Here is a 144179-nt window from a genome sequence, read left to right on the forward strand (position 1 = left end):
GCCTTGGAGCCTGCAAATACAGATAACACCACGTAGTTAACACGCATTCAACAGAAACAGTAATATCAGGTTATTTTAGCAACTGCCAAAGAATATGAACGCCCAGACTTTTGAATTCTCCAATGTCAAAGGCCTCTGTGATTTACTTCCTTTTAGGGCTTCATCTGGGTGGGGGAATTTGACTTCTGGCCAGCAGTTTCCATGCAGCACGTCCCTGGACTTCCTTGAATGGCGTGGAGTGTTACTGAGGTTTCTGGCATCCATCCCTCGCCAACTCCAACCTCCTTGAGTCAAAAAGGACTGTTTTGAGGAGAGGATGAGCGACCTACTCTCACTTTCTTGGTAGCAGGACGGGTCAGAGTAGCCCACTGTGTTTTTCATAGCCCTCTAGGTGGGACACCCATCTGTGGAGCCAAGCATACAGGACTCTGAATAATGTTCCCCGTGCGTGAGGTCATTGCTCCTCCTTTCTCCATTCTGCTACCTGCTCATCCCTCCTTCTCTGACCAGATCTCTCAGCAAATCGAGGGTGGGGATTGCGAGCAGCTTCTCAAGGATCACCAGCTACTTATATTTTAAGGTCTTCATAAGCTCGGTCAACACCGCCCGCCCCAGAGAAAGGGAATGGGCAGTGAGCAGGGGATCTAGAAGCGGCTTTTATTAGGCCTTTGTGCGCTCAGAGAACTGGGCATTGAGTGGGGCTAGGTCTGGGTTGTTTCTTAAATTCTTTAGATCATAGCAGTTGTTTCAACCTGAACATACCCTTGAAAGCACTGGCCCTTGCCCCTGCACACAAGTGCCCGTCGACAGAAGAATACACAGATACATCGTGGTACACTCCTGCTGCGGGGTGGACACTGGTGTGACGAGGACACGGCGATCTACAAGTGCACGAGACAACGCAGATGAGCATCTTGCAAATGCAACTTGAGCCAGAGAAGCGGGACAAAAAAGTACAAACTGTACGATTCCAAGTATACAAAGTACAGAATGAAGGGAAATGAAGCTACGCTGTTAGAAGTCGGGACAGCCATGACCCGGGGCCCAGCTGTGACCAGGTGGTGACCTTCTGTGGTGCCGCTGACGTTTGTTTTCGTTCTGGGGCTGGACACATGGGATGAGCAGTGAATGAGACTTCAACAATCTGTTCACTTAGGAAATGTGTACATTGTGTGTGTGAGTCTTAGATTTAAAAATAAATAAGAGCGAGGACCAGCTCTGTTGTGGGGCAAACAGATCAAAAGATCCACATGGGCCTTTGCAAAGGAGAGCCCGTTTTTTAGACTCCACCTTCCTCCAGGGCACTTCTCTCTGCTCGGTGGTGCTCTGGTCTCTATTTCCTCTCCCCGGGCTATAAGTGACGAGCTGGGGGACAGGAGGGGACGGCCAGTACAGGCTGTGGTGGGATCCCCGAGCGTTCCCCACTGTGGGGTGATGGCTTTGACGTCTCTGACAAAAGAGAAAACAAAAAAAATATCATTTTGTTGTTTTCAACACTAAGACTCTGGATTCTTCAGCACAAAGGGAGCCCCTAAGAGCATTTTGGTGCTTCATGTAGAAGACCCAGGTTTCTTCCAGAATGTATGCTAAAGGACAGAGATCGGAGTTTAAGATGAAGCAGAGGTGTGAGGGGCAGCCCTTCATCCCAGGGTTCAAGGAGACCTGGGAGAGGATGATGAGACAAACACCTCCAGAGCCAAGGAAATAGGTTTCCAGCTGCAGACTTATTCGGGGTTATAAACAGGATTTATTATTGTTATTATTGTTGTTGTTATTAGTTTGATTCATGTAAAACTGACCTCTTAAGAGGAATAAATTCAATTTCCCTCTCAGAAACCCTTAAAAAAAGAACCATCCTCGCCGAGATAAAAGAGGACAAACCAATTCAGAACTTTCACTTCCTCATGTCTGTGCTGAATCTCAAGCGCACTTAAGGAAAGAAAAAGACTGAGACACCCAGCCCTATTTTAAGAACAGCAGGTATTTCCACACTGGTGCTTTGACTTATTTCTAGATCAGAAACTGGATTGCAGGTCCACAAGCCCCGTCCCACCTGGCGTTTGCTCTGCATGGGGCTGAGGAAGAACAGCCGTGGGGTCTAGCAGAAAAGGCCGTTTTGTCTTTTTTATGATAGACGGCCATGAATTTACTCATTTATAGCCTCTACTTTGATGTTATCCACAGAGGCAAGATTGGAGGCTGGCCCAGTCTTTTTGGAAATGTTTCCTTTGAAATCAGGAGGTCCACTTAAAGAAAACAATGTAACTGTGCGTTCCCTAGTGGCTGATGTCACCCCTGTCCTGTGTGGCTTTCTTCGTCGAGACTTTATCTGGAAGCTGTTGATGGGAGTTCTGTCCCCATCCAGAGTGTCATATTGAGCAAGTCACTAAGACCGTCTCTGCCAGGGGACCTTTCTATTTCTAGAACCATGCCAGAACGGACACGTGGGAAGGGATTTCACAGAAGCTCAGATCTTCATCGTCCCCACAGAGAATCATACAATAATGAGCTTGAAATGACCATCTGGATCACCTGGCCCATTAGCTGTTGGGCCGGGCTGTTCGGAGCCTGGGTCACCTGACACGGGAGGGACCTCCAGTGTCACCTGCTGCGATTATTGCTGCACCGCCTCCGCTTACACACTGAGCTTCCACAAATTAGTTTTCCTCTGACATTTCCCAAAGCCAGAAAGAGTTGAAAGCCACTGATCTTCTTGAGGCCCTTATTTTACAAATGAGAAATGGGGCACAATCATGCCGATCAGGGATTCCCAAACACAGAGGAAAGCAGATAGCCAAGAGCTGTCAAACGTCGGAGCAAAACGAAGGCTTCGGAAAAGTAGCGACCAAATTCAACGAGTGTAAGAGCCAACACAAACTAAGATTAGAGTCTTACGGGTAATTATAGTTAATATGGTCAAGGAGACTAGAGAATATAAACTATCCACGAAACAAGACGAGGCTGTTATGATAAAGAACTACAGAACTTTGACATTTAAACAATGATGGAACAGACGTGATTGAAGAGTGAGCTAGTGAGCTGAAAGCTCAAGGGGTTCTTGCCGAATGTTCGTAAGCACGAAGAAATCACAATCGGAGGGAAAGTGGACACGTGAAGGGGAGGACCAGAAGTCTCACCACGTATTTACCAGGAGTCCTGGAGAATAGAGAATCCAGGGAGGAAAACAGTCAACCAAGGAATAGACTTTTTCATTTCTCCACAGGGCCGGCCTCACAACTGTGTGGTTCACAGTCACACAGCCCTACACTCAAAAGGGCCTCCGCTTGACTTAATGCTCTGCGGACACCATCTTGAAATGGTTAATAATTCGATCTTTGAACTCGTTTTGTAAGTGAAGTCCAATGAGACAACGGAGCGTGCGTGTTGGCAGAGGAGATACCATGCAGAGCCGCTGTCTGCTGGTTCCTCCTGCCCCACTCGTGTTGACAAGGCCCCATAGACACATAGCGTGCACCAAAGATGCGTGCAGTTTGGCAGGACTCCAAGTCAGTAAAGGTAAGCGTGGCCCCTTCACAGCTGAGTCAGGGGAGCACGGACAGCTCTGAGGAGCCACACGCTCCACTTGAACCAGAACTGGCTTCAAATGCAGAAAGAAGGAGGTGACCTTCTCAGAAACACGAACAGCCCGGGCACCTGTCCTGTCTTTTCTCCCCGTGAACGTCCCTGGGTCAGACAGCCACTCGTCTGAAAGTGACAACGCAGGAAGAGAGGGAAGGAGGGAGGCCCATGGCGCCGGATCCTTTGGTCGTTTCCTTCTCCTCACTAAGCCACAAGGTCAAGAAGTGAGCTAAAAGTGGTGGAATTAGTTTTGTGCAGCATTTCCACTCTTCTAGTAGGAATGAAATACTCGTGCGTGTACGAGCTACAAAATACAAACTCTGTAATCTCAGTGGTTCCTCATGTGGGTTAAATGTGCTTGTATTTGCATTTAAAACTGGTATGGCACAATATAAAGGTGAATGCTAAGATTCATGCTAATAAATTTTAACTTTTCCTTACCTGGAGCGACATTAAGTAATAAAAACACCACAGCAAGTCAAGAAAGAATGGAGGAAAAGAAAGCTTTATATTTTGGTATCTTTAAGCGCTGTTTTCCTGCTTTTTGAACAAGGGTCCCACACTTCAATTTTGCACGAGGTCCTGCAGATGAGGTAGCTGGCTCTGTTTAAAAGGCAAATTCACAGCAAAGACATTTTTAAAATATTTATTTGGGAACTTCAAAGGTGAAGAGGAATTTTTGAGGTCTCCAGAGAAAGAAAGTAGAGTTCATTTGCAAGAAATGAAAGCGACCACGCCAAGGGCAGGCTGAGCAGGTAAAGCCCCGTCGCTGACCGAGGTCAGGGATGCTGTTCCACTTGGGGTGCGGGCAGTGAGCGCGCCGCCTCCAGGGCTCCCCACTGGGCGAGGCGGTGCGGGCGAGGCCCAGAGCCCCAAGAGCTGAGTGGCCCAGGCCCCCGTCTGGTCTGCATCTGGTCTAGAAAGCGAAGGAGGTGGAGCAGCCAGCGGCCTGGGGCAGCGGGCCGGCTGGTTGTGAAATCCCCGGGGGCATGTCCTCACAGAACTGGCAGGGCTGGCTCTGGAGCCAGGCTGGGTTCCAGGGACGTGCAGAGACACAGCTCGGCTGGGCCGTCCCCTCAGGGCTGCGGGCGGTGGGCTGCAGGGGGAGGACGTGTTGGAACAGAGTCCCGCTGCTCCGGGGTCTGGACACCACGGCCCAGTGGAAAACCCAGGGAGATAGAGGTGGGGAGGGTGGGGAAGCTGCGACAGACCTGGCCAGGACTCAGGAAACCCAGGCTGCAGGGGAGACTCAGGTTTCCTGTGTCAGAGGAAAGACAGTGTACCCTGGGTTCAGGTAAGGGTAGACAGCACGCACGCACACACACACGTGTACAGACAGACAGACACATGCACATACAGACACACACAGGTACCCAGAGACATACACAACATACACATAAACATACATGCACAGAGACATATAGAGACACGCAGACACATACATAGACACACATACACAGACATAATAGACACACAGAATATACATAGACACACATGGACACACGCAGCCATATGCACACACTTACACACACACATATACACGGACAGACACATATACATACATAACATAGACATACACACATTTGTAGATCTGCAGACACAGACAGACACACACATACACAGACACACAGACACACACACTGCAAAGTAAATTTCTCCTTTGGCTCTTCAAATACAGAAATATACAAACAACTCCCTTTGGCCGAGCAGACCCCTGTACCCCATCAGGAGCTGGTAAATGACTCGGGGAGCCTGCTCTGCCTGTCGTCCCTCCCTTTGTCCCTGGAAGAGGCACTAATGAGCAAACCCAGCCAAGCCATCCAGGAGGAGGGACGCGGAGCAACCAAGCGTTGGGAAGAGGTCCAGCAGCTGGGAGTGCTGGCCACCCGTGCTCATTCCTCACTCCACTCAGCGTGCTGGTCCAGGCGCAGGGAAGGAACAGAACGTGACTCCCGCTTTCAAAGCACTCTCAGCCCAACGTCCATAAAACACGCATCTGAAATTGGATGGTACATCGTGTTACAGGGACCGTGAGAGCCGGGGGAATGCGAGGGGGTGGATGGCCGGCGGTGGAAGGAGGGGAAGATTTATGGGGAAACAGGCGTGGGCTGACTTCTCAGGCTGGAAGAACACAGCCAGAGAGGGAGGCCCGGTGGGCAGAGAGGAGCCCTCGTGGGGCAGGCGGGCAGGGTGGCTCCAGGCCAAAGAGCCCCAGGACCTGCAGAGTGAAATGAACGTGCACAGGCTTCTGTGCGCAGTTTGTGCATTTTGAATATGCTTTCTGGATCTCTGATAGGGGACTATAATCCACAGAGGTTTCCATAAGTACTCAACCACGGGACACTTTCCCTTCTGCTGAGCAGGACTCACTCTGTAAATACCGAAGTGAGCAGATGGCGGAGGCTGTACGGGTTGTGGGCTGGTGACAGGTTACAGCCGGGAGACGGGATGAGCAGCTTCTGACTCTACCACACAACACAGTCAATCCACCCTGTGGGGTCAACCGTGGATGGCGCTGGAAAGCCACCACTGGCTTAAAGGATGGAACCCTGGGGTGGGAGCCAGTCCCTCAGTGGATTTGCTCATGGCTCTTGGGTGAACCTGCAGCCCACTAGGGGTGAAAAGCAAAGTGTAGGGTGTGTCCTCTGAGCCCGCCTTTGGGATGGAGGGCAGCGGGACCTCAAGGAGGGGAAAGCACGCTGTCCTAACACAACCCAACTTCTGAAGTGTCCACGTCCATGTGCAAGTGGGGAAACCACGTGGGGGCAGAGTGGTCATTGATCTTCACTTTTAAATGCCTTTGAATCATCCACACGCTGAAGACTTGTGAAAAATGGCTTCCACGGGTAGTGCTTTTGTTTGCTTGCTGTGGACAGGGACTTGCCTTAGACGACCGAGGGCTGACCCAGGGGCTAACGGGCCGAGCGAAGGAGTCCTCATTCTCCACGTGGCTGGAAAGAGAACACGCACAATAACATCTCCAAGGCCAGTCATCTACAAACAGAGACAAACGTGCATTGAGCGCTCACTCTGTGGAGGCTGCTCTGCTCTTCTGCAAGTGGGTGAACCAGGTCCGGTAGTGTCCGTGCCGCCGTGGGCTCCGTGCCGGGCCTGAGGTCTGGGGACTCACCCTGGACCATCCCTGGGGTGCCAGACTCGTGCTTGGCCCTGGGTCACAGCAGTGCACCCATGCACGTGACCCCCCCAAGCCTCGGGGTCCGCATGGACGGAGAGCTCTGCAGCCGCCATCCTGGGAAGCCTGGGCAAATGAGGACCCACGTGGTGGCAGCCCTGGCTCTTATGTGCCCAGTGTTGGAACCTGCTCACAGAGGTACCCCTGTGTGCTGAGGACCACCCAGGTTCCTCGGGGCAGGGCGCAGCCCAGGGTGAGCACGGGAGATACCTGGGAGGCAAAGTTTGAGGAGGCTCCACACTCTGCCCCAACAGCCTGCTCTTCCTCCTCCAGCACATTCCTCCACCCTGTGCATAAGTGCTGAGTCTAACCTCACTCTCTCATGCTGCAGAAACACGTGATAAGGCGAGAGGCACCATTCAGAATATAAAAGCCACGTCCCGTGCAGAATGTTCCCGCGCAGGGATGGGGAGGGCTGTGGTGACAAGGTTGGAGCTCGGCTCTTGAGCGGGTTGCTTGGCACACTTCAGCGATGTGCCAAGAGCAGGGGGAGCTAGAGGATAGAACACACTCGTTCAATCCTGACCTCTGTGAGGTCCTGCCCTTAGCCTGTTGTCAGCTCACTGGAAAGAGAGGAGAATACGGAGAAGTATGTATCTTTTCACCAACCTGGAAGTGTCACCATCACTCTTGTTGACATTTCTCAAATATTTCCTTGGGTGTGTCAAAGGGTTGGCTCATCCTTGGCTTTGCTTCCCGTCTGGGAATCAGTTAAAGACTATCTCCTCCCATGGCCGAGGCTCTGCGCCAGGGGCGCGGGGAAGGCCAGATAGGATGGAAGAGGCCCCAAGGAGGTAGAGGCTCCATCCACACCTGTCTGGTCCTTCTAGGGTTTGGAGACCCTGTAAAACAGGGTGGATTATACCGAGGTCCTGTTACCTCCTGAGAACCTAGTTCAGAAAGGCCAATCCTCCAAACCACGTGGAGCACATAGTAAACCCACTGTTTCACTCCTTTTCTTAATCAAAGGGCTGGACTCTTCAAGCCCCAGCTAAGGAACCAGGTATTTCTGTGTCTGGGTGACCTTCTGCAGGAACGTGGGACATGTCCATCACTTCCCAAGAACTCTGGGCTGGCGACCAACAGGCCTGGGTGAGGGGCCCTTCCAACTCAGACATTGAGCATCCCACCTCAAAACGAGCCCCTGCAAGGTCAGCTAGCAGGAAGGGACATGTGCCAGGCAGGTCTTTAACAAGAGGACATAAAGAAACCTTTCAAATCCCCTTTCCCGGCCAATTTCTAATGGCACAGATTAGAAATTGCCTCCCCGAATGGAGTAGCCAGCTGCCAACCACTCATTTGAAAATAAATCACTGACTATATCTTTTTACACCTGTCGAAATGTGATTTCCAGAAATGCATCCAGTTGGCGGCTTGCACGCTTTTGTGAGAATAGGCAGAGCCTACCTCCAGTTGCCAGGACTGGTGAGCCCTTGCCCAGGTGTCGGGCTGCCACCTAGTGGGCGCCCAGGGAGCGGCAGGGACACAGCCAGCCCACTGCCTTCCTGCCATGGTCAGGCCAGCCCACCCTATGTTAGAGACTAGGCACATGGCCACCTGCCCATCTCCCCCTTCTTTCCTCCCCTCCCGCCTCCTAACAGAGGCTCAACCCAAGGAAATGCACCCCCGCGGGAGGCAGTTAGACTCAGCCCTGGAGGGTTGGGTCTACACTCAGATTCTGGAGGGCAGGCGCCCCCCCTCGGGGATTCGGGAATAAGGCTCACCTGGCGATTGCGATTCTGCCCTGCGCTTAGTTCATCAGGCTTTGATAACAGGGTACTTGGGGCTCAGCACTTGGTCTGACCAAGTTCTCACTTGGTGGCTTCAGAGGGGCCCACAGCCCGTGCCAGGCGAGTGCCTCCCTGAGCGTGGTATTGCACAGAGCCGCCGCCCCACGCCCGGATAGGCCCAGGGCTCGCCTCTGTGCACCTTGCTGGACAGCTTGAGAAACAGGCTGATGGACAGGCTTGTGGTCCCAAAAGACAGGTGGGCGCTGGGTGGCAGGAGCCGAGGATCCCACACCCTGTTCCCCTCCTGCTCCGCACCCTGGTGGGTCTTCGCAGTGTCTCTTCACTCCTCCCCACAAGCCCGCATAAGCCCCCAGGTGCCAAGACTGTTACTATCTAACAGGCAGAGCACGGCCCGGGAGGAGGTGGTTGCTCCAGGGCCCCATGGGAGGGGCGGTGGGACCTGGTCCAACTCCACATGCCCTGAGCAGGCTGTGGGGAAATCACCCAAGTTCTGGGCTCCTGCTCCACCTTGGCCCCTCCCTAGGGGGCTGGAATTCACCTTTGCTGGAGCCAAATGCCACCTGGGCGTTTCCTCAGCTGTTAGTTCCAGGCCTTCTCCGGGCCTAGGAAACTCACTGCTGGCTTTTTCTTCTCTTTTCTAGCTCTTTATCGCTCTCCGACTCTCTCTCACACACGCACGTGCACGTGCAGACTTGGCTCAGTCCCGGAATTTGAAGATCCCCACGCACAAACCTGCCTCTCAGCCCTCCCAGGGTCTCTCTGTCCCTGTGAGGAAGGATGACAATGGGCAGGCAGGGTGGCATTTGCCTTTGACCTCCAAAGCCCTCGGGCCCTTTCACTTGGGAGGGGCTGGGCTGGAGAGCAGAGGGGGCTCCATCCTGGGGTCTGCGTGGTGGGATTAGAACTGACAACCTCGGGGTCTCTGGGGCCTTGCGGGGTCAGAGGACAGCCGGAACATGCCAGCTGGACCGCGCACGATTCTCCCACAGATCTGGCTGGACAAACCCACACAGAGGGACCCTGATGGCATCCAGGGAGCCGCAGCTTGTGGGGACACTGCCCTGAGTGGAGCTGACCATCCACCCTGTTATTCTTCTCTTGGTCCAGGTGGGGGGGACCTTGGGAAACACCTTCTGGTGACTTCTCCCGCTCGCTCCCCACCTGGACAGCCTGGCCTGTGCCCGACACCACCAGGTGGATGCAGCGGCAGTTAGACATCAATGCCTGGGCACCTTCTCGCGTTGGGCCTGGCCTCCCCGTGCTCTCAGGGACTCCATGTCCCCATGTGGATGATGACATGCCTGCGGCCAGTCCTGTCCCTGAAGACCCCATGGGCCTGATCCCGGGGGAGCAGGGGGAGGACTCCTGGATTCTAGCAGAGCCCCCACCCCGTCCAGGTGACTCTGGCACCTGTCTCCACTCTGCCCACCACATCCTCTGTCCCAGCTGGCCAGAGGGAGGGTGCCCGCTGGGGTCAGAGACAGGGCCATGGCCGCGGAGTGGGGCGTCTAGGTTGTCAAATACAGACCTTAAGAGATCGAAGCCAGGGCCTTAGACGGCCCCCAAAGCTCTGGCTGACAGTGAGCACCCGGGGCCCACTCAGACCTGGAAGCAGGGGCCCCGGGATGTCCTGGGGGGCAAGGCCCAGGTGTCCGGCCAGACTGTTTGAGTTGCAAGTTGTCAGCAACCATCCAGGGTGAAAAGCATTTATTTACGCAAATGTAACCATGTCTGAGGTTGGATAAACCACAGATTCTCAGAATTTGAGTATTCCTCAAAGATCAGGATTTCTGAGCCCACAGCCATCATGGAGGGTGAAGGACACAGAGGAACAGAACACACAGGCACACGGTGCTGGCAGCTTGACTTCTCCTGAGGACGCCACAGTGACGGTCAGTGCGCTCTGCACTCTCCAGGGGTCACGGTGGCCAGCAGGCCTGGTCTGTGCAGGCGGGGAAGCCAATGTGACAAGCATATCAGGGAGCCACAGGGCAGGGACAGCAGGTCCTGGCCAGGCCACTTCCTCACAAACACCCCCGATCACACAGCTCTGTGCCCTGAGCCTGAGCTGCGCTGGGAGCTGGGTCACGGAGGTGGGCAGGACCCCGTGGGCCTGGTGCTCCCCTCCCACCCATGACTCTGACCCTGACCCTGACCCTGACCCCTGCAGGCTTGGGGGCTCTGTGGGGACGGAGTCACTTCTTCTCCTACCTCAGGCCTCGAGAAGCCCCTGGGTGCTAGAGGGAGCAGGAGGGGGCGGGCCAGGTGCCCTCACTGACCCACAGTGGAGTCCTGGGGACAGCAGCCATCAGTATGTAACTGCACGTGCCCTCTGACCCTGTCACAGTGGACCTGCATCGCAGTACACGACACACACGAGTGAAGTCCACGTGCGCTGGGTTCTTTGGAATGGACCTCGGGCCGGGGGTCCCCCAGGAAGCCACATCTGAGAGGGGCTGTGGGGGCAGGTGTTTTGCAGCAGGGCAGGGGGTCCACAGGGTCAGGCGTGGACAGAAGATGGTGCACAGCAGCCTCCAGGGGCCCTGTGGGGCTCTGGGGCTAGCACGGCCCAGCAGAGCTGTCCCAGGTGGGCCCAAATGGCCAGGCCTGCACAGATCTGTCCAATCCCGTCTCCATAGGGATCCTTCCTCCCCCCTAGTCTCCCTTCGGAGGCCCAGCTTATGCCATGAAGCTGCACGGTGCTTAAACTCCTCACAGGACGAATTCAGGATCCTGGGAACCACCCTCATGACCTCATCTTACCCAGATCCTTTGCGAAGACCCCGTCTCCAAGCAAGGTCACACTCACATGGACTGGGCTAGGACCTCACCATCTCGTCGGGACACAACTCAGCAACACTTTGCCCAGAGTGTCTCAGGTGAGGCTCGTCTTGCCGCCCTCTGACATACTGGAGCCACCTACGGCCCAGGGAGACGCAGCAGGGCCCCGGAGGGCTGGCCGGGTGTCAGCTGTCCCCTGAGGTCTTCAGAAGGTGTCCTCACCAACTCACGGCCCGGCCTTGGGGTTCCCACTCTGAAGGAACCATCGGAGCTGTCAGCTGGAACCTCTCTGGGCTGGGAGCAAGGCTCTGGTCATTTCCGAGCACCTGAGATGAGCTGGTGAATAAAGGGCAAATAGCTCATTGCACAGTGTTAGGGGCACAGTGTTAGGGGCTGAGTCCTGACCCCTAAATTCATGTGTTGAGGTCCTAACCCCCAGTCCCGCAGAGTGGAACCTTATTTGGAAATGAGGTCATTGCAGGTGTAATTAGTTAAGATGAGATCATAAGGGAGTAGGGTGGACCCCTAACCCAATATGACTGGTGTCCTTATAAAAAGTGGAAATTTAGACCCAGAAACAGACACATACAGAGGGAAGATGATGTAAGGACGCGGGGAGAAGACGGCCATCTACAAGCCTGGGAGAGAGGCCTCGGGAGAAAGTGGCCTTGCTGACACCTTGATGCTGGACTTCCAGCCTCCAGGACTGTGAGACGATAAATGTTGTTTAAGCTGTCCTGTCTCTGGTATCTGTTACGGCAGCCCTGGGACACTACTGCTGACAGGGGTGCTGACTGGGAGAGGACGTGGTGCTGCTGGCCTCAGGCAGTGTTTGGACACGGGGAAGGGCATGTAAGACGTGGTCTTGCTGCAGGACCTGATGGCCACACCCAGCTCCAGACACACACACGGGTACACGGACGATCCGAAGAACCCGATCTGGGAAGGCCTGTGAGATGTGGGAGGGAGAGGCCGGGCTGGGCCTTGGTCTCTATGTGGACTCCGGGGCAGGCTGCCTGCACGGCCCCATCACTGTCTATGGACTTGGGGGACAGGAGGCCTGTTGGGGCCACATGTGAGACCCTGGGACGCTCAGCGGTGGGGCATTCATAGATGACAGGGAGCCAGGGCCGTTTCCACCTCTCTGTGGATCTGGCCTTGGTTCCGTGCACAGGGGTGAGGCCTGGGGAAAAGGAGTGGAGAACGTGTGGGGCCAGGGGGGGGCCTTCTCGGAGCCTGATGATGTCCTGGTGGATCCGAGCTCTCCTCCTTCTCTTCCTCCCCCTCTCTCTCCCAACACCCAGCTTCTCTCCATTGTATTGGCCATAGGTAGAGGCTGATGTTCCAGGAAGCTAATGCAGAGCTCAGAGTTTGCATGGGCTCCTTCTGAGATCCTGAGAGAGGACCTAGCAGTGCAGTCACATTTTTTAAATAAAATATCCCAAAGTAAGAAATTTTATCTGCAGTCTCTCAAGACAGCTGTCTCTTTCCCCTCACGTTCCCTGGACAGCGCTGGAACAGCCTCAGGTAGAGTTAAGATTCTGGGCAAGGAAAGACGAGTTAGGGAGTGAGGGGCAGGGACAGCCTGGGCCCCGTGGGATGCACTGATGTGGTTTCCGGTCCCTCCCACGTGAACTTAAGTTACGGCCAGCCGCCCAGTGTAGCCGAGGCCACCCCCACTTTACCGAGCACCTGGTTTGAGCCAGGCAGTTGGCAGGTGATAGGATCGTGTCCCCTTGTGCCAGCCCTGGCAGTGTGGGATGTGCAGGAGGAATGTGGTTGCCACATGCGGAGCTGGAAGTGCATCTGTGGGAGTCTCCTTATGGTGGGTGGGGGGTGGTGCCCCTCGTGAGGAGAGGCCCCTGGCGGCCACATCCTCAGCACAGCAAAGCTCATCCAAGTATATGTACAGGCTGCTGTTGATTTTTTTTTTCTTTTTTTTGATGTGAGTCACATAGAATGGAATTGACCAGAATTGCCATTTTCTTGGGCCAAACCTGTAGCCATCCTACATCCAGTGATGGTCTGCGTGGAGTGTGTATCTTATATCTCCCATCATATTGGATCAGGTCTTAGCTCTGTGCACGCCTTGACTGGGGCCGATTCTGGTGGTTAGGATGCAATTCTCTTTCTTAGAGCCAGCTCCAAAATCGTGTGTCTGAGGTTTGGACTCCACAAGCCTGAATCTGCTCTGGCCTCTGGGTTGGCCTTAAAGGGTATTTAGTCTCCCTGTTCAAGGGAGTTATTCCTCCAAGTCTCCTGGGTTGGTTGAACCTGGCTGATCGGATCTCCACGGGGTGTTTGTAAGGGAGTCACGTCAGGCTTAAGTTACCTCGGATTTGGCCCATTGCTGGGCACCCACCAAGCCATCTGGGCATGCAGGTGCTGGGCGTGGCATTAGAAGCTGGGATCCCCTGGATTCGTCTCCTGAGCAAGGCCTGGATCCCACAGGTTCCTCTGCGTCATCCTGGGCTGACCACGGCTCCTCAGGGCCACGGCACCCTATCCCCCTATTGTCAGACTCTGCAGAGAGAGAGGGAGAGAAGGATGCGGCCCGTTCCCAGTCTGTTCCCCCAATCTGCCGAGCCAACACTGATGGGCTGGTCACGACACTGACCTCTCCAGGCTACAGATTCCCCTGTTCTTCCATGAGATGTTGGAACCTGAATCACAGAAAAGTGTTGAGGTTTAGCAGTGAAAACCACTGAGTCAGATTTCTATCAGCCAAGAGAATTCAAGACCCTCACTCATCACTGAGCCATTTTGGAACTTCAGGGACCCCTTAGAGAACTACACTGGGGGGCATTCGATGACCCATCTAGAAAACGTACGGTCAACACGGCTTGGCCTTGAATGGAGAAACCCACCCTGCTGGAGCTCTGACCCTCAACTTCCTGTCCCTGTTCCCCAAATGGTTCCAAGCCCCCCAAGTTGGAGCCCTGACAAGGAGGAGCACCAGGGACAGGCCTCACAAGGGCGATGGGTGCACTTTTAAAGATTGTCCATGCCTGGGCCCCCAGGGCCCTCTCCAGGCCAGTGAAACTACGCTCTGGTACGGGGCGGGGCATCAGGATTTTTAAGGTTCCAGCTGATTTTAACCTGCAGTCAGGCTAAGAATCAGTGGTGTTAAAGAAATCTAGGTTGGCCTCTTTTCTGAGTCATGGCCTTTTCATTTGTAAAATGAGGAGTTAAGAATAACAGCTGTCTCAAAAGCTGGTCGTTTAGACTTAAAATAGAAAAATATACCTGAAAAGGCTTTGCAAGCTTTGCAAGCAAAATATTATGCAAATGCAAGTTCTATTCCAGAGTGCTCAAAAATAACACCGCACATATCTAGTCTACCAAAGTAAAGGAAACTGTTTGTGTGCATGAGCAACGCCCTGGGCATTCGCAAGATGTTCTGTGGTTTTGCTCTAAAGCCCTTTGCCTGCTGGTCTGGCCAGCGGTCAGGGGTGCAGCCAACTGGCTGCTGGGGGCATCGCTTAGGCATTGTTTCTCCCCTGGTGCTTTCCAAAGGCTGAGAATGGGGACAGAGGAAGACTGTGACAGCTGCGGATGCTAATGTTACTCTCCAGTGATGTGGACGAGCAGTCTAACACTGTTTTCTCTCCTGTGAAGCCTCCAAGAACCATCGGTGGCCTGAGCATCTGCCGAGGCCTAGGAAGTGCCCCGCCCTGTCAGCCATGTGGAGTTGTCTCTGGGACAACCTGGGCTGTGGCTGGCACCCCTCCTCCAGGCCACTCACCTCTCAGGGGACCATATGAGGGATGAAATGTTTATTGTAAAGCCTGCTCCACTGGTTAGGCTGGTTTCTCAGGGGCAGGAGGACAGGTCCTCACAGCAAAAGTCCCAACTCCACTGAGTGCTTTCTGGGTCTGAAAGCAGGGTGCTTGGGGTGCCTGGGTCCGGGCGCTCGGGACCCGCCTCTCCCTGCCCGTGCCCGGCACCCACCACGCAGGGGCAGGCTCTGAGCAGCACCGGGGAAGCACACCTCTCCCTGTGACCTGAAACCCTTGGCTCTTACAAAGACTGGAGTGGAAGTGCGTCAGACCCGGGTCCAGACCCACGGGAACGGGGGAGGATTAGCTGCTGGGAAGGCCAGGAAGTGGGGGAAATGGGCTCTGCACACAGTGAACTGAAGAGGGAGAAGCAGAGATCACGTCAGTTAATAAGAGAAAGTCACGTTCACCTTGAGAGGAGTATTAGAAGTACAAGAAGATCAGAGAAAAAAGGACAGACACCTATTTAACAGTCTCACACACACACTCACTCACACACACACACAGACTCCTGGGGGAACGTCACACAAGAACACAGGCCCCACAGCCACCGACTCTGGACCTCGTGTTTGCAGATGACAAGGTCCAGAAGCAGGGACTGGGAAGAGAATGGCCTCACGGCCGCTCAGGACAGCCCTCACTAACGAGAAAGCCTGTGGGAGACGTGACTTCATGCACAGGAATAATGCTCTGGAGGGACACTGAGAAAAACCTCATGGTGGAACATTCTGGAATGGGGATCTTATTGACTTTAACAGAAGCGTGTCCTAGAATGAGCAAGTGTCTGAATGTTTTGATTGCAGAAAAAAGTCAATGAAAATGGCTCTTTGTCCCCTCCTCTGCTTTAACCGGACAGTGTTTTTCTGCGGAGGACTTTCCCCTGTCCATCCGGGGGGTCAGCCTCATCTCTGAGGCAAGCGGGGCCTGCTCGGGCCCTGGGCTCCCTGTGTGCTTAGGTCTCCTCTTTTCTCTTCGGGTTTTCCTGCCGTTGATATGGTCGCAGGAGGCACAAGGCTGAGGGGACTGGGCCCGGCTTGACCGTGCATCCATCTTCTTTCCTTCTTCATGGCTGAGTGTTGACAGAAGCAAGAAGAGGGAGGAGGGAGGCGGTGGGGAGGGGGCTTATTGGGCAGCTCGTGTCCCTAAATTCGGACAGATCCCTGGGGTGACAGCACGCTGGCTGCTTTGTCAGTTTTCCCACTGGGCGCCCCTGGCAGCAGAAGGCTCACTGTCATCCCTGGGGACACACCCAGGGGCCAGAAGTCGTGCTGCACCAGGCGCCTTCGGGACAAGAGGCAACGCTGCTCCTGAGGGTCCCTAGGAATCTCCAGGTGCATGAAATGAACATCTGCCACCTGTACAGTGGGTGCAGGTGACTCACCCCCTCCCGTGAAAATCACCTTGTCTCTGGCACAACCCACCGGATAAGAACTCGAACTCAGCAAACAGCTTTCTTGATAGGTGCTGGCTCCTGGGTTTTCCTACCTGTCCACTCCCTGTGAGGCTGAGGCCTCCGCTCCACCCCGGGTCAGGGAGGAAAGGACTCGGCGCGGCTGTTCACAAGCCCTGAGTGTTCACAGCACTGGATTCCAAAGGGCTTTGTCACCCTCGAGGTTTAGAGAAATTCGTGAGGTCGTTGGATACGAGCTGTGCAGAAAAAACAGTGCCGAACTCTGGCTCTTTATTTTTATGAATGAGGAAGAGTTATTTATGAACAATGTACATTTTTCACTCACTGTTCCACCGTTTAGTGACACTCATGGAAAACTGAGTCATTCAGAGACCTGAAAGGCTGCACATAAAGTCTTATGACTCACAGCTTTGGTAAAGAATGCTCAGCTAAGAAAATAGCTCCTGGAAACATCCCCAGCTGAGCGGCACGTGGGCTGAGAGCATCACTTGGTCAGCGAATGTCCCCTGGGTGGCAGTGACCGCAGCCCCCAGCCGTGAGACGGTGAGTTCAGGCACACGTGGGGCGAGCTGAACCAGAGCTTTAGGTGTGCTAGGTGTCCAGCTGGATGCTCCCTGGAGTTCGTGGGGGCAGCTCTGGAAAAGCGTTCTTTCTTCCTCTAGGTTAACTTCTGTAAAACTACAAAATAAAAAGCAAGTGACCATATAAAGAGCTCTTGAAATACCAAGTATGTGCCCTGGACTCTCCTGCTGTATCAAAATGCCATCATTTTTCTTTTTCTTTGAAGGGAAAATTGATTATGCGTCCTTGGGTGTGTGTGTGTGTGTGTGTGTGTGTGTGTGTGTGTGTGTGTGTGTGTGTGTGACAGAGAGAGAGAGAGAGAGAGAGTATATGATGTAAACAGCCAACGTTTGAGAGCAGGACAGGGCTGGTCTTCAGCTAACAAGAGCACAGATGACTGCTTCCTTGGCCTGACCTCAAGGACACACTTACCTTCCCACGAGCGCTCAGTCTCCCACGTTAGAGACCCTCCATCATGTGTGGGAAGTGTGGCATGTCCCCACGTGTGTGAGGAACACCCGTTCCGTCTTGCTAACAGGTATTGAGTACAAGAGCAATTCTGTGGTCAAAGACGTTGGGAAATTTTGAGCTAGAAAAACATATACAAAGGTCTTGGTTGCAATACCCCTCGAACCCCGAGTGGGCTAACGGGTGCTGGGATCCTTAAGTGGGGACGCACTCAGCCATATTGTCTGGAGCTATTTGATTGAGGAAGCCGCTGGTTGTCCGGCACGGCTCTGTCCTCCAGACTCACACCCCTGGAAGACGCTGTGAGATGCTCTTTGGGGCTTTTTGGGTGGACGGCAGGGGGAGGAGAAGGAGCAGGCTGGGGGCCTGACAGCGCTTCGCCTCTGCTGGGCCACGACACGTGAGGACATGCCATGGTCCACGGGGACTTGCTTCCCCTGGAGCAGGGATGAATGTCCATCCTGAAGACACAAGCCAGTTTCCAGGAGAAGGAAACTGCTGCCAAAATGGGAAACACCAGCACTGTTTGTTCCGAACTAACAGAGAATTTGGAAAAGCAGAATCTTCCTCTGGCTCTCTCAAAATGCTTCCTTCCTTCCCTGAAGGGAGAACGTGTTATCGGCCAGTTCCGAAGGCTCCTCCCGACCTCGGAAAGAGAAGTGGGGGTCTGAGAATCCTGCTCTGCCCGCGCCCACTTTCGTGATAAAGCCATGGCACATCACTGTGTCCAAAGACCGCCACATACCCATCACCCTGGCTTCTGCTCCTTCCCCGGGGTGGAAGGTTCCGGGCCCAAGGTCAGCTCTCCTCCTGAGCCATCACACAGCGCCATCTGCTGGCCCACAGAATCCCCACCGTGAGGTAGCCCGTGGCCCTGGGAGCACAGACTGCAGTCCTCACCGACATGTTTAGAGTGCCGCCCCAGGCCTCCGCATGTGTCCGCGTGGTCGGGGGATAACCCTCATCTGCAATTGTGCAGATCAGGAGGCTGAGTTTGCATGACTCGCTCGCCCAAGGTCGATGCTGGAGACCCAGCTGTCTGTATTGTTCTCCATTTCAACTTCATGCTCTCTCACTGCTTCCGGAGCAACGGGTCAAGGCACTGTTTGGCAGCCTGGGCCATTCCCATCTCGGGGCTGCCCCATCTCAGGGCTCACCGAGGGAGCATGGGGCCAGCCAACCCAGGTCTCCTCCAAACCTCTACCTGCCAGGAGCAGGACCTCCAGTGGGGCTGGGAGGGAGGCTGGTGGCCAGCTTGACCCCAGGCCTGAGCGGGCAGAAGAGAGATGCATACAGTTACCAGTGCTGCCCCACACTGGCATTTAAGTGGCCATCTGGCATAAGGTTCAGTGTGTGGTGTGTGTGTGGGGTGTGTGTGTGTGGTGTGTATGTATGCCTGTGTGTGTGCTGTGTGTATGTGGTATTTGTATGTGGACATGTGTGGTGTGTTTGGTGAATGTATGTGGACATCTGTGCTGTGTGATGTGTATGTACGTATGTAAGTGTGCATGGGTGAGTGTGTAACCCCCTTTAAAACAGGAGGAGCAGGGGGCTCTGGGATTCTTTCCTCGCTCCCCCAGTGCTCCGAAAGCTGTCTTCACAGAGAAGGAGAAAGCTCATAACCACGACCCCGCTCTGGCCCCTTTCGGGATTGCCGGGTCTGGCCAGCCCTCCTTCCATTAGCGTATGGCGAGGGCTGTCAGGCTCTCGCTGGGCACATCCCTGCCTGTGCACAGAGGCTCCCGGCCAGCCCGGCCTCACTGACGGCCTTTTCCTTCTGTGTGCGGCAGAAGCTCACAGCCCTGCTCTGAGGGCCGGCACACATCCACTTTTTTAGGACATGGCTGGGGACTCAACGTTTTTTTTTTAAAAAACACGTTGTGCATTTGACAGTGCTGTTTAACACTGTTTATTTGACGGTGTAACTTATCAAATTCTAACAAGGTCCATGAAAATCATCACAAAGCTGATTTTAAATTTTTATTAAAAATCACAGTTTAAAAAAACGTCCAGTGACAAAAGGTAGCTCCTCTGAGACAGATGGAGAACACTGCTTCACCAGTTGAGTGTGTTCTTGGGGTGGCGGGGGGCCTGAACACCCGGCGTCAGCCCTGCCCGCAGAGATCCAGATGGGGTGCGGTCATTGGGCTGCTGTGAATGAGAAGTCACTGTCCAACAAATAAAAACAGGGCTGGTGACAACAAGTGCAGAGGAAGGACACGCTCAAACAAAAAACACACGTCATTATTTTAGCCTCGGATGGGATTACGTTTCTGCTACAGAAACCTTCGGGCCTGCGGGGGGACAAGTGTTTGTGGCATCAGCGGTCAGTTGGCGCTGGCCAGGGCAGTCTGTCTGTGATGTCCTTCTGTTCCTGCTAAACAAGGACCAGAGATGACCCACACGAAGTGAGCCCAGACCCAGGTGGAGACATGGTTAGATCCACCAGAGGGCTAAGTGTCCTAACTTCCAAGGGCCACAGCAAAACTGATATCCACGGGCCCATGGCTGCATAAGGTCAGACCTTACTCAGGGATTAACTAAGACCAGCGGTCTAGAAAGGAACTCTCAGGTCTTGTGTCTTCAACTCAGAGTCACACTCAGGAAGGCCCACTGGTGGTGAGGGTCAGGGTCTGTGGATTTATTAGGAATTCATACTTTCTTTAGAAACTCATCTTTAGACGGCCTTGGCCACCAGGTTGTCCCCCACTATGAATATAGTCGGGGAATTCTGGCCGCATCCTCTCTCTAGGGGAGAGAAAGCGTGGACCACACTAAGGAGACGACAGCCCGCAGCACCCTGTGGTCTGTCCTCAGTCAGACTTGAGATGACAGACATCCCCCCCTTCTGGGTCTCCACGGACAACATAACTACTGGTCTCCATTCAAGTACAGTCTTCAGAGAGTCTGTGGGACAGAGGCTCTCAGGGAAAGCAAGCCAAGCGATTCATTCCAGCAGGCCCCACGTTTCACGGAGGCATGAGTCTTCAGTCTCAGAACACACAGAGCAGAAGCAGAATACAGACTGTTTTTCCTTAAGAGGCTACAACTTAGAAACTGCACTGGTCCAGCTTGATTTTTTTTAAGCCTCGAAGCACTTTTACCGTGGGGAAAGCTTTTCAGCGGCAGGGCACAGTCTTGCGGCCTGTCAGAGCATATTCTGGAGGCCGCCAAGCCCCTTCTCCTCTCCCTTCCTTCCCTCCACTGCAGGCTCATGGGCCAACTGCACCCTCAGGCCACTGAACACCCCCGGATGGATGAGACCCCTCAACACCAGAGGGCGATGCCTCCGGGCTGCTGGGCATTCAAATGCAGCCCAGGAGCCAGAGGACTGGGGAGACAGAAAGGGAATTTGGAAACAGATCCTGAAAGTAACCTGCCATGAAAACCACACAGGCAGGAACACAAAGGAATCCATGGGTCCTTTGACCCTGTTGGCCGTCCATCTGTCTTCCCAGGCTCTTCTGGGACTGTGTGCTCTGGGGAGGGCGTGTTCCAGGACAGGCTTTGGGGAATATAGGCAGGGGCATGTTCCACAGGACAGAGGGTGATGGAGACTCTTAGAATCAATGCACTGGAATCCGTTTCCCTGTGACTGCTCATCTGTTCCACGGCAGCCACAGAAGGCGTGGGAGCCTTAGTTCACCACGTCGTAGTAGTAATTGCGCAGCCGCAGCTCCACCGCCACGAACCCGGGCCTGTTCTCCACCCTGAAAAGGGAAGAGATGCATTATTGTTTGTCACCACGCTTCTGAAAAAGCGCTGATCACAACTGGGGCCTTTCCAGGTCGAGTGCAAAGGCTGTGCCCCCTGGTGGCCTCCTCCGGAGCCCGTGGTTCACAGCGTGTCCCTGCTCGTCTTCACCAGGTGACCAGAAGCCTGTGCAGGAACAGTGTCAGGCCCCCCATCTGCACTCGACAGGATCCCCAGGTGACTCCAGTCCACCCTAAAGATGGAGAGAGTTCGCACTCCACATCGAGATCTACCAACCCCAGGTTCAGAGACCGTCTCCTTGTGATCTAGTAAAACGGAATGTGTCTGAAAATACTTAGCTGAGCAATGTGCTGCAGACACATTAAAGGTTTGACTCATAATCTTTTTTTTTTTTTTTTTTTTTTAAAGATTTTATTTATTCATTTTTTTCCCCCCAAAGCCCCAGTAGATAGTTGTATGCCATAGGTTCACATCCTTCTAGTTGCTGTACGTGGGACTCGGCCTCGCGTTGGACGGAGAAGTGGTGCCTCGGGGCGCGCCCGGGATCCGAACCCGGGCCGCCAGCATCAGAGCGCGCGCACTTAACCGCTAAGCCACGGAGCCGGCCCTGACTCATAATCTTAAGAAAAAAAATATGGACACAATTTAAAGTTTCCCTCCCCACACCCCAATCAGATGGCTCTGGATTTTCCGAACACGTGCTGTTGATATGGGTTCTTATTAAAACTCAAAACTTGGGGCCGGCCGGGTGGTGTAGTGGTTAAATTTGTGCCCTCCGCTTTGGCGGCCCCAGGTTTGCAGGTTCGGATCCCAGGTGCGGACGGACGCACTGCTCATCACAAACTCAAAACTTGTCGGGGCAGAAGCAAAGACGCAGACATTGTCTATCATAAATCTTAACATGGCCTTGCATCTCTGTCACTGTTGGCGGGTGAGCTGATGATGTAAGTAAACGATGGGTGAAAGTTTTTAACAATTTGCAATCTCTAAACAAACTTTTACAGACATCTCTGCTTTCTCTAAAACGGCGTCCTGAACAGGATCAACAAGCAAATATTTCTTAAAACTCTGAGAATCTATCCTCACTTGGAAGTTATTTTTATTTTGCAAGATTTTTGGCTATATTGCAAGTGGATAAAATTGCCCAATAAGTGACACAGAACTTGAGGTTAAACTGTATGAACTGTTCACATTCGGCTTTGACCTACAACAGCTGCAGTTTCATGGATGGAGCACCCAGGGAGCAGGCGCGAGGACCAAGAATCACTCACGATCGTAAGGCCAAAGAGGTTTCTACGGAACCAAATTTTTTTTTTTTTGGTCAAATGGCATCCAAATAAAAGGTTGCACTTACAGCTTTCGAGAGCAAGCAAAAACCAAAATAAAACTGCTTGAAAATATGGGCCATCTGAGGTCACAGCTGGGGACCCGGGCCTCCTGGGGCCTCACTGTGGGGCCGTGTCTCCGGCCACCTGAGGGACAGCCTCATGCTGCTCTTAAACTTTTGCAGCCAAAGAGAACACAACTTCATCATCTTTGCAAAACAAGGTGTCTGCTCCAACCGTGGGGATCCAAATGTACAAAGAGCCCCTTTGAATCTTGCTGTGAGGGTTTCATTCACCTGCCTGCCAAGCACCAAGCAAACTAATGTCGAGAAACAAGAACACGGACTGGGCCTTGGCGAAGTCCCCTGGTCAGGTCTCCTGGGGACTCTCCTTCACGATGGGCGACGCTGCCTCCAGGAAGCCAGGATGATGCTGAGCTTCAGCAGAGGAGGGGGACCAAGCACCCTGGGCAGGCGCCAGCTTCTGCTCCACCCCTGGCCTTCCTGCGTCTGCCTCCCCCAGCCTAGGGTGGTTTTCCAACGCTGGCCCTCTCCACCCAGCGGCCCCCTTCCTCTCCTCTCATTTCCTGCACCCAGGCTCCTCATCCTGCGGTTCTCAGGTGGAACACTACTCCCTAAAGAGGTCAGTATGGACCCCCTAATGGAAGAATGACCCCCCAAAATTCTCTACTCTTGTCCAAGGCTCCCCATGGTTTGCTCCATAGTACCTGTCACAATATGTAATCAGGTATTTATGTGGGGGTTAATTTGTCTCATGTCTGCTAGCAACACCCAGCCCCCCAGCCCAGCCCAGAACTGTAACCTCCACAAGAAAAGTGTCAACTAGTGGTTATCATGGTGCTCAGTACGTGGAGGGCAGTCAATAGAGTGTCAGTGATAAATCTAAGTGTGTATGTCTATGTCTGTCTGTCTAAATATCTATCATCTATCATCTATCCACCCATCCATCCATCCATCCATCATGTACTGATTGATCAATCTATCTTCTATCAATATATCATCTCTCTTGTCATTTATATACCTGTATCTATCTATCTATCTATCTATCTATCTATCTATCTATCTATCTATCTATCTACTTACCTACCCTCTTGGCAAAGGTGGCTGACTGGTTACAATGGAGGAAACAATGAAAAAAGAAAACAGCTTCAAAAAGGTTGGAAAATATACAGTGATCATTTGTCTTCACTTCACTGAATCCACCAGATTCTGGAAGTTCCGTATGCTTCTGTGCCCCAGGCAACTGTTTCATTTCCTTCTGCGGAGAAACTACCACCACACGGGAGGACCTCACGCATATGCACAGCACCCTCCCGGGCCTGTGCCCTCCTTGGTGCTGAGTCGCCATTGGACTTTTCACCTTCTGAGTACATGCTGTAGGAGGCCTTATGTTTTAGCTTGTTGTTTACTGCCTCCCGCCCTCCCCTCACTGGCAGGCTCTCACAGGGCAGGGTCTGGGCCTTGGGTGAGGTTTGCTGACCAGCACCCCAAGCGCTCTGACACAGCAGGCTCAGGTGGTGAGTGCGGCCAAGTGAATGCCTGGGCTCTTAGAGGATGGGGCGCTCGGAGGGAAAGGACTAGGTGCTGGGACAGGCGGGGAGCCGTGGATGGACCTTGCCACAGTGTGGCACACCAATCTCTAAACAGCATTTTGAGCTCCATCCAGATCATTGCCGACTCGGAGAATCCTGAATGGCCCAGAGTTTTCCGGGTTAGGCAGAGGCCCCATTTTTCAGGATGAAGAGTCTCAACTTCTCCTGATTTGCAAGGGCTTTTCCCACAGGCATCTCTAATGACTGGGATGGGATGTGAATTGACTCTGGAACACACTTATGAGTGAAGCCCCTTCCTGTCCCCCTGCTGGTCCCTGTTTTTCTTGGGGCCAGTGTTTCCTTCTCGGCTTTGACGATGACCCCCCACCCCAGGTGACCTCTACAGGTACTGCTCTGAGCATCTTGTTCCCCTTTGCAAAGCGAGAGGGCCAAGGATGATATCTGGCTCCTCAGGCTTCCGTCATTCGCTCTGAAAGTCCCTCCAGGACACGCCCGGAGCTGATGAGAAGGCCGGGGGCACGGAGATGCCGGCTGCCCTGGATGGGCCTCTTCCCTACTGTCTCCGGCAAGTGCCTGGGTTGCCCACCAGCTCCTGGTCATTTGAGGCCTCCTGGTTGGCGTGCCTGGGGAAACATTGTTGTTGTTTTCATCCAACTGCACATCATCTAATTACCAATGTTTAGACAAAGTTTCTGAACATCCTCCATTTCAGGTCACTACCAGAGAAACTGTAACGTTCAGAAATACAGCTTTGTTGGGAAAAAATCCAAGTTTGACAAAGAGTCACCATTTCTAATTTTACGCATGGGCTGTCATCACTATTTCTACTCGACTGATACTTAAACCTGATGGCTGATTCCTGGATATTGACATGGAACTCACCAGAAAGCGTTCCTGTGGTTGGAAGCGATGGGAAAGACACCCCTGCCTATAAGCCTCACTCGGACTATGACTTAAATCTCCAGGTGGAAAAATACAATGGAAAATAACATTTTCTTAAAGAAGAGCACTCTACTTAGCTACGACTCCAGTGAGAACCGAGAACTGTCTTTCCTTCACACTCTCCCCTCGTGGATCATCCCGGTACTAACAGCACTGAGAGCTGTGTGTGTCCATGAGGACGGATGCGCGCAGCAGACCTGGTCCTGGTTCCCTAAGGCACAAGGGCATTCAGCTGGCTCACTGCGCCCCCGAGCCCAGCGGGGGAGAGCCCTGGCTGCACCACCCCGTCCACCATGGTTCTCCCCTAACACCCTATCCCCACCGAGAGCCCCTCCCCTGCCCACCCTCCCGCTCCTCACTGGTAAACACCCCCACAAAGAACAACCGACAGAAATAAACATGTCCATATGAACGTTAAACGCAAAAACACTAACTTTATCTCCCTGCGAGTTCATTTTAATTCCAGGCATTTTCATTTGTTTCAGAATGATTTAAAGTTCATTTTTCCCCAAGAGAGTGAAATCTTCCAAAGGACCGCAAGCAGGAACAGAGAATGCTTCTACTAAATGCTCATAGACTCACCCCCTAGGGCGTGCCCTCCCCAGGGCTGCCCTACTGTGGCTTCCCACTGCTGCTGGGCTCACCTGACCCAGCGTCCTTCTGGGGAAGGAGAGGTCAGTTAGATGAGAGGCCGGGAACGAAATGCACTGAGGAAGATGCCATGAGCTCAGACCTGGCAGTCTATTCTGCTCCCAGACAATCCCCACAGCCCGCCAGTCTCCAAAACCCAGCGGGATGCACGGTGCATGGTGCCCACCAAAAGCCAGGAAAAGCCTGTGCTATTCCCAGTGGCTTTATAAGTCTTTTGTGTTGCCTGGAAAAGCTAACTGACCTGCACTCAATTACGGGATTCCTGGAAAATCTCAGCAGGGGCTTCCCTCATCCCTCCCCCTGCCTTCTGGAGGCGCCATGAAGAGAGACAGCTGGGACCAGACTCAGGCCAGGTGTGCGGTGACTCATACCGAGATCTACACCACCATCTCAGGGGGGCAGTTTGCTTCTGTTTCTTATACACCCCCGTCCCCTTCGTCTCTAGCCTAGACCTTCAATTTCAATGACAGAAATGGCTGGGCCCTGCCTGTCATGGGTTCTAATGATTCTAGTCTGGGCACAGGGAGAATTCAGTCAAGACTTCAAAGAATGGACATCCTGCCCCCTCAAATCTATTACTAGCGTTCCTTTCTTGGGGACACTCTGATATCCCTTAGCACTAATGACTCAGGTGACAGAAGCTCCCCCAAAGGCTCTTCCCTGCATGGTGTCAGCAGCAGCAGACAGGAAACCATCTGCCCTCTCCCTTTGGGGCTGATCCCTGGGCTGCTTCTAGATAATGATGAAGTTCTTTACTTCCACTCCCATTGTGGTGGTGGGTGATGCTCCCCGGGGCGTTGTGGCATCCCAAGTGGCATCTGAAAGCACTTGGAATATCCCTCATCCTTACGATGCTCCTGCAACATCAGCGGTCGTATCTGAGAGCAAACCTGGTCCTCAAAGTAGTAAATCTATGGCAAGTATAGGAGCTCCTCCTGAGAGCCCAGTCTCACATGGTTCCCGAGCCTCGAGGGCTCTACGTGCATGCTTCAGTGCCAGAGGCACAGAGACCTGGGCTCAGGGTTTCCCCTCAATGCACTCACAGGCTGCTGAACCTGGGCAAGGTCAAAGGCCACTTCTCTGAGTCTCAGGTGCGATGCTTCTCTGAGTCCCAGGTATGATGTTTCCCTTGCTGGCTGAGCTGCCCTGAATGTTACCCGCCTACAACATCACGTGTGCTCCACCAGGCAAGACATGTGATGGCACTCAGGGTCAACTCTGAGGGCCACTGTTCCAAAGTCTGAATTGCTTCTCGGGACACACTATCTTAGCCAATCCATCTGTGAGCTGGCCTATATCTGTGGTCACGCCCACTACGAAAGGTGATCAGGAATTAGAAAAGTATAACATACCCCTGCTGAGTACCTCTGCCATCCTCCATCACCAAAAATGGCTCACAGCACCAGAGCAGACTTTTACCAACACCTTTTCCCTTTCACCACCCATCCACCCTGGGCTGGTATTATCTACACTTAAATTTTGATACCTTGGATTATTGTAGCTGTCTAAACTTATTCTTTAGATTAAAGAATGCAAGCTCGTGGTCCAGGAGGCACAATATCTCCCCAATGGTTTGCTTAGAAGGAAGCACATCCTTGATTCATGAAAAGACAGAATTCATGCCTTGTGTGGTGCCCAGCCATTCCAGAGTGTTTGGATAAACCTCAGGAAGTGTTGGGTACTCACTCGTACGTCCAGCACAGCTTCATCAGCTCGTACATCTCTCTCGGACACCCTGCCGGGCACCCCATCCTCTCTCCTTTCTCCAGCATAGCGGAAACTTCACTTCCTTTCATTCCCTAAAACATGCAAAATATGCCTGAACCTTTAAACATAGCCTTCAGCAAAACAAACAACAAATAAATCCCACCCTGCCCCAAAGAAACAAAAGAGTACACGCTGTATGATTTCAATGAGATAAAGTACAAAAACAGGAGCATTTAATCTAGGACGCTAGAAGTCAGACGGGTCACCCCTGGGGGAAGGCTGTGCGTGCAGGGGGAGTGGGGGCTCCTGGGATTCTGCTGTTTCTTCACATGGGGGCTGGAACATGGGCATGTCCTGTTTGTGAGAATTCATCACGCTGTATCCTAGAATTTGTGCACTTTTCCATATGTATATTTTGATGAAAAAATCTAAAAAAATGTAACTGAGCTGCAAATTTGATACTCGAAATAGCCATTATTTCTATTTCAACTCTAATTAATTTGATTGATTTGGGTATTTATATGTGTATGTGCAATATTCATATATGTAATACGCAATGAAGAAAACTACACGCTGTTCAATTAGCATCAAATATTTCTTCCTCAGTTTAGAATAAACTGAGGTCATGTTAACTGCCTCAAAAAGACTCAGTAAGGGTGCCCAGATTTTATGATTTTCAGAGTCCCGTAAAGGTAGTCCAGTGCTTGTCTGTTCTGATGGCCACATTAGGAAATGAAACAGGAGGGGCTCACCCGGTACGGCTTCTGCCCATAGGAAAACGCCTCCCACATCAACACTCCGAAGCTCCAGACGTCACTCTTGCTGGAGAACTTGTAGTAGTTGATGCATTCTGGAGCGTACCACTTCACGGGCCACTTCCCATGGGTCTGCGCCTGGGAGCGAAGCAAATGGAGACGTTCCATTAAGAGCAAAATGGTGCGCACCCATGCTCATAGCAGCACTATTCACAACAGCCAAAAGGTGGAAGCAGCCCAAGTGTCCATGGATGGATGAATGGAGAAACCAAATGGGGTCTATCCATACAATGGAATGTCATTCAGCTTTAAGAAGGAAGGGAATCCTGACACATGCTACAACATGGATGAACCATGAGGTTACCTTTCATTATGCTGAGTGAAATAAGCCAGTCAAGTCACTACAGGACAAGTACCGTATGATTCCACTCATCTGAGGACCAATTCACAGAGACAGAAAGTAGAGAGTGGTGCCAGGAGCTGGTGGAGAGGGAAGAATGGGCAGTAGTTGTTTAATGGGGACAGAGTTTCAGTTTGTGAAGATGAAAGAATTCTGGAGATTGATCGTAAACATGTGGGTGTACTTAACATTACTGAACTGTACGCTTAGCAAACCGTTAAGATGGTAAAATTGATGTTACATGTATTTCACCACAATTTAAAAAAAAGAATAAAATCATGACTCACAAAATGCCCTGTGCATGTGTGCATGTATGTTTTTGGTCTGAATCTTAAAAATATGTATTTAAATCTTAAAATTTTAAGATTTAATTGTATCTTAAAGATTCAGACAGAATTTCTTGTATTTTTTAGCCTTTCTTTTTCACCTCTTCCTTTGGCTGCTGGCAGCTTCACGGAGCTTGTCCTGGCAATGCAAGAGTCAAGCCTGGATATTAGTTCACGGTTATGCTCTAAGAAACACTGGGCTGTCATAAGGACATTTAACCATTTCTGTGTATTTGTCTACACTTATAAGCCAATGCTAATTATTTTGACCTAGACTGTTTGCTAGTATCATTTAAAAAAATGTTTTAAACTTTCTAATTTAAAAAAGCAGTGGTAGTAAAGAGAGCAAATAGTGCCTAGCAAAACCCCATCCTTTGGGGCCTGGGGTTCTGCGCAGGGTGTTCGTCTTGCCACCGCCTGTGAATGTCACTCTAACCGGGGCGGAGGGAGGTGAGCTGCCCTATGGTGGGTCAGGGGCAAATGGGGGACAGCAATCTGAGACCAGAGGTACATGACACTTCCCTAAATGACACACTGATTACACTTCTGTCTCAATCATGTGATGCATTATTTTTAGATTTTGATTTCAAAAGTCATGAATAATATAATCATCTGTGTTATTTCAAGTTTATTCTGAATTTTGAACTGATGAAGAGATAAACCTTTGACAACTAGTAAATATGATAAAAAGTTAGTCTCTTTCCACCACCAACTCCAAATCCCATCCACAGAGACAGCCACATTTCACAGTTTTTCTAGAATCCTTCCAGAAAAATCTGTATAAAAGTATAAATAGGTAATGTATAATTTTGGGGGGCTAATAAAGCTAGGGGCCTACGTTTTTTGCACCTTTTATTTTTCCTACTTACCCACGTGTTGTTGATATATTTCTATGTCAGCACATGCAAACAAAGTCACTTTTAGAAGAGTTAATTGCATGCTTCGTATAATTCTACTGAGACTGATTTAATCAGCCTCCCACTGAGAGGCCATAAAGCCGTGTCCCGATTTTTGCTATTCACATCATGCTAGAATGAACATTATTGGCAGTGCATGTTTGCCCTGTGTGTAGGGTATGTGTAAGGAGATGCTGGATCAAGGCATTTGGTGTACCATCGTGGTGCTGCACAGATGCAGCTATACCATGCACAGATCTCAGAGAGCGAGCTCGTTTGCTTCCATCGCTATCATTTCTCTATAATCTTGTTTAACTCTTTATTCTTTTCCATTTCACTTTGCTTTCTTAAAGTAAACAAGATGTCCTCATCTTGTCAGTACTGTTGAATCTCTTTTTGCTGCTTCTAACATGGCTTTTATTTTTTGTCCAATACGACGATTTGATACACATGTATACTGCAAAATGTTTACAATAATAAGGATAGTTAACACATCTATCACCTGATATAATTACCATTTTGTTGTTGTTGTTATGGTGAGAACATTTAAGATTGACTCTCTTAGCAACTTCCAAGTATACAATACAGTACTGTTAACTATAGTCACCATGCGGTACATGAGGTCCCAAGAACTTACTCATCTTATAACTGGAAGTTTGTACCCTGTGACCACCTTCACTCATTTCTCCCATCAACCTACTCTGTGTTTCGATGAGTTGAGTTTTTTTGGATTCCGCACATGAGATTATAGAGTGTTTGTGTTTTTCTGTCTGACGTTTCACTTAGAGTAATGCCCTTAAGCTACATAGCTTCACCCACGTTGTCGTAAATGGCAGGATTTCCTTCTTTTTTAAAGGTTAAATTATATACATATATGAATATCAAATTTTCTTTAGCCATTCATCCATCAATGGACATTTAGGTTGTTTCCATGTCTTGGCTATTGTGAATAATGCTGCAGTGAACATGAGGGTGCAGATATCTCTAATAGATAGTAATTTCAGTTCCCTCAGATAAATGTCCAGAAGGGGGATTCTTGGATCATGATAGTTCTACTCTTAAGTTTTTGAGGACCCTCTGTACTGTTTTCCATAGTGGCTGTACCAATTTACATCCCCACCAACAGTGCACAAGGGTTCCCTTTTCTCTACATCCTCACCAACACTTGTTATCTCTTGTCTTTTCAATGATAGCCATTTTAGTGTGAGGTGACATCTCATTGTGGCTTTGATTTGCATTTCCCTGATGACTAGTGATGTTGAGCACTTTTACATGTATCTCCTGGCCATTTGTATGTCTTCTTTGGAAAAATGTCTATTCAGGTCCTTTGCCCACTTTTAAATCTGATTGTTTTTTTGCCATCGAGTTGCATGGCTCTTTATGTGTTTTGGATATTTATCCCTTCTCAGATATATGATTTGTAAATATTTTTTCCCCTTCCATAGGCTGCCTTTTCATTCTGTTGATTGTTTCTTTTTCCTTTTTTTTTTTTTTTTTTTTTTAGGAAGATTATCCGTGAGCTAACATCCGTTGCCAATCCTCCTCTTTTTGCTGAGGAAGCTTGGCCCTGGGCTAACATCTGTGACCATCTTCCTCTACTTTATATGGGACGCCGCCACAGCACGGCTTGACAAGCGGTGCGTCGGTCCACACCAGTGATCTGAACCTGCGAACCCCGGGTCGTTACAGCAGAGTGCGTGAACCTATCTGCTATGCCACCAGGCTGGCCCCGATTGTTTCTTTTGCTGTGTGGAAACTTTTCAGTTTGATTTTGGCCCACTTGTTGATTTCTGCTTTGTTGCTTGTGCTTTTGGTGTCATATCCAAAAAAAAAATCATTGCCAAGACCAAAGTCAAGGAGCTTTTTCCATATTTTTTCTTTTAGGAGTTTTATGGTTTCAGGTCTTACATTGAAGTCTTTAATCCATTTTGAGTTAATTTTTGTGAGTGGTAATTAGCTAGGGGTCCAATTTTATTCTTTTGCACATGAATATCCAGTTTTTCCAAGCCCATTTATTGAAGAGACTTTCCTCTCCCTGTTGAATATTCTTGGCTCCATTGTCAAATATTATTTGACCATATATGCGTGGGTTTATTTCTGGGCTCTTGATTCTGTTCCATTGGTTTATGTGTCTATTTTTATGCCAGTACTATACTGTTTTGATTAGTAGAGCTTTGTAATATAGTTTGAAATCAGGAAGTGTGATGCCTCTAGCTTTGTTCTTTCTCAATATTGCTTTGGCTATTTGGGGTGTTTTGTGATTCCATATGAATTTTAGGATTGTTTTTTCTATCTTGTGAAAAGTGCCATTGAAATTCTGATAGGGATTTGCATTGAATCTATAGATGGCTTTGGGTAGTACGGACATTTTAACAATATTAACTCTTCTGATCCATGAACATAGGATATCTTTCCATTTATTTGTGTCTTTCTCAATTTCTTTCATCAATGTCCTGTAGTTTTTCAGTGTATAGATCTTTCACTTCCTTAGTTAAATTTATTCGAAAGTATTTTATTGTTTTGATGCAATTGTAAATAAGATTATTTTCTTTATTTCTTTTTCAAATAGTTCATTGTTACTACATAGAAATGCAACTGATTTGTGTATGGTGATTTTGTACTTTGCTGCTTTACTGAATTCATTGATTAGTTTTAACAGTTTTTGATGGAGTCTTTAGAGTTTTCTATAAGATCAGTCATCTGCAAATAGAGACAATTTTGCTTCAACCTTTTAGGCATGGGTGCCTTTTATTTCTTTTTCTTGCCTAAATGCTCTGGCTAGGACTTCCAGTACTTATGTTGAATGGGAGTGGTGTGAGTGGGCATCCTTGTCTTATTCCTGATCTTACAGGAAAAGTGTTCAACATTTCTCCATTGAGTTTGATGTTAGCTGTGGGCTCGTCATATATGGACTTTATTATGCTGAGGTATATTCCTTCTATACCTATTTTGTTGAGAGTATTTATCATGGAACGATGTTGAATTTTGTCAAGTGCTTTTTCTGCATCTTTTGAGATGACCATATGATTTTTATCTTTCATTCTATTAATGTGGTGTATCACATTGATTGATTCCAGTATGTTGAACCATCCTTGTACCCACTTCATCACGGTTTATGATCCTTTTAATGTGTGGTTGAATTTGGTTTGCTAGTATTTTGTTGAGGATTTTTGCATCTATGTTCATCACAGATGTTGGCTTGTATTTTTCTTTTCTTGTACTATCCTTATCTTGCTTTGGTATCAGGATAATGCCTGTATTGTAAAATGAATTTGAGAGTGTTTCCTTCTCTTCAATTTTTTGGAAGAGTTTGAGGAGGATTGGCGTTAATTCTTTATACGTTTGGCAGAATTCATCTGTGAATTCTGTTATGTCAATTTGGTCTAAAGTATAGTTCAGTTCAAGTCCAATGTTTTCTCATTGATTTTCTGTCTGGATGACCTATCCACTGTTGAAAGTAGGGTATTGAAGATCCCTACTATTACTGTATTGTTGTCTAATTTCCCCCTTCAGATCTGTTAGTATTTGCTTAATATATTTAAGTTCTCCAATGTTGGGTGCATACATACTTATAATTGTTCTATCCTCTTAGTGAATTGACCTCTTTATCAATATGATGACATTCTTTATCTTTTGCTACAGTTTTTGACTTAAACTCTATTTTGTCTGATAGAAATATAGCTACCTCTGCTAATTTTTTGTTTCCATTTGTATGAACTATCTTCCTCTATCCCTTCACTTTGAGTTTATGTGTGACCTTAAAGCTTAAGTGAGTCTCTTGTAGGCAACATATAGTTAGGTCTTGTTTTTTAACCCATTCAGCCACTCTATGCTTTTTGGTAGAGAACTTAATCCATTTACAATTAAAATAATTATTGATAGGTAAGGACTTAACTAACGCCATCTTATTGTTTTCTGTCTGTTTTGTAGTTCTTTTGTTCCTTTCTTCCTCTCTTGCTGTCTTCCTTCGTGATTTGATGATTTTCCATAGTGGAATACTTTGATTCTCTTCTCTCTATTTTGTGTGTATATACTGCAGGTTTTTGCTTTGTGGTTACCCTGAGACTTACAAAAAACATCTTACAAACATAACACCCAATTTTAAGGTGATAACAACTTAACTTCAATTGTATACAAACAGTCTACCCTTTTGCTCCTTCCCTCACATTTTATGTTTTTGATGTCACAATTTACATCTTTTTAGATTGTGTATCCATTAACAAATTATTGTAGCTCTAGGTATTTTTAATACTTCTGTCCTTTAACCTCTGTACTAGAGTTAAGTGATTAACATACCACCATATTACAGTATTGAGGTGTTCTGAATTTGACTCTATACTTATATTTGCCAGTGTGTTGTATATTTTGATATGTTTTCATGTTAATAATTAGTGTCCTTTCATTTCAGCTTGAAGAACTCCTTTCAGAATTTCTTGTAAAGAAGGTTGAGTGGTGATGAACTCTACCAGCTTTTGTTTGTCTGGGAAAGTCTTCATCTCACCTTCATTTCTGAATGACAGCCCCACCACATAAAGTATCCTTGGTTGGCAATTTTTTCCTTTTGGCACCTTGAATATTTCATCCTACTATCTCCCGACCTGTGAGGTTTCTCCTGAGAAATCTGCTGATGGCCTTAAGGGCCTTCCCTTGTAAGCGATAAGCTTCTTTTCTCTTGCTGCTTTTAAGATTCTCTCTTGGTCTGATTTTTGACAGTTTTATTATAATGTGTCAGGGAGAAGATCTATTTGAATTGAATTTGTTTGCGGACCCATGAGCTTCATGAACTCGGATGTCCAAATCTCTCCCCAGATTTGAAAAGTCTCAGCCATTATTTCTTTAAATAAGCTTTCTGCCCCTTTCTCCACCTCTTCTTCTGGGACTCAAATAATGTGTAGATGGTTTCTCTTATTGGTGTCCCACAGTTGCATAAGCTTTCTTCATTCTTTTTCTTTTGGCTCCTCTGACTGGATAGTTTCAAATGATCCGTCTTCAAGCTCACTAATGCTTTCTTATGCTTGGTCCACTCTGCGATTGAAGCTCTCCTGAATTCTTCAGTGCAATCATTGTATTCTCCAGCTCCAAAATTTCTGTTTGGTTTGTTCTTATGTTTCCTATCTCTTTGTTGAACTGCTCATTTTGTATTGGTATTGCTTTCCTAGTTTTGTTAAGCTGTTTATCTGTGTCCTTTTGTAGCTCTCTGAGCACTTTTAGAACAATTATTTTGAAGTTTTTGTGAGACAATTTGTGTATCTCCATTTCTTTGTGTTCAGTTACTGAAAGTTTACTGTGTTCCTTTGGTGGTGTCATGTTTCCATGATTCTTTGTGATTCCTTGTAGCCTTACATAGTCGTCTGCATATTTGAAGCAGCAGTCACCTCTTCCAGGCTTTATGGCCTGACTTTGGTAAAGAAAGACTTTCATTGGCAGGTAAGGACATGATGGAGCATGCTCTGACCCTGGGTCTAGCAGTGCAGGGTGCCAAGCATGGAGGTGTGTGATAGCTCCATGTCCGGTGTGTGTGTGTGATGTCTCATTGGCTCAGGTCTCTGGGGTCCATAACAATGACAACTGCATGATCCTTGGTAATAGCTGCAGGGGGTCTGCAGTGGTTGTAGTGGTTCTTGGAATCCTCAGCAGTGCCTCTAGGTCCAGTAGTTAGGGACCAGGCAGGTGGTAGTCATGGCCAGAGCCAGTGGTGTACACACACTTAGCTGTAGGGGCTGGCTGCAGGTGTGCATGTAGTGATAGGGCCTGGCTGCAGACTCACACATAGTGCAAGGGATGGGTCCAGCAGTAGGCACTGGGGCCAACTGTGGTTGCACTAGCAGCTGCAGGGGCCCTGGTTGTTGGCATGCACTCCCATGGAAGTGGAGGTCAGTGATGAGAGTCAGGTCAGTAGCATGGAGGTGCACAGCTGCAGGGGCTAGCTGCTGGTGAGATCAGTGGTGCAGGCCAGTGATGGGGACAAGGCCAGATACAGGCCCATATGAGCCATAGGGGACCTGGTTGTTGGCATGCACTCCTGTGGCTGTAGGGGCTCCTCCCAGGCACATGCACAGCAGTGGAGGCCAGAGATGGGAGTTGGGCTGGAGGTGTGCAGGTGCAGAGCTGCAGGAGACAGCCACAGGTGTGTGCACATGGTGGTGGGGGTCATCTGCTGGGGCTGGTTGCTAGTGTAGATCCTGTACTCTGGTGGGTGAGGGGGCAGAGGGAGCAGAGAAGGACTTAGGCAGCTGGCATCTGTGAATGTGAAAACCTGTGGAGTGAAAGTCTCAGCAGTGAAATCTGCGGGGAGTCTGCAGGGGCAGTGTTGGCATTGGTTTCTTCAGCAGTTCAAGTTGCTGGGGGCCTCTATGGAGCAGTCTGCTGGGGTCCACAATGAGATCCTCAGTGATGAGAGCTGGGGGGTCTGCAGCATCTGCAAGGGCTGTTGAAGTCCTTAGCAGTGAAGGCTCCTGGGGTCCTCTGCAGAGCAGGTCACTGGAAACCATGTTTACTCCCACTGTGTGGCTGATAGCAGCAGCCCCCTGCCCTTCTTCCTTGTTCCTAGCTGTCTCTCGACATCTCAGCTTTGCTGGACTCTGGGTGGGGTAAAACTGAAGTGGGTCCTTCATGCAGTGCCCTGGAAGGCTGAAGAAGCTGGTTACTCACCCACTCTCCTTTTCCTGATGAGGGGAACTCTTTCTAGCTGGGTGGTTCTCGCCTGGTGCTGAGCAGTGCCGGCCAAAATGAAGCCGTTGTTCCTACCCTTTTTGTGCAGTTATTCTCGGGTTTTTTTGTTCCACTGTGTTGCTGAAGCTTCTTAAGTGGACTTCAGAGCTCTCCCAGAGCCGTTTCACTCATGGCTAGCTGTCTAGTTATTGATCTTTGTTGGGGGACAGAGGCTGGGATCTCCTACTCCGCCATCTTGGTCCAGATCCTATGGCTTTTATTTCTACAGTGCCTTCTCTATTTTCTTCCTCTGTTTCATTGATTTTTAAAGATTCACCGGTTTACTTTTCAATGGCACGTTGTTTAATATCTGTGGCAGTTTTAAAAATTGGCCCTTGCATTCTTTGACATACCTCCTTCCAAGGGTGGGGTCTGTCCTCCTCCTCTCTTGAATCTGGGTGGGCTGTGGCTGCTCTGACCAATAGAATGACATGGACTTGACTCTGAGCCAGTCCCTGGGCCCAGGTCTTAGGAGCCTGGCAGCCACCACTTCCTGCCTCTTGGGTAACTTGGTGTCAGGACCCAGCCACCATGCTGTGAGGAAGCCCAGGGGTGCATAGAGAGGCCACATGTAGGTGAGTTATTGTTTAATGGTACAGCCCAGTGGAAGTTCCAGACCACAGCCCATGTCAAATCAGTCACTAGCTGTGTGAGTGAGCAGAGTGGAAGTGGATCTTCCCGCCTCCTTGGGACCACCTCCTGAGACACTGTGTGGAGGAGAGATGCACCATCCCCACCAAGCCCTGCCCATACTGGAGAACTGTGAGTAAATACATGCATGACGTTGTTTTAATGCACTAAATTTTGGGATGATTTGTTATTTCAAGTTCTCCATCTTCTCCTTGAGTCTTTGTTTTAGATAGTCTATATTTTCTTCTCTCTTCAATGATCATGATTCAGTGCATGTTCCAAAGCACCTCCAGCTTTAAAATCTACTTTTTTTTCTGGTGTCTACCTGTGGTTCATTCTAGGCTATTGCCTCCTTTGTTCCATTTCACAGCCTCTCTGTAAAAGGCTCATTTGGTGCTTTTCTAATGATGGCTCATCTCTGAAGGGGCTCTGCTCTGGGGCTAGCTTCTCTATGAGGAACGGAGTGAGAAGGAGCTGGGATGGAAGCTCTGCTCCTGTCACTCATCCTTCACGTTGACCGTTAGCTGACTGAGATCCACCATCCCCTGCCACCCGCCATCCCTGTGGCTGTCTCTCAGAGAAAGGATGAGCGGGTGGGTGTGGTCACGTAGGTGTGCTTCTCCAGCCACTCCAGGGTGCGGCACTGAGGACAATCTCACAGCCCCCACTCTGCTGTTCACTGTGAGATCTTCAGGGTATGTCATCTATTTCTGAGAATGCTGGGCGTTCCCGGGAACTGAAGAGTTGGAAATCTGATCTTGGCACCCTCTTCCACTATCTGGATCCCGTTCCCAGTACATTTGCCAATTGATCAACACAGACTCTATGTATACCCTGTGACTGAGTTCACATGAGGATGGGGCTATCTTATTTTTTTCTCTTCTTTTAGTTGCTATCAGCTCATTTGAGGGTTCAGAGAGGGGTTCTGAGAAATCCTGCAGGAGTCAACCTATTCAACCCATATTTTCCAAAGTAATTTAATGAAGGAACTCTATTTTTTGAAATAAATCATCAACTAATACCTTGATTCCCTATTGTTCCAAGGAATACAGCTTGAAAGATACTATTCTGAGTAAATCTCAAGTTGTGATATATAAGATATTTCCATTTTTTTAACAATAGAATCAAAACTTAATGAGAACATTTTTTTACGTAGTTATTTTTAGATAGGGAAATTGCTTCTTGAAACCCTATCATAATAAAACAAAGAAAACATATATTTGCATTTCAGATTTTTACTACCTGCTGCTCTGAATATTGGCTAAGTTGTTCCTACCTTGTAGTAGCTTTCATCAGCACTAAGTGCTTTGGAAAGTCCAAAATCACTGATCTTGGCATAATGTTGAGTAACCAGCAACACATTTCTTGCAGCCAGATCTCTGTGCACAAAATTGCTCTCCTCCAAATATTTCATTCCCATAGAAACCTGATGAACCAGCTCTATGATGTTCTTATCCTTGACATGCCTGAAAGTCACAAATGTGTCATTAGTGATAGTGGATAGTAGTTCATTTCAGAACAACTAGCCATGCTCCTCATGGAGACAAAAGATGATTCTTCTCATTTCCCATTCTTTTTAAGCAAGAGTCACGAGTGGTGACAAATAACCTTGTTAACCAATAGCTGTTCAAAACTGAACACCATTCTCCCGGTGTTCAACGGGTTCAATTTTCAAGGCAAGCTTTGAATTGGATGAAAAGCAGTATAACGCGGTGGTCAGACCCAGATCATGGAGAGCCAGGCTTCAGTTGGAATCCTTGTGCCAATAGGGACAGGTAACAAAACCTACCCTGAGTTGCAGTTTCTCACCTGTGAAGTGGGACTAACAGCACTTCCCCTCTATGGAGATTAAAGACACAATCTAAGTAAAGTACAAATGTAATGTAGCAAATGGGACAAAGTAATCAGTGGCTATTGTTATGATTTATTCCACATGAGTTCCTCCATCTCAGCAATGACTGTTGATGAGCACAGGATGATTACTCCATCGATGATTGTAGTCAATTAATAGCAATGAGTATTTTCAGAAGTAATTACTCATGGGAATGTAGAGGTCAGCCAGACATGTAAGACATCACTGTTATCCCTTATAAAATGTTTATTTAAAAATTTCTTTAAAAAGAGCGTGTTCTGCCTAGGGAGGGGAGATTGCTTGCCAAGACATTCTACAGCTGATTCTATCGTCAGGCCAATACAGAGTGAGCAAATTGTTAGATTAGAGTCTTTCTTTACATAATAGACTTGATCCAAAGACTACAGCTCTGTCTTCTCTCAAGGTCTCTGAGAGTGGACCAACACTGGGAAGGTGTGGGAGGAGAGAAGGCTTTCCACAGAAATCAGACTGCTATGTGCGTTGGGCGGGTGGGCCCTGCCCCTCACAGTATAAGTTTTTGGGGCACCTAAAGATACCTGTTCTGCTGTAAATATTTATTGAGTGGACCCAGTTCCGCCATCTCCATAACCAGCATCCAGGACTCGGCTTCGCAGATCCCTATCATGCGCACGATGTAAGGATTGTCAAGCTGCTGCATCACATTAGCTTCTCTTAATAACTCATCTTTAAGGGCGGGGTCATTGGCCTCATTTTTCAGGATTTTCACAGCCACTGTTTTCACGACTCTGCAAAAGAAATCATAACACATAAGAAACTTTTCAAAGTGGCACTTCTAGATAATTATCTTCTGTGAAGCATAATTTCTATGCTAGAAATGGTGTTATGGAAATATCAGCAACAGAATGGAAATGCATCTTAAGAAGCCATGTTATAAATGACTGGTTTTCCAACCATGTTGTCTCATTTTATAGACAAAGGGGGAGTTAAAAATAATAGGGGAGTGCTGAAGAATGCCCCATCCAAGCTGAAAGCCTACATATTGTAGAATATTTAAATAACTTCCAAGTAAATCTTACAAACTATGACATATGTGAATTTCTGTAACATCTTGAGATTTATCATCTCAGATTATGTGTAATGTGTGTGAATACAAAATCCCTTTAATATATGTTAAAAATGAATTTCTGGATGCAGAATTAAAAGCGTACATTGTTAAAGCTCATAGTTTACAAAATACTTTTTAAACAGAGCTTTGTTAATTTTAAGCAAGGCTCAACAAGTTTACAAAAAATTAATTATTTTTAATTTTCTAATAAAAACATCACATAGGTGAGGTTTGAACTCTTGAAAATATTCTGATATAGTGGGGCTTAAATAAATGAATGGAACTCAACTCTAAATGATTGAAAGACTGCATCTCTCTGTGATACAATTCCCACAGATGCAGGAAATATACCTCTTTTGTTGAACTCCAAAACAAAAGAATAAAAACAGAACTATCCAATAAAACAGGTAAAATAAGAGAATACCAGAGTAAGCCTGACATACATTCAGAAAAGCACATACAACTTCAGTGTAGAACTCAATGAGGGTTTACACATGGGATGCATGCTGTAGGTCCTACACAGATGGAGGCATAGAATATCACCAGCACCCCAGAAGCCCTCCTCATCCTCCTCCCAAGATCATGGAAATATTCTCCTATGCTACCTCTAGACAGTTTACTGTTTTCACATTTCAGTCTACCATCCATCTGGAACTGGTTTTGTGTACGGTGTGAGGTAGGGGTCAAAATTAACAAGCAAAAACCTCTCGATTCTTCCAATGTATAAGGAAGAAATAACACCCACAAACTCTTCTAGAAAATAAAAGAGGAAGGAAACTTCCCGACTCATTTCACAAGGTCAGCATTATCCTGACGTCAAAACCAGACAAAGAAATTATTAGAAAATAATTTACTGATATCCCTCATGAACATAGATGCAAAAATTCTAAGAGAAATATAAGTAAATTAAATTCAGTGATTTATGAAAAAGATATAAAGAATATATAATTCATGAACAAGATGATTTATTCCAGGAACGCAAGGTGGGTTTAACATTTGAAAGTCAATCACCATATAAACACAACAAAGGAGAAAAACCACATGGTCATCTCAGCAAAGGCAAAAAATATTCAATAAAATGTAATACACTCTCATGATTAAACACAAATTTCTCAGAAAAATAAAAATAGAAGGAAACTTTCTTAATATGATAAAGAGAAGCTACAAACCTAATGGTGAAGTATTGAAAGTTTTCCCCTGAAATCAAGAATGAAGGATAAGGCTACTGCCACTTTTATTCAACATTGAACCACGGTTCCTAGCTAATAGGATAAGGCAAGGAGGAAACATAAAAAGCATAAAGAATAGCCAGGATGAAATAAAACTGTCATTATTCATAGATGACACATTTTTGGATCAAAGAATACACAGATAAACTACTAGAAATAATAAGTGAGAAATAACAGGTGAATTCAGCAAGGTTGCTGGTATCAGATCGATAGACAAAACCAGTTATATTTCTGCATTCAGTCAACACCAGGGATTAGCAAATAAAATTTTAGAAATTATACTGTATATATTAACTTCAAAAGTACCAAATACCTATGAATGAATCTAACAAAAGAAATTGTGCAAAACTTCCCAAAGAAAATTAAACAGCTCTGATGAGAGAAATTAATGACGACCCAAGTAAATGGAGGGTGGGTCATGGTTATTGATTGGAAGACTCAACTTTGTAAAGACATCATTTTGCCCCAAATTGACCTGTAGGGCCTCTCCTCTCCCCAAACCCTCTAGCTGAAATTACGTATCTATAGTCATGTCTATGTTAATTTACAAAATTGATTAAGCAAAGAATTTAAGTATCACAAACTAGTTGAGAAAATGTATGCCTTAATACAGGATAATTTATATTAATTTTACAAAATGACTGTGATATACGTACATATATCTTAAAAGAAGCACATCAGTCAATTTTATGTATATGTATAGACACACACACAAATATGGAAGGAGCAGGATAGAAAGAGTTTCTGTGTATCCTTTTGTCTATATTCTTGACCCTTGAATCATGCAAATTATCTACTCAAGAAAAAAAGAATTTACAAAAATTCCTTAAATTTAAAATAGCGTCGAACAACTCAGCCCAACTACATTCACGTCAGCAACATACTAATTTAAACATATATTCAAAGAGAGGGTTTGTTTCAAAGGACTTTAGAACCAGCATTTTATGCGGGATGCCTTCTAAAGACCAAATAAAGTACAAAGAGATTTTAGTAGTTTAGCAATTCTAATTGTTTTATAATATGTATTGTTATTTGAAATTATAGGATAAAGCAAATAAATAATTATACTTAACATTACATACAAATGATATTTGTAATCAGGAATTTTCTGGGTAAGAGAAATGAGACACAATTTAAAAAAATCAAAGAAAGTGAAAACATTGTGTTGTTATCATTGAATGCTTGCATTTTAATTAAATAGTACATATGTGTATGTGTGTCATACAAAGATCCAAAAAATATATACTCTGAGGTTAGTTAACGGTACTACTATTTGGGTGGTGCAAATATGATGTTTTTATTTTCTTACGTTTTGCTTGTTTCTATTTTTTAATTCTCTATAAGGCACACGTACTACACCTAAACTAATATATATAATTATCATATACATAGTTAATATACATAATGGATGCTTTCATTGTAATTGTACCAAAAATGAACAAAAACTATACTGCTAATAAAAAAGGATTTAGCCACACTAGGCTACATTTTGTGTTTGGGATTAAATGAACATAACACTTGTAGCACAGATCCTCCTCGACTTAACGGTGCAGTCACGTTCCAAGAAACTTATCATGAGTTGAAAATATCGTTAAGTCGAAAACTCATTGAATACACCTAACCTACCAAACATCGTAGCTTAGCCTAGCCTACCTTCAACATGCTCAAAACACTTACAGGAGCCTAGAGTTGGGCAAAATCATCTCACACAAAGGCTGTTTTATAATAAAGTGCTGAATATCTCATGTACTGTACTGAAAGTGAAAAGCAGAAGGGTTGGATGGGTACCGATGGGGGTCAGTGTATGGATTGTTCACCCTCGTGATGGCGGGGCTGACTGGGAACTGCACTCGCTGCCCTGCCCAGCGTCATGAAAGAGGATAGTACTGCATGTCACTAGCCCCGGAACAGATGAAAATTCAAAATTCGAAGTATGGTTTCTACTGAATATGTGTCGCTTTTGCACCATCATATAGTCGATAAATTGTAAGTTGAACCGTCGTAAGTTGGGGACTTTCTGTATACATAGTAGCTTCTAGAATGTGAGCTCATATGAGGACAAGTGTGGTGTGACGGTGCAAAGCTCTGACTTACTTTTTCATCTGGTAGTAGCCCTTCTTCACGGTCCCAAAGTTACCAGATCCCAGCTCGTTTTCCTCCAGGGTCAGCAGATTTCGATCCAGGTAGACCTCCTTGGGCCTGATCTCCTCGGGGTCCGCATAGGGGCTTTCATACACCTCAGTGTCCATGGGCATGGCTTCTCTCTGGGTGTCTGCAACACAGTCAAGGAAATAACCCTGGGCTGGATCCCTCATGAAAATCCTGTCATCTCCCATTCCTACCTCCTGTGGTCACACTTCACTTTTCACGACCTTGGTCCCGTTGGGCAGCTATGGTGCCAGTGAGTACTCAGGGCACAGTCTCCCCAGCTTGTAGGAGGCAGCAGAAAGCCCCCCATCTCCATTGTACTCGACCCCTGTTCTTGCACTAATGTGCATCGAGGAAGGGTCTTTCACGCCAGAGGCAAAGATGGATGAGGCCCTCCTAATGGGCTGTGGTGGCTTTAAACTATGAAAATTCTGACACTCCTTCCATTGAGAGACCAAGTCTATGTCACCTCCTCTTGGTGGCTTTTGTAACTGTGTCACCCAACAGAGTATATCATAAGTGACTTTGGGATATACTCAGGCGAGGTTATAAAAGCCCAGGCACCTTCTGCCTCATTGGCTGGAAACCCGGCTCTTGACGCTTCAGATGCCATGCAAGGTGTCCAACTGCCCTGACACCTTCCACGCTGTGAGAAAGCCCAGGCCAGCCTACACAGACTCGGAGACCACATGGCCCTCAGACTAAGTGGAGACAGGGAGACGCTGGCCAGCCCCCAGTGCCCCAGCCTCACGGGGCTGGCCCAGCTCCAGCCCCAATCTGACTACAAGAGTCCCCCAGCCACGACCGCCCAGCTGAGCCTTGCTCAAACTCCTGACTTGCCCAAGATAATTATACAAGAGATAATTAAATGACTGTTATTGGTTAAAGCCAATAAGTTTTGAGGTGGTATTTGTAGCAATCAACAGACCGAGTTTACCAATAAAAAAAATAACCTGGGGCCACACAGAGAACCCAAGAAGGTCATCCAGAGGCCCCATTTCTGAGAACACCAGGAGGTATTTTCCGGAACAGTATCCTCTCATAGCCTCACAGAATCAGTACAATTCCCTCTAGAATGTCTAGTATTCCAGCAACTCAGACATGCCTTCAGTTTTTACCAGCACCTTCTGCTGAAACTTATCAGTGGACACATTTTTCCAAGAACACAATCTTAGAAATGCAAACCTTGAGTAGTATCAGCATTATAAGAGGTGAGAAATTCCGAAGCAGCAGCACCAAAGAACATTTTCAGTGTTGCCAATTTATTGTGAGAGAGGCTGTAGGGACCATTTCACCCAACAGAACACCACTATTCATGGACATGTGACACCTGCTATCCGCCACCAGACAATAGTGTCACGTATTGCTAACCATCGTTATGCTACCATTGCCGACCAGGGATGAACTAGCGAGCCAACTCTACAATTCCCAAGGACTGTGGGAAGCATTTCTGCACTATGAATGCCCAGAGACGAAAAGTGCATCTCTCACCTCTTTCCGGGCCCGAGGGCCCTCTATCGGGCTCATAAGGGTTGAACGTCGCGGAACTCTCTGGGCGGTTCCCTTGGGATGAAGAGCTCTGAAGTACACAAATGATAACAGGTCACTTTTCTTCATCGATACACCATGGAGCTGATCTGCACAATTATTTTTATTTTCAAGTAATCACATTTTAACGTATGCAGGGAAGACAAAGGAAAGAATTAGGAAGAGAGACAGGAAGAAAAACACATGGCTTATCTCATTCTTCGGGCAACTGCTTGGTTCCTGTGAGGGCTCGATAAGGCTCAAGCTCTGACAACTGGAGGGGCCTGCCAGGGTCTCAGAGGGGCTGTGAGAGAATGCTCAGCACCGCTTTAGGAAGAATTACCTCCCTACCTACAGGCCCTTGCAAATCCTACCTCCACCTACCAAAAGATACTCATTATCCCCTTAGATTCATTTCCCCCCTTAACTCTTTCTCTCCCGTTCTATGTTATACAGAAGTTATTTTACAAGAAACATTAACTATCCACCAGCTGCTTCCACCCACTCCCCAGCACCAAAGTGTCCATGCTTTCCTGGTTTCCACTGTGTCTTTCTCTTCGCTGGAGGTCTAGCAACATGTGGGTGATGCCAGAGGGTAGCACTGGCCAGCAAGCTAGAGGACCCCGGAGGAAGGCAGCTGCCACCAGCCCAGGTCCAGTGCTGCTGCCGCTGCTAATAACAATAACAATAATTTTCATCATCATCACGGGCCCCGTGAGGTGGGGAAGACTTTTTTTTTGCTAACCTGAAGGAAGGTAATTCTTCCTTGTACTCAGAGCAGGTAACACGTGTATCAAAACAAAGCTTTGCCAGCCATTATTAACGGCAACCTTCCCTATTGGATATACATCAATTTGTATCATAAAATAATGGGGGAAAAATCTACTCCTTATATTCCTAAAACCTTTCCTTTTTGAAAGTCTCTATCTTGAGTCTTCATGACCCACCCTCACTCCCAACTTAAAACAGCTATTGCTACTAAATTTGGTTCCTGGGAAAACCACAATTCAAACCATTTTTTTGATGTGAGTTGAGTAGAAATTTTATATACACATTTACCTTCTCAGTGCCCAAACACTGGCCACGAAGAAATGAGATACTGCCAGATTTTGGAGAAATATAAAGAAACAGAGACATTAAGCTTAATTTTACACAGTCGCTTATCTTCCAGCACACACGGAATCCTCGTCTGCCTTCCTGCCCTCACAAGCCTGGGGACCAAAAGTACAACAATGCAGTCACAATGGGCCACTTGTCTCCAAAACCTCGACTTCCTTCTTCAGGCTGTCTCCCGAGGGCTAGAGAACCACTGCGCACACTGGCAAAGGCCCATCTGACCAGGCTAAAGGACATTGCTCTTATGTGTCAATGGGATGTTGTTGGCTCCATCCTCTCATTACTATCCCAGCATCCTTATTGAACTGTTTAATAGAAGTAGCTATGATATATCAAGAATGGAAACAGACTATAAGTTCTGGGGGCACAGTCATTGGTTCACTGCATCAGAGCTTTGCCACGCCCTCCACTGGCACTCAATGAAAATGTGTCGAACAAACACACGATGAATGCACGAATGAATGAATGGAGAAACTTCTTAAAACTAGAAGATGTGAAGTGTAAACTAATGTGAGTTAACAGTGAGTTATCTTTCAAGTCTTCTCCTAATGGAGGGAGATAGGTGTGGATAGTTCCCAATGACACTCTGCCTCTTTTAACAACTTACATGTGGTTACAGGACTCCCGGATGGGCAGTGGGCTCACCTCTCATTTGTAATGTAATTACCCCGTCTCGACAGAACTGTCCTTGGAGAAATGAGGTAATCCCCAAGGCTTTCCATCCTCTCCCTCTGCCCAGTACCCTCCTGCAATCAAACTCCAAGATGAAATAGTTTTCAAATTTAAAAAAAGTCTCTTTTAAGTTCACATTTACTATCATTTAAACTTCTCTGATTTTCCCTGCAGGTAGGAAAGTTTTTTAATCCAAGGACAAAGCTTCAAGACACCAGGACCAGCCGTCAAGGACAAGGAGAGGGCACCGGCACCCTTTTTCTCGACCATAACACCTCCAGCCCTCTGCCCACGTAGGACGTATCCTGGGGCTGCAGCCTCTCCATGCTATTGAAAGTTCCCCAGAGCAGAGGGCTTCATAAAGGCTGATACAGTTAAGCCTGAATGCAACGACCTGACATATGAATCCTATGGGGAAGAATTTTAAACAAAAGTGGGGGTGTAAAAATTCTGGAAATGATACCAGGGCATCAGGAGTAAGAATTAGCAGAGATGGACACAGCGAACCTAAAGCCCCGGACAGACTAACGCACACTCCCATTGGTGGGTGCTTCTCCCCCCGGTCAGTCTCGGCTGTGGATAAGGAAACAGGTCAGGGGTCTCCTCTGGAAGGTCGGGCCCCAAGTTTTCGGCCGAGGTGGCTCAGGGCTTCAATTCAACGCTGCCTGGCAGCCCACCACGCCATGACGGCCGAGCCCCACGTTTCAATAACCACGTCAGCTCCTTGCCCGGACCCCTCGGCCCTCCGCCCTCACTGGGACAGAGGATGGCACCACATTCAGGAGAAGATTCTTTGGAAGACATGGGAGGTTTTCTGCTGTGTCCGTTAAAAGGTGGCGCGACTTGATGATGAGGATGGAGATACAAAATGCAACTTGCATCTTTCCCCAAGTAGCTGATGAATACGCCGTTTAGTAGAACAACAAAAACAACAGAAATCCTCTGGAATCAAATAATCAGTTGGAAAGAAGATGTGAGGACTTTGTAAAGAATATGCTCTAAGGCATAATGATAAATTATGAAATACTGATTAGTGTTTAGCATTTAATGAAATTTTAATTCAATGAAAAACATACTGCTGGTCCACTCTATCATTTGTCAATATTCTTTCTGCTTTGTATTTGAGGGTTTATTCTGCCCTAATCCATAGAATCACCTTTTCTGCACACAGAACAGGTGTAGTGAAAGGCGTGAATGAAATGTGACTTCTTTTTTCCCATTTTTCAAAGCAGAAGTCAGATCTGCAGGCCATCACTAGATGGCACTGGCTACCTTAGTTTCTACCTTCCAAAGGGCAATTTGTGATTTTTCTTTAAGTTTTATCAATTCAGGTAAAAACAGATCACTCCACAATAACAAAAAGAAAATTAGGTCAGGTTATAAATTATGATCCCTGGTCTCTTACTGGCCAGGCTTAACTGCAAGTACAAAATGTATTTGACAAATACTATTTGAATGCGTATGTTTAAGAAGTGGGGATTCAGAAGCAAACAAAAGAAAAAAAATATATAGCCCTTGTGGGGCTGACAGGTGAGTTGAGAGTTTCTTGACTTAGGAGTACTGCTGTGTGTCCCAGCATCCATTTCTAGACCTTGATTTTTAGATTTCTCGAAATACATTTTCAAATCAGGCAAGAGCAGTATTAAAGATGACAACATACTTGTCACAATTGCAGTGACAAAAAGAGCCAGGAGGCTTCAGAACTATCGGCTGCCGTAAACAGACACGGTTCTGGTCCCTGCTGGAATGACCGTGGTCCAATGGGAAACAAGGTCCCACCTTCCAGGGCAGACCCTCCTTGGCCAGGACATCGGATAATATGAGGTTTGCTTCAGATCCACAAAAATAGACACTTGACCTTCACAAGTAATCTTCCCTCATCTTCGAAGCAGAGATCTAAAATCCGGCCCTTTACAATGGTGTGGAAACACATTTTCTCAAGGGTCTGGCCCGTGGCTTAGGCCTTATCAAGTAAAAGAGTATGGCTTGAGAACTTATTTTTCTTAGTTCTCTCTCCCAGCTGAACCCTAGTGAATTGTGTAGTTAAATATAAATCTTAAACTATTCCAATCACCAATGTATGTGTTGGAATAAAACATGAAAAACGGGTTTTAATTTGAAATTCTGAAACACTTTTCTACAACTAAGATAAATGTGCATGCTGTGTCTCGTCTTAGAGAATGTGCCTTTGAAATATGAAATGGAAGCGCTGTCTTTAAGGATGTTGTTGTTCAAACTCTGCCAGTTTTCCTTAATAGAAGGAATTTGAATTTATGCCTGAATTTGTGCCTGAATTTATGTACTTAAAGTAGCAAAGAAAAATATTCCACTGCTGTTAATAGGAGGAATTTTATTCATTTAAGGGACAACCAGTCCTTAAGGTAAGTATATGGTAGGGGGTGGGGAGAGAGTGAATCACACTTATATTCTTTAGTCAAATTCATTTATATTTTTTAGTATTAAAATGTTTCTTATCGCTAAAGAAAAATTTAAAATACATCTGCCCTTAAGTTTTTATTACGAAATTTCAAATTATCTGATTAATAATCTTCAAATCAAAACATCCTTTTTATTAACTACCTATATACTAGAGTTAATTCAAGTTCTAACATATCCTTTTTGTACCTGAATTATTAAAAACAACTATTTATATTGATCAAATTAACAAATTCAAGAAAGTTATTTACACTTTAGCTAAACAGATGGAATATGTGACCCTTCTCATGACAGGTTAAATAATGGAAAATTCCCCTTCTATTTGTGAAAACATAAATATTAGTTCTCCTAGAATATTTCTGATGAGTAATTAAAATATTTTTAGTCCATAACTTAAATCACACAATCCTACTCTTCTATCAATTAACTATTGATATTTTGGCATCTATGAACATTCAATACATGCTTCAAAGTTGTTATAAATTTAAATCGACAATAGCAGTTTCTTGCCAGAAAAGTATTTTCACAGTGTTAATCAGATTAATTACTTTCTAATATTTAATTCTCTTTTAAAAATTGATTAAATAATCTTAGTGAGTGCAAATTTAAAAAGGCACAACAGAGTTTACAATAAAAAGTGGGTCTTCCTTGACACCCCTGTTTCTTACCCTCAAGGCAACTAGTGTTACCAGTATTTTCTGTATTCTTCCAGAATATTCTATACTATATGAGTACATATACAGCCATGCCTTTGTTGTTTGTAATTAACACTGCATTTTGGAAACAATTCTAGATCTCAGCTGCCTCTCATGGTATGAATTTTATTGTAACTGATTTCATTTATTTCCCATTGATAGACTTGTAAATTATTTCTGGACTTTGTCAGTTACATGATGACATATATACATGATTCATATATACATGATACACATAAATGCAAGAATATCTGTATGATAAATATCTAGAAATAAAATTGCAGTTAAGAAGTTATATGTGCTTTTAATTTTGATGGATGTTGTGAAATCGCCTTTCTTAGAGAGGGTATCATGTCACTCTTCTCCAACAGGTGTGACAGTGCTTATTCACTGCACCCTTGCCACACACCGTCACCAAGCTTTTTTATTTGGATCAGTTTCACAGTGCACGTAACAGAGCACAATAGTTTTAACTTGCATTTCTCTTATTATGAAATGGAACAGCTTTTCCTATGTTTAAGAGCTATTTATACTTGCTTTACTGTCAACTACCAAGTGACATCCTCTGCCCATTAGCCTGTTAGAGAGTTAAAACTTTTCTTATTGATTTATAGAATTTCTTTATGTATTAAAGATATTAACCTTATATGTGTAGCATCCTTACTGATTCTTATTCCTGGTTTATTATTTCTCTTTTGATGATCTTTTGGTTCTTATCCATGCATATTTTTCTTTATTTTTAGGTAGCCTGACTGATATTTTCTTCAACTTTCTTTAGACATGTTCTCCTTTAGTCTAGAGATCTACTAAACTTATTTTCTGGATATTTCTTTAGTCACTGTGTGTGACCTGAGTTGGCTTCAGCCTGCATGGGACAACGACAGAGGTGGGAGTGGGGCTGGTTTCTCATAATGCTGGGTTACTGTTTGTTGGGTAATGGCTTTTTGATGTGTCAGCGTGGCTAGCCTGAACTAACAGAGACACGGCTAGTCTCTGTTATTGAATCAAACTGTGATCTCAGTTCCCCTGTGGAGGGATTTTGCAGACGTAATTAAAATCCCTAATTAGTTGATTTAAGTTAGGAAGATCACCCTGGGTGGGCCTGGCTTAACAGTCAAGAGCCCTTAGAAGAGAGTTGAGGCTTTCCCAAGAGAGACAAGCTGGGGGAAGCGAGACTGACCCCTAGCTCTGGACGACAGCATCGGCCTGCCTGAGAGGTTCTGTCCTGCTCTTAATCTTCCCTTCCTGACGGCCTGCTCTGTGGACATGGACTTGCTTAGCCAGACCTACAATTGTGTATGGCAAGTCCTTGTGCTAGATCTACATGTGGACGTGTATATAGATGTGTGTATGTGTAAATATGTCTGTGTGTGTGTGTCATATATGTACCTCTGTGTGTGTGTCTGTTTTATACATAAATCTCCGACTGCTCATGCTCCCCTGGTTGAGCCCTGAATGATGCACTTGGAAACCACAGAATTAAGATAAATGTGGAATGCCGTGTCTACTGTTTACAGCCAAATCGCTCATCTCTGGGACTGCTCACGGGCTGGGGGCCGTGCGTTGGCACACAGGCCTTGAGCCATCATAAAGAGATGAATGCACAAGCCGTGGAAACTGGGGGTGTGGCCCACGTCCATGGGCCCTCCCCATGGCTGCCAGGCAGACCCTGTGTGTGGAGGGGCCAAGGAAGCCGGGCAAGTGAGGGGTCCTGGGCCTACTGATGGGGCTCTGTGTACGCCGTGTGGGCTGCCCTGAGTTGTTCTATGAAGTTCTGTCAATGCAGCGTTCGTTAAGGACTCTTGCTTCTTGTGTCTGACTGCAAGACCATGGTGGTGGAGTCACGAATTGGAACTAAATTTATAATCATAACCTTGAAAAGACAATTCATGATTGAAAAGCACCCTGAATCAGAACACTTTCTGAATCACCTCCGGTGACAGGGCACTGGCTGTCCTATTTCTCACTGGGCTAAAGTCCTGTGAGATGCCTTCCTGGCAACCGAGCGGAGCCCTCTCCAAGGACAGGGTCCAGGGCCAGGCGGACCAGAAGGTGTCAGCCGTGAAGAGCTTTGCCTGGGCTCATGGGCAGTGTGCACTTCTTCAAGCCCAATGCCTCAATCGCCTACTGGCCCTGGTGGCTCGGAACAAACACCAAGTCATGGGGCAGAAGGGACACGGACACAGAGAATGTATCGTCTTGACAACCAGGTCCCCACCTCCTAACAGGCTATCCCCTGGCACAGGCAGCCCTCACTGTCGCCCCCTAAAAGGGATGCCTCATCATAGCTGACATTTCCCACGAGCCGATCCACACTAACTGGGAACATGACACGAAAATAGACAGTTACTCCGTTTAGGTTTTTCACATAACTTGCCCCTCAAACAACAGATGAAACTCACTTCTCTGTTCCATGGTCAACAAGACTGAGACGGTCTGGAGCATGACTGCCACTTGGAAAATTTTTACTAAATAAAATCTCAGGGATTTTGTGCTTTTTATTTCTGTTGTTTCTAATAAGTATATTAGGCAATCTGATTCATGACTTGATGCCCAATTATAAGCTGAAATGTTTGGAAAAATACCAAATGATATGAAAAGGGAAATAATAATAAAAGAATCAATTTTATGCCACCAATGATAAAAGTAGAAAGGAAAAAAAGGAATCCACACACTTATTATATATATATTTTGATATATATACAGTAAAGTATAAAAATGCATATGTCAACCTGACTGCCTCATAAAGAAACATGATGTTTCTAAGCCTCAAATTCCACCTCGTCTGTATACATGCTCTATTTCAGGTTCTGTGTTGGAAATCTACAGCCACAATGAAGTGACTGTGGCACCTGATATCTACAAAATAAACGGCCTGCAGCATTCGCTGTGCAGGACCCACAAAACCTTGGCTTTCCTTCGTCGATACATAATTTATAGAATCAATGACCATGACACTGCAACATGTGATCCTGGCAACTCAAAAGTAACTTGGCTCCCTTTGAAAAGATTTTCCTGTATGAGACTTAGCTCCCACCCGTCACGCTGACCGAATGACTTTCAAGCGCACATTTTAGCAGAGCGAGCGGGCTCACGGTGCTGGACTTGGCAGCAAAGTGACTCGGACCCACATGGAAAGCACAGTGAGTACCGGCGTGGACTGCCCACACGCGGCCAGGAGACCGAGACCAGAGCAGCAGGAGGGTCAGCGGCGGGGCACACGGAGGGGCAGCCGGGGGCAGAGCGTGGGTGCTGCGTATGGGTCAGTCCTACCACTTAGTCAGGGACAGCGAGCAGGGTACGCTTTAGCACCTTTCTGTGGCCAGGCTTTGGGAAGGAGTATGATTTGATTCTTGAGATTATTCCACCCGCTGACCAGGTCTAGAAACCACAACGGCAAAGAGGAACAGTAAATGTTTCAGAAGACAAACACAGCTCGCTTACACAACGTGTTCTTTTAACTTGCCTTACAGTTACACTGCCAACCCCTCCATTTCTGCCCATGAGATTCTCTAGGGGCAACACTTGATCATTAGGGATGCTTCAGGAAAAGCCCGCCACCTAAGCAGAAGGATCTGGAGAAATATTTTAGTAATATTTTCCATGGAAGGCTATAAAATTAGAGCTGCTACGTTAATACCCATGTTTCATATAGGATGAGTAAGTCACAAACTCAAGACAATGATTTGTCTAAAGAAACTAAAAGTAAGTCTGACTGCTCAATCTTCTTACTTCTTTGGGTGTTTGTGGAAATTCATTGAGGTGGACACATAGGGCACGTGCATTATTTTCTGCGCGTATTTCACCAGTCAATAATGTTTTTCCAAAATAGCTAAGTTCTTGAAGCCATTGGATGATGCATGGCTAAACATAGGGCCTGATATTCTTTTAAGAATTCTAGCCCTAAGCCCTCATCCATATTAGAGGAAAATGGATCTGTCTCTTGGAGCATGTGATGTTCAAGTAGACTCATCAGGCCCATGAGCCATGTGAAGAGTAAGATAAAATGATGCTCCATAAAGGTGCTATATTTAGACATTGATCCCAACGTTCACTGGTATTTTAGCAAATTCCAGTTCCCCCAATCTGGTGACAAGTGCTGCCCGGAAAGCCTTCTTGTTTTAATGTAGGCACAGCTTCTGAGCATCAATAGTCCGCTGGGGGCAGAATGTACATTCCACTTTCTGTGGATTTTGTTTTTAAGGGCTAACAGGCAAAAAGTGACGTATAGAGTGCACAGCTTATGACGGGGGAATTTCTACACTGCACACGTGGCAGTGAAGGGCATTGTGGGGTCCACGGTGAGGTCCCCAACTCAGCTTTGAGTTTAAATATGTGCGTCAGCTCCTAACAGACTGGAGGGAGGAGGGGGGTGGGATTCTCTCTTAGGGGCATCAGGCACGCGTTGGGAAAACCCACATGGAGAGGTGTGGATGGGCCACATTCTCATCTCCTGTTGACGTGGAGGGGGAGGTGGGTTCCGACCAAGCTCCCGACTCCAAACTTCTCTAGTGGTTTACCTCTTCCGATGCCACCGAGCACCCCCCTCCCAAGCCTCCCTCTGCTAAGCTATTGTCAAACCAGCTCTCCAGGAAAGGTTGAGTCTTCTGATGACAATGTCTTGGTTGATTTAGCCAAAATAGTTGGGCAGACCACCTCAGGAATATATCTGATAGACCAGGCTCATGACACTGATCAGGCACGTGGTCACATAGATCGTGCACAGGGGTCCACACAGGTGGTTCCAGACCGAGCCTGAACAATATGTCACCATATCCCAAATCTGCCAGGAGGCATATTTCCGATTTAACATTGAGTTTCATGGTCATTTTGGATACTTTTAGAAGATGGAGAGAATTTAACCTACCAAAGAAATTAACTTGGCTGGCTTAGAACTGAAAATAGGCTGATTCTAGCTGACACTCACCAGCAATCCCAGTCTATCAAGTGTGATGAAAACAATTACTGCTACTCCTCGCAGCTAAAACCTGCTCTTCACTGTGCTAATATACAACCGCCTCCCCTTCATCAGGACGTCCAACAACACTTACCGCAGGATGGGAACTTGGAAGCTGTGGACGAGCTCCAAAATTAATATTTCCTGGTTAGAAAGAGCGTGGACAATTACTGCTATATCAGCGAAAACCACCAATTTACCCACCCACCCCCAGCAGATCAATCACTGATTATAAAATATTACAGCTTAAGAAGTAGATACCTGTCGTCTGCATACATTTCTCTTCATCTTCTTTCACTCAACTTTCTCACATATGCAATTAAAACTAGATGGTTTTTTAAAGTTAAAATTATCTGTTATTTTTTGAGTAACGATATATTTAAAATTGGAGCAATCTGACATCATTTTTAATCAACCAGTAAAAACAAGGCCTGGTCCCGCTTGAATTTGCAACAGACCCAGTCTAAACCAAGGCTGATGATTATCAATATCTGAAAGACCAAGACTCCAGTGTCTCAGTGACTCACCTGTCTGCCCGCCAATTTTTTGACATGGAACTGTAAGGACTCTTAACAAACCATCTGCTTTATAAGAATAATGCTCGACGAGCTGGAAGAGAAGAAGGTAAGAAAGTGCGATAAATACCGGGGCAGGAAATGGAGAAATCTGACCCGGAGCAGCTGACTCCCCTTTCGGCTTAAAAGTGATCCAAGGACAACCCTTAACAACAACACGTGCTGCCTTGGCTGGTCTTCCTGATCCTTCCCCACATCTCTCTCCTCCGGCCTCAGACTCTGGACAGAGGTCCACATGCCCCTTCTGGACCCTACTGCACTCCTGGCTCATGCCCTCCCTTCCTCCCTCCCTCTCTTCTCTCTCCCTCCCTACCGCTCTTCCTTCCTTCCTCCCTTCCTCCTTTCCTCTCTTTCTCTCTCTCTTTCTTTCTCTGTTTCTTTCTCCCTTCCTTCCTTCCTTCCTCCCTCCCTCCCTCCCTCCCTCCCTTCCTTCCTTCCTTTTTCTTCCTTTCTTTTTGTAGCAAGTTGCATTTATTGTTTATATTTTCCTACATCCACGTGATGTTATAAAAGCAAATTCAGCATGCTAAGATTTGTTCATTTATTCAGTTGTTCAACAACCATTCTGCCGTGTGCTAGGCCCTGAGACAGGACAAAGGTAAACTAAAGTGAATGAGACACAGCTCCTGCCCTTGAAATGTTTACATTCTTGGTGGAGAGACAGATAAACAAATGACAATGTAGAGGGATTAATGCGTCATAGTGCTGTGGACAAAGACTCTGGAGGGACCCAAAGTTTCAGAGAGAAGACATCACAGCACAGGTGACATAGGAGCTGGGACATGGGGAAAGGTGACCTTTTGGAGAATGGCCTTATGTTGACAGAACATGGGCATCCTTGGCTAATGGCTCCCAGAAAACTGAATCACGACGTCCAATTTCTACATTAAAAAAATAAGTTAATCGCTAGTAGGTCTATTTATATCTAATCAAAATTGTGCAATAGGAAGGCAATCTTGGTATCTTACATTTTCTTTTCTCATGCAGACATTTCCTCTTCAGACAACCTAAAATCTTCATACTGCTCTCTCTTCCTTATCTGTTTATGGGTACTTTTTCCCAGTTAAAGACTCTTTGCTCCTGAATCTTTCCTCTCCAAACTTACCTGCTCGGAGGAATGTCTGTTGAATCAATATATTTAACCCTTCCAGGTAGCATTCTTTTTTTTTTTTTTTTTTTAAATTTTATTACATGGTGGTAAGAACACTTAACGTGAGATCTACCGTCCTAACAAGTGTCTCAATCTGACCAGCCCTAACAGGCTCTGAAATGGACACCAAGCTCTCCCTGTTGTGTTAAATGCAGTGCTGTGTTCTCAGGCCAACAGTGTTGAAGCCCTAAAGCAGTCAATACACCCCATCACCCTCTCCAACTGTCATTTAAACATCTCCTTAAATGCTTCTGCTTTCAGACAATCTACCCCACCAGGGTGGATGGGGAGGTGGGCACACTTGTAAGGGTTTCCCTCTTGGGCAGGGGTCTGCAAACTTTTTCTGTAAAGGGCCAGATGGTGATATTTTAGGCTTTTTCAGGCCACATACCATCTCTGTCACATGGTCTTTTATTTTTTTAAACCACTCTTTAGAGTATAACAACCATTTTCTTCAAGGACTACACAAAAACAGGCCGGGGGCCAGATTTTGCCCGTGGGTTTGCCGACCTCTGCTCCAAAGTAAGGAATACTGGGGTAGTCTAGTAATTACCAACTCTCAGGCAAAGAGCACCAGACTCCTGATAGGGATTGGCACGGAGGTACCTTACACCACTGTCAAGAAAAACCAGTGAAATCACACCTGTAAAGATTGAAGGCACTGCTGGCATTTTTGATGCTCTTTCTTAAACACAGTGGCTAGAAAATATACAATGGGAAAGATTTAATTAGGGCTGAATGCTATGATATGCTGGAGGCATCAATGACCATGGGAAAGAGTCTTGGGAAGGAACTTTCCAACAGTCAGAGATGTTTAGCACCATAGGGAGTGCACAGACTGATACTGTGATAGACTCACAGGAGGAAAACGGCCACGCAGGAGAAGCCCAGTGGCTGCGTCCCAGTGATGGAGCCGGGGCCTTCCATCAAAGGGACTGTCAACCATTCTTGTAGGAGGCCAGGGGCTTGGAGGGGAAATTAATACAGGAAGGCAGCATTCCTGACTCATCTCTGATTTGCATTGGGCACTAGTCCCCGATAGGCTACATACTCTTTCAAATCGGTACCATTGAAATAAAGCAAAGCCTGTGGTTGATAATGAGTCATATGCTAATGAGCCACAAACCAAAAGGCGATGTTAGTGTTATGACTAATCTGGATAAACATTACAATACCCAACGTTCAAAGAGAAGTACTATTGTTTTCAACTACAGCATTAGGAACCAACATACCTTAGGGGTGGGTACCCTAAGTGCCTTAAAGGTAATGAGGATCCCTGGTCTCAGTTTTTAAATAAAGGGACAGGATTTTGAGGTGAGTCCCTTCCTGCTATTCCCACACGTGAGATTCCTGGCCAGCCAGGTGAGGACACTGGAACATGTCCCAGATGACGTCCCTCACTCACAAAATCTCACGTGGTTGTTGCTCTCAGGGCCGGCAGAGTCTCTTGGTTTCTCTGTCTCCGGACTCCCCAGGTTTATAGGATCTTTGTGAAATGATGCTGCAGTACGGCCATTGACATTTCCTCCTGTAGCCATGACTTAAGATTAAGACAAGCTGTTTGTGCCCACAACAGCCGATGGGAAGCAGTGACGAGCAGCATTTTAGGGCTCCTTAGTACCTAAGTAACTCCCCAGGGGTGAGCTGACTCAGGGCTTACTAACAGTTGGGTCAAGAATAAGCCCTTGTAGACCAGGGCTGAACCATGCTGCCCAAGCAGCGGCTGCAGCGTGGAGTGCTGACTTACTGTCTCAACTGCCTGACTTTCCACAGAGACTCATTTTGCAGTGGGAGTGGCACCCAACATTGTAGATTCAATTCAGCCTCTCACAACTCAAAGAACGGTCCCATTAGCCGCCTCCGTGCCTCCTTTCCCGGCAGCCACCCCTTTATTTTGTGTGTATTTGTCTGAGAGGCTGCTCTGGGTTCCAGGTAGAATGTCTTAGAAAGAAATGGGTTCTGGCCCCCAAGGCAGGCCCTCCCGTTAAACTGAGCACAGTCCTTAGTGGGCACTGGCCCGTGGTGCCCAGAGCTGAGTGGCCCTGAACAAGCTACGGAACATTCCAGAGCCTTGTTCACCAAACGTGATGACCCCTAGTCCGGCGCTTCTCACCCTTGGACATTTGTAGAGGCACCTGGAGGCTGATAAGCAGGCTCTGATTGGGAAGGTCTGGGGCAGGGACCCGAGTGGGCATTGCTAACCATCTCCAGGGCCCGGTTCCTCTGGTTTCTGAGGATGCGTGTACCTGCCAGAGCGTGTCGAACTTCTTTCCTTCCGGGATGGACAGCTTCCCCGTTTTGTCCTTATCGATTCGGTAGTGCAGCACCTTCCCCTCGTGCAGCAGGCACAGGGCGTAAGACCCGTTGTTGTCCCTGGCCCTGATCCTGGAAGACAGGAAACGGCGTATCACCCAGGCCCACGGGTCCTGCAGGAAGACACGCCCTGGGCAGGCACCTGCAGCAGCGTCCCCACCTTGGGGTCACGGGCTCTGCCCAGCACACCCAGGGAGGCCCCGCTTACAGCTCAGTGATGGTGGCGTGTGCACCACAGGAAAGGCTACGGGTTGGGGATGGGCTTCGGGCAAGGCCCAGCGGGCCTGGGAGCCCTGGGTGGGCAGCAGGAGGGGCCCGGGCTCCACACGCGAGTCTTGGTTCACCTGGAGCAGCAACACCACTCAGGGCACCAGCACACGGGACCTACGGGACTCCCGAGTTGGGTGGGAAGCAGGGGCTCCTTGGAGCCTCTGCACTCATCTCTCTTCACTGAGCTCTGCTTGGGCTCAGATTCCAGCCAGTGCAGCTCCGCCACCACCTGGCCCAGAGTGTGGCAAACACCCACGGGGGGTGTTTGGGGGGCATTTTAACTAGGACCTTCTGGACCACAGGTGGAGCAGGTGAAGGCTCCCGTCTCCAGGGCCCTCTTCACTCCCCTCACACTCTCCCCTTGTAGGGAGGGGAGGGCAGAGCCAGGATTTAATGTTGTTCCATCTGATACCGTCAGATGAAGTCACCGGGAGAAGAAAACGTCATCCACCGTGGAGTGAGGAACGCCAAGCAGAATTGGGGCTGCGCCGGGCTGTGCCGACCATCGAGGCTCTGCCCCTATCGTGCGTGCGAGTTCTCTGGGGTGCGGCCCTCCTCCCTCATCCTGGTGAATGAGACTTGCCGGTCCCATAATAAGCAGACAAGATAGCCTCTGTGATGCACAAATGGGGGGATTCTGCACAGGGAGAGGAGAGCGGCTGCTGGGGAGGCCTGTGGGATTTGGGGAGGGCACCGTCCAGGCCAAGGCTACAAAGGCATGAAATGGACATGAACCCCTCACCAAATTGAGCTCCTTAGTCACCCCATGCTCAGCCCATTTTCCCCTCTCAGCAACTCAAGCCCTTTGGATCACAAGGTCTGAGAGAGGGTGAGTCACAGAGGTCCGCGAAACCTCACCGGCCCTGGCATTTTCAAAAATGAGGAAATTGAGGCCCTAAACTGTTGAGCAAGGTGCCCAAATGCACTGTATTTTGGGAAGAGTTCAAATGTGCCAAGCGGCTGGGGGACTTTGCTGTTTTGGGGAAATATCTGACTTCTCTTCCCGGTCACAGGAGGTCACCTCCACGAGTCGGGCTTGGGAAAGGGATGTGGTCATATGTTCCTCGGCCTTGTAGATTCATCTCGAACATCGAACCCAAGGCCTGAGCACTGAGCTGTGTCGTGTGGGGCGAGACCTTGTTTTAAAAATAAATTTCTTTTCAAGTCGTGCTTGGCTGTGCACGATGGACAGGTTCCCTCCTCGCCCCCCGCCCAGGGCAGCTGATGCAGGTGTTGGGACACACCCAGACCCCCTCTGCCTCGACAGGGCCCTTCTGAAACCCACACCCTGAAAACAGCTCCCTCCTCCCAACCCAACCATGTCACCAGCCCCGAAGCGAGCACACGCCCCGTTAAGGCCAGTTGGTTGCTGTCAAACTAAAAAATAAGCACACAGAAAAGGTAAAACACATCTTCTTATGGGGCAGAGCTGACTCTACTTCACAGGAAGCTATTTTATCATGTGGAATGTGGGACTATTTATATTTTGTTTATTTTACAAGCATTAGTGGCAAACAACTAGGATAGTTTGGAGGTACAAAGAACTATACAAATTCTTCATACCAAGCATTAAGAATTTACACATATGCTTATAAAAGGTGACTTTGGGAGAGTGAGGTCATAGGCCTTTCCAAAACACCGTTATCCTTGATTTAGAGTCCCTCACATCTTTGACCCCAGGGTCCTGGAAATAATAAATGGGATCTGAACTCCGGTTTTCTGAATTCACGCCCAGTCCCCACCACTCCATCTTGCCTTATGTCTTGATTGACCTTTTCTTGTTAAAACTGACCCAGAGGATCACAGGTGGCCCAAGGAGGTGGTGCAATCACTTCACTAGAAATCTGGGAAATGCAAATTATGACCACAATGGAAATACCATGACACACCCTTCAGACGGGCAAAAATTAAAAAGTCTGATAATGCTAAGTGTTGCTGTGAATGTGAGCAACAGGTGTCCTGGTATACTGCAAGTGGGAGTGTGAATCTGACCATTTTGGAAAACAATTGGGAATTCTCTTCTGAAATTGAACCTTTTCATCCCTTGTGAGTCAGCAATCCAGCCCCCTTCCAGGTATACAAAATCTGTGCATTTGGCACCCAGAAGGTGTGCCGGATGTGCCCAGTAGCTTTACCTGTGATTACTAGAAGCTGCAAATGACCTGCAAGTCCGCTGATGGCACAGAGAGTAAACGAATCGTGGGGTAGTCACACGACGGAATAGCATCGAACAACAAAATGAATGAACAGCAGTGATACAAAGCAGACGACTCTCATGAGCATAAAGCACACGCCGTGATTCTACGTGCACAAAGTTCCCAAATAGGCAAAAGCAAACAGTTTTGTTTAGAGACGTCCACTTAGGTCCTTGGTGGTAAAACTAAACAAACAAACAAACAAAAAGATGAAGAAGAAAGTGAGGACGTGCTGGACACAAGAGCCCAGGAAGTGTGTCCTCTGGGGGGTGACTGTGAGTGGGGGACCTTCTGCCAAGTTGGTGTTTCATTTCTTGATTCCGGTGGCGTTTGCTCCATAATTATTCATTAAGCTGGACATATAGAGTGATGCACTTTTTGTGTGTTTTATATTTCATAATAAAAATAGGATAAAAAGAGAGCTGGTGCAAGGCGGAAATCGAGCGTTTCTTGCTTTGGGACGAGTGGTTTCTGCAAAGGCACATACTTCCTTGAGGGTCTCCCAGGCCCTGGAGCAGAGTCCCTCTCTCTCGGGGCTCCAGCCAGGCAGCCTGTGCCAGCTCTCGGGACAGCGGTGGTGACAGCTACCCGGTGAGCACACACAAGGACCAGCAGGCACAGGGACGGGCCGTGGACACGCAGCCTGAGCAGCCCCCCAGGCAGCTGGCAGGAAACGAAGGCAGAGAAGGGAAACCCACAGGCCCAACATCTGTAGGTAGCAAAGACCAGAGGCTTGGTGACATTAACGGCCAGTAACTGTGAGGTGTCTGCAGGCAGATCCTGGGCTGGGCTATTTTTAATCTAACATATGGGAAATACTGGTTTGGAAGCTGAAGTAGCTCCTCCTCTCGGCCCCCTCCTGTTCCTCAGAGCGCTCCCCTTTGCCTGGGAACACCCACTAGGTTTGTCACACAGACGCCCACATTGGGGAAGAGCAAAGAATCATCTTCCGGCTCCTCTCAGGGTTGCTGCCTTCTGTCCTCGGGGTCAACTGGCCTCAGACATGTTCACGGAAGCCCTAGGATATTTTTTCCCCCACGAGTTTCTTGGAAGAACTCAGCTCACAGCAGATTTGTGTTTTGCTATTACAGAGCGTAGGGTATCAGTGCTTTGAATGGCAGCTAGGCTGCATGGTTGTCCTAACTGGACTTAAGACCGTCTTGATGTCCTGTGGCATGGTGACTCTCCTTGGCGAGAGGGCAGGAGAACCACCCTCCTCGGAGGGTGAACAGGCTTAGGCTGTGTGACGAGCAGGCCTCGCCCCTCACGGACACCAAAACACTTGGCAAAGGGGAGATGGGGTGAGCATTGGTTCTGCCAGGCGCAGCCTGGAGGGTTCAACTCCTATGCGCTCCTGGATCAGAGAGAACATGAGGGGGTGATGCCCAGACACTGGGAGGGAAGTGAGGACTCAGGAGGTGGGGGACCCTCAAGGAGGTCCCCCGCACATTCCCGGGACATTGCATTATGTCTGCTGCAGACAGAACAGAACAGCCGGGGCACAGCCTAGCCCTCCAGGCATTCTCATTCTCCTGTGTGTTTTTTTCCATGGCAGATCAGAGCACGGCTGGCTGGAGGGGAAGGAGGGTGCCTCAGATGGGCCGTGTGCATATGATAGATGTTCACTGTGGCCTGAGTGGGCCATACAGATAGACAGGGAGAGGCTCCCATGGCTGGCATTCACCGTCCCATCCAGGGCTGATGCTGTATGGGGTGGTTAGATACTGCCACATGGGGCCTCAGTCCAGTCCTTACTCAGAACCATCTACCTAACAGTGGTTTCCCAAGAAGGAGAGCTGGGGATCGGGGAAGGAGAAGTTGTAGGAGTGACATGCTCAAGAGTGTGCTTGCCAACGTAAGGCCGAGAGCCCCCTACTCAGGAGAGGCACCAGTCCTAACGATCCACGAAAGACAAAAGGAAATGCAACTCTGGGTGCTTTGCCTTGCACCATGGCAAGATTTAGGCACACGTGTGTTCCATGGAAACAGTGAAAGCAGGATCAGATCTGGGGCCTCAAGCTCAAATCCGGGGCCATACCCAGCTGTTCTTTCACACATCTGTCTTTTAAAAAATTTTTATCACAAATTCCCCACGCTCTCCCTCTACTCCAGTTCATGAGTGGAACTAGGTTATGCTTCTTCTCTTCCAGCCCCACGGGGACCTTGATCAGACCAATGAGCTGATACAGACATCAGTCTGCAACCCCCTTTGAACTTTTTACTTCAGACGGGTTGTGACTCTGTGCTGACCTGAGGCCGCAGAAACACGTATGTCAAATACAACAGCGCACTTTGATGGATGAGGGCAGCGGGCAGCACTTGAGAGGCTGAGAGAACTTAACTTTTATTGTGGTGTATGAGGCTCATGACAGCCAAGTGCAGTCTCACTCATTAATAAACAAGCGTAAGGTTTTTTCTAAACCCACAATTTGCTTTTGATATTTAAGTATGTAACAAAAAGTGAGTTGAAATCTGAGCAGGGAAAAGTGAGTGGCAAATAAAAGCAAAAAAAATATGAGTTTGTCTTAAGGGAAACTACCAACATGAGCACTGCAGTGGATGGGAGGGACATCCTGGGTCAACAGCAAGCGGGGTACAGGAACCTGAGATTCCCAGACGAAAGCAAGGGCCATGAGGAAGAAAACCTCTTCAACTCTGGAGGACAGCATTCCCAATGTAGGACACTCAGAAACCCCACAGATGAGTATCAATCAAATATGAGCTCAAAAAGATCACCCAAACATAAGAAAACATGAGTTAAGAGAAAGAGAGCAGGAAAGGAAAGAAAGCAGAGAGACAGAGATTTATACCTCCAAGGACTTTCTGTACTGGAATCATCAGACACAGAATGTAGACTAACTGTGGATGAAATGTTCAAAGAAACAAAAGATGGAATCACAAAAGTTAGCAAGCAATAAGACATCCTCAAAAATGTTCAGGAGTATTTGAAAAATAACAACAAATAGAACAGCCAGAATTTGAAAAAATGCAATTGGTGGGGGGAAAAAAAAAATCAGTGAATGAGTTTAACAGCAGATTAGATACAGATGAAGTGAAAATTAGTGAACTGAAAGACAAATCTAAAGATATTACCATAACGCAACACACAGAGAAAAGGTAATAGAAAATAAGAAAGAATATAGAGGATGAGCTGAGAAGGTCTAACATATGTTTAATAGGAGCCTCTGAAGGACGAAATGGTAAGAAAGAAGGAGAGTAATATTTGAAGAAAAAATAGCTGAGTATTTTCCAGAACTGATGCAGAAAAGGAATCCACGGTTGTAGGAAGCACAGATACAGGATAACCACTGGCTTAGCTTTATTCACATTATCTCTTTCATCTCCATAGCAACTCAGGTAGAACATTAGTTTCCCCATTTCATCACTGAGTAAACTGAGGGTCAGAGAGATGACTTACGTTGTCTGATCACAGAGCTATTAACTGGCTGGGCTTGTCTGACTTCCTGGCCTGAGTTTCTTTACTATCTCACTTAAGTTTCTATAAATAGAAGCAGTTTTAAGGTTAACTCCATCTCAACCACTCAAATAATACAGTACTTGGGCTGTGCTGTACAAACATTCCTACTGCACATAAGGTTACAGACCCTCCAATGACTCAGGACATCACTGTTCTTAATCCAGCTTAGGTGGACACCAGGCATCTTGAATAGGCTCCAATGTGGTCCCCAGACCAGCAGCCTCAGCATCACTTGGGAACTTGTTAGAAACGCAAATTCTTGAGCCATATCCCAGACCTAGTGAGTTTAAAAACTCAAAGGAGGGTACCTAGCAATCTGTGCTTTAACCAGCCTCCGGGTGGTTCGCCCACACACAGAAGTTTGAGAACCACTGCTTGCAGCATTTGCTTTGGACTTTGTATCATCCTACGGAACACAACTGAAGTTACGGCTTTCATTCTTTATCTTTTCTCCTCATTTACATTTGTTCCTTGCTCATAGGGAATAGAAGGGTGTATTCTTACAAGCTATTTCAAAGTCTCTGAGAAATCTACCCTATTGTGAACATGTTTTTTTATGGCTACCTTATACTGAGTTGCACTTGCACTGAAAAGGATTGCTAACACCTATTTCCAAAGCAAGGCATCCACCATCCAGTCCACCTGGAGAGGGAGGGTATGGGGCGCTGGTGGAAGGTACCGTTCTCATAGTCAAGGGTGACAGGTATGCCATCTGGTGCCCCCAAGCCAGGTCCACCTAGGCCTGCCCCTAGACAAGGACCACACAGCTCTGATTTGCATACCCTGATTCTGGGTGGACACAACCCTTTTCCTTGGAGAGCCAGAGTCATTAAATCTTCTAGTCCCCAGCTGTGTAGAGAATGGTGTACCCTTCCATGGACCGTCTCTGCCTGTTCCTCACTGCTTTACCTGCAGGGCCTCCCACAGGGCCCTCAGTGAAAGAGCCATGAATGAGTGAGTGAAAGTGTGTGTGTGTGTGTGAAGGAGGGAGAGGATGCGAGGGCTGTAGGGATACGATGCAAAAGGATATAGTGTGAAGGGAGGGGAAGGGAGGAAATAATGAGAGCGTCATGCTCTACCTGGAAATGGCTAATAAAGAAAGGATAACTCAAAGATTAAAGTGTTTACTTCTCCTTGAAAGAGCCAAGGGAAGCAAGGTCAGGGGGGCACCTGAATTCAGATGTAGAGCATGTAAGAGCCTGCCATGCAGGAGAACCAATTGTTCTACAGGGGCTGGGAAAGTGGTTGACTGCTGAGGGCCTGAGGGGCGAACCCCCTCCTCCCTGGTACCTGCTTCAGGGCCTCTGCGGTCTTGCCTCTCTGCATACGGGGAACAGGGGCTACCTGGGGATGACTTGAACTAACATATCAACGAGCTGCCATGGGAAAGGAGCTTGCCTAGGGGTCCCACCCATTGTGTGCGACAACCACAGGCCAGTGCAATGAGCTGCGAGGGCTGGAGCGCTCTTGCGACCTCAGGACCAGCGAAGCCCACAGGCCACAGCTCCCATCCTCCTCGTTCACTCCCCAACACGTGTGCCTCTCAGGTCATTGAAGTGAAGACCTCCTGGGCCTCCTCTCTGCCTCGGTTTCTCACCCTCCCTGCCCTGTCCACACGACTCAGCTCTTGCACGGGCAACACTCTAGACTTCTGCAAACTGCTGTGCCTGATCTAAGACCTGCCTCTCAGCCACCTCACCCCTGCAGAACCTGCAGAGCGGCTGCCTTTCCCCACACTCTCCACTCTCGGGGCCAGCCAAGAGCTCAGGGTCTTCCCCAGGACCTAACGTATCTCCCAGAGGTGACTGCCCAGTGGTTTGGCCCAGGAGGCTGGGCATGGCAGCACCTCCTCCCCACCCTGACGATCTGCCACCACCCAGGAGACCCCGCTCTCCCACAGTGTCCTCCTTCAACCCCTTCGCCTCCTATCTCCATGGTAACGCTGGCTTGGCACTCCCCGGCATTTCCCAAACAATACATAATACATGCTGTCAGCACCACACGACCACCACCTCTTCCACCATTCCCACCCAAGGGCTCCAGGCACACCCGCGCCTGGCAGGCCTCCCGCTCTGGCATTTCCTCCCTCCTGATGAGTCCAGGCCTGCCCTCCCACCACCTCTTGCCACCTCCTCAGTTCCCCTCCTCCATTCTCCTGTCACAGCTGCTGGCAAGAGCTCAACCTCAGCTAAGTCTAATTGGCCAGTTTACTCTAAGGATCATTTGGCAAATCCTACAATGGGTGCATAAATGCCAATGGGTGCATCAAGCCAGATGGTCTTGAGACAGTCCTGTTGCCCCCTGCTGTCCCTCCTTCCATCCCGTCAGTGCCCACTTTGACTCTCACAGTGTCCCCAGTGGACAGTCAATGACTTGGTCCACCCCTTAGGATTAGAAGGGACTTCCTGTCTAATCTGACTGCCTCTCCATCACACAGCTCGTCACTCCAGCCCCCGCTCCTGGCCAGGACCTGCTCAGGTCACAGGGTTGGTCCCTACGACTATGCACCAACTTCCTGCTGCCCAGGAGACTTTCCTTCTCTTCTCTGCTTTCTTATTCTCACTGCTCAGAGCACAGCTTAAATGTCCCTATTCCCAGAATGATTTCTCCCACGGAGACACCGCTCTGAGCACTGTGGTTCCACCCACGAAGATCGTGGCCCGTCCCTGTGTGCAGGGCATTCAGAACAAATGGGGCTAATGGACCATAAACAAGTGAACAGAAATAAAATAAAGATAATACTGGATAGTCAACAGTGTCATTAAGTTAGATGGATGCCCGTGATGGATGGAACGGGGCACATCGTCACATGTCACACACTTTGCCGTATGTCCCTCTGAACTTGATGTCTTCCCCCCAGATTGTAAGCAAGGAAGGGCAGGGGCCAACATCTGTCTTGTTGTCACAGTCTCCACGGCTCCTATCACAATGCCTGCCACATATCTGGTGGAATGTATGAATATTTTGTGGAATGAATGACTATTTTTGTAGCTTCTTTTTTCAAGTGGCATACTTCTAAAGTTAGAAGGTAGAAACTACAGTGAAAACAGCATTGGTGACTTACTGGTTTGATGACTCCTTCAACAACTCTGAAATACCACCTTTTCTTTGCAACATTAATTCAGCTATTTGGAGAGCCACCATCTGGGTATTTAAAAGGTCACCTTGAACTTAAACTCTTGGCTCTGTGAGATTTGCAAGGACTTTTAGCCAAAAACGATAAAATATTTACCTGGGTACTAATATAAAGAAAGCAACAATTCTACTCCTTTTCTTTTACAGGACATGGAACTTTTGGAGCATTTTCATTCTAAGATACTTTACATGATGAAATGAAGGGCACGGCCCATTACATCTCAGCAGGCCTGATGTGCACTTGGAGAGGCATCCGTGCACAAGGCTCGAAGCCACCCACACGAACCACGAGGGGAGGCGTTTCTGCACGGGATAGCTAGAACCTGTTGACCACAGCCTGTCCCCACGGCCTCGTCCAGCCCAAGCAGGGCCCAGCAACATGGCCACATGGCCTTGGCTTTTGTACGACTGGTCAAAGACATTTAATCACCATCAGAGAAGACCGCTCTTTCTCCCTCCACCTCCTTTCCCAAAGTTGACAATGCTCCCAAAATGTGCCTGCAGTACCAAGAACAGCTTGTAAACCTAGAGGAAGGACTGGGTTTTCTTTTTTCCATACATAGAAAATAATATCAGCAAATTACTGTCAAATGAAGAGGCAAACACTATGCAGTCCAAAAATGCAGAAAATAAAAGGTGCTACTGAGAAGTGTCAGGCAGTTAAGTAAAAATTTATGTTATATTTTAAAAACTTGCCACGTTTGTAGTATTTACCAGCTTTAAAAAACTATAATTTATTGTGATTTTCTTATTCTAAAAAAATATATTTTGTACCTAATTTTGTATTCTTTTTTGAAGAAGGTCTCCAAATTGTATATGCTTTGGACCTCTCCAATCTTGGATCCTTCCTTTGGGAGAGGGGCCACATAATTTTTGGAAAATAAGTTTGTCTCTTTTCTAACAAATTCATTTTTCAGTCACAGCCTGAGCTGTAACTAATTTCTCAAGATGGCAAACTGTGCTGTCTCGTGAGGCCTCGAGGAGCTGAAGGGACGTGCACCCTGTGCAACGCGTCCACTTTGCCTTGGTCCCTGGTGTGGCTAATGAGGCAGAGCTCTGACCCCCACTCTCAAGACCTGGGCTGGGGGATCCTTGTCCATCCAGTGTTCCCATCTGGCTGGCCAGACCCCAGACATGGACAGGTGTCTTAGAACACCACAGGCAGAGGGGCTTAAACAACAGGCATTTCTTTCTCACAGTTCTGGAGGCTGGAGGTCTGAGATCAAGATGCTGGTAGATTCAGTATCTAGTGAGAGCCCGCTTCCTGGCTCCTACATGGCCACCATCTGGCTGTGTGATCTCATGGCCTTGCCTCTGTCTGTGCATGCAGAGAGAGAGCTCTGGTCTCCTCATTTTCTTATAAGGGCCATAATCCCATCATGGGGACCCACCCTCATGACCTCATCTAAACCTAATCACCTCCCAAAGGCCTCACCTCCAAATACCATTACCCTGGGGCCTAGGGCTTCAACATATGAACTAGGAGAGGGGTGAGGGGACACAAACATTCAGCCCATAACACCAGGTGGTGAATAGCCATCTCCAGAAACGCTGCAGACGGCTGTGAGAGAGGGCGGACCCCACTGTCTACGTCCTCCGTCAAGAGCCTTGATGCCCACAGGCTCTATTCCCCAAGCACAGTGCAAGTTCCTGACCGCTGCCTTCACAAAGTCACCCCCTGACTTTCCTGGCCAAGCAATGTGGACAGGAGACAGAAGGGGGGAAGCTGACATGCTGCATGGACCCAGCCTGGTGCCACGCCTTGCATGGGGAGTGGGGTGGGGGCCAGTGGTAGTGGAGTCCCTGGACATGGCTTAAGCTGCTGCCTCCCCTGAGCCTGACACGCCAGGGACCCTGGATCCCAGCCCTCATCTCCCACGTGCCTGACAGCCTTGGACAAGCCCCCTGTGCCTAAGCCCTTGTCTGAAAACAAAGGCATTTAGACCCACGAGCAGAAAGGTCCCTTCTGGTTCAGGTGTTCTGGATTTCACACCATAATTCATGAAGAGAGAGAACTGGAAGCCAAGTTGGCCACCGTCCCCCAGATACAATCCATCCTGATGGTTAGGCGTCTCTGGGGTGTATCTTCTGCACTTTAAACTGCATTAGTGAGGATTTATCATCTCACCTGAGTCTCAAACTTTTTGAAATATGCTGCCTTTCCATCAGTATTTTCTGTGGGCAGCAAGAGAGCATTTTCCCAAGAGAGGGGTCTTGCTACACCGAACCGTAATGTAGACCAGACGTTCCAGAATGAACTCTGGTGTTTCCACACTTGATCTGTGTGCTGTCCCCGAGATGGGAGCTGCAGGCAGTCAACATGCCCTGTGGGCGCCCTTGGCCTTTACTCCTGTGTTCACTAACTACTCAAAATCGGCCTAAATTTATTAACCTTCTACAAAGTGCTCGACATTATGCAAGGCACGTTCACATGCATTAACTTATTTTAAATCAAGTTAATGAAGCCCGGCATGAGGAATCACAAAGGTTAGGTTCCGCTTCTGGATCTGAGAGCCTCCCCAGGTTCTTACTGTCTGCAGGGAGGTCCCAGGTCATGCAGGAAACAAGTTCCTGAGCACGCAGGGGCAGGGGAGCAGAGGCGTGAGAGGCATGGGGTGGGCGGCTGGCCGATGGGAGCCAAACCGAGTCCAGGAGGGGCTGGGAATGGACCGGGATGGGAACCGGTATGCAGTGAGGAGCGGGGTCGTCAGCCCTGGTGGGGAAAATCAAGCAGTAAGGCGAGGCTGCCCAAGCAGCCGTAAACACGGGGACAAGAGAGGGTTGGTGAGGCCGTTCACCAAGTACACACCACGCACCCCGAAACTCTGCTTTCCTGCTCCCTGCAGCGTGTGCCAGGACAGCAGAGGACACAGACGGAACCCCACTCCCAACAGTAACGGGGTGTCTGCACAGGAGCGACACCGAGCCCGCCTCCACGTCAGGGCCGCACACCAGCTCCCCCGCCACCCTCCTCCACCAAGCAGACAAGAGTTCCTGTTCTCAGGCACGAGAGCGGAGGGCCCCCAGATCACCACAGGGGAAGGAACACTGCACGTTGGTTCCTATACACGGACGCGCACAGTGTGGCCTCTGCACATGCTCACTCCTGCTCTCTGACCGTCTCTTTTCTACAGGCAGCCAGGCGGGTCCCACTGAACTCCAGTTGGATCTGCCCTAACACCTCCCCGAAGGTGGACGGACCGACTCGCCCAAAGCAAAGTCCCCCCAGTGCCCACGAGCCCCCCAAGGCCGGACCCTCAGAGCGCACTCCCACGTCAGGGCACCCACACACGTGGTTTCCTCACCAGGATGGCTCCCCACGGCCCTCAGGTCTCTGCTTGAATGTCTCCTTCCCAGTGAGGCCCTTCCTCACCACCAAGCATGAAACAGAACCCCCCACCCCAACCGCGGCCTGCTTATTCCTTCCTTATGTGCACCGACCGACTGTGAGTTCTTGCTCAGCTGTAGTGTCTATTCTCTCACGGAGACGTGGGCACATGAGGCAGATGCTTGTGTGGCTCAGGCCTCCGTCTCCAATGCCAAGAACAGTGTTGGCGTTTGGTGCCTCGCACAACCGTGGATACCAGTAAATGTTGGTCCATGGGTGGACAAGTCGATTTAAATGACTGGAAGTAGGCAGGGGGCACATTCTTTGGGGAAACCTGAATGAGGTCTGAGAAGATCTAGTGGGGAAGGAACCCATAGCTGGCGGGGCCCTCAGCCACCCAGGGCGGGCACTCCCTGCAGCACCCCTTGTCTGTCTAAGTGGGGAGCGGGCGGCTGTGCCCCAGCAAGCCAGAGAGCAGGCATCTGATGCAGGGGAAGGCGGGAGGCCTCGCCGTCGGGATTATGCAATCTGGGCTGACTTAACACAACAAGGTGCTGCGTGGGCCGTCCCATGACATTTGTGTCAGAAATCATTCCTCGGAAGATGGTAAAACTTCAAACCTCAGGGGAAAATGAGCTGACAGGTGCCACACCGAGGAAAAACCGTCTGCCCCCACGGGATTTCTGCCCGTGGCCACTACTGCGTCCACTACACCATCGCTCCAGTCACCGCTGTGCCAACCCTGCTGCTCTGTACTTGTTTTCAGGACCACTTCTTAAAAAAGAGTATTGTGCTTAAGATCATTTCTTAAATAATAGGTGTTATGGTAGTCTGAGGAAAATTCTTTCAATAGATGGATACTCAGAGAAAACACTTCTATTTCTAGGAATAGCTTACAAAGTCAGCCGAGGATGACTGTGGGCCCGATCGTAGGGCTGCACTGCTGTCTGTAGGCGTCCAAGGTGAGAATGCAGCATTGTCCTCTGAGGCACCAGTTGGCGTCTCTGGAGGGTCAGTGAGCAGTGACAACGGGTGAGTGTGCCCCCGCTGAGCACCGCTGTGTCCCCTTGGCCACAGCACCTCGGGGAAATAAGGCTGACCCCTGCCCATGATGGCTCCTTACCTTCTCCTGACCACTGACCCCACCCGAGGCGGCCTGCATCCTGGGACCTCTAGTCCTGGGGCACAGTGACCACTAAGGGTAAGAGTGATCAGCACCCAGGACGCACATCTCATTTCTGAGACGATAAGGCCCAAACCTGCTCGTGGTCAAAAGCCTGCACTGACCTCTCAGATGGGCTGCTCTCAGCAAATTTTCCTTAACATCCACCCAAGGGCACTTAGTTCCAAATAAAAACAGAAGTAAAGTCTGAGACCTCCTGGGAACTGTGAGCGAGCACGCTGCGGTGTTTTCAGTTCAGATGGTTAGTCACAGATACTGTTACACTTCCTCTATTTGCCATTGAAAGCAGAATATGTGGCTGAATAACATTTCCTTTAAATTACGTCCCTCAGTGCCCAAGGAGAGTGTTCACTTTGGGGTCAGACTGGGCAAAACAAACACTGAATTACAAGTGATTGATTCAATTCGAAACGTCTTTACAGCAGGCCAACACGCGAATTGTCAGGTGATAGCATGTGACCCCTCCCCAGGGTCCTGGGGAGTCCAGGAATGGGGAGGCTCTGTCGCCCCAAATGGTCCAGCAGGCCTGGTGGTAGGAGGTGAAGGGAAAGACACAATACTTACAGAAATTTCCCGTTTGTCTTGGATCCTATCAGGACGACTTGCTCTGATTCATCCCGAGAGATTTTTCCGTGGAACCAGGGCATTTTTTCGTGGGCCGTGGTGGCGATCAGCTTCTCCAGCTGAGGTTTCTGGCTGATAATGGCCTGCTCCAGGGCTTGACCCTGCCACGAGGAGAGCAGAGCAACACTACGTAAGAATGAAGGAATGACGCAAAAGTTATTTCCAATCTGTCCTAAGTCCTGACATGGCAAAATACAACCAAATTTACTTATGTGTTGGTTAGTTGGTTGGTTCGTTCACTCATTCTTTCATTCAATGAATAAAGCCAATAAGAGCTTATATATTATTTAAGTACCTTCAAGTGTATAAATAACAAAATTGATTTTAGAATGGAGAGATGGGCCTTAAAGTTGGACAGGACTTCAGAAACCATCCAGCATAATCCGTGAGGTCTAAAGAGCCAGCCTCCTGCTCTTCAGAGCAGTTGTCTGCTAGAACTGATTGTTCTGTATTAGAATCTGATCATTTAATAACAATTAAGAAGACTTAAGACGTGTGCAATCAAGGAGACATGCGTTTCCCATCTGCCCCTCCAAGGCCTCGCTCTGAGGCCTCACATGCGCTGCTGCCTGTAGCTGCAGGAGACGTGAACACAGAAGGCGGAGGAGGGGAACCCTGACAACGCAGAAATGACAACATCGAAAACAAAATGGCGACAGGGGTGGACAGCTGGGTGAGTTCACGTCCTCCTCGGGCCCAGTGGGAAGAGGTGTTTCCTATAGTAGTAAATGAAGCCCCAGTGTCTGGTTATTTGAAGTTATAAAATGAATGAGAAGAAGTAAAAATAAAACTATAACCAACCACAGTAGGAGGTGGAAGGGAGGAGGGAAGATGGAAGGGAAGGTGAGTACGGGAATTCTGTCTTCTTCACAGATGGCATGAAAAACAGAAGCAGGGACAGGTCACACACCAGAGAGGCATCCAAAATGAAGCCAGCAGGGGTCAAAAGTGAACGGGTGTGGAATACTACTCGGTTATAACAAAGAGTGGACTGGGGACACCGCAGAGACACGGCTGAGTCACAAACACATCACTCTGAGTAAAGAAGCCAGTCCCAAAAGGCTACATGCTGTGTGAGTCCATTTATACATGACATCCTGAAGAGGCAAAACTATAGGGACAGAAGACAGATGAGGGGTTGCCAGGGGCGGGGGGGCAGGCATGTGGGTGCTTTATGAGTGATGGATCAGCTGCATGTCTTGATTGGTGTGGGGGCCACAGGATGCTACGTGCTTGTCAAAAATCATAGCACTGTACACTAAGAAGGATGAATTGTATGGTATGTCAATTCCGCCTCAATAAATCTGATTTATCTGACTTTAAAAAGAGTAAAAGGATAGTCTAAGACATAGCCAATAAACTCTAATGAAAAATACTGAACACATAGTACTAATATCTGTCTGCAAGGTTGAATTTAGTGTAGAACATATTAAAGGAGTTAATGAAGTCGCTGTATGTAATCCTCAAAAAGCTTGTATTGTCTTATATCTGTAAATATCAAATAACACAGAAAAACGCACGGGGCAAACATCCAGGAAAGGCAAGAGAAATGGTTGAACACATAAATCCGAACAGGAGACTGTCCCCCACGCTGGTGGCCCATGACATCAAGTGCTGTGGAGAGTGTGGCAGGAAGGTAAGTCGTCACAACATTTGGGACCTTCCTGCATGACAACTTGTTGATAGGTCCAAATTAAACACACACATCCTTCGCTGTGGCAAACCTACCTGCTGAGGGTCATCCAGCAGATACTGCATAAAAGCTTAGAAGGGTGGTAGAGAGGGATGTTACTAGCAGCATTATTTGTAAACAATGAAAGTGTCCCTCAATGGGTACTAGTAAAATAAACTATGGTGCATGGGGGGGTGTATCAGGCAGCCAATAACGGGCTGGTGCAGCTATGTGTGTGCTGACACGGGAAGTTCTGCAAGAGATGTTATGAAGCTATGAAATCCAGTGCCAATTAGCATGTATAGTTTGACCCCTTAGGTAAATATAAAACAGTAGACGCCTGGATGCCTCTCTGAAAGGGCCCGGCATGAGCTGGGGACAGTGGTTTCCTGCGGTGGAGAAACCCACATCGCTGGCATGAAGAGGCCCACCCTCTCAAGTGTGACCACAGAGGAGGAAAGCCTGTCTTGGAGGGAGGCATTTTTTTGCCCAAGTGAGTGACTGGGGAGATGGCTGCTTATCTAAGGCACCCTGCACGGCTCTGCATGGAACCGGGTGCCTGTGGAATTCCAGGGCCCGAGAGCGCACGAGACCGTGCACCGCAGGGGGACCAGCCGTTGCCCACCTGCAGGTTCCACGTCTGTTTCACGTATTCCCTGATGAGGTTCTCCTTCAGGTCCTCGAAGGGTCCGGTCTTGGGCTGCACCCCGGGTGGCCGGTTGAAGGGCTTCGTGAGGAGGCAGACGAGGCCATCCGACTCCTGGGAGTGGTACTGGCAGAGCTCGGCGGGGCTGCCGTGCGTCCTGCCGCCCGCGATGGCGTAGGTCCCGTTCAGCTCCCGCTCGATGGTGTAGTGGTGCGCCTTCCTCCCGTGCGCCACTGACAGGGCGAAGCCGCCCAGGTAGTTGCGGCTCTGGCGCAGCAGGTAGAGCCCATCGCTCATGCCCCCCTGGACCAGGTAGTCTTCTGCCTCCTCCCGGGTGATGTTGCCAAAGAAGAAGGGCAGGTGGTTGGCGCCATCGGCCGTGCCTCCAGCCATGCCTGAGTCTCCCCGTCACGGGCCAGGGCGTACAGTGTCCACCTGGGCAAGACAAAGATGGACATCGGTCAGGACCTGAGCAGCAAGAACAGGTGTTCAACCACCGACCCACCAGAAGTGGAGACAAGTCCTCCTGTCAGGGGGATGCTCTTCCGTCTCAGGACCTGGGTGTGGAGCCCTAACTAATGTCCTGTTGTCCTCTCCAGTCACACAATCATTAGATTTCCAAACACACGCTCCCGATACTGAACCCAGAAGACAGCATCCAACCAACGGGACAAAATTAACCAATTTTTTTTTGGTGGGGACAGAGAATTCCAAGAGACACACTAAACAGAGAATCCCATGATTCAGGAGCTGGCCCAGACGGTCGGCGGGCACCCAGGGCGGGACCCAGACAAGCTTACACCCCGCGCTCTCTCCAGGTGGACACAGTTGTGAAGAACACGGGCTGTGATCAGTTACATGCAGTGAAGACGTCACTGAACACTCTTCTGCCGAACGTCAGGGGTCAGCCGTGTGTATTCATACCTGTAGTTAGAGCCAGAGAGCCAACGGGCTAGCCACGCGAACACACCATGGAACCCGGACAATGGCCCCATGGCCTCTCCACCTTTGGCCAGGAGACAGGACCGACAAGCCACTGCGCTGAGGCATGAAGAGTGACATCCTCCCAGGGCCCCTGGTCAGCACACAGTCCCCTCCCTGCTTCCTCCAGGCCACTTCCTGGCACCCGCCCTGCGCCATCCACGCAGCTGCTGCTAAAGAAATAGTGCAGGTTCCACATTCGGTGAGGACCCCTGTCACAAGAAAGACACTTCTGACACTAAACACACACACTCAGAAGGGAAGAGTGAAGGCAGCGGGTGCACTTTTAACGAGCAGAATGTTTTCCCTTAGTCACGGCTGTAGATGAGAAGGATGTATACTGCCAGTCCAAAAGCATCCTAAGAGGTGTACATTTCCACCAAAAGGGGCTTGTCATCAACGGAAAATTACCTAGATGACTCCATCTGTGCATCTACGGAGAAAACACACGCCATCATGTTACACACACACACAGATACACACACACTAAAACACAGACATATACAGAAACACAGAGACACACAGATACACACAGAGACACAGAAACACAGACACACACCACACACACAGAGACATACAGAGACACACACACACACAGACACATAACAAACACACACAGAGACGCAGAAACACAGAGACTCAGACACACACACACAGACACAGACACACACAGACATACACACACAGACACAGACACACAGATACACCCACAGACACACAGAGACACACACACACAGACCCACACAGAAACATAGACACAGAGACATATAGACACACAAAGACACAAACACACAGACACACACCACATACATACACAGAGACACAGACACACACAGAGACACACACACACACCACATACACGCGCACACATACACGACTGTGTGAAACAGCCTCTTCTCAATATAAATTATCCTACAAGTGGCTGTAAAACATACGGATACCTCCCTGATAGAGACAATAGAATTATCTCTCCACAATGTTGCCAAATAAGTTCTTCTGAGTGAGCTCCAGACGACACATGAGTTCTATTATAATTTTATGGTACAAACCGTTTTTTGTTTGCTCTTCTTAACATTTGACTATCGATGATTAATTTATCTTTGTCCAAGTTTCCATAAATTCATCTCTCAGCAAGTTGTTTTTTTCTTTTAAGTACAGTCTCCACATTTGCTCTTAAGTCTAAGAACGCTGTTAACAAAAAGACCTCTCTGGGAAGACTGTGGGTCGATGTGTCTTTGGGGAGGGATATTTCTCTCGTGCTTTTTGCTCTCAGGCTAATCCTTCTGCGATGCTCGTGTCACAGCTTTGGCCCCCACCCCCACCCCCATACAGGGAGGGCCCTAAGGCTCCTTCTCACACTCTGCTCTGTTCCTGCAAGGGGCCTTCTAGGGCCTCAACCATCGCCATGCTCTGTGAGGCCCAGCTGCCTCCCCGGCTTGTCCCCCCTGCAGCCCACCACTTCTCGTGCGCGTGCACATCACCCAGATGCTGTTAAACACAGGGGCCTGTGGCCTGCGGTGCCGACAATCTCAGTGATGCTGATGCTGGGCTCCAGCTAGCGCTTGAGGCCGAGATCTCCACGCGCTGCCTGCCTGCTGTCCAGGCCTAGGCGCCGCCCCGGCCCGGAACCCGGGAGTCCTTCCAGAGTCCTCGCTTTCCCTCAGGCTTGTTTTCCAGACGGCTTTGCTGTGAGCTCCTCTCTGTCCATGTCCATCACCACTGTCCACTCTAGCACATCATTCCCAGCTGCAGGGCTGTGAGCACCGCTGGCCTGCTGGTTGCATCCCCTCCTATTCCTCCTCTGCCCGCCCTACCCTGTAGCCCCACAGTTCCCTGCAGTATGGTCCTGTCCCTCTCTGCCTGTCAGCTTTACTCATGGCAGGCTTGCTGGACCTCACCCAGGGGGCCCCAGCTGTCCCTCTCCTGTCTCCTTGCTCACACTCTCTCTGCTTGGGGGGTGCTCCGTCCTACAGGCCTGCCTCAGATGCACCTCACTGTCAGCTGGCCCCACTGCTCAGGGCCCCTTACATAGCTGCCGCCCACCTTTGGCCTCAACTAAAACCGTCTAAGTGTTCAAGGACAATATTTTCAATGTTAACAAATATTTTTTAAGTTATATAAATCTTAACAACACAACTATCATATTTAAAACTCACCAGTTTGCCAGCCATATTTACATCGGGGCTGGGCCTCTGCTGTGAGTCCCACATTGAAGGGGACCTGAGACCAGACCGGCCGTGAGGAGGCAGCGTATGGGGCCCATTCCCCAGGCACAGGCCCGGATGCTCCTGTACGGCTCTGACCATACATTTAGACTCGTCCGCAAGCAGGTGGCACGTTTGGCTTCCATGGGAGGGACAAGGCCTGGCTGCTCGGTGTCAGCAGCGCCATGGCCGAGACCCTTTTCTGAGGGTGTGATTTCCTGTGCTGACGTGACACAGGGCGCAGGCCTGAGGAAGATGCATTTGGCTGTTGGTGGTGGTGGTGGTTTTGACAGCAGAGATGGTTTATTGCAAGGACAGTTAAGGGCACATTCTTGAGCTATTTGACTTGGGGACGAACAACATCTGTGATGCCCTGTTTGTGCCTTCTCAGGACTGGCTCCCAGTGGCGCCCACCCAGGGCCTTCTCCTGGCCTCCAACCTCCTCTCCACCACACAGGCCATGGTGACAGGACAGTCACCTCCACTCCAACCACCGTCCACAGGACCCTCGTCACCACACTGCTGTTCCCAGCCCTGTTTCTCAGAGGTTAGCTCTCACTCACTGTGGCAATCTCGAGTTCTGCCCTTGCACTTGGCCTTAGTCTGGGCCACAGCCGCTGTCCTGAAGCTCCTAGCGCTGCTGAGACAGGTGCAGACAGCGGCTCCCCCGCTGTGCACTTTCCTCCACGCCCGCCCATCGACTCGGCCACCCCCGCACGTGCTTAGGCTCTGCTTACACCTGCCTTTCCCTCGGGCCCCAGGGAAAGTCTGCAGCTCAGACTCTAACACCCACTGGGATCAATTTTCTCCTCCTGTGCCTAGAACTCGCTACCTATTTTTTTGTCCATTTCAACATTGCCAGTCATTTTTCTCCATGTGTGAAACCATTTTATTCCAAAGCTCAAAACTGAGAACCAAAAGCGGCCTTTGGTCTCCACCGACCAGGCCCCCAAGCTCCTCCCAAGCTCCACCAGTCCCTCAGCCTCACACATCTGCACAGGTAGCTCTTCAGTGAGGTGAGGCTTCAGGTGGCTGCCGGGTGAGCTCCTCAGAACACTGCAGCATCACCTGCTCTTTGGGGGCTCTGCATGACACAGGTTAAACATGCACTTCGTAATAGGAAAGTGACTTATGACGCTAAGCAACGTTGTGTGATGCCTGGGCAGCAGATCCCTGTTCCCTCGTTAATTTTCTGCATAGCATGTCTCCACAGGTGACGACTCTCTAACACACCATAACTTACTGCTGAACTTGATTCTTGTCTCGGTCCCCCCAATGGAGTGCCAGCTCTGGGAGGCGAAAAGGGGTGCCTTTGTTCGCTGCCCTATCTCGGAGCCCACAACAGTTCCTGGTGCACAGCATAGGGTCAAAAATATCTGTGGATTAATAGGTATGATTAAGTGAAAGCAGACTTCAGAATACTGTGCACAGAGCAATCCAGTTTTGTTTACAAAGGTTACATGTACGCACATAGGTAAAAATATACACATGGAGAGTGAGAAAGGACAGACAGCCTGAAAGGACGGGGGTAGAGTGGAAGGGCTGGAGGTCATTACCCCAGGTCACCCCTCTGGCCGTCTTGCTTGACCTCCTGGCAGCACTGGACGTAGCCCAGCATCCCCATGTTGGTGGGTCAATCTCTGTTCCTTGTTGACCCCTCTCCCCTCCCTGGCTCCTTCCTTCACTTACTTTCTAACCCAGCACTGGGTGTTCAGCTGCACCTTCTCCCTCCACATGGCCCCCACGACCAACAATGGATCCCACGTTCACCTCCCTCCACTGAGCTCCTGACCTGAACGCTGCTTCCCTGACGTTTCCACCTAAATGTCTAACAGGCAACTCACTCTTCAGGGGCCCAAAATGGGGCTTTTGATTGTGCATGCACATTCCTCCCTCAGCGCCCCCAACTGAGGAAATGACACCGACTCTAAGGGACGAGATCCTAGAGACTCTCGGGATTCCTCCCTCTCACTCATCCCACATGTCCAATCCACTGAGTCAGAAGAGAACGTGTTTTCTATCAGACGTGTCCATCTCACACCGGAACTGGTTCCCTTAGGAAGCAGTGAGTTCTGTGCAGGGTCCCAGCTCCACCTGGGGCTGGGGAATCTGGAAGAAGGTTGGGCCAGCTGGTCTCGAGAGATCTCCCATCAATTTTCCTCTAAGTATATCCCAAATCCATGGCTTCTCACCGTCTCCCCTGATGCTACCCTGGTGGAAGCCCTGCCACCTCTCAGATGGGCATCTTATCCAGTTCTCCTGCCCACCTGACCCTCCTCGTGGTCCACTGCCTACACAGCAGGCAGAGGGACGTTGGCAAGCCATCTCCCTGTCCCCGTCACATCCCAAACCCTCTTCCTCAGCCTTCCAGGTCTGCTTGGTTTGGCTGGAGCCCCCTGGCCTCATCTTGCCCGCTGACGCCATCGCTCTCCGAGCCCAGCCACACTGCTCTTCTTCCTGTCCTGATGTGTGGGGACCTTTCCTGTCCCAGCTGCTGCTCTTTCCCCCGTTGGTTTCCTCCTTCTCAGGCCTGTGGTCTCAGTTCATGTTGCCTCCTAAGAGGGGTGTATGCTGATGGCCGCGTCTAAGGTGGCTTAGTGCCCTCCTTTATCTTCCTCTCACAGAAGGGCTTATTTCCTTCACCATGTTCAACACAAGCCTGCCGCTCTCGCCCTAAGATGTAAGCTTTAAGGTCTGGAAGTGTTGACCTGCATCCCTGATGCTTTGGGGCTTCCCAGGCGCTCACAGAATCCCTGTTAAAGGGAAACATGCTGGTCTGTCCTTGTTGGAGTTTCTATAGTGAACGCACGTTGTTTTCATAATATAACTCGGAGTGAGCAGCGGCTGTTTTGCCCAGGTGGAGAGCATGGTGCTGGAGTCAAAGAACCCGGGAGAATACTCGGCCAGCCTCCTTCTAGATTCCCCAGCCCCCGATGGCGCACAGCATCCGCACGGAGCTCATTGCTGCCTAAGGGGACCCGTTCCAGTGTGGGATGGACGCGTCCCGTAGAAAAGCACCTTCTCAGCTGACCCCCTGCCCATAGCACGCGGATGCTTCCAGTTCTGCTCCTGCAAAACTATCTTGAAGTGCTCGCTCACAGCTCTGCTCCAAGTTCACGCATCCTCCCTCACTTAACTTTATTTCCAGGGCGTTCTCTATCCTGGACACTTTGCCCCACACAATTCCCTTTTGCCCAGGACCCTCTTAAAGTATAGCCAGCTTCAAGGCCACCACTGGTGAGATCTAGACACACACGTGCACGGGCCCCTCCTGGGTGTGTGCTCGTGGGTGGCCTCAGCTCTCCAGCATCCATGCTAGGCTTCTGGCTAATGAAAAGCTTCCCTTTCCACCCCCAGTCAAAACACGTCCCCCACCCCTAATTTACATACTAAGCCGGCTGCATTACCACCTCACACTACTTGTGTTGGTTTTACCCGTTTCCACCCATCACCCATCACTGTGTCAGCTCAGGGCCTCTCAAGCTCAGCACTCTCGACCACCTGGGCTGGATCCCTCTCTGCTGTGGGGGTGTCTCGTCCACTATAGGCTGGTTAGCAGCATCCCTGGCCTCCACACTAATGCCAGTAGCATCCCCTATCCCTCGATTGTGACAACCCCAAACCATCTCCAGACATTGCCAACGGTCCCCAGATGTGCCCTGAATGGAAACCACTGTGTTAGCCGTTTTGGCCTGCCCACAAATCTGCTGTGTTCCTGCCCTTGCTCTAGCATCTTCACCAATCAATTAGATGTATGAATATCCCTTATCTAATTCATTACCATCATTGCTCTGAGCAAAGGACAGGGAGGGTGGAAGGGCACGGAGCTCCACGGAGGTAAGTGTGCACTGGCCCTGGAGGCAGCAGAGCTAGGGGTGCAGAGACGGAGAGTTGGAAGGGCTGGCGTCTCATCCCAGCTCGTGCGACCCGCATGTGAGCACCACAGTTCTACACCTGTGAAAGGGGGGACGGTAGTACTGAAGTTGCTGTAAGTCACAGCCATAATGGAGAGTAGTTCTATCTTATCAGAAGGCAATTTCATAGATTAAGAGGAATAGCCCATGCTTGCCATCATAAACACAATGTTTAAGATAGCATTTGGCTAATTTAAAAAAAGTCATGTTTCTCAGGGCAGGCTGAGTGGAAGATTAGGTACAGATGCTCCCACCAGACTAGCAGCTGAAAAAGCTGTCTGGACCCCATGACTCTGGTAGAAAGAAATTTGGTCACCTGCAGAAGAACAACCAAAGTGAAGTCAACATGATGAAGGGGGCTGAGCTCTGCATGCTCACTTGGCACCTGCCCACCCCACTCCTGGCCCACCTCAGCTTCATAACCTTCTATTTTTCCCTTGTCTGTGTCCCCAAAGCCATTAAAACAGATGCTGCATTAGGATAAGCATATCTACCATTTTGTTCCCTGCTGCCTAGACCACAGGCTACTCTAAGAACAGGTCTGACCCTGCAAAGTTTGGTGGAGAGTTAGAATGCTCATGTGGCAGGCAGCCTCTAAGATGGCCCCACTGGTCCTCCCCTCCTGGTACCCATGCCCTGTGTGACCCCTCCCACACTGACAGAGGCCAGTTGCACGGGAACAGTGTGGGATGCCTGAGGCTAGCCCAAAAAGCCCTTACAGCTTCGCTCTAGTTTCTGGATCGCTTATCCTGGAGGGAGCCAGATGCCATGTCGTGAGGATGCTCAAGCAGCTTTTTGGGGAAATGAGGCCTCCAGCCAACAGCCAGCGTGAACTTGCCAGCCACAGGAGGGAGCCACCGTGGAAGAGGGTACCCCCCGCCCTCATCAAGCCTTCCGACAATGGAGCACATCCGATTGCAGCCTCGTGGGAGACCCTGAGCCAAGCAGAGCCACCTCAAATTCCAGATCCACAGACATTATGAGAGATAATACATGATCATTGTTGTTTAAAGCCACTAAGTTTAGGTTAATCTGTTACGTAGCAACAGATAACAAATGCAGCTTGCGAAATAGGGTCCAGTGAGAGAAGCAATCGTGATGAATAAATATTTGAATGATTAGTTGACAAACAAGGCCCCAACATCTGGGGTGGGAGGGAGGGAGGTAACCAGAGGCCTTGCTCTGGCAGAGTCAGAATCAAACTTTCTGGTATGAAGAGAGACTAGGAGGTAAACCTCGAAGGGCAGGAAGGAGGAGCTGGGCTATATATGCCCAGGGTGCTCCTAGACACTGGCACCCACTGTCTTCCTTCATCTCCCCTTCTACCTGTGGGAGATGCACAGAGGCACTGGCCCCCAAACCCTGCAAGGGCCACAACATCTGAGCCTGGGAACCAGGATCAGATGCACATCCCCAAGTTCAGATTAATTTACTGTCACTCACATTGCACCATCACAACTCATCAACCTTCACGGTGTCATTTCTTTCTCCTCCCTCCACTCATCAATATTATTACCATTGGCTCTGTCCTCGTCATCTTATGCATGAAAAAAGGATAGCCGATTCTCGTTATTCCCAGTAGTTATGTTCCACACAGTCACCGTGAACACCGACTTTTCGAATACTGAACCGTGGTGCCTGGGGAAAGACAGTTATCTTCCGGCAAGCCTCTGGCCATGACATTTTTGTCAACTGATCAATGTATAACCTTTTTTTATGTCTGTTTCTGTTTAAAGAAACTTACTTCGTATATATTGTTGACTGCTTAACACTGAGTTCACGGCCAACAGCGCTGTAACTCAGGCCTGAACAGAGCTCATCTAACACACGTGTTTTCTCCGTGAGGCCCATCCGAAGGCCCTCCTGGCCTTAGGAACACTAGACAGCATTGCAGCACTACGCTTGGGGGCCATTTTAAACAACAAAAAACACAAAATGTGAAAACTGTGGCACTGCATAGACCACGGGGAGGACCCTTATCTGCAGCATGAGCTGAAACAAGAAGGCAGAGCATCGCCCGTTTGACCTCAGCCGGGAATGGACGTGCTGGGCGACTTGTATTTTTCACCACTTTGCCCATGTCCACAAATGACCACACAACAGCAGTGGGCATTGATTTAGGGGGGTTGCAAATACATTTTATCGAGAAGGTAAATTCATAAATACGGAATCTGTGAACAATGAGGATCGACTGTACGTGCTTTTCCTCCGCTCCCCACCAACTACATGGAGAAAGAGACACAATCTTGTTTAGTATAAGACTATTCTTAAATGTATTACCCTTGTTCCCTAAATCTGTGTGCATTTCAGTGTTGTTAAACTTGGCAAGGAACCACAAGAGGTAGCTTACGCCCTTGTAGCTCTTTTTTTAAACCCTATCTGTCCTGGTTATCGGCGGCCCAGACTTGTGAGTCAAGGCTTCTGCTTTTCTTCAGACCCATCGAACCATGGCTCCTGCAGGTGCTGCCCCCCGGCACAGGGTGCAGCCCCTCCAGCTTTCTGTGGTGAACAGTTCCAACAGTGCACAGCACGTTAAGGTGGCCGATCTCGCATCACTGGGCCACAGAGCCTCCTCATATGGTACGGACTGAGGTGGTGGCGGCAGAAGTAAATAGCACTCTGGGGAAACGACATGTGGGGACAACTTCTGCCCTAGCCCTACCATGTAGAGGAACAAAATCAGGAAGATGCAAAAAGGTATCTCGGCTTATCACGCTCTAAGCCGCACAGCCACACGGCCACCTCAATGCAAAGCAGCCCTGTTAAGATTTGCTGGGTATTTCCTTCGCAGCTTGAAGCTGAGAAAATTAAGTGTCAGAACTTGAGTAAAATGAAAAAGGTCATCTGTGGGTTCGGTTAATTTTCATAAGAAAGAGGAAAGAGCCCAGCTTAGAGGGAGAATGGATCTTCCTGGACTGGTCAGGGATTGGCTGGGTGGTTAGAGAAATGACCAGGCCTAGGGGGATGTAGTGGGACCATCCCTAACAGCACCAGCACACCCTCGATGAGTCTGCAAAGGGCCGTGGGCGCCGCCTTCTGCAGCAGGATCTCCCTGAGCCAAAGATAACTCGTGAACCCAGACCTGTGGCCGAAACATGGAGAAATAGAACCCCCGGCCCCATTTGTGGGAAAGCACAGGGAGTTCCTTAGAATACAGAGACACGCATTTCAGAAGCAAAAAGTAAATCTGAGGCTGAAGAACACGATTTTACTAATATTTAGAAATAGAGGGGAAGTTCGAATACTTGGAAACATCATTCAAACTTTCAAAACTGAGTTCTCTCACTGTGCCTTCAGAACTTGAGTCTTGAAAAGCCACCAGTAGACTAACGTATCTCAGCCAACATCGGGATACTTTCAGGCTCCACAAGAGATATTCAAGAATCTCTTTTCTCTGCCCATCTAATACTTCTCCTTCAACATAATTAACACAAATCACAGACACTATGCCTTGATGTCAACATCAATGGCAACTCTCAACATATTTGGTTACAAATAAGCAACCAGGCCAGTAAGTGAATTTAACTTTAAAATACAAATTGTTTATTCATTCAGTACGTGCGTTGAGTGTCTACCAAGAGAAGTCACTTTGTTGGGAGCCACGTGGGACGACAGAAAGTGAACTCCCTGCCTCCCCAACAGCGTGCAGGCAGCAGTGGCTCATGGGAGGAGGGCTCTGCTCCATGTGCCCCGATCTCTTCCACGGCACTGTTGGAACCTCCTGATAGTCTCACCAGAGTGAGATGGAGTCACTGATAGTCTCTACTGTCTACATCTCTCCTTGCCTCTCAGCGTGACTGGCCAGAGCCACCTGCAGTTCAGCGTCTTGGCGGGGGCTCTCGCTCACCAAGCCCGGTGCTTCCTGAGTGTGGACCGCAGGGCCCCGCCCCAGACTCAGCCCTGGAAATGGGGCTCCCGGCCCAGCTCAGGCCTGGCAGGTACAGTGCAGAGACGAGAAGTCTAGATTTTAAACAGCTTCCCCGGCAATTGTCCAGCACCCCAACATTTGAGGACCTCTGCCCTAATCCAATATTTCACTCTGCAAGTGAGACTGGCAGGGAGTAAAGCAAGTTGGCCACATCCTCTTCCAGGTTCTAGGGAGGAGAGGAGTCAGGAGGTGAGCCAAAAGCAGGTCCATCGGGGAGACAGCTACCCCTGTCCTACTTCTCCCCCAGGGCCCTCTGTCCCTCACAAAGACATGCTCACGATGAGCAGGAGGGACGCACAAGGGAGTGGTAATTAAAAAGAGAGCTAGGCGTGAGGAACCAGTGAAGGCAGGATCCCACTCGAGGTGTCACTGGGTAAGGTCCCTCTTGCTCTCTCGAGCAGAGGAGGAAGGGTGGGGTTGCACCCAGTGGGCTGAGGCCTGAGTCAACCCTGAGTGGGTCCCAGGACGTGTCCCCAGCAAATCTCACCCATCCACTGTGTCCCAAAAGCCACCTCATCACTCACTCTCCTCTGGACAAAGCAACACAGGAGAACTCACACTGAAAGTGGCTGATAACTCTCAGTGGCCTTCTCTTCCAGGGCAGACCACACAGGGAAGCTAGACAGGCAGCAAGGTCACCGAACTCCTGGGTCCTGCTCCAGATGACTCTCCAAGACCCTTTCCTCTGCAGAAAACTGAGGTTCCAGGGAGGGCCTGGGTCACCTCACAGAGACTCTGCTTCTTCTCCTGGTCTGTGGGTGCTTTGCTAGAGTTTTCAGCTTCCAGGCACTGCTTTACGCTCCCATCCCTCCACCTCAGCCACACGGCCTTTACAGGGACCCCGCAGCTGCTGGAGGAACCGAAGCACCTGATTTAAACAAAAAGGACGTGCTGAACAGGGGTTGAGAAATCTACAGAGGGGCTGGCCCCGTGGCCGGGTGGTCAAGGTTCCCAGTGCTCGGCTTCGGCGGCCCAGGGTTTCAGACTTGGATCCCAGGTGCAGACCTACTCCACTCAACAAGCCATGCTGTGGAGGTGTCCCACATACCAAGTGGAGAAAGATGGGCACAGATGTTAGCTCAGGGCTAATCTTCCTCAAGGAAAAAAAAGAGGAAGATTGGCAACGGATGTTAGCTCAGGGTGAATCTTCCTCACCAAAAAAAATAAAATAAAATAAAATAAAGAAAGAAATTTACAGCAAGTTTTACTGAATATGTATAAAAAATCACCATCATTTTTTTCAAGTCAGTTAAAGAATAATTGTGAGGGACTCATGATCGCAAAATATTACAGAAGCTTATGATAGTGTTCTTAGATTTCATAAACCTGTGACACAAATATACCCAATGCATAAAGTAGGTGGCTGAAGGGGCAAAGATGATTTGGCCACACGGTAATTGCAGGAAAAAAGTGGGATGGCAAACGGCTGACTCCCCAGCTCTTATCAGAGTGTGTTCGGCGGGAGAGTGCTGGCTGCAGAGGCAAAAAGACACACAAGCAGACATGAACTCACTCACAGCGGGTAGAGCGATCTGAGGTCATGGTTTCTGAATTTACTTGATTCCTATACATTTCATCTACCTTCCTTTCCTAGATTCAAATACTGGCCTGGAATCAGAAGCCCAGGACAGCAAAGAGTGTGGGAAGGAACAAAGCCCACAAAAACGGAGAGAAGTATTTGGAAAAGAGAAGAGTGGAAATGGAGAGAAAGCAGAAGACAATCCCCTACGGGCTGGAGCACTTCCTCTGCTGTGCGATGTCTGTAATTAGGAAAGCGGGCTTTTCCTCCAGCGTAAGCATGCAAAACCAGCCAGAAAGCAGAAGTGCAGGTCCCCGCGGAACAGGTCTCTTCTAATTGCCCATTCAAATGAAGCAAAACCCCAAAGACATGGGTCCCACCAAAACAGACTTGTGTCTACGAGTGCCAGGCAGCAAATGCACTCTCCCAAGAGACCTTACTACATGAATTCGGTCATGAATTGCTAGGTAGGGTATACCAAAATTTTCTTGGTTGTTTTATATTAAAAAGATAATAAACCCTAGGATGTTATAAGTATCAAATTCCACCAGAAGACTGGACTGCCTAGGAGAGAAATCCTAGAAAAGGCCTTATCAGAGACCTCAAGATGCTAATTCAGGACCAGGGACTGGCAAGCTTGAGCAGTCGTGGTCTTGATGGCAGGAAGGCTGACGTGCAGGGTCAGAGCAGATGCGCCAGCTCTCCCTGACCGTGATCCCAGATCTCCTGGCAAATAGCTACTTGTGGTCCCAGCAGGAGACACAACTTAGAGAGGGCCTCTGGTGAGGCGCCTTAAGTTGAGATCAGAGATGCTTTTCAAGCATCTACTAAACATTTAGGTACTCTGTGAAGTAAGCAGGCTTTTGAATTTATCATTCCAGGCTGTCGTCTTCCACACTTGGAAAAAGAGCTGGGAGAAGTCCAGCCAGGCTTCACTCCGAAACATCACTGGAGATTCAAGGTGGAGAGACACCCTTTCCAGTACCCGAAGCTGGAAGCAGCCTGGGTGATGAGTTTACTGGGGTGAGGCTAGGAGACTTGCAAGGATGTGTTCAGAAAAGTAACAGTAGCCGACCTGCACTCCAAACCTGCAAAAACGATAGCTCTATGCAAAAAGCATTACCATTTTACAGACAAGAAACTTGAGTTACAAAGAGGTTAGGTACACATCGTTAGTGCGGCCAGGATGTCCCTGAGAATGATGATGACCAAGAGGACAAGGATGGAAACAAGTAGCAGCTATTCCGTTAGCACTTGCTCACAGGGCGTCAGCTGACCTGCACACCATCCCTACAGGTAGCGGCTGCTGTTACCCCCAATTCACAGAGCTAGACATCAGGCTCAGGAAGATCAGTTACCTCCCGAAGAACACGCGAGCAGTAGGTGGTAGAGCCAATGCTGGAAGCCAGCCTCTGCTCTTAGCTATAGCTTCTAGAGACCCTCAGGTGCACGTGAAAAGGTACCTCCACCAGCACATCCACATGCAAGCTCAGGGCTTTCCACCAAATCTGGAGCTCCTTTCTTGTCACCTTGTATACAGCAGTGCCTCTCAACGTGTGGCCCCAGGACCAGCAACATCAGCATCACCGGGAAATCGTAAGAAATGGAAATGCTCAGGGCCCCACCTTGACTGGCAGAATCAGAAGCTCGGGGGGGGCCCAGCGATCTGTGTTTTCACAAGCTCACCTTTGAGAACCTCAGCCCAAGAAAGTCATCCATGTAACTGCTGAAGACAAAAATCGTGAGTGCTCTTAGTTCCCTTCTCCTCATTCCTGGAAATAACGCATGACCAATCCACCCCTCTTACCTTCCAGCCTCCCAACCTTGTCCTCTCTTCAAACAAAACCCGATCACGCCACTTCTCTGCTTAAGATCCCCCACCGTCCCCCTGCTTATCTGCCACCCTGTCCCCAGCATCAGCCTCAGCCTACCCTCAGATCTCACTCTCTGTTCAGCCTTCTCGGATGCTCCCAGACCATCCAATCCCCTCATGGGACCCTGTGCATTTCTCTTGTAGTACTGACCACAGTTCTGACTTAATTTTAATTCACCTTTATGTAGATGTGTGTGATTAACTCATGAATGCCTGTTTCCCCCATGAGGGCAGCGATTGTAATTCTCTCTCTCTTTTACTTTTTAAATAAACTTTTAATTTTAGAATGTATTTAGATTTACAGAAAAATTGCAAAAGTAGTACAGAGTTTTCATATACCCCACACCCAGTTTCCCCTCTTCTTAACACCTTACATGACTATGGTATGTTTCTCACCATTAGTGAACCCATAGTGACCCATCGTTATCAACTAAAGCCCATACTTTATTACTTTCTTTGGATTTCCTTAGTTTTTACCTAATGTCTTTTTTTTTCTTCCTCTTCCAGGACCCCCCCCGCCCCACCGCAAGACACCACATTATGTTTAGTTGTTATGCTCCTGGGCACTTGTTGGCTCTGACGGGTTCTCAGACTTTCCTTGTTTTTGACGACCTTGACAGCTTTGAAGAGTACTGGTCAGGTATTTTTTAGAATGTTCCTCAACTGGGTTTTGTCTGATGTTTTTCTCACAGTTACTAGACTGGGGTTATGTGTTTTTGGGGAGGAAGCGCACAGGGGTAAAGTGCCATTCTTCTCACATCTTATGACACAACTTATTGCTGTTAATGTGAATTTTGACACCTGCCCGAGGTAGTGTTTCTGAGGTCAGATGTCTCCAATATAAAGTTGGTCCCCCACCCCATCCGCTTTCCATCCCATCCTCTTTGGAAGGAAGAAACCCCATTGCCCACACTTCAGGAGAGGGAGGTCTGCTCCACCTCCTTCAGGGTGGGGTAGCTACATCAGTTGTTTGGAATTCTTCTGCAGAGTGGATTTGTCTAGTTTCCCCATTTATTTATGTAAGTAGGATTTGAGGACATTTATTTTATACATTGGGTTATAATCCAATACTACTTGATTTTGTCACTCAAACTGTTCCAGCTTGGCCATTGGGAGCACTTTCAGCTGGCTTCTGTATCCCTTTGACATTCCTCCATCATTCTGTTTTTTTGTTTTTGATTTTTTTGCACTTCCTCACTTCCGGCACTACAAGATACTCCAGGCTTATCCTGTATATTTCTTCCTCCAGTCCTAGAATCCATCATTTCTCTCTTCCTTTTATTGGAGAGTGGTATTAGAAACCAAGATCTGGGCACTAGGTGTGCTCATTGCTACTAGGGTGTCATTGTTTCTAGACCTTCTCAAATGACAGAGCAAGGAAATATATATGTGTATACTTAACTTGTGTATGTACACATATCTAAGGTATTTCTACACATATCCATGTGTATCTATATTAATGTAAACATGAGTTCGTACTGATGTCCCCATCCCTCTGCTTCTATTATCTGGAAGAGGAAATTGTTGACAATTGGTATATTTTCTTCCTCAAATGTATGGTATAATTCACCAATGAAACCATCTGGGCATGGTGCTCTTTTTTAGGGGGCAGGTTATTAATTATCAAACTAAATTGAAAAGACATAGGGCTATTCAGACTATTTTTCCTTCTGTGACTTTCTGTGTCTTTCAAGAATTAGTCTATTTCACCTAAGTTATCACATTTGTGAGTATAGAGTTGTCCATAGGGTTCCATTATTGTCATTTTGATGTCTATGGGATCAGTAGTGATGACCTCTCTTTTACTTATAATATTGGTAATTTGTGTCTTCTCTCTTTTTATCCTGTTTACCTTGGCTAAAGGTTTGTTGATTTTATTGATCTTTTCAAAGCACAAGCTTTGGGTTTTGTTGATTTTCTCTGTTGTTTTCCTGTTTTCAATTTTAATGATTTCTGCTCTAATTTTAATTATTTGTTTTCTTCATCTTGCTTTAGGCTTAATTTGCTTTTCTTTCTGCAGTTTTCTAAGGTGGAAGCACAGGCTATTGATTTTATATCTTCCTTGTATCTAATATATGCACTTAATGCTGTAAATATCCTTCTAAGCAGAGCTTTTGCTGCATCCTCAAAATTGGTAAGTTGTATTTTCATTTTTATTCAGTTCAGAATATTTAAAAATTGCAGACTTTTTTGATCCAGAGAATACTTAGAAGTTTGTTTAATTTCCAAATATTTGGGGATTTTATAGCTCTCTTTCTGTTATTAATTTCTATTAATTTAATTCCATTGTGTTCTGAGAACACAATTTGTATGATTTTTACTCTTTTAAGTTTGTTAACATATGTTTTCCAAGAATGTACTCTGTCTTGGTGAATGTTCCACGTGAGCTTGAGAAGAATGTGTGTTTTTCTATTGTTGGATTGACTATCTTATAAGTGTTAAGTAGATCAAGATGATCGACAGTGCTGCTCAAGTCATTTATATCCTTACTCATTTTCTATCTACTTACTCTAACAATTACTGACAGAGGGTGATGGACATCTCCAATTTTAATAATGAATTTATCTATTTCTCCTTTCATTTCTATCAGTTTGCCTTGTGTATTTTGATGCTTTTTTGTTGTGTGCATATATGTTTAAGATTGTTATATCTCCTTGGGTAGTTGATCCCTTTATTGTTATGTAACACTCTGCTTCATCCTGGTAATCTTCCATTTTCTTAAGTCTGCTTCATGTAAAATTAATATAGCTACTCCATCTTTCTTCTAACTAATGTTAGCATCTTTCTCCATCTCTTTACTTTTAATCTATGTGTGTCTTTATATTTAAAGAGGGTATCTTGTAGACAACATATGGTTGGGTCTTGCTTTTTGATCCATTCCGACAAACTCTGTTTTAATTGATGTACTTGGACCATTTACATTTAAAGTGATTATTGATTTAGTTGGATTAACATCTACCATGTTTGAAACTGGTTTTTATTCATTTCATTTGTTCTTTGCTTCTTTTTTCTCCTCTTTTTTGGCTTTCTCTGATTTTAATCAAGCATTTTATATGATTCCATTTTATATCCTCCCAGCATATCTTTTAAAAAGTTTTAGTGGTTGCCTTGGAGTTTACAATATACGTTTTAAAATCTAAATTCCATTGTCAAATAACACTATGCTGCTTCATATATAATACAGGTACTTCCTGACAGAGTATTCCCAATTCCTCCCTCCCATCCTTTAAGACAATGCTGCCATTCATTTCACATGTTAATATGCTATAATCATCCAATATACTGTTCCTTCTATTGTTTAAAACAAATAGCTTACCTTTTCGATGAATTAAGAATAAGAAAAATTTTACCTTCACTTTATCCTTCTCTGACGCTCTTCCTTTCTTCAGATAGACCCAAGTTTTGGACCTATATCATTTTCTTTCTGCCTGAAGAATTTCATTTAGTGCTTTTGTAGGGCCAGTCAGCTAGTGGTGAATTTTCTGTTTTCATCTGTCAAAAAAGTCTTTATTTCTCTTTCACTTTGGAAGGATAATTTAGTTGGATATAAGATTCTAGGTGGTGGTTTTTTTCTTCTTCCTTCAACACTTTAAATATTTCACTATTGCAATTCTGGTTTGTGTTGTGTGTGGTGAGAAGTCTGCCATAATTCCTATCTTTGTTCCTCTGTATATAAGGGTTTTTTATTTTATCATCTGTTTTATTTTCAAGATTTTCCCTCTGTCTTTGGTTTTCTTTTTGTGAGCTTCTTGGATCTGTGTTGCATGACTGTAATTTTTCTTCCCTTCTGGCTGAATCCTGTAACTTTTTTTTTTTTTTAGCTGAGGAAGAATCACCCTGAGCTAACACCTGTGCCAATCTTCCTCTATTTTGTATGTAGGTCGCTGCCACAGCATGGTGGCCGATGAATGGTGTAGGTCCACGCCTGGAAATTGAACGTGGGCTGCCGAAGCGGAGTGTGCTGAACTTAACTGCTAGGCCACAGGGCTGGCCCCCTGATCCTGTAATTTTTTGTTGAAAGCTGGACAGGTTGTATCAGGTAATAGGCACTGAGGTAAGCAGCCCTCTAGTGTGAGGATTTACCTTAATCTGTCTAGGGGTTCATGTCCTCTGTAGCTACAGATGCCAGACTTCACATTCCTGTGTCCTTCATTTGTCTCCTCTACCAACTTTGATCTTCCCCAAACACTCCTTCTCAGAGAGCATGTTTGTCTTGTAGCTCTTTCAGCTGTAATCCCGTTAGTAGGCTACACCCCTGTTGGTGTGGTGGTAAGGTATGTGGGAAGGGGAGCACTCAATAATATTTTGATTAATTCTCAATCTTTTTGTAAGCCTGGGCTACAGAGCTGTGACCTTCAGAATTATTTCTCCAGTTTTTCTCCAGCCCCATAAAGTCCTCCCTGCCTGCTATGATCCAATCAGTTTACTTGAAACCCAACTCCTGTTGATTATGAGTCTATGGGTTTTTTGTCCTTTAGGTGACACAGGACGTCAGGAGGGTACTGGAGCATGAGGATTCCCCTGGGATATGGGGGGATATGGCTCTCCACCCCGGAGAGGAGCCTGTTGTTATGGAGAAGGCTGTGGGTGTGTTGCATAATTATTACTCTTCCTCTCACCCTGCCAGTCACAAGGGGCTTTCTCAGAGTTTTACCAGGAGAACCTGCTGAGGTTTGTATGAATCATGCCTTTTAATTTTCTGTATTTCTGCTGTTTTGACATCTGGGCCTTGCTGATCTTGGAGAGGCTGTCCCTCCCAGGGCTAGTCAATTTCTGCAGAGAGTAAAGGACTCTCCTACCAGTGTGTCTTTCGCATCCAAACCAACCAATCCCCCAACCACCTCCTCTATCGGCTCTCACACTCCAGGCCACTCTCCCCCTGCCCCTGGGGTCAGGTACTAGACAACCAAGGACAGTGCCTATGCTGCAGAGCCCACTGAAATCATTCAAAGTTGCCAATCCTAAGCCTGCTCACCCTACCTCGCTTATTTCTTCCTGCAGAAATGACAGTAAAGGCTCTTGTCCACATCACCCCTCTACCTCTGCCTCCTGACTGACCCTGGTGCCACCCCGTGTGGCCCAGTGTGGCCTGCCTCCTGTTTCTAGGGTGCTGTGAGTATAGGAACTTCTTCCCCCATACCAGTCATTTCTGTGTCTGCATGTCTTACAACCCCGATAGAACATATCCTGGGTACCCTTAAAACAAGCTTTCTAGAGGAAAAGCCCAAGAAAGTGGAGACCCTCCTGAGACCGACCTGTTGGAGTTTCTCTTTCAAACATTCAGCCTCCAGAAATTCACCACAATGACCATTTAAGAGTTCCTCTCAGTTTATGGCTCTAGCAGCTTCTGCTCGGGTAAGCAGGTTTTGGTGTCTCTGGATGTGCTTCCTGGCGGCAATCTGCCCTGAGACCTCAGTTCTCTGATGGTCTAAGAAAAGTCACTGATTCTCAACTAGCCCAGCTTTTTCTTTTTTATTCTTATAAGAAGGAAAGTGACAACTTCTAAGCCTGTCACATGTCATAGCTGAAGCCGGAAGACTGTGTCTCTCTTCGCTCACCCTTACCTGGTGCCTATCCTACAATAGATGGTCCCTGAGCATTTGTCAGATGAAAGAATGAATGAACAATCCACACACGATGATTCTATAACAGATGGTCCATAACCATGTCAAATGTATGAATGAATGGTTCAGATGCGATTATCTGGTCCACAAACATTTGTCAAATGAATAGTAAATGAACGAGTGAGTGACTGAGACGTGACTACAGTCTTATTCAGACAGGAGACCCAATTGCTCAACTCCACTCTAAGGCAGCCCACAGGTGCTCCAGTCCCTAGACCAGTCCACCCCATTTCACTCCAAATCACTAGAGACCAACAACCTCAGGGCCCCCGGTGCTCCTTCTTTGACACGCAGCACGCATCCTCTCCATAGTGTCTCCCCAGGAGCTCTGAGTAGTCCTAAACTACTTCTGCCTCAAATGATTAGGTCTCTGTTATTCCGTGCAGGTTTGGAATGCAGAAGGAGAAGAATATGTATTTTTCACACTCCTCCCCAATAGAATCGTTATCATCTAAAGCCCATACTTTATTACTTTCTTTGGATTTCCTTAGTTTTTACCTAATGTCTTTTTTTTTCTTCCTCTTCCAGGACCCCCCCCCGCCCCACCGCAAGACACCACATTATGTTTAGTTGTTATGCTCCTGGGCACTTGAATAGAGCAGTGATTCTCCATCCCAGGTGCAGGTTAGAATGACCTTTTTGTTTAAAGTACTATGCAGGTGCTAGGGTTCTAGCCAAACTTAGTCAGAACCTCCAGGGGTGGGGCCCAGACTTCAGCGTTTTTTCTTTTTTTGGTGAGGAAGATTAGCTCTGAGCTAACATCTGTTGCCAATCCTCTTTTTTTTTTTTTTTTTTTTTGCTGAGGAAGATTGGCCTTGAGCTAACATCCATACCCATATTCCTCTAGTTTATATGGGACGCCGACACAGCATGGCTTAATGAGCACATAGATCCGTGCCCAGGATCCGAACCTGCAAACCCCGGGCCCTCGAAGCAGAGCGGGCAAACGTAACCACTATGCCACCCCAACATGAGCATTTTTTACAGCTCTCCAGGTGAATCTCGGTGCATCCAGGACGGAGAATCACTGCTCTAGAATCATTGCCTCTATGGAAGGTTCTGGGCCTCTAAACTGATCCAGACAGAGCTGATGACTGAAGTGAGCAGCAACACGGGCTCCGGAACTGAGGGGAAAATGTACAGAGTGGAGCGAAGAATTCGAAGTTGTACCCAGAACCCTACAGAAGTACTACTGAAGGCATCATTCGGGAGAATGCTTTGAGTTAAACAAATCCCCTCCGCACAGACACTAATTATCAGACCTAAGGATCCTGCTAACACAGTAATTCAGGTGAAAGAACCTTGCCCGTGTCCCTTCTCGTCAAGGGCGCTTAAGTGCTAGCCGGGGTGCGAGGGTGACTTTAGGAGGAGCGCGTTGCTACACTTCCTGATGACAGACTGAATCATGAAAGGAAGTTCTATAATTCGCAAACGCTTCCAAATGGCTTCTCTTGCGGTATTTTATCTCTCCTCAAATTAAGCAGCACAGGAATTCCAGAGACAGCCCACTGCACGGCCGTCACCCACCGCCCAGAGTGGGAATGAGGCTGAGCTCCGGCCCCGGGGACAGCGCAGGCGCCCAGCTCGGGCAGGTCCCACCCGGCGTCACCTTCACCCTCACACGCCTGCTGGCAGGGCTTCCACAGGATGCACCTGCCTCTCAGCCCGCCCAGTCCTTCCCCTGCTCTCCGAGTCCTCAGATGAGCCCAGGATGCACATTCCCAGAAATAAAAGTCTTCTCTTGTATTTGAGAAAACAGAACAGGTCACGCAATCAGCATTACATTGTCTTCATTATGCCTTAACAAGGACCACCTTCCCTCTTCAAATCTTCCTTTCTAAGTGGACAGAACCTCAGATTCCAAATATTTTGAGAAAATGATACTGGTTTTATTTTAACTGCAGAGAAATCAACAAGTACTAAGGTTTTCTCCATTACCTCTTGAACAAAAAACTAGTTTATTCTTTCAGAAACTATATGGAACCAAGTGTGCCTTACCCAAGGACACATCAATCAGTGACTTTCTCCAAGGCTGGGCTCCCATCAGACTGCTCTAAGGCCACAATGGGGACTATTTCAGTCCCTCTGTGACCCATTACTAACTTCTCACCAAGCTAGCCCTTCATGGTGTGTGTATGCTGTGTGTATGTGTCGTGCGTATGTGTCGTGCATATGTGTGCGCCTGCTGTATGCACGTGGTTGGTATGTGTGCATGTGTGCAGGCATGCACGTGTGCTTGTGTGTATGTGATATGTGGCTGTGTGGCTGCATGCTTGTGTGTACTGTGCACATGCATGTGTGTGCATGCATGTGTGCATCTGTGTGTGTGTGTGTGTGTGTCGGGGGAGGCTGCTGTGTTGAGTAGGAGATTGTCGGTGTGTTGAGGACGAAAGGGCCAGGTCAGATCTGTGGAGAAGACTCAAGGTCTCATGTGAAGGGTGAGGGCGTCCTGGTGCCACCATCACTTCTCAAGGTCAGAGCCCCTTAAGGAACCAAGAGTCACCTGGGGTCCACACGTGGAAAAATGGCGAGTGTTCCAATGCACTCTCCAAACAGCAGCATCAGGGCTAGGAAAGGTGGGAGGGGACAGAAGCTGGTATCGCCCACGCCTCCCCAGGAAGGACAGCGAGGGGCTTGGGTATAACATGATGTTCTAGACCTGTCCCACAGATGGTGCTGCGATGATGGAGATGCTTGTTCTGCTCTGCCGCACACAGAGCCATGAGCCGCGTGTGGCTACTGCCCTTGAAATGTGGCTACCAAGAACTGAATTTTAAATTTTACTTAAAGTATTTGAAATGTAAATGGTCACTTGTGGCTGGTGGCAACGTATTGAACAGCACAGTTCTAGATTCTTGGCGGGAAGCTGGGGAAAGGCCATCTGTCCTCACCTGGGCCAGGTGTCAGAGGTGGAGCAGCATGCAGCACCCCCCTGGGACCAACCCAATGGGACAGCAGGCTGACAAAGGGAATCGCATCAATTCATCCCAAGGAGCTTGCTGTGTGGTCCAGACACCTCTCCTCTCTAGACGTTTCTCCTACTTGGGCCAAACCTGGGGCTCTAGGTTTTCTTTTTGTTTAGGAGAGACACATTTTACTCCACATACCCGGTTTACTGTATCCAAGTCATATCTGACACACCGCAACGTGAGGAAGGAACTTGTAGGTGCCCACAGGGGCAAGAAGGTGCCATGCTGGGAGCATGGAGCATATGGAAAGGTCTACGGCGTGGTCCCCAGCTAGACATTTTAAAAGTACATGACAAGGACCAAAATAGTGTCCCAAAGTGTTTTAGTGCTTCAGGGTAAGAGTGATGCCATGAACTCCTGGGGGGAGTGTCCTTGTCCAATGACTGGGGACAGGAGACCACTGAGGAAAACACACTCCCTAAGTGTCGCTGGCTAAAACCTAGCGGGGCTCCCAAATGTGTCCGTAAGGAACAGACGGCTTGCTTCCGTCAGATGACACTGTTGTTTCTGTGACCCTCGCATAATGTCTTCTGAAACCATTTTGCCCATAAAAGATGCCTTTTTTCAATCCCCAGGTAACCAGAGACTATGAGCTCCTTGGTGTCTTTAACCCACTCACCTCCACTTTGCAGGGGCCTGTTCTCTGCATGCCAGTCTGCCTGTAGCTTTGCACAGAGCATCTCGGAGCCCCACAACCACCCGGGGGGGGTATGGAAGCCACCTTTCGCAGATGAGGTAGCGGGGGTCTAAGCAGTTTCAAGGAGTGACCGAATCCAGACCTGGTGCCTGGTCTGCTTCCACCAACCATGCTGCCCCAGAGAGAGCTCTGGAGCCACTTCTTGGAACTGGACGTTTAAAGCCCCGTCCTAGAAGTTTGATGACAAAGTATACACACGGATGCACAGAATGAGCCCCTGGGGCTCCCCGTGTGAGTGCAGACGGGCAGTCAGCGCAGGGGCGGGCACAGCACAGACCGTCCTAAAATGGCCCACAGAGAGCAGTCCCCACGTCACCATCTGCTGCAGCCCCTGGGGCCCAGAAGCCAAGCCACAGACACCAAGAAACCATGGCCCCAGTTGTCAACCCAGAGCGACACTGTTCACGTCCTTCTCGTGAGAAAAAACCATCTCACAGGACACAGGCAGACGACAAACTATCCAGCAGAAAATAAGTACAGTGCACTGGGAACAAGGCTAAAAACGAATCCTAAAGCTGGAAACCATCCAAACTTCGACATCTTGTGTAGAAACTGTTATGGTGGGTTTTTCTACCAGACCAGTGCCCGCCTTCCTTCCCTGAGGATCATTTTATGTGCGTTCATCTCCTACGAGGCTCACAGTGTGGGCGCACACTTGAGCATTCTCACCCAACGCCCTCCTCCTGAACTCCCACAGACCTCAGACCTTATGCACCAGGCTTCCAAGGAACGGGGTATTCGCAACACAAAGGCACGTGAGTTCTCCCTGTCTTGCTCTCTCTTACTCCCCCCAACACACACACACACGAGGACGCATCACTCTAACATCTAACATGCCCAGAGTCTCCAAAATCAAAGGCACAAAGAGCTGTCACCACACCCAGCACACACACTTTAAAGATGTGCTCGTGTGCTATAAAATCCTATTAACTCGTTCTAAACCAGTGGTTTTCAGCCTTAGCTCCTGCACTTGGTAGGGGAAGGGTGGGAGGCCTTAACAATAAACATTCAAAGGCAGGCCACACGCCAGACCACATCAGAATCTTTGGAGGTGGCAGGGGCATCAGTGGGTGAGGCAAGGGCAAGCTCGGGGGACAGCTGTGTGCAGGCACGGTGGAGAACCTCGGGTGTACAACTTCGGGCAAGCCACCTGACTTCTTGAGGCCCAACTCTTTGTTAGGAGACAGAAGGGGCCCAACAGCCATGATGGATGCTTTGCTTCTGAATTAATTCTCTTCCTGGTCTCACCCTACTTACTCCCCCAACCCAAGCAAACCTTCTTATTTTATTAGGATCACTGCAAGCTTCTGTATGCAGAATGAATATGTACATTTCACTTTTTTCTCCAAATTGATTCTATTGCCCTCCCCAGGTAACTGCTGCTCAGTTTGGTGCCTTTGCTTCCAGATGGCTCTGCATATTTATACACACACACACCTGTATAGGCCGACCTGCATCTCTATGTAGTAAACAGCAATGCAATGTGGCCTACACCATTATGTGCATGTATGTGTTTTTAAAACATACATAGTAATGTATCTTGCTTTTTCACTGAATATAACTTGGACATCTTTATATTTTGGTCCACAAAGATTCTATATTTTTAAAAAGACCACATAGGATTCCAGTGCATAGATACACCATAATTCATTTAACAAGTCTCCCTCCTGATATGTATTTCTTTTTTCCTTTCTTTTGTTTTGCTATTACAAAATAAAATGTTGCAATGAGTTACCGTATGCATATACATTTCCCCACTTTTGTCAATTTACGTGTGTAATAAGTTCCTAAAAGGGAAATCGTTGAGTCAATGCACATGTGTTTAAATTTCAGAAGCTGTTGCCCAACAGCCCTGCCAGTGCCCACCTGTGGGAGTGTCCCCCTTCCCCACACCCCGTCCCCCAGCAAACCCGTAAATCGATGCTCAATTACAGACAGGCAGAGCATATCCTGCCCTTTTGATTCATTTGCATTTTTAACTGCCTGCTTATGTCCTTAACTGATCTTTCTATTGGACTGTGTTTATTTTTCTCATTGATTTGAAAGAACTCACTGCATATTAAGGCTATTGGTCCTTTCCCACAGGCTTTGAAAATAAATATATCTTACTGGGTTTTTCCTCACTTATTCACATATATTTTTCATTTGCACAGGGACTTCTTAAAATTTTAGGAAATCACACTCAGCACTCTTTCTATTATGGTTTCATATTTTCTATCATATTCAGAAAGGCCTTTTTCACTCCACAATTATTTAAAAACCCACCCGAGTTCTCTTTTAGTACTGGTATAATTTCACTGTTATAGTTTTATTCTTTGGTCAACCTGGAACTTATTTTGGTATAAAAAGCAAAGTTTTATTTTTCCCAAATTATCAGCCAGTTTTCTCAAGACCATTGATTAAGAAGCCATGTGCCCTCCTCTGGCTGCTGGGAGATGCCGTCTGTGCCTTGCACTGATTTTCCACTCAGCATTTGGGTCTGTTGCTCCCTCTCCATTGAAGCTTTGCCTTAAGATCTTGTAGACTTTGTCTCTTCTCATCATCTTTATTTTTCATTTTTTCTCTGGGTCTTCTCATATGTTTCTTTTTAAAAACTTTTCTGCCCAACTAAGGCGGAAGAAAAACTGTATCTTAAGCATCTTAAGTTGCTTAGTTCTGTTTGGTGCTTATGCACACGATGTTCCATCACCACCTGTGCACGATGCTCACCTCAGCTTAGACATCTCTCCATCAGGCTGCCCAGAGAGCTCCCTCGTGTTCCTGATGGCAGCACAGCACGTGCTATGAGGAGAGGTCAGACTTCACTTAACCGCCTGTTATGGGTGAGTTGTTGTGTCCCCCAAAATCATATGTTGGAGTGCTGACCCCCAAGACCTCAGAATGGGACTTTATTTGGAAATAGAGTCTTTGCAGAGGCAATTAAGTTAAAATGAGGTCATTAGGGTGGGCCCTAACCCCATATGACTTATAAAAGGGGAAACTGGGACACAGACACACAGAGGGAAGGCGACGTGAGGACACAGGGAGAAGACGCCATCACAAGCCAAAGAGAGAGAGTCCTCAGAAAAAACCAACCCTGCTGACACCTTGATCTGAACTTGCAGCCTCCAGAACCGTGAGAAAATACAAATGTGTCTTGTTTAAGCCTCCCAGTCTTTGGTACTTTGTTCCAGTGACTCTTGCAAACTACCACACCATTCCTCTATGAATGGTTACTGACATAGTTTCCAGAGTGTTTTTAGAGGAGATAAGCTAGAAGAAATATCTTGCACATATCTCTGCAGACATTGGTGGCTCCTTTGGGGAAATCGTACATGACTTTTCTGTCTTCTTTCTAGAAAGCATCCTTTCTCCGCAGTTGTCAAGCTGCCTTTCTTTGAACCTTTGAAATCCCCCTTTATCACAACTGTTTCCACAGTGGAATGGAACTGAGTTTGAAATTTTCCTTCTCCCCCTGCTCTATTCCAGCCCATCAGGACACCCTGTACTTCCCCTCCCAACTCTCGAGGCAGTAACACATGCAGAAAGAAGCAATTCTGCCCTGTGTGGGGACAGCCTCAGATGTGAAGGCCTGATGCGTAAACGATGGCTTGGTGCATCCTTTCAAACCAGCTTCCCACATGACTCTAGTTCACTGCAGATGGTGAATTTGGAAGTACGCTCAATCTGCGTTGAAAGGAGACGTGCAAAAGCATCAGATGTTCTCTTATTAACCTCCCATTGATTCAGATTTTTTTCCCAATTCCTATGGAATTAATTTTTCAACACCAAACCATTAAAGATAATAAGTTTTCTGTAACGACTGGTAAAAGAGTGAAATCGACACGTCACACTGAGCTCATGCCTCTGCCTTCTCAGGCTTCCTGGTGTCCATTGACGGGACTTTAAATCTTCTCATCACTAGGCCGACAGCAGATCCTTTTAAACTCCTTATCAGAGTAGCAGATGAGAATTCTGATCCTGGATTAGAAACACCTAGGTCTGAGGCTTCCAATCCCAGGACCATCACTCTGTGGTTGGACAAGTCAGCTCACCATTGTGGGCCTCACTGCTTCTCAGCGGGTTGAATTAGATGGTCCCTAAGATCCCTTCCGCCTTTAGCATCCTATGCATCCTTAAAATGCTTCTAAGAATTTTATGCTTTTGGACTGGTAATTTCCTAGTAATCAGTATTAAGCTGACAATGCAGCCCTCTCCTTAGCATACTTCCTGCCTCAGCTACAGGCTGGCCGGCCCAGCACCCAGGGCCACAGTGCAGACCAAAGAAGCCCCAAGCCTGCGACCCACCCTGCTCTAGTGAGCTCCTCTCCTTCCTCCTCGCTGTCACCTCCTTCACAGCTATGACCATCAGCTGATTGGTGTTGCTAAAAAAAATAAAGGAAGTGGTGGACTTCCGCTTCAAGCATATGCAGCCACTATAAATGCAGAGAAAGGAAAGAAAGAGCGTTAAAAAGAATAACATGGAATATAAATCCATAACCACGCTGGGGAGCAGCGTGGCATACCACCAGTGGACTGGAGACTATCGCTCTTCTGGAAAGCTGCATAGAAGATGGGCTCAAACTGAAGAGGGAAACCGCAGCCCAAGTGCAGGTGGCAGGGGCTGGCTGGGAAGGTGGGAGAAGCCCCAAGGGTGTGGTGCCTTGGAAATGACAGATCCTGGGTGGCATGGGGGAGGAACAGCCAGGCAGCCAAGCCTCTCCAACTCCTCAGCTGCCCACATCCCTAAGAGCAACAGCAGGCCCTCTGCAGAAAAGACATGCGTTCAGAGAGGCAGTGCAGGCCGTGTCCCCAAAGAACAGGGAGCCCCTGCACCTGACACACTGGTCAACTGGCTCATCCTGCATCTCACCCTCCTCCTATCTCATGGGGGACAGGGCCACACAACAAATGCATCTTGAAAGACTAACTCTTAGGACACTTGAAAAAAAAGACCTGCACACCTCCCAGAAATACCAGCACATCAGGAAAGCCATCCCATGCAGGAAGGCACCAAATGAGCAAACAGATGAGCCGATGCCAAAGGAGACAGAGGTCCCGGAGCAAGTAAGAGAATGTCCACACTGGGACCAGTAATAAAAACGCAGGAGCCTAATGGGTCATTACAAAATAAAGAATTTACTACATTCCTTGGAAATTAACCATCTGCTTGCTAAAATCTAAAAGACTCAATAGACGGACTGAATAACAGGATGGATAGGGCTGAATATCTTCTTTGAGATAAAGATTAACCTGACACTTTCATGACACACAGTGCAAAGGGTAAAAGAGGGAAAGAATGACAGAAAAAGTGCATTACTGCAGCTGTGTTTATAATATTAAAGATTAGGGGAATAATCCCAAATGTCTATCAATAAACGATCATATTTTCCACTCTGTAGAATAAAATGCAATGATCACTGATAAGAAGAGCTCCCACAACCCTGGCATGTTGTGGATTAAAAAAAGAAAGTTGCAGAATGTTATCAGTATTAGGAAGACATACACACACGCCCATATGCCAACACTGTACCTTCTGAAAATACACACACATACACACTTGTGAATGTGGAGTATGAAAGACGGGAAGAAAACACACCAAACTGCCCTCCCACAGTGAAGGGGGTGTCAAGGAGGGTTTCGATGTTGCCTGGCCTGTCTGAATTCTTCACTAATGGATATGTACCTGTGCATCAGTTATGCACTTGAACACTTTCAAAAAGAAAATGATAGAAAGTTCTCCACCTTGGAGGTCAGAGAAACTAACTTTAGAAATGGTCCTTAGTCATCCCTGGCCCATTTGGGAGTGCTGTCATTAGCCTCCATCCAAGATGGCGGGGGCGGATTCCCAGGGGCCCCCACCTGGGAGAGGCTGTGACGGTTACGTCAGTTCTAACCACAGGCCAGGTACCGCACTGCACTCGTGGTCGTGGTCTCCATTGTGCATAACAATGAACACCCCATGATTGCTCCAGTGACAAAGACTAAAAGAGTAGCTTAAAAACACAGGGTGGGATTTGAACCCAATGGGACCTCAGCCCCCTACTCTCAACACTGTCAATAAAAATATTCAGTAAATATGACTTTGAGGCATTATAGCAATCAAATGATTCAAATAGTCTGAGCATTTAAGACGAAAAGAACCACAGCATTCTGCCTCCACCCAAGCCAAGCCTAAGGATCTTGTAAAGAGCAGCAGGAGGTCACCTGGCGGACTCAGGAGCCCCAGTCCCCAAGAAGCTCCAAGAATTAATGCATCCCATGGCCACGGAGGTGTGAGAACGCACTAACATGCCCTCTCTGTGAACATCACGGGCACGGCGGTCCTGAGGAAACCCACAACCATCATCCAGCTTACTCACCTTATTCCGTCTGTCCAGCATTTCTCACCTTGAGCAAGGTGAGAGCAAGGAAAGCCTCCCTGGGAACACCATTTAAAATCGCACAGCCTCTGCTTCAGAAATCAAGGGAATCCAGGCCTGCGGTCTGATTAAAGGCCTGGGACTCCTCATTCCCGGGAAGACACACATTCCCATCAATCAGATAATAAAATGTCAGTGTCAGAGCAAATACAGAGGGGACACTGAGATAGATTAAAATGTAGATGCCAACTGCTAAACGAGAGTTAAAAATAATCTTTCACTAAGCATGACACAGAATATGTCCTGATGGAAGAAATTATAAAAGTCCTATGCTACAAAAAATAATAAATGTAGAAACAAATAAATAACATAGAAATAAAAAGCTTGGAGGTGAGGTTTCAATGATCACGACAATGGATGTACAAGGTATATGAGTGTTGAGAAGAGATGTTAAGACCCCAGAAGATGTACTTTGTCAGCCAACTCCCTAAAGCACACTTCAGTTATTAATACGTGTGTAGTCGGACTGAAGAGAAACTGTCAGACCGCAGCAAGAAGATGGAGGTTTCCAGAAAAAAAGAGAGAAAAATGAAACTGATAGATCGCTTGGTATATTGACTCAGTGGGGTTTGAGTCAAGGGAGGTTTTAGCTATTAAGAGAGTCAGAGAGTCAGGAGACAATCATAATAGGCAGAAGGCCACCTGAACAAACACAGAAACAAGAGTTTACCCCAGGAAAAGCAACGGGGTACAAGGAAGAAGAGGGAACTGTAATATCCGCCTTGCTGCAGAAGCAAATGTGATCACAGCAGAGGAGACACCAAAAGGCATCTTAACCCCAAATATAGAAGGGTCACCCTGAGTGTGGGAGGCTAGGACTGCCAAGTGCTCCTCTCTCAGAGTAGGAAGTCGGCAGACGCTGTCTAAAACTGATACAGCAAAAAAAAAAAAAAAAAAAAAAAAAAAACAAGCAAATGAGCATATTATCAGGAAGTAAGGAGGAGAATTCTAGAAGAAATAGCTAAAAAAATTTAAAAAGATTGCTTTTAGGGAGCAGTACTAGAGGACAGGAAGTATTGTTATAAAGTAAAATTAAATAAAAAGACAAATTAACTTTGGTTGCACCAAACATTTCCATGACAATTCAACCAAAATGGATAGATTTAATAAATTGTCAGGATGACCAGGACAGAATGCTGATTCATCAACTAAGACAGACAGATGGCGAGAGAAAGGACACGGTCACACGTTGGACATTCCAAGGCTCCTTGTAGCCATGTGGAATATAACGAAACAAACCAACATACAAATGTGGCTTTTCCTAACACACTGCCCTAGGCCCTCCTCCATCCTTCTGCACTCTCCCACTGACCGCATCTAGGCCCGGCCTGTACTTACCCCGACACCAGCCCCGGACTCTGCTTGTGGATCCTGCTGTCTGCTCAGCCTCCGCTCAGATCAAGGCATCTCACATTCAGCATGGATGCCCAGCACTCTCCCACATCCGTGCTCCCCTCCAGTGCTCCAGTACAGCAGTGAGGGGTGCTGCCACCAGCTTCAGGAGCCAGGACCCCAGTGGCAGAGCTAGGTACCCCCAGGACAGAGGATGCTACCCACCAGATACAATTCATCATGACAGCTTCCAGTACACCCCCCTCAGTAATCAAGGTACGGCAGATATTCTAAATCATCCTCACCTTCCTCCTCCCACCATCAGACTTTGGCAGCCTTCAAAAATAAACACGTGGTTTCCCAGAAATAAAAGAATCAAGAGTCGATTCACTAAACTTACTGTAATAAACTAAATATTCTTCTTTCTACTGGTAACTTTGGCCGTGGCTAAATTTGACTGTACTTAAGATTCCAATTCAACCGCCTTCCAAGATTCATAGGGCAAGCTTTACACAATTCTTTTTTTGTGTGTGTGAGGAAGATCAGCCCTGAGCTAACATCCATGCCAATCCTCCTCTTTTTGCTGAGGAAGACCGGCTCTGAGCTAACATCTATTGCCAATCCTCCTCCTTTTTTCCCCCAAAGCCCCAGTAGATAGTTGTATGTCATAGCTGCACATCCTTCTAGTTGCTGTATGTGGGACGCGGCCTCAGCATGGCCGGAGAAGCGGTGCGGCGGTGCCCGCCCGGGATCCGAACCCGGGCCGCCAGTTGTGGGGCGCGCGCACTTAACCACTAAGCCACGGGGCGGCCCCATACAGAATTCTTAAAGCCAAAAAAATTTCAAATTGACGCAAGCTAACATTTTGTCAGACACAATTATAAGCTAATAGAAAGCTTCTCTGCTATTATATCAAAATGAAGAAATGAACTCTTCCTTTAAAGTCCAATCAGCCTAGTTTTTTCTTATCTTCCCCCAATTGCTCAGTAAAAAAACAAAAAACAAACACCTCCTTTTCCAAGTGAAAAAGAAGTAACTTGTTCAAATCCAAAGTAGAAGAGTGAGATGACCAGACGTAATTTAAAAGTCAGTCAGTTTAACTCCAATCTCTCTTTAAGACTCTGCCTTTTGATTTCAATTGCTTCAAAAGAATTAAAAAAATTCTCCCCAAAGGCCAAAATTCCTAATTTTTTTCTCCACTCATTTACAGCTAACCCAATCCAGAAGTGGAGGAAAATGTTAAAACTTGCAAACGGGGAGAGAAGAGGTGAGTTTGCGGATAATTGAAATAATCTATACAGTGAAAGTTGAGGAAGCAAAAATGAGCTCAGATTATAAAAGAGCCCGCCATCCCTCAGGCACAGTTGACAGACAGAGCCACCGCAGGGCTCTGAAACAGTACTTCTCCCAAGGACACACGGCAGCTGTAAGGGGGGACGAGACCCCCTGTGAGTACGGTTCCTGTTTGAAAGCACCTCCATAAGGATGAGACATCCATCCTCACTCGGAGGATCTCCATGTGGGCCACTATCATTGAAAAGTCAGGAAGGTCTCGCCATTTCAGGGCTCCTGAAAAGGCGGCAACTGCTCATCTAATCCCTGGACAGTGTGACTTTCTGGCAACAGAAATGCAACTCGCTTTCAAAAGCAAACGTCAGCTCGATGGGATCTAATAGGCTCAGTCCCTGGGCCCTAACTCCAAAAAGCTCTGAAAAACAGGGTTTGGGGGTAAGTTTTAGGGAAGCTCATTTAGTGACCACACTTGCCCTAGGCTGACACGCAGCTATTTGTAGGCTGTCTTTATTCCCCTTAGCGAGACTACTCACACGGTCAGCGCAGAAACACTAATGGGTGAGACGGCGGGGTGCTGCTGAGACCGCGCTGAAGACGGATGGCGCACATGGTGTCAGGACGCATGCGCACCTCTCTGCATTCTGAGAAACGTCCTTCTCAACGCTGAAATTTAGATTCTAAATTTGAATCCTAAAGTCTGAAAAATCCCGAATTCCAAAACATATCTTAGCACAAGGATTTTGGATAATGGTCATGGACATGCTATGTGCTGCATAAGTGGTATCCTACTAAGAAGTCTTTGGTTTAAAAACGGAGAAATCAGACCTACACTTGGAATATTAAATATGAGCCTAGAGAAGGCTATGGTGAGTTATTTCTGAAATGCAAATCTAGCAAAATGATCTTTCTGCCAATTTCATCCTTCAGGAAAGGTAAAGACCTAAAGTATACACTTCATTTTTATCCCAGCTTAAAACATTAAAAACATTCTAGTTGTTAAGACTATTCATAAAATCTTAATATCGAAGCACTCCAAATACAGAGAATAATACAAATCAATTTCTATTTTACTGCAAAATTTCTCTAAATACATCAAATGTATAGATAGAACAAAATGATTTGATAAAATAATTTCAACCGAGATTTCTTACTTAAAACATCTAATACTTTACAAGTATTAAAACCTTTTAGCTCAAATACAAATATATCCATGCACCATCTGGGCTTTTGGGGGGTGGGGGCACATCGATAAATTTAACTGCATTTAATTAAAATGCTGCCCGTGTAATAACAATAAATTTGTTCTTACTAAAACAAAGAAATCAGATACTAGAATCAATTCCATTTCTTCCAGAAATTCTCAGTCACCACATAATTAATTTTTTTTAATGTGAAGATTCAGATGTGGGACATCTCCAGCTCTTTAAACTACACGCTGAAATGCTTCGGGGATTTAAGAAAAAGAATGACTCCTCCAGTGAACAGTGTTACTAGGTGCAATGGAACCTTTGGCGAGTCAGGCAAACTCATGAAAATAATTTGCAACACCGTTTCCAACATAAAAAGACTCAAACTCTAACTTCTCCAATGATTGTCTTTCTCGTTCCAGAACATTCAAACGACCAAAAAAATGAATAGCATTTGTACGATTATTTAGGTGGGTTTCAGGTTTTGGAGCCATATTGCTAAAAAAATATTTAACTCAAATTTTCATTTTACTACATGAAGCTTTCCTGCTCTCCGAGCCACTCACTGGGTAATTAAGTTACTTTACCATGAAAATGCGCCGAAAAAAGAGGAATCATGGTAAATTTTAGTAGTGGTTCAGAGAGTTGCACGTTTTTATGCAACTGCTCTTTCTTTCTGTAGGAAAAGAAATGTATATAAAAACCTTTGCAGGCATACGAACATTTCTACATTGAGTCACATCGCTAAATACAGTGGAGTTTTCCAGTGGATTTATGTAAAGCACGGCCAAACGAAAATGTGCTCTTTCGGGGACGAGTTTCTTGCGCCCGCGGATCCCCGCTCGCGTTTCCCGGGACCCGCCGCTTCCGCACTGGGCGCGCTCGCCGGGCTCCCGCAGTCCCGGCCCGCACAGTCCCCGGGCCAGGCCCAGCCCCCGCGCCCCGCGCCGGAGCCGAACCCCGAGAGGCACTAGGCTTAGGAGAAAAGCTGGCACAGCCTATCATTTTATCCGAATGATCTCATCAAAATTTCCCTGATTTCAGAGGCCGAAGGCCCTGAGCGTACCTGCCCCGCGTGCTGGGCGCACAGAAACCCGCCCGGGAGGAGCACCGCCGCCTCCTCCCTCGCCGCCCGCCCCAGCCCAAAGGTCCTCCGGGTTCTCACGGGCGGAGGGAGCGCGCGGCCACCCCTACCTGTGCCAGGTGTGGCGAGGGCGGGGCGCGGGACTCCGGGGTCGGCGGGCTGTGCGTCCGTGGGGACAGCTCGGGGCGCAGCGCCGGGCCGTCCGCTCCTCTTCGCTCTCTCGCCGCCGGAGTCGCCTCAGCCGCCCAGCGCGCGGCGCTTCCTCATTTTGGGCAACTTCCTTAACGCGCCCGGGCAGGCCCCGCACTTCCTCCCGGCCGCCGCGCCCCGCCGCCCCGGGCCCGCCCCGCCGCCGTGCGCCCCAGCGCCCAGATGGCCCCAGCGCCCCCAGCGGCCCCAGCGCCCTGTGCGCCCCCAATGCCCCAGCGCCCCGTGCGCCCCGGGCAGGGCAGCGGCGGCCGGAGCGCGCGGGGACCCGGTCCGTGGGGTGGGCCTGGGAAGCCGGAGGCGCGAGTGCAGAGGGGAGAGGAGCTGGTGGGCGCTCCGATTTCCTCCCAGGTGCAGAAGGCTGGTCCTGTACAAGGAAGGGGCCCTGTCAACAACAGGAACCTCTCGCCACCTCGCCTGCAGCCTGATCCTTCTAAGGACCGACAGCCACTCAGGGGCACGCCCATTTCGCTGTGCAGTTGCCCAGGAACAGAATCCTGTTCACTGTGCTGTGTATTCCCAGTCACCAACCCAAGACGCTCCTGCCGGCCGGTGACCAGGAGGCCCCAGGAATCCGCCAGGTGGCCTCTCCCTTAGGTGAACGGCAGACTTCACGGGGCACGTCAGGGCGGGCCCAGCAATGTCTGAGGCGGCCGTGTTCTGAGGGCTTTCATTGTTACAAGGCTCTTGACAGTGAGTTTAACGTGCTTCCTTCTACCCACAACCGGTTCTGACGTCTGGGGCTCATAAATGAAGTTTAATCCTTTTCTGTAGTCCTTAAAATGGTTTAAAAACACCTACCTGCTTCCCTTCCCGCTTTTTTCTGTTGGACAGCTCTGTTGCAAAATGTTCCCATAAAACAGCTTCCAGACCCTCACATTCTTGGTAACAGTAGTTGGCAGTGCCTATTTTAAAAAGCTATACCCTGAGCCAAAATACAATAACCGAAATCAAATGTATAGTGTGTTAGTATAATTGCCATGGAGAAAAATAAGGTCATCAGGAGTGTTGACACTTTCCCACTTGGACATTCTCTTCCATGCCATTTTGCCGTCAAATTTTTAACCCAAGTGAAGGATTTTTATTATGATTACATTTGTTAACCACTGGACTTGACTTTGCCTCAAACCGACAACGAAATAGCCACTGTTCTCTGAACGGAGGCTGCGGATGTCTCTATTCCGGAGGCCTTGAGAGCTGGCGGTGTCGTTGGAAGTGGGAGCCTGGGGACCGTCCTGTGTTTGCTAAGATTGCTTGTTTCTCAGGGGAGGCTAATGAGAGGAGGTGAAGTTCTAAATCCATCTCCAAGCCCCCCTCTAGCACTGCTGTGGTCCTTCTCACCTTGGAGTCATCTTAAAAGTGAATTAGTATTCTTGGAATGAATTTTTTTAATAAAAATGTTAAAATCATCACGCAAATACCTAGACAAAAATCTTCCTAAAAGTCATCACATTTCTCCCAGTCTTTCTTCCTGGGCCCATGTGCCGCTTCCCTTTGCAGACTTTGCTTTTTGTCTTTCATTGTAAGAAATCTCAGCTGTGACTCTGCTGAGTCCTGGCACCTCGCACCCAGATGGTCTTGGAGACTCCCGACACAGTCACTTTTTAAAGTCTCCCATTCCTGTAGATTCATTATTTCTTAAAAAATAATAAATATATTTGTTTTCTGGGTTTGCTGTATTAATTCCACCATATGAAGTCTCTGGTGTCTGCTTACATTGTCAAGTGTTCCACTGGCTCTGGTTCATGGTGCCTGGCTTCCTTGTGTTCTTGGTTACATTAGACTGTGAGCCGCTCATCCTCCTTGAAAAATTATTTGTGGAGATTCGTTGAGGCCTAGGAAGAAGGTATTTTCTTTCAGAGGAAATTTGCCTTTGTTTTCTGGCAGAAGCCTAGGGTGCAACTAGTGTTTGGACAATTTAAGGTGGATTCTCAGCTTATGTTTTTTTGGACCATCAAGGTGATACAAATTTGGGCTGGAAATTTGGGGACAATTTTGGTCAACCTGTGGTTACAGTTTCTCAAGGATTCATTTCTTCTGCTTCTGCTCTGGCCTTCCTTTCATTTTTCTTGTATCTAGGAGTCCATGTTTCCTGTATTCCATGCCTTTCTCTTCCTCAGTTTACTCCATCATTTCGGTGGAGCACAATTTCGAGGAGTTTCCTGAGAAATGGAAGTAGATATTTTAAAGACCTTCCATATCTAAAAAGGTTCTACTCTTCACTTTTTTGTGTGTGAGGAAGACCAGCCCTGAGCTAACATCCATGCTAATCCTCCTCTTTTTTTTTTTTTTTTTGCTGAGGAAGATCGGCTCTGAGCTAACGTCTATTGCCAATCTCCCTCCTTTTTTTCCCCCAAAGCCCCAGTAGATAGTTGTATGTCATAGCTGCACATCCTTCTAGTTGCTGTATGTGTGACGCGGCCCCAGCATGGCCCGAGAGGTGGTTCGTCAGTGCGCAGCCAGGATCTGAACCCTGGCCAGCAGCGGAGTGCACGCACTTTACCACTAAGCCACAGGGCTGGCCCCCTACTCTCCACTTTGATTGATGGTTTGGATGGTATAGAATTCTAATTCAGAAATTATTTTTCTGCACAATTTTTAAGTCATTTTTCTATTGTTTTCTTGCTGCAAGTGCTGCTGTTGAGAAATACAAACCCTTCTGAATCTTTATCCTCTATCTTTTTATGCTGATGCTTTATCCCTTTCAGCATAGTTACAAGTTCATTGTCTGACCTTCCCATGCTTGGCAGCTCTCTCCAGACCTTCTTTTTGCTCTGCTCCTCTGTGGGAGACAGCTCCTGGATCCTTATATCAGATCCTTTTTCTTTTCCCTTTTTGGGTTACAGTTTGAGGGCTTATGACTCCCTCTATGCCTGATTTTCTACAGCCTTCGAGCAGGCGGGGCTTAGCTGGAGTCCTGCTGTGCTAACTGGGCTCCTCCTCCTTCCACAGGAGACTGGGTTGAACCTAGGAGGGCTCACTCCTCATGGCAGAGGGAGAGGGAAGAGCTTACCACACTCTTTTGGGGGGACCTTTGCACATCAGCTCAGTCCCCCAATTCCTGTGGGCCCCTGGAGCCCTCACACTGGTGACAGAGTATTGCCAGATTGCTGCCATTTCTCTTTTTCCCCTCATCTCCACCGCAGCCATTTTTACTACCCCATCATCAAAAAGGGGAAAAGCTAAGGATTAGCAATTACTCCTTTTTCTTCTCTTGAGATCTGAGTGAGAATTGTCAGGATTTCGTGGACTCACAAGATGTGCTTTCCGGGAGGTGGGCTCATGACCCCACCGTGATTCTCTCAAACTTCCGGTTTTTATATGAGCCAGCACTTTTTGAAGTTTACCTCCTTAAGTGCTTCTCCTTTTGGTTACTATTGGTAACTTTTACATTTTTGTTTTCTCCCCCTTCCCTTTTTTCCTTGGGGAGGGAAGGTTCTTTTTTTTCTAGATAGTTCCTGAATATTTCACCACTTTATCCAGAATTTAATGCCACACCATTTTTTTTCCTATAGAATATATATCGTACATTTTAATATTTAGAGTGCAAGGTCCTCAGTTTTCATCTCTTTCAAATTAAAAATACACAGGGTACACATGATATCCAATAGGATGCTTTAGGCTGCAAGTAAAACAATACTCAACTCCAACTATTGAATTCATAACATTTTATTGGCACAAAAAGGAGGAAGCTCCAGAGTTAGGACAGCATCACGTGTACTTTTATACAAATTATTTTAAGTTGAGATAAAATTTGCACAACACAAAATTCACCATTGTAACCATTTTAAAATGTAGTTGTACCTTTTACAAAATGTAACGACTCAACCCTATCTTGTCTTATGAAGGCAAGTTAATCTTGATAGACTGGCATTGCTGACAGAATCATAAGATGAATTACTTTATCTCAGTGCTTCCCACCGCCTGGTCACATCTGTCTATCTGCCACAATGCCACAGAACGCTGGCTTCCCTCACCAATTCAACCGGGATTTAAAAGTGACCTTTCACTTACAAATGGCAGACTTCCTTCCTTTTCTGCTGTCAGCGAGGTTTTGAGCAGAAAGACAGAAAAGTTACTTAAGGACAAAGGATGGCGTTTGAACTTAGACCATATGCGTCTAAACGCCGGGGTAAGAACATGGACCGGGGGTCGGAAAATGTGGGCTATCCTCCAAACGCTGCTCTTTCCTGGGCGAGGGGCTCTGAGCAAGTCAGGTCTCCTGTGTGCACCTCTGATTGCTTATTTTTTGTGAAATTCAAGCCAGCTAACAATTATTGTGTCTCTCATTGCCAGACACAATTCTAAGCACTGGAGATTGATGAAAAAGGATGGGAAAATCTATGCTCAAAAGTCACTCCCCCTTCTCATATCTCAGCAGGTGACCATGCATTTTGCCCAGCAGACTCCTCCTTAAAAATATACTTACTTCATTGGAAGGTAGTTCAAGCTGTTATTTTTGCCTTAATGAAAATCACTTCAAGCAAATGGCTTTTTGCACACCAAGATCTTTTAATTCTTTTTTCAAAAGTACATTTCAATTTTAACATCTTTTTTTGATATGATTTACATGTTATATGACTTACCCATTTAAAGTGTGCCATTCAGTTATTTTAGGTATATTCACAAAGTCGTGCAACCATCACCACAATCAATATTAGAACTTTTTTTTTTTACCACAAAAAGAAATCCTGTACCAATTAGTAGTCACTCTCCCCTCTCCCCCCTCCCACACAACCCATCCCCTCAATACACACATACCCCTAGGAAAGCACTCATCTACCTTCTGTCTGTATAGATATATCTAGTCTGGACATTACATATAAATAGAATCATACAATATTTGCTCTTTGTGACTCACTTCTTTCATTTATTATGTTTTCAAGGTTCATTCATACAGCATGTATCAGTATTTCATCCCTTTTTATTGCCCAATGATGTCCCTTTGTATGGCTATACCCTCTTTTATTTATCCACTCATTCATGTCTACTCTGGCTATTATGAATAACCCTGCCATGAACATTTGTATACAAGTTGTTGTGTGGATGTATGTTTCATTTTTCTTGGCTATACAAGTAGGAGTGGAATTGCTCAGTTATATGATAACTCTATATTTAACTTTTTTTTTTTTTTTTTGTGAGGACATCAGCCCTGTGCTAACATCTGCCAATCCTTCTCATTTTTGCTGAGGGAGACTGGCCCTGAGCTAACATCTGTGCCCATCTTCCTTGACTTTATATGGGATGCCGCCACAGCATGGCTTGCCAAGCGGTGCGTCAGTGCGCGCCCGGGATCCCGGCCAGCGAACCCCGGGCCGCCGTAGGGGATCACGCGCACTTAACCGCTTGCGCCACTGGGCGGGGCCCTCTATTTCACGTTCTGAGGAACTGCCAGACTGTTGTCCTTGATAGCTGCACCATTTTCAGATTCCCACTGGCAGTGTGGGAGGATTCCAATTCTCCACATCCTAGCCAACTCGTATTATTGTCACTTTGAGTATAGCCATCCTCGTGCATGTGAAGTGGTATCTTATTGTGATTTTGATTTACATTTTCTTTATGACACAATGCTGAGAATCTTTTGATGTGCTTATTGGCCATTTGCATATCCTTTTTAGAGAAATGTCTATTCAGATCCTTTACCCACTTTTCAATGGACTCACTTATCTTTTTATTATTGAGTTGTAACAGTTCTTTACGTATTTTGCATACAAGTCCCTTATTAGATACAGGATTTGCAAATATTTTCTCCCATTTTGAAGGCTGGCTTTTCACTTTCTTGATGGTATCATTTGCAGAACAAAAGTTTCTAATTTTGATGAAGTTCAATTCATCCAGTTTTTCTTGTGTTGCTTGTGCTCTTGGTGTTCGATCTAAGAAGCCATCAGCTAACCCAAGGTCATGAGTATGTACTTCTATATTTTTCTCTAGGAGATTTATAGTTTTAGCCCTTACATTTATCTCTCAGACCAATTTTGTGTTAATTTTTGTGCATAGTTTGGGGCAGAGGTCCAGCTTCAGTTTTTTGATGCACATATACAGTTGCCCCAAACAGCAGTAGTTGTTGAAACATCTATTCTGTCCACAATTAACTATCCTGACACCTTCGTGGAAGATGAGTGTAAAGGTTTGTTTCTGGACTCTCAATTCCATCGCAATGATCTATGTATCTATCCTTACACCAGAACTATTGAGTCTTGATTACCGTAGTTTTGTAGTAACCTTGGAAATTGGGAATTTTGAGTCTTCCAACTACGTTGGTTTTTTTTTCAAGATTGTTTTTGGCTATTATGGTTCCTTTGCATTATTATAAGAATTTTAGGATCAGCTTGCCAATTTATGCAAAAACAGAAGTTGGGATTTTGATAGGGATTGTATTGACTCTGTAGATCTACTTGGGAGTATTGCTGTCTTAACAATATTGGATATTCTCATCCATGAACATGGTCCATTTTTTTTAGATGTTTTTAAATGTTCTTTAATTTCCTTCTTTCTTTTTTTTTTTTAGCGTTTTTCCTTTACTTCTTTGAACATATTCATAGTAATTCCTCTGAAGTCTTTGTCCACGAGGTCCACCATCTGGGTCCCTACAAAGACAGTTTCTATTCCTGTGCTCTGTGATGGTTTCCTGATTCTATGCATGTCTCATTTTCTTTTTTGGTTGAAAACTGGACATTTTAGGTAATATATATAGCAAGTTTGGAGACTGATCCCCTCCCCCAGGGCTCGTTGATGTTCGCCTGTTTTCTTGTGCATCAGTCTAGTGTCTTGGCTGGACTCTTTCCCTGCTGCGGGCAGCCCGTGATGTTGCTCCTCCGAGGGTGCAACTTTGGGTGTGGGACAGTATCTCTGACACTGGGAATGACTGTGGTCTGAGTGGGGCTCTCTTTGACTCTATCTTTCTCTGATCTCCCTGAGGAGCTTCTGGCTGGTTTGCTATTGGTATCATGCTAAGATTTTAGCCTCTTTTAATTGCCTACTGATTTCTCTGTTGCTTTCAACAACACGTGGGTATAAATTGCTCCACCGTCTGATCCAGTAGAAGTTGGTCCTCTGTGGGACAGATGTTGCCAGTCTTTGAGGCTGGCTCCCACTCAGGAGGGTTCCTGTTAGCTGCCACTTGTCCTGGTTCTCTCTGTTAATCTTCCACCTGGTCTATGTTTTGCTTGTTGCTACTAGTATCATCAAGTTACCAGCCTCCTTGTAATTGCACACTCCAGGACCTCTATTTTTAACACCATTCTTAAGTGTGAGCTTCCTTATGTTCTATTCCAGCAAACTAACATAAGCTCCCATAGGGAGAGCTGGGGAGCCCCCTGTTCTTACAACCTACCTCCCCCTGGGAGGAACCTGTGTTCCTGCACTGGAGCTGGGGTTGAAGATGGCGGCCTGCTTCTCCCAGAGTGACATGTTCTCTTAGCAGGGCATTGGGTGGGGATCATAGCCTTGGTCTTCTCCGTGTGAAACTTCTGCCCTACGAGTCGGGGCTGGGTGGGGGAAGGAAGCCCAGTTCTCTTGGATGCACTTGCCTGGAGGGAAACTTCTTCAACACGGAGCTGGGGGTGGGAAGGGTGAGAGATGCCAGTGGCCTGTCCCTTCTGGGTGAAACCATAGCTGTTGACTGAGAGCTGGGAAGAGGGAGCCCACCTTCTTGGCTGCAACCACCCAGAGTAAGGCTTCTGGGTGCTGGGGCTTCTGAGTCCTGCTGGGCTTGCGGGGTGGGAGATGGGAGCAGGTCATGGCTCAAATGACACAGACTCTCCTGTTCTTACCAAGATTTCATAGTTTTTTTGAATAAATATTTTTCTATTTGCTGTATATCTTTAGGACAATTTCCAGAGATTTGAAATTGTTGGGTTTTTTGGTTTGTATATATAATTTTCACCACTTTAAATAATAGTTTCACTGGAGAGAGTTTCCACCGAACTCCTCCTACTCCTCATTCCAGAAATCTGACTCTTCCTTTCTTCCCCAAGGCCCTGAAGGTAGAGGCTTTTTATTGAAGAGGTTGGGGGTAGAGGAGCAGCATGTGCCTCTCTGCAGAAGGGAGGACAGGGCAGGAGGATGCTGGGAGGAGGGCCTTGGCTGGTCAGATTTCAAGGACTCCAGGGACAGGGAGCCAGAGGCGGGAAGAGGGCCAAGGCCACAGGCCACCTGTTTATGGTGTTCTTGGAGCTGAAGTATTAGCAGCAACTTACTCATGCCCAACGAGACAGGTAATCTATGTGCCTCCTCAGGACATGCCCTAGAGGCTGTAAATGCCCATCGGGACAGCGGAAATCAAACTTACAGAGTTAACGGTGTGGACAAATCGCTGGTGTTGTTCTTTTAAATGTACTCACATGGATTTTGCTTCTTTAAGTCTACATGTGATCTTAGGGGGATGGTGAATGATTCATGGAGGAAATTAAGTTAAATATAAAGTAACCAACTTGATGAGCAATATAACATTATTTTGGGAGAGTCTTCTAATGCAGAGCATTAACTGTGTTGGTATGAAATCCTATTACATGTTACTACCCTGGGAATCATAATCTATTTTAAGTGTACCCAGAAAAAATTTCACTTAGAAACAAAGAACAGAAATGATACTTTCTGACTCAAAATATGTTTCAGTTCCATGAATGGGCACTTCCTGCTTGCCCATACATCTTTCCATTGATAGTGTTTGAAAACCTAGGCTGATTTGAATTTTCAGATTTGATCTGAGGTTGAGGTCACCATCTTGAAACTCAGTTAAGAATGAAAAATTTTCATTCTTTTCATTCATACAGATGGCCAACGGGTACATGAAGACGTACAAATGGCCAACAGGTACCTGAAAAGATGCTCTACATTGCTAATCATCAGGAAAATGCAAATCAATACCACAATGAGATACTACCTCACACCTGTTAGAATGGCTGTTATCAAAGGGACTAGAAATAACAAGTGTTGGCAAGAATGTGGAGAAAAGGAAACCCTTGTGCACTGTTGCTGGGAATGTAAAATGATGCAGCCACTATGGAAAACAGTAAGGAGGGTCCTCAAAAAATTAAAATAGAACTACCATATGATCCAGCTATTCCACTTCTGGGTATTTATCCAAAGAAAACAAAAACACTAACTCAAAAAGATATCTACACCCCCATGTTCATTGCTGCATTATTTACAATAGCCAAGACATGGAAGCAACCTAAGTGTCCATCGATGGATGAGTGAATAAAGAAATTGTGATATATACATACAATGGAATGTTATTCAGCCATAAAAAAGAATGATATCTTGTCATTTGCAAAAACATGGAAGGAACTTGAGGGCATTATGCTAAGTGAAATAAGTCAGACAGAGAAAGACAAATACCATATAATCTCTCCTATATGTGGAATCTAAAATATATATACACCAAACTTTTAGATAACAGAGAACAGATTGGTGGTTGCCAGAGGTGGTAGGTGGGATGGGGAATGGGTGAACTGTTTTTAGTGGTTGTTTTTGGTTTAAATAAGTTGTATTTATTTTTAAAATTAAATCAAATTAATATATCTTTTGTATATCCAATTAATGTATCTTCAAATTAATGTATCTTTTGTAATTATTAATACAGTTTGCTGTAAAATTTGATTGCCGAGTAGAAATTGAAGAAAGGAGTTATTAACCTAAGTTATTTACACACTTTGACCTTTGAGTCTGTGGGTCCTCAAGTCTCAGGTCCCTCCTCTCCAAATGGGGGCTCTTTAATTTGAGTCAAAGACAAAATAGATTACAACAAAAGTCTGGAGCCGCTAGATGGGTGGGGATAAATGAGGACAGAATTTATAAATAGAACTGGCTCAATAAAGAACTCTGGTTTTCCAAAGATAATACATATCTAATAGGAAATTTAATAAAGAGGGTAAAATATAAAAGTCACCCCAAATCACAACCCTAGAGGCAACTACTCTTAAACTACTCTTCGTGTGGTTTCAGTCATCTGTCTGCACACAGAGACATATAAATATGTAAGTGTGGTTGTATATGTTGTTGTGTCACCTGAGTACTGGATTAGACAGTGTTCTGTGGAAATGCTTTTATACCCTCTTCTTACTGGCTACATAGTATTCTCTTGAATGCTGAACCATAATTTATAACCAATCCCTGACTGATACACAGTTAATTGTTTCCAGGGTTTCGCTATTAGGAACAACCTTGCAACAAACACCCCTGTTTATACATCTTTGATCCTTGGTGGATCTTTCTTGGATCAGTTCCTAGAAGCTGACTTAGAGGATGAAAGGGGATGCAGCTTTATCTGTGATGCTTGTTGTTGAATTGCACTCTGGAAAGACGTGATTCTGATTCATACCTCCACCTTGCACGGGTGGTGCTCAGCACGAGTCAGGCGTGGCTGCAGTCTGGACCACATTCTGCTGGAATGGCAGGGAGCTGCGTCTGCCCAGAGGAAGGGTGCCTGATCCTTTCCTACACATGGGCAAGCAAGGCCCTGGTGCCGGCCAGCAGTTTGTAAGGGTGCCCTCTCCTGCTCCCTGCAGTAATTAACTCCAAGCACTATGGATGCTTGAGTCCCATGTAGCATGAGAGGAGAAGGCAATCTCATTTTTGTTCCTAGTCTGTGTCATTTTAACTGGGGAGACTGAATATCACTTTATATGTTCATTGACTGTTCATATTTACTTCTTTTGTGAAATGCCTTTCACCACATTTCCCAATATTTTCATCAGATGCTAATTTTTCTTTATTGATTTATAAAAAGTTTTAGTGGATCATAAATCTTATTCCTATCTATGTTTAATTATGTTGTAAATATTTTCTCCAATTTGTTCTTTGTCTCTCAACTTTCTGTAGTTCATTTGTTTATTTACGCCAAAAATAAGATTTCATTTTCTTATATAGAAAAATTACTTATGACATGTAGCTGTAAGGACACTCTTATCCCCAAATATATAAGAACGCTCCCATATTTTTGCATTTAAAGCTGTATAATCCATTTGGAATTTATTTGGTCCTAAGGAGTGAGATAGATATTCAATCTCTTCCCCAAATGGTTAGTCCGTCCATTCAACAGTCCGTCTTCCCCCGATCGGTAATTAAACTTTATCAAATACTGAATTGCATAAACACTTGGGTCTATCCCTGGCTTTTCTCTTCTGTTTCATTTCTCTCTCTAATTTGCTATAGCTTTAACTGCTATAGCTTTGTAATTTTGCTTCATTATAATTCTTTTTCAGAATTTGAAAAACTCTTCTTTGATGGGAAAGGCCCCTCCCCCAACATAATAGGATTTTTACTTTTATTATCAGTAGACTGAGAAAACATCTGTATGTGTGGATTCTTAGATCACAGAGTCTCTGATTCAGTTTTGAGGAGATAAAGGAGGAAGACAGAGGGACGTTGTCCTCCAGTTCACAGCTGTTGAGGAGGCAAGGGAGTCTGATGTGGTGACACCCCACAGTTCTCTAATAGGGATCCATTTTGAGTGTCACATTTTTCTGACGTTGCTGGTGACCTGCGGCAGGATGAACAGCTGAAAAACTAATGCAGATCCCTCTGGGCTCTGTCACCTTTCACAGATGCAGCTGGACACGTACATATTCATTATGAATTCCTTCAACTGTATGATGTAGAATGTGTTCATGTTAGCTCGCGTTATCATTCTGAGGCTGATCTGTTGTCTGCATCTTTTTGAGTAACTGATTTAACTAACTTTCCCTCCTTTTGTTTGACAATATGAAGAGACTCCTTAATAGGAAGTATACATTGGAGTCACCTTTCTGTAAAATAAAACAGACGCACGAACTACACAGAAACTAAGTACTTACTAGCTTCTGCTGTTTATTTCTCCTGCAGTTAAGAGGACTACAGCTTGCAAGGCAACATATAGACACATTCCCTCCTCGAACTTTCTGTATTAGAGAAGGTAAATTTTAGAATATGGCTGGGACCCTTGAGGGGCTGTGTCTGTGGTCACCATCAGTGATGGGCAGCTTGAAGCAGCGGGAGCAGGGGACATGTCAGTGTCCTACGTTCTTGCCGTGTGACTGGGAGCTGCCTGGAGCTCTCAGCGATGGAGGGCATCAACCTTGGTAACCTGGAAAGTATGTTTGGGGCCTCCCAAAACACGTCCCTCATTCTGCATCCTCCTCCCTCGTCAGGGGCTGCACTGAGGGCTGAGACCATCACGAGCAAGCAGAGCATTAGGGTGACTCATGATCAGTGAGGAGCCGACGATGGTCCATCAGGGCTGGATGGTCCTCTGCTGTCCACCTGGTCTCACATCCACGTAGGTGGGTCTCAGAGGAGAAGCAGGAACTAGAGCCAGAAGGCCCTTCCTGGATGTGCTGTCCAAGCCGGTTGGTGGGGGGGGGGGGGGCGCATAAAAGGCTGGGGAGGGGAGGCAAGGGAGGGGGCTGGCCATTAAGCTCAAGTGAGTGAGCGTCAGGTGAGTGCCTCCAGACTCAGAGTCACACCTGAGACAGGAGGTGACTGGTCCTCCAGGCTCTGGGGACTGGAGCCTCAGAACCCGGTGAGCTCTCGGGACCCTCTGTGCCCATGAGGAAGATCCTTGAGCAGTTGTTGTGTGAGCCTCTGGCTCCCTGCACAGATCCCACAAACCCACAACCCTCCCGCCTGGGCCCTGCAGAGGCCCGCTGTCTGAACAAGCCCTGGCCCATGAAACAGCCCTGCCAATCTAGGGATGTTTTGCCATCTCAGGGAAGGGTTTTAATTCTTTTTTTCCTTAGAGATATTTTTATAAAAATTTAAAGATATTGTCAACAGAGATCAGGGATTGGCAAACCAGTGCCATGGCCAAATCTGGCCAGTGGCCTCTTTTATATGCCCTCTCATGGTTTTTATAGTTTTAAAGGGTTGTTAAAACACACACAATAACTAAACAAAGTAGACTATGCTCTGGAGATTCTGCGTGGCCCACAAACCCTAACATTTTTACTATCTGGGTCTCTGCTGAACAGGTGTGCCCACCTCTGACGTAGATAATCTAAATTACTCAAGGGGCTTATCAAGTAAGAGTATCATGATCGTTCCATTCAGTGAGTGCACTCCTCACCCAAAGTCAGAGACAGGGCCTGAGCTGGGTCACTCCGGTCACAGTAAGGAAGAAGAAACTCGGGTCTCTTCGTCCTGCGAGCCCACCGAGGCTGCCTCTGGTCACAAGACTGCTGTCCCTGCCTCTTCTGCCACGTGGTCCTTACAGGGACCTGTTCCTCCCCACCCGCCACCCCTCAGAAGCCAGAGGTTATGTCTTGGGTTACATTAAATCTTATCTTAAACACGAAATATTTGTGGTAGGCTTGCCCTCTCTTGCTCTTTCACGTATGATAATGAAAGAAAGGAAACGTAAAAATATCAAAGGCAAGCAGACAGTCCTGCTTTCTTTCATTGGAGGTATTGCTACTATGTAAACTTTTTAAAAGGATGCTTATGTTCAAAAAATTATGGTGTATGTTTATTTACATAGGAGTATCAGGTTCAAACGTTATTTTTTATATCTATATCTGGTGCTCACTTTAATAACTTAGATAAAGGTTTTAATTGTTTTAAACTTTTTCACTTTATTTCATGGATGATACTGAGAAAGACGTTTGTTGATTTGTTTAGTCTTTGGAAATCTGGAATGTAGATCCTGACTTAAATGCACATTAAAGGATTAAAAATGTGTTATTACTCAATATAGAAAGCACATTTGATTCAAAGAAGTATATTAACAAATGGAAATCTGTCCTTTATTTTTTAATAAACTTCTAGTTTTGGAATAATTTTAGATTTACAGAAAAGTTGCAAAGATGGTACAGATAGCGGCCGTGTATCCTCCTCCCAGCTTCCTGATGTTAACGTCTTATATAAGCACGATGCATTCATCAAAACGGAACGGTTATCACCAGTACCATACGGTTCCCTGACCCGCAGGCTCTGTTCAGACGTCACCAGCTCCTCCACTAGTGTCCTGTTTCTGTCTCGGGATCCAGCCCAGGACCCCGTGCCAGCCACACTCAGTGTCCTTTCGTGTTTAAACCTCACTACCGACAACAGCCCATCCCGTCGCGGGCTTCTATAGCGAGAAGACTGGACCTTCTGCTTCTGCAGCTTCCTTTCAGATCTGGCTTTCTTTGATTCTACAACAGAAAAACCACATGAGAGAAGGAGATGAAAAATTCCCCTGCTTCCACTGAAGTACTTTTAAATCACCAAGGATCTCTGGATGGACGCCCGGCCCATTCTGGCAGAGGGAAACCTTTAGTAATTTTTCTTAGACGCTCAAAACTCTCATAATTAGAAAGTTCTTCCTAAATTCCAAATTAAATCCCTTCCATGGTAGTCGAATTCAGCAGAAATGACAAAGAGCTTATTATTGTAATTGTTAAAAATATAATCACCGGTTGTTTGGTTTAACTTGTCCTGAGAATCAGGGACCCGGCGGGGGCTTGGTGGCCCTCGGAGAAGAGAGACAAAGGCAAGAGCTGTGTCAGGAGAGGCAGGCGGGCACCCGCGGGCAAGGCTACTGGCTCTGCCAGCACACCCTCTCTTTTCACCTGTGAGCATGGGGTGAGCCCCCAGAGGCTGCTGGCCCCTGGCTTCGCCAAGCCCGTCGCATGGCTGGCAGCGTCTGCCCTTCAGCACAGTCTTGGGAGGGTGAGTAAAGCACCCGAGTTTGTTTAGTTGCAGATGCCTGGAAATTGAAGTCAGGAGCCAAAAACCTAAAAACCTGTCAAAAATCCCCCAAAAAACCTCTCAGAAAAAGTGGCAGTTAAACCACAGGGAGCTCACCAGCTTCCTCGAGCCAGCTGAGCCTTCACAGTGAGCGTGTGCTTTTGTATTTAAAATTGTTTCCCTTTTTAAAACAGTGGGGGAAACTTGGTTTGAAGAAACCACATGTTCTAATGTTTCCAGACAATACCATTCTGTCGATGTCCGTGGGGAGAGACAGTTGAACTCACTCACACTCCATCAGGATGTTGGTTCTGCTTCCAGGAAAATGCCAGTGTGCCAGGTCAGGGGAGCAAAACGGAGTCTCATCTCTGCCTCCAAACCAGTCTCCCAGGGCCTGGGCTTAGCTGGAGACACCACTTCCCTGTGGGAACTCCAAGCCCAGCCCACCATAAGCTGGCTTGTGTTGGAGCATTTGTGCTTCTACCTAGAGAGTGGGGCAGGATCGCCTCTGAGCTCTGCCTGGCGGTGGACACTCTGCATCCCAGCTTGTGTGTCCACATGGATGCATGTGGGGTCCCCTTGGAAACTCAGCTCTGCTCTGGGGCCTGTTTGCTCCATCCATGGAGGCAGAGGTGCATCCAGCGATTTTGTTCCTAGGGGGCTGCCTCTAGGATCAGAGCAGTCCCAGAATCTCCGTTCCATTTTTTGAGAACTCCAATTTTTATAAAGTTCTTTCTCATATTGATGAACACTTTCACTTCCTAAGACTTGTCTCCTTGGTGTTAAGGCTGCCTTCTGGAGCTAAGACTTAACCCGCTATTGTCACAACAGTCTGGTTTGGAGACTGCTGTCACCAGCATAGTGGTGAAGTCAAGAGCATAGACTCTGGATTTCTCGGGCTAGGACTTTCAGTATGGTGTGGAATAGAAGTGGTGCGAGTGGGCACCCTTGTCTTCTTCCTGATCTTAGAGGAAAAGCTCTCAGTTTTTCACTGTTGATTGAGTATGATGTTAGCTGTGGGCTTTTTTAAGCCCACAGCTTTTATTAAGCCTTTATTAAGTTGAGATCATTTCTTTCTATTTCTAATTTGTTTGAGTGGTTTTATCATGCAAGGATGTTGAATTTTGTCAAATGCTTTTTTTTTGCATTTGTTAAGATGATCATGTGATTTTTATTCTTCATTTCATTAATGTGGTGTGTCACATTGATTGATTTGTGTATATTGAACAACACTTGCATCCCGGGGGTAAATCCCACTTGATCATGGTGTGTGATCCTTTTAATGTGCTGTTGAATTCAGTCTGCTAGTATTTTGTTGAGGATTTTTGCATATATGTCATCAGGGATACTGGTCTGTAGTTTTCTTTTCTTGTAGTGTCTTTTTCTGGTTTTGGTATCAGTGTAATTCCAGACCTGTAAAATGAGTTAGGAAGTGTTCCCTCCTCTTCAATTTTTTGGAAGAGTTTGAGAAAGATTGGCATTAGTTCTTTAAATGTTTGGTCGAATTCACCAGTGAAACCCTCTGGTCTTGGGCTTTTCTTTTCAAGAGGCTTTTGATTACTGATGCAATCTCTTTATTCATTATTGGTCAGTTCACATCTTCTATTTCTTCATGATTCAATCTTGGTAGGTTGTATTCTTCTAGGAATTTATACATTTCTTCTAGGTTTTCCAATTTGTTGGCATATAATTGTTTATAGTAGTTTCTTATAATCCTTTTTTTGTTTCCTGTGGCATTGGTTGTCATGTCTCTGCTTTCATTCCTGATTTTATTTATTTGAGTTTTCTCTCTTTTTTCTTAGTCTAGATACAGGTTTGTCAATTTTGTTGATTTTTTTCCAAAAAATCAGCCCTTAGTTTTGTTGGTTTTTTTCTATCCTCTATGTAGTTTGTTTCTTCTTTTATTTTTATTATTTCCTCTTTTTTGCTAACTTTGGGTTTGGTTTATTCTTCTTTTTCTAGTGCCAATCAGGGCTCCTCATGCCCTTAAGCCCAATAACTGGGCAAATACTCGGCATGGTGCTCAACTAGGGCCGCTTAGATGCTTCCTTGAGAGTTGACTTGGGAATCATGGAAAGGGAAGCTCTGTCCCCCTGTTGGATTGTGCTGTAAGAATATAGCCCTGGGGCTTCCAACGCCATATTTCTGTCTCACAGAGAAAACCTGTCTAAAGTAGCAGGGGATGAAGCCAACAAATAAGGAGAAAGAGAGAAGAATGTATCTGGGAGAATAAAGCACGAAAGAGACAGAAAACCATTCACACATCATTCAGCCTGTGGGTCTTCTAGCTGTGTCTAAAACTCCATCTCCTCCTTGGTGTTCCAGTTGTGGAAGCCAACACATCCTTCCTCTCTGGCTCTGTCTCTCACTTTCTCCCCCCATTCCTCACTCTTTCTTTCTTTCTTCTTTTTGTCTTAACTCATTTTGAGTTAGGTTTACGTCTCTAGCAGTTGAAAGTGTCCTGAACAGTGTGCGACTATATTCTGTTGTTGTGAAAACTAAGAGGGATAGCTTGTGGAAGATCCCTGATGTCAGTGAATATCAGTTTATTCTATTTCTACCTCCCTAGATGCCAGTTCTTTTTTTTTCCTAGCACACATAACAACTTCTAGAGCTTCTTTTACTCAAGACGGGGCACTTCTCTCTTTTCCGTGTTCTTAGAGCACCTATCACGGCCCTTTGATTATAAGAGATATTAAATAAATATTTACGAAAGCTCCAGGCACTTTGCTAAATTCTTTACATGTATTATTTAATTTTTTCTTTAACATGGCCTGTGAAGTGGGTACCACTGTTATGTCCATTTTATAAATGAAGACAGGGAGGAAGACGAGGTGCACAACATGCCCAAGGTCACACAGGCAGGAAGCTGTAGAGCTGGGATTTGAATCCAGCTCTCCGAATTTTGTTCTCTAACATTCCAGGGACCCAGGAGCGTGTTCGTATCAACCCAGAGAACAGTTTTCCAGAGTAAGCGTACAATTGCTTCAGAACATGTCGTGTATTTTCACAGGTCAAAACACAGACTAACCACTTTGTATTAGTTCAACAAATAATAAGGATGTTATTGTAATCCCAGCAAAACAAGGAAAGATATGTCACCGCGGTACTCATTCACTCACGCAGGCTGACCCTCTCACCTTGGGGAAGACACCTTGTCCTGAGCACACCAGACACGGGGATTGTACTTCCTCCATCTGGATGCAGGAGCCAGAAATGGTTCTTGAGGGCCAGGGGGCGTGTTGGGTGGGGTAAGAGGAGCTAAGGGGAAGAGAGCTTATTATCATTCTTCTTGTGGGATCAGAGAAACACCCCAAAATCAGAATGATGGCCACATTCATGGTTCACATTCTGCAGCTATTTTCCCATCTATCTGGAAATGTGCCTGGGAACTAGATTTTCTTATATTCTTATCAAGCCCTGGGAGTATTATTTGACAGCATGCTATTTCTTTGTGAAATCCAATAACTTCGGCCTTGGAAAATGTCCTGGGTATTGCTGACAAGGGGTATTATTACTAACGTAGGATTGATAAGACTTACTGATTGAACTCTGGATCAACTAGCCAACAGGCCAATTAACATGACATTTGGCATCTTTACAACTTACTGTCTAATTTTCCTAGATGAATTCTTACAAATTAAACCATCCTTTTTTTCCTTTTATTTGTTTATTTTTAAAATGAGGTATAATTGAAACAATCTTTTTATTTTTCAAGGAAAATGACCCAAGTCAAATGCTTCTTAGCCAATAAATATTTTTATTCCCAGTTGAGGTTGACAGTAGCTGAGCTTTGATATGAACTTGGCACATTTCTTTATCCTCAAAACACTGTGTAATCTAGCTTAGCATATTTCTGTGACGTGAAAAGTGGAAGCCCCATATGGAGAAACAGGTTTACCTGCAGAGATGTATATATAGTTTCACAAGATCTCAGCTTTCTAGTAGAAAACGTTAAGTACTTTATGTTGACAAACCAATGAGGAGTGGTCATTACATGGCTCTGCCCATGCTCCTTATTCAACATATATGTATGTATGCCACGACTACTCTGCACCAGGCACTTCTAGCCATGGAGATATGAGACAGGCAAGGTCTCTGTCTCCAGAAGCTAACAGTTCAGCAGGCATATAGACTATCAACAAGTAAGCTGATGAATATGCAGTTTAATTTCAGGTAGAATTAGTGCTATGAGGCATTATAGACAGTGGGAAGGAAGAGAGAGAGTGTTGGAGAAGGTGTCTCTGAAGCAAAGACATCTGGAATGTAAATGAACGTAAAGACTCATGAATTAATGATCCATGGGAAGAGGTGGAGTAAGATTGTTCTAAAGAGAGAGAAAGGGAAGTGCCAAGGATCTGGAATGTTCAAGCCAGGGTGCACGGGATGGAGTGAGCTTGAGGGTGAGTGATAGAGATGAATGTGGAGAGGACAGAGGCCAGACCAGGTCTACCTGGTAAATCAGAGTGAATACTTTGATTTTGTTATATAGTCAAGGAAAAGCCATGGGAAGATTTTGATGAAGGGAAGGACTTCATCTCATCAATATTTTTTAAATTATTGGGCATAGAAAACTATGATACTGTAAAATTTTAATTTCACTGGGTTGACCCTGATCTATTTATAAAATTAAGGCATCATTCACATACAATAAATGCACAAATCTCATGTGTGTGTTTTGATTAGTTTTGACAAATGTATCTCAATGTACGTACTTAGGTAACCACCACCACTATGGAGATATAGAGAATTCCCATCACCACAAAATTGCCCCCTTGCAACAAATCTCTGCTCTCCCAGAGTCAACTACAGTTCTTATTTCTATCACCTTAGGTTAGTTCTCCCTGTTCTTGAACTTTATTTAAATGAAATCATGCACTCATGTACTCTTTGTGTGTCTGGTTTTATTTCCTCAACATCATGCTCTTAAGATTCATCCATATTGTTCATTTATTTGTATTGGATATATATTTATTTGTCCATTTTCCTGTTGATGGATATTTGAGCTGCTTCCAGGTTTTGGCTGTTCTGAATAAAGCTGCTATGAACATCTTGTGAGTCTTTTTTGTGGATTTATGTTTTTATTCATCTTGAGTACATTCCTAGGATCTAGAGTGGAATTGTTGAATCATGGGTTCTGTTTAACTTTAAGGGAAACTGCCAAAAAAGTTCAAAGTGGTTATACCATTTTATGTACAAGATTTGCGCAGAGTTCCAGGTGCTTCACATCCAACACTTGATGTTTCCTGAGTATCTTTCAACTGTTCTTGTGAGGATGTGGTGATATCTCACGGTGATTTTAGTTACTCTGAAGGCCAATGATTGTTGGACATATTTTATGTGCTTATTGACCCTTCCACTATTGTTTTATAAAGACTTGTCCAATGTTTTGCCCATTAAAATATATTAGACTATTCATCTTTTGATTATTAATTTATGGGACTTTCAAAAATATATTCTGAATTCAAGTCCTTTGTCAGATATACATGTGCAAACTTTTTCTCCCTTTTCATTTTCTTATTGTTGTCTTTTAATGAATGGAAGATGTTAATTTTGATTAAGTCAGATTGATCAATTGTCTTATTTTAAGATGAGTGCTGTTTTTGACCAGTCTAAGAACTCTGCCTACTCCATGAGATATTCTCTTATTTTTTTAATGAAAATTCATAGCTTTTAGGCTTCATAAAACTCTGATCCATCTTACATTAATTTTCATGTATGCTGTAAGATAGGAGTTGAGGTGTTCTCTTTTTCGTCTGTACAAATATCCAGTTGTTTGAGCACCATTTCTTGAAAGGATTTTCCTTTTCCTCTTAGAATTGCTTTGATGACTTGGTCAAAAATTGCTTGACTGTATGTGTCTGGACTCTCTCTTTGGTTTTGATGATCTATTTATCCTTACACAAATCCCACGCTGCATGCTTACTGTACTACGTGCAGCGAGACAAATCACGTATTGTAATCCCTTGATTTTGTTTTTTCTTTTTTTAAGACTACTTGGGCTATTTTAGGTCCTTTTCATTTCCATATAAATATAAGAATTTAGCTTATTATTTCCTACAAAAAATCCTCCTTGGTTTTTGATTGGTATTGAATTGACTCTATAGATCAGTCTGGGGAGAAATGACACCTTAACAATATTGAATCTCCCAATCCATGAACGTAGAGTCTCTCTCCATTAGTTTAGCTTCTCTTTTACTTCTCTCAGCAGTGTTTTGTAGTTTTCAGCAAACAGGTCTTGCACAACTTTATTTATGTATTTCTAAGCATTTTATACTATTGTAAAATGGTACAGGTTTTTGTAAATTTTATTTCCCAATTTTTGTTGACAATGCATAGGTATACAGTTGAAATTTATAGATTTACTTTGTGTCCTGAGAACTTAGTAAATTCACTTGTGTGTTATGGTAGTTTCTCAGGTTCTCTAGGATTTTTGATGTAAACAATACATTATGTGCAAATAGAGGCAGTTTTATTTTTTCCTTTCCTATCTTTATGGTTTTTAAAAAAATTTTTTTCTTGCCTTATTGCAATGCTTAATAAGACCTCTAATACAGTGGTGAATAGAATTGTGAAAGTGGACATTCCTGTCTCCTTCCCAGGTAGGCAACCAGGGGCTTGACACTTACTGTCTCTAATTCTTACAGCAGTGTTCAAGATGAATATCATCATTCCCATGATCTGATGAGAAGTTGGAGACAGAAAAGGTTAAACACTCTACTGAAGACGGCCCAGTTGGAATTATTTCTGGAATTCCAACCCAAACCCGTTAGCAGTGGTGATTCAGATCCATCCTTGTGCAATGAACCCGGGGTGCTCTGAGGGCCCGATGCTCAGTGGCAGCTATGCCTGTGGGACCTACTGAAAGGACAGCAATGGTGTTGAGACGATGCACGGATGGCCCCTGCCAGCCCACATGTTATTTTGGTGGTATAAGATTTTAAGCCACAATGAACCCTCACCTGCTCAAACTTGTTTACTGGTCATCAGGAGGATCTTATGGTAATGCCCTAGCAGGGGTTTCAGTCGCAGTCCTGGGGGAGTGACAAACCACACGAAAGGGGAACCAGTCCACCCACCAGGTGCTGAAGGGCGTTGCAGGGCCATCTGGAGCCCCATCGTCACACTCTGTTGTTTTCTTCAACATGAGTGCTGAGAAGACTTGCTTGGCAAGTGGTGTTGGTAAATACTTGCGAATAAATGAATATGAAAAGAGCTAATGAACTTTCCTATGGTTCAGTAAGTTCAGTCAGTTGATGGTCCCTGCTCTGGGACCCCAGTGCCCCAACCCAATTGCTCACCGCATGTGGAATTCCCTCCCCATTTGGAGAATTGGGTGAGGCTCCCTTTGCCCTCTGCAGAACAGGGCCTGTAGTACCTCCTGGTGAACTGCCCCACTGGGGGAGAAGGCAGCATTCCCTTGTGTGGGGTGATGGGGCTGGTCAGGCAAGGGCTCAAGGCCAGGCATCTGCCAGGGCAGCAACTAACTAGGTGGGGGCAACTAAGTGGGGGAGTGCAAGGAGCTCATTGGAGCCCAGGACACTTGGGCGAAGGAGGGGAGGTTCTGGCCTGGGATTACCCCCTCCTCCATCCCTAAGCAGACATATGACTTTGGGACCCTTGGTCAAGTTTGTGGATTCTTCATCTTTAAGGAGGAGGTTGAGGTAAGAATGATAATAGATAAACTAAGTGTCACACACTCCGCTAACAAACGACTTTGCATACATTTTCTTCTGTAACCTTTGGGTATCCTTGTGGATCCTCCCATTTCACAGATGAGAACACTGAGACTGAGAGAGGTTGGCCAACTTGCTCAAGATGGCATGGCTGGGACGACAGAGCTGGGACCCAGCCGTCCTTGCAACCCCTGTGGTCCCTCCAGCTCCAAATACACCACTGACCTCCTAAACTTGCCTCTCAACAGTGCGAGACTTTGCAACTGTATCAGCTTCACTTTGCTTTCCATGCAAAGCTCCCTCATAAACTTTATTAAGAATGAAGAATAACTCTTCTGAAAATTTCCCTGCCGGCCTTGGCCTCTATCATCCAGCAGATGGCAATGTGGTCTCAGGCCAGCGCCCTTCCTTCCCCTGGGTGGAACTGTGGACATCTAACGGCTTCTAGCAAAAACCAGTCTCAGCTGGAAAGGGCCCAATCTACCTGAAGAGGACTTTGAAGAGTGCATAGCAATAGAATCTAATGAAATCCTGTCTCATTAGGAGGTACAATTTGAGCATTTCTCCTCGGAAGGTGTTAGAAAGACGTTAAAAAATAGAGCGAGTTCTCGTTTTATTCCATGCATGAAAAACAGTGATAAAGGCTTTGTGCTTTTTCTCACCTCTATTTATGGAAGTTATTACCGTGCCTGTGATAGAAGCCATTTCAGCTTTGCTGGAACTGACGGTAATGCTAAATGACAGAGCTCAGGGGTGCCTGTTGACAAGCATTAGATATGGTCAAATGTCTCAAAAATTACATATTTAAAGAATTGTGTGTATGTCACAGGTTGTTTTTAAAACCTTATTTTTTTTTCTAGATTATTTTCTATCTACAAGCTATGAAACTGAATTCAGATTATCATAATAAACTAGTAGGGGTTTCTTCGGGTGACAAAGCTACTCTACAGGTGACTTCCACGGCCCACTCATTGCCCACACTCCTTCCCCAGGTTCTCTGGAGACCAGCTACTGATAGAGTAGATGCTTCGTTTTCATTTTCACAGCAACACCTCCATCAATTCTGGGTTAGCTATAGTGAGTAAATTATTGTTAAAACCTTTGCGCGCCCACTATGTCAGAGCATTTATAAACAAAAGCAATTCACAAAAGATAGAGAATAAAAATGTTTGAGCACTTATTATGGCCAGGCACTTTTTAAATACTTTATATGAACACATTAAATCCTCACAATGACCCTATCAGGGAAGGCTTAGCATCATCCCCACTTTACAGAGGGGAAACTGAGGCACAAAGAGTCTAAGTGACTTGCTCAAGATCACAGAGCTGGTGGGTGGCAGGGTGGGGATTCAGCCCCAGACAGTCTGCCTGCAGAGCTGTGCTCCTGGTTCCTGCTCCTCCTGCCGTGGAGGTCAGCACCAGCAAGGCTTGTGAGGTTTACATCCAGGCCACCTTCTGGAGGGATGGTGTCTACCTGGATCTCTCTGTGGAGGGTTCCAGAATCTTCTCCCTAAACGTAAATGTTGCAGAAGCTGTTGGTGGGTCACCAACACACCTGTCTGGCCTGTGGGCTCTGCCCTGGTTCTATCCGCATCTCCTTTTTGCCTGAGAGCCATCTCCTAAACCTCCAGAGGCCTCCCTGTCCACGTCCACGCAGTCTGAGGGCCGAGAATTAGTAGCCCTGGCGGGGCCTCCAGACGACTGACAGGCTGATGTGTAGATGCCCACCTTCCCCGCCCCTCCGAGATGTGGGCTCCAGTTTCCTGGTGGGTGGGAGTGCCAGCGGCCTGCAAGGATGCTGGCCTCACTATGCCCCCTCAGCTGCTCCTTCTAGGCCCTTCCTTCCCTGTCTCAGGTCCCTGCTTCTGCCTCGGGTGCCCTGCACCTGCTGGATAAGTGTCTTCCTCTGGGGTCTCATCTCTCCTTCTGGGAGAAAGAAGATGTAAGGGCTGTTTTGAGTGTCCACATCTAACAGTAACTTGGGACTTTCTGAAGATATCAAAGGATTTGTTGGAATGACTGAATTCACATTCTGGAATGAGAGCTAGCATCAGTTAAACAAACACTACTTAAAATGACAATCTGGGGGCTGGCCCAGCAGGGTAGTGGTTAAGTCAGTGCGCTCCGCTTTGGTGGCCCAGGGTTCACAGGTTCAGATCCCAGGCATGGACATATGCACAGCTTGTCAAGCCATGCTGCAGCAGGCATCCCATAGAAAGCAGAGGAAGATGGGCACGGATGTTAGCCCAGGGCCAATCTTCCTCGGCAAAAAAAGGAGTAGGATTGGCAACAATGTTAGCTCAGGGCTAATCTCCCTCACACACACACACACAAAAAGACAATCTGGTGAAGGTTGTCAGGGTCTCCGGATCCTCTGCAGGAAGTGGGTGCTTTCCCCCGTCCCAGTGGCTAGGGGCGTGGGGGCGGGTCACTTCACTTGGACCCTCTTCCTCATGTCCTAAGGGCCTTTGTGGTCATTTGCTGGGCTCGCCCCCTCCCTCGTCTGCACCTGATTCTGGATCTTGGAACCACCTCCGTCTGTGCTGTGGCCAGGGGAATGGCTGCTCGCTGCGGCAGCCGTCGCCCTGCTCCGCACACATGGTCCCTATTCTCGCCTCTGCGGCCCGCCTTCCTGGACCGGGACGCAGTTGACGGACGATGCTGGACGGGGGATAGGATCTTCTGCTTGCATTCACAACTGAAAAGCCTGCTCCCTTTAATGACCACTTTTCTGCCCAGCGGAGGCCACGTTGTTTACAGTCGTGGTTAATCCACTGATTTTCTGCACCGTGTCCCTCTAATGGCACTGATTGATGGTTTGCTCTGGGCCAGGCATTGATACAAGTGCTTTGCTTCCATCCATGATGGTGCGAGTGGTGCCGCTGGGCCTCAAACCCAGGCTGCCTGTGTCAGATCCCAGGGCTGTCACCACTTCTCCACCACCTTTTGCTTCAGTTTCCAGCAGCAGGAATGTAACTAGGGGCAGAAATTCCCCACTTTATCTTTTTCTCATTCATGCTCAGCCTCTTTCCAGTAACCTGCCCGACGATGTCCTTTATGTAGTTCTTTCCCCAGCAACACACCTGGGCTCATAGTTTTTAAAAATCAAATCAATGTATACCAATAGTAAAAATGTTTAAAAAGTGCAGCCTCAGGAGCTACTCCCTCACTAGAGGTGCACCCCCAGAGCACAGCGCACGGAGGTGTCAGAGCAGTGACTCACACGACTGCTGTCTTCGAGGTGTGTGCCCCTGGTTCCGGGAGAGCGTTGCAGGCCTGCACAGATCACCTCCAGGATGTCTGCTCCACTGCAGCTGGCTGAGCACATGTGCTTAACGCCCCCCCTCCAAAGACCCCACTAATGACGATGTGAAGAGAGGGAACCATACACGATGGCAGAGGCCTCTGGAAGAGCATCATCAGCAGAGTCAAGCTTCTTCGATTTCCAGAAGATGCAACTTTGCTCTGTGAGAGCCAAACAAAGGGGAAATTTCACTAAGCAGGAATCCCAAGAGATGCCTCCTCTCTCTGGATGTTTTACTCCAGCAAAACGGAAGTGCAAACAAGCAAACCAAAAAATGAGAGAGAGAGAGAGGGAGCGAGGGAGAGGGGGAATAATGTGACACAAGAGTATTTGTAGTTTTGCCCTGTTTCTTGAGTTCTTCCTTTTGTTCCTTTAGATTTCATGCATTGACTACACATTCTTTTTTTTTTTTTTTTTGCTGAGGAAGATTGGCCCTGAGCTAACATCTGTGCCAATCTTCCTCCATTTTGTACGTGGGACGCCACCACAGCATGGTGTAGGTCCACCCCCAGGATCTGAATCCTTGAACCCCGCGCCGCCAAAGTGGAGCACTCAAACTTACCCACTACGCCACTGGGCTGGCCCCCAGACTCTATTTCTTGTTTGGTCCATTTAGACGTATTTCCAGACATGCCTCACATGCCCCCTCCCAGGTAGATGAGGGGCTTGCTCATTTCCTCCAACCATGTCTTTGCATCTGCTTTATCAAGCCTCATCACATTCACATTTTGTTTTCTTACGTGTTGTAGACAGAAGAATGGTCCCCAGCAAGGTCCGTGTCAGTTCTCAGAACCTGTGAGTATGTCACCCTCTATGGCAAAGGGACTTTGCAGATGGGGATCTTGAGTTGGGGAGACTATCCTGGATTATCCTGGTGGCCCAATGTCAGCACAAGGGGTCCTTATAAGGGAAGGAGGGAGGCAGGAGAGTCAGAGTCAGAGAGGGAGATGTTGTGATGAAGCAGAGGTCAGAGTGGTGTGGGGCCGTGAGCCCAGGAACGCAGGCGGCCTCGAGAAGCCAGAAAGCCAAGGAAACAGATTCTCGCCTAGAGGCTCCAGAAGGAGCACAGCCCTGCTACCATCTCGATTTTAGTCCAGAGAGCCCCTCTCAGAATTCTGACCTCCAGAACTACAAGATGATAAATTTTGTGTGGTCTTAAGCCACTAAGTTTGTTACGGCAACAGCAGGAAACCCATACAGCGCCGTCACCAAGCCTCTGGTGTTTTGTCCGTAGGCCATATGCTCTTGTGTCTGGGGGGTTTACATATGTTCTCTCATTTAATCCTCTCAACCCCCGTGACTCCCATTTTAGAGACGAGGGACCTGAAATGCGAGGTTTTGGGACTTTAGTAAATGTCCCCCAAGCAAAGAGTGGGGGTCTGGGCCTCACCCACGGCCGACTGGTGGCCAAGTCCTGATGCTTTACATCCTGTTGGCTCTGGACGGAAGGGGAAAAAGATCCCCTAAGGGCTTACAACCCACAAGAAGAGAGATTCGGAGCTGGAGAAAAGAAGAAAAAGACGAAATTTCCAACCTCTCCAAGGGAAGGGTGCTGTTTGTTGGTGCTCTGTGGTCACATGGTCCCTTGTTGATGACCCCAGACCTGGGACCTCGTTATACCTTCCTGTTCAGGTGCACAAGTTCTGAGGAAATCCCGAGTATCCACAGAGAGGTAACCAAGATGGGGTACGAAGGACGCTCTCTCTCAGAGGCCAGAGAGGCACAGGCTGCGACGTCTCCTCCCTCCGCAAATTTTACTGGTTTTGAGAGATGCAGAGACCTAGATCTCTCTGTTAAATGTGATAAAAGAAAATAGGCTCTCTCTTGCTAACTGAGGCCTAAAGTCTTTTCTGTTGACCCCAGGTCAGTTTCTCAAGAGAAATGGAAACATGAGCAATGTCCATGTAACCATTGATCCCTGACTTGTGACGTGTCGTTTTACGGCTGGCCTTTTAGCAGTGTTCCTGGTATTTTGATTAAAATAAAGATGAAGACAGACTAACGCCAGTGGTCAGACCACCAGACCACATTTGCAGACCTTGTTTTTCGCCAACGGTCACTATGGAATTTGAACTGACGCCAACAGCCTGTGGTTCCAGCCTAGACCATCCTCGCCCCACCCTTCCCTTTGGAACCCCCACTCAGGACCTCCTTGGGTCAGTGCTTCCCCAGCCTGCAGACTGTAACTGGACGCAATAAATTGCAACTTGCTTTGAACCCCTGATTATTAATGTTTTCTTCCAGGTTAACGTCTCCCTGAAGAGGGGGCCTATGGTCCTACCCCCATCCTGTTGGGGCTGCTCCTAGCATATTTCAGACCCCCCTCAATCTGAGCAACAGGACAGCAAACATTGCTGGACAGTCCTTCGTAGCCTTGCTGGACAGGAGGCCGGGCTGGGAGAGGGGGTCACTGCCCTGAGAGGGGGTCTGCAGGGTGGAGATGAGATGGCTGCCAGTTTCCTCCTTGCTTTCTGCAGCTCATCTCCTCCTTCTTTCTCTCTCCATTTCTTCCTCCTTTGCTCAGAGTCAACATTGGCCTTTTCATCTGCATACTATTCCTCTATGAAATATCCCTCCTACAGCTCCCTGCTTCTCTAACTCTTCCTCCCCCTGGGTCTCCTCTGAAATGGTTGGGTGGAGCATGCTCTTATGAAGAAGCTCTGAGCTGCTCCAGACCTCATATCTCACCCCTCTTTACTCATCTTACGCTCATTTACAAGGAGCTCCTAACTATTCCAATCAAGAAAAAACCAAAAACTGAGAACTTCTAGTGATGCTTGCAGCCACTAGTTTTTTCCTAATATTTCTCACATTTTGCATTCTAATCCGGGGAGAGGTTCATGGCTGTCAATTATGCTTTTGTATACAAAACTTTTGAAAAAAAAAGTCCCTTGATTTCTCTGGTAAACTACATTTCTTGTAAGAGGGAACTTCTCAGTTTTTCCCAGAAGTCCCAGGAGGTCCTATGCTAATTGGGTGTCTACAGTGACCCTTCCAGACTGAGAATCCTGCTAGATTCACAACTCCACTTATATTTGCAGAACAATTCTATATTATTATGGTAATAACAAGGCTGCCATCCTTTTACCATGCAATTTTTTTGCATTTTGGCTGGGTAAATACTTCCTCTCTGCCCACTGGGATGATTTGAATAACAAAGATACAGGGCGGTGAGAACTGGCTGCTCTGGTTGCTTCAGCTGAAGACTCTTATGGAGAAGTTTTCAGAATAAAACGATAACCTGTCCTAAGTGGTTTAGCAGCTGTCACGTGGAAGTAGGTCCAACAGGATCACAGGATCCTGTGAAGAAAAATTCAATTTTAGTGTTTTTTAGGAAGGTGAAACTTGGGACTTTAACTCCAAAGTTTTTGTTTTCTTTTTTCAAGGCTTAGTCTAAAAAGAGTCTGCCTCACGCCAACATAAGCATGCATGCACATGTAGGGAAGCCAGAAGCTGTGCTCACTGGCAAAAATAATCACTTTACTACCACATTTAAACCAAGGGGCCCCTTTTCAGTGTAAATTATCTGCCGGCTGCCTCTCTGTAGGCAGAGGTGGCGAGGCACTGTGGGAGCCCTCTCTGCTCTGCAAGGAGGCACTCTGCGGCCTCTCAACTATGCAAAGATAAGGCGTGTTAGTTCTCCATTGCTGCTGCAACAAATTACCACAAACCTAGTGACTTGAAAGAGCACAGATTTATTGTCTCACAGTTCAGAACTCTGACTAGGTGTGGGCAGGACTGATTCCTTTCCAGAGTCTCTAAGGTGAGAATCTGTTTCATTCCCTTCCCCAGCCTCCAGAGGCTGCCTGCATTCCTTGGCCCCTTTCCTGCATTTCCAAAGTCAGCAAAGGCCGGTGGAATCCTTCTCACATCGCATCACTCTGACTCTGAATTCTGCCTCCTTCTTCCACTCTAAGGACAATACCGATGACATTAATCCTACCTGGGTAACCCAGGATACTCTCCCTATTGTTAAATTCACCTGATTAGCAAACTTAGCCATCCTCCGCCATTTAACGTAACACTGAAGCTGGGTACCTGAGGGTTATCGTAAATATTCAATAAGATTACATTTTGACCTTGTTCCCGACACAGACATAGATGAAAAGAAGTTAACCTTGCCAATTTGCTATTTTCTTGTTTAAGCTGAGGGATGACTCAGGGGTCACAGGGATTTATGAGTTTTTTAACAGAAGAAAAAGAATGACTTTGAGGAAATTACGATCACCAGATAATCAGCCCCCAGCTGCCCAGAAGTCAGATTGCCCAAGGGCTTATCTGGAGTGAAAGAAACTCGGATTACCCCTTTGTTTCTCCAAAACTCCTCCTGCCAAGCCCCTTAGCTCTATAAACCCCCTGCTCTCTTCTCTTGTTAAGGAGAATTTCAGAGAATCTATCCTCCCACCTTCTCATTTTGGCCAATTCAAATAAACCTTTCTCCACCTCCAAGCACTGATGTCTCAGTGATTGGCTTACTGCACATGGGCACAGAGTTTGAGATTAAGAGATTTGGTATCAACATATTTACATATTTCAGTGATTAAGACATGGCAACTTTGGGGGGAGCCATTGTTCTACCTATGACAGTTTGCCTGCTGGCCCCTTTAGATGCACATCTATGTACAAAATATACTCACCCCATCTCAAGTTCCCCCACATTTTCAAACCATTACAAACTCAACTCAAAGTCCAAAATCTCACCTAAGTCTCATTAACTCAAAAATCCCAAATTTCATCATCTAAATTAGGTATGGGTGAGACTCTGTTTATAAGTCATCCTGAGGCAAAATTCCTCTCCTACTGTGGACCTTTGAAACTAAAGAAAAAAAAGTTATCTTCTCCTAAAATATGGTGATGGGATAGACATAGGATAGCAATTATATACATGCTCATTCCAAAAGGGAGAAATGGAAGGAAACACGAGTAACCGGTCCTAAGCAATTTCAAAATCCAGCCCGGCAAACTCCATTCCGTCTCAAGACCTGGGAATAATCACCTGCAGTTCCCGGCTCCTCCTTCTGGGCTCACAGCTGCACCCTCTGGGCTTGCTGGTCTGCCTCTGGGTCTTTCTGTCTTTGTCATGAAAAGTAGCACGTGTTGGCAGTTGAGTGGTTTTATCAGCCTGTTTCCTGCCTGTAGAATTTTAAGAGTCCATCAACTTTTTATTTTGCTTTCTCTCTGTACTTTTGGGTCTAAGATGGCTGTGTTTCTACTGATATAAAATTCTCAAGAACTTCATGGGTCTCTCATGTATGTCATGGTGATTCACTCCCTTAAACAGAGGTTCCTCTGCAGATAATTCCTAGGTAATCTCTTCTCTATTTTTGGCTTCTGCTGAGATGACTAAGGGGATCTAGCAGTCATTCTCTTAATCTCTTCAAAGCGTCTTTTGTGTGATTAAATATTCTGATCTTTTGCTCTTTCTCAGGTACCATCAAATTGTTGTCCAGCGACACCTCTGGCTTTTGCTCTAGCACTTTATAGTTATTTCCCAAGAGTGAATCACTTAATTTTAGCATCATTTGCAATTTTGAAAAGCTAAGAATTTCACAAACCATCATACTATGGATGCTTTTTTTTTTTTCCAGTTCTTCCTTCAATTTATTTCTTTCCTCCTACATTTTACTGTAAGTAGCAAGAAGAAACCAGGCTGCATCTTCAACACTTTGCTTAGAAACTCAACTAACTATCCAAGTTCACTGCTTACAAGTTTTGTTTTCCGCATAACTGCAGGACACATTTAGCTGATCTTTCTGCCACTATACAACAAGAACTCCTTTTCCTCCAGTTTCCAATAAGGTGTTCCTCACTTTCTTCTGAGCCCTCTCCAGCAGCACCTTTAACATCCATATTTCTGCTAACCATCTATTTATCATCATTAAGTATTCTCTATGATGATTTATGTTTTCTCTACCATACTTCTCACTTACTTCTGAGTGCTCACTAGCAGAGTCATTAACATTTGTATTTCTACAAGACTGTTCAATGGAATCTAAGCTTTTTCTATCCTGTTCCTCAAAATTCTTCCAATCTCTGCCCATTGCCCAATCCTAAAGCCACTTCCACATTTTTGGGTATTTGTTACAGCAGCGCCCTATATCCAGGTATCAAAATCTATATTAGTTTTTTATTGCTGCTGCAACAAATTATCACAAACTTAGTGACTTAAAAAGCACAAATTTATTTTCTTACAGTTCTGTGGGTCAGAAGTCCGACAAGAGTTTCACGAGGATAAAATCAAGGTATTGGCAGGACTACATTCCTTTCTGGAGTCTCTAGGGGGGAGAATCCATTTCCTTGCATTCTTCAGCCTCTAGAGGCTGCCTGCATTCCTTGATTCAAGGCCCTTATCTCCATCTTCAAATCTGAAAATAACTGGATGAATCTTTCTCACATCAAATCACTCTGACACTGACCCTACTGCCTCTCTCTTCCACTTTTTCACTTATCTTAATTTCAGCTGATTAGCAAACTTAATTCTCCCTTGCCATGCAACATAACATATTCACAGGTTTTGGGGATTAGAATGTGGTCATCTTTGGGTGGCCACTATTCTGCCTACTGCATATGACACTTAAAGAGTGTAACAAGTCCAAGACTAACCCATGCTCCTGGGAGATAAGAAGTTTGAAACACCTCCTTGTGAGTGGAGTGAAATGCCCCACATGGAACTCTAGGAAGAAAAGAAGTTTCTGGAATGATATCAGGCACTGGACCCTGAGGGGCAGGCTACTACCCACTGCGTGAATTTTTAGCACCACCCACCCTACTGTGCTATCAAGCTTTGGTAGAATGCTGAGCACACAAGTGGGACTTAGAAGAGTTATAACCTTGAAGTCTAAGCATGGGACCCCTCAGGGATCTGGAATAATAAGGACCCCACAGCAGTGAGCAAGTGTTGTGGGTCTCTGCAAGGCAACTCATTTGCAGTGACAGAAGCTGCAGGGCTCGTGGGTTGATTGGACTTCTTAGTTCTCCCTCTAAACTTGGAATTTGAGGTAGGTCTCTCTCCTTTTTGAACTGAGTAGGTCCAAATCTAATCTATCCTTGGAGTTTTTGGACTAGTAGGGAGAGTGCAAGAGAAAAGCCTGAAAGGGAGCTCCTGAGTTTCTTGCTAATGGCAACATATGGGTATTAAGAAAACAATTGCATAAATAATGAGAAATGTTTATATTTGTATCCCAATCTGGTAAAGTGGGCCATACGAATTCTACACATTTATGATACCCATCTTTAGGGAATCTGTTATCCCACCAAGTGTGGCTTAGCTCAGTTTCCAGGAATTAGAGTTCATCTATTGACTGATAACACCCTTTGGATATTGCCAACCATTTTCTATGAAAAAAATCATCCTTGGTTCCTGTGATCCTTCTCTACAATGACCTTTCTCCTAATACCACTATTGCAACACTAAGAGTGAGGGTGATTCAAAATTCAGACCTCATCCTTCTCACACTCTCCTTAGCAGAATTCATCATCTCCATGACTTCAACTGGCACATTTACAATGTTGACTTTCAACGTGCCCTTCAGCCCTTACCTCTCTCCTAAGCATCTCTTCAGCCATGCTTGAAATTTCCATCTAGATATCCCATGACTTTTTAAACACAAGAAGTCTGAAAGACCCAACTCCACAAAGAAAAGCTGAACTAGCAATCAAAAGACTCTAGTCCTCGTCAGGGCTCTAAGGTGTAGCTCAACGGGGGACTTTGAGAAAGAAACTCATCAGTGGAGAAGGAAGAGCCTGGAGTAGATTTACGGCTCTCAGACTTCTAGATAGAATCATCAGTGTTCTACGAAAGACCACTGGGGCTGTTGATGGAGAAAAGATAGTGGGACTCGAAGGACTAGGTTCCGAGGCTGCCACACCCACTTATACGAGAGCAACTCTGGGTTCATC

At 46.9% G+C, this 144179-nt stretch overlaps 1 protein-coding gene across 3 annotated transcripts; it reads right to left on the bottom strand.

Annotated features, from left to right (window-relative positions):
- Positions 1 to 19490: 19490 nt before the first annotated feature.
- Positions 19491 to 110730, bottom strand: SYK (spleen associated tyrosine kinase). Of its 3 annotated transcripts, XM_004428315.3 has the most exons (14): positions 110558 to 110725; positions 75421 to 75876; positions 73064 to 73224; positions 58844 to 58982; positions 55400 to 55481; positions 54967 to 55016; positions 53228 to 53296; positions 44961 to 45048; positions 43416 to 43593; positions 39563 to 39772; positions 38430 to 38619; positions 28188 to 28328; positions 27415 to 27527; positions 19491 to 21233 (listed from the first exon to the last, which is right to left on the bottom strand). In XM_004428315.3, exons 2-14 carry the CDS (start codon positions 75832 to 75834, stop codon positions 21161 to 21163), a joined length of 1908 nt encoding a protein of 635 aa, XP_004428372.1. In that variant the 5' UTR covers positions 75835 to 75876; positions 110558 to 110725; the 3' UTR covers positions 19491 to 21160. The 3 variants fall into 3 exon arrangements, with proteins under 3 accessions (XP_004428372.1, XP_087300899.1, XP_087300898.1); XM_087444773.1 differs by lacking the exon at positions 27415 to 27527 and having other exon boundaries at positions 110558 to 110730; XM_087444772.1 differs by lacking the exon at positions 53228 to 53296.
- Positions 110731 to 144179: the final 33449 nt, after the last annotated feature.

Source organism: Ceratotherium simum, chromosome 20 (genome assembly GCF_057802395.1).
Source record: "Ceratotherium simum simum isolate JZ-2026a chromosome 20, ASM5780239v1, whole genome shotgun sequence".
NCBI classification, from domain to species: Eukaryota; Metazoa; Chordata; class Mammalia; order Perissodactyla; family Rhinocerotidae; genus Ceratotherium; species Ceratotherium simum.

Bases quoted from the DNA above. Each gene is read 5' to 3' on its own strand.
- SYK (XM_004428315.3), bottom strand. From the start codon at position 75,834: ATGGCTGGAGGCACGGCCGATGGCGCCAACCACCTGCCCTTCTTCTTT. The intron at 38,620-39,562 runs GTATCTTTAGGT...TGTGACTTTCAG, and splicing joins AAATATTTACAGCAGAACAG to GCATGTCAAGGATAAGAACA. The intron at 21,234-27,414 runs GTGAGTACCCAA...TTCCCTTTTCAG, and splicing joins AAGCTGTGCTGGACGTACGA to GGTGGAGAACAGGCCCGGGT.